General features: G+C 41.1%; 1 protein-coding gene and 1 non-coding gene across 3 annotated transcripts; both read left to right on the top strand.

The window, feature by feature from the left end:
* The first annotated feature begins 22,508 nt into the window (after nt 1-22,508).
* On the top strand, nt 22,509-122,321 carry arhgap20 (Rho GTPase activating protein 20). 2 transcript variants are annotated; one of them, XM_071481437.1, is made up of 15 exons: nt 22,509-23,057; nt 91,785-91,870; nt 100,560-100,736; nt 102,095-102,244; nt 103,297-103,338; nt 103,702-103,786; nt 103,959-104,036; nt 104,537-104,603; nt 105,144-105,341; nt 109,218-109,408; nt 110,157-110,321; nt 111,441-111,550; nt 112,132-112,321; nt 118,554-118,668; nt 119,982-122,321. In XM_071481437.1, the coding sequence occupies exons 2-15, from the start codon at nt 91,788-91,790 to the stop codon at nt 121,676-121,678; spliced, it is 3,348 nt and encodes a 1,115-aa protein (XP_071337538.1). In that variant the 5' UTR covers nt 22,509-23,057; nt 91,785-91,787; the 3' UTR covers nt 121,679-122,321. The 2 variants fall into 2 exon arrangements, with proteins under 2 accessions (XP_071337538.1, XP_071337530.1); XM_071481429.1 differs by lacking the exon at nt 22,509-23,057 and adding an exon at nt 88,385-88,718.
* Nucleotides 45,196-45,268, top strand: LOC139626825 (small nucleolar RNA SNORD83). The gene has a single exon (XR_011692435.1). It is a non-coding gene; the product is annotated as a small nucleolar RNA SNORD83 (small nucleolar RNA).
* Nucleotides 122,322-124,767: the final 2,446 nt, after the last annotated feature.

Below are 124,767 nucleotides of genomic sequence, written 5' to 3'. Positions count from 1 at the left end.
CATAATTCAACATTTCCTATGTACAGACTAAAAAAAATGAAGTCACAGCTTCATGTCTCAACAAAAAAATGTGTAAACTTGTTTTGCATTGATTAATTCCTTGTGTGTGAGCAGGTTTTGTAAATGTTTTCTCCATCCTGCACTCTGCATTCCAGCAGAGGGGGAGAGTGTGGAGCTATGTATGAATCTGACTGGGGCACTGAATGAATCTGGACATTGCTCTTTACCAAGGCAGGATGATCATAGACAGACTGGAAGGGGGGCAGGGTCGGCTGTGTGTGTGTGTGTGTGTGTACTAGGGTTGGGGGTGGTAGATGTGTTCACTATGGGTAATGAACCAATCAGCGGGCCGCCCAGGGGGGGATGTGGGGGTACTGGTTAGGGGAATGGGGGTCGCCCCCCATCTTTCCTCTTCCCAAATGTGGGTCACTTTGCATCCTCGGGTGATTTCCCTTGTGTTTCCTTTGAAACAATAACCCTCCTGCACCCCCCCAAAAACCCTTATCGAATCATTACCTCATTAATGATGCTCTTAATTAAGCTGTGTTGTCTCGTTAGCTCTCTCCTGATGATCTTGTACAATCATCCATCCACTTCATTGTTATTATCCAGCTATTTCCTGAATCATTTATTGTGGGTCATCTCATGTGACAGGAGATGATGTCTATAGGAAGCCGTCTATCTGTGTGTACCTCAAAGGTCTTATTAAAAAAAAAAAACACCGCCTTTTATTCCTTTGTTTCCACAAATAGGTGTATAGGGAATGAGTATTGAATTTATCAGATTGACAGCATGCACTCTAGAAGTCAAATGTCTTCTGAGAACCATCAGAGCACAATCAGATAAACCTTAAAGCTTCAATAACAAGACCATTTAAAAAGACTGAATTAACCTTGATGCCACCTCAGCAAACCTTTGACATATAGATTTTTCCTAAGGAAGCATCATGGATTTTATCCACTGAGGAAGCTTTTATCTCCCTTTGAGTCTGTGACCCACTACCCTTGTGAGCATAGTGTGGTAACAGCCTCTTCCCTCCTTTCAGGTTGGGTCCTGACCATCTGAAGAAAAAAAAAAACATACACAAGGAAAGGTCAGCAGACACACAAGACCCAGGAGACTCATGGATTGGCTTTAAGTGGTTGCTCCCCGCAGGCCACTTGGTCACAGCATGAAAAGAGCAGAAGCAATGGCAAATGACAGTCGCTGTGTATCGTCCCTAATCTCTTTGTCTGGTCAAAGAAGAACCTCCCGTTACTCAAAGAAGAATCATACACCCAGAGTGAGACAGTTGCTTTCAGCCCATTTGAAAACACCAAGGCAAATCAACTCTATTCACTTAATCTGATACACATTGTTTCACACATCTGTTTTATTTTTTCTGCTCTATGTCTCTGAGGTTAACTTTTATTTTTTATTGGTGAATATCTGCCTGAGAGTAGAGGTTATAATTAGATCCAGGTCAGCTGACACAAACAGACACAGGACTGCTCTTTTTTATGTGAATTGACCGCATCAATACACATGATGCACGATGCTGATGATATTGGGGGTGGGGGATTTTTCATATTTGTTCACAGAATAGACCCATTATACCAGAGGTTACAGATTTCCAATTGACAGCCACGGGTGATGTTTAAGGCTTCTGGTCCTCTCAATAGCAGCTTTTCAGGTCTTGATTTGTCTAACCTACTGTAATGAGGTTGAGGTCTTGTCCCAACACGATCTGATTTTCCTATCTGTTTCTAAATACCAATGCAATTTCTTACCATTTTTCTTCACTAGTTAGGATCGGGAACACATACATAAACTGAGTGATGAGAAAAATATAAAGATAGGTGTCCTGTAATGCAATAATCCTGCAATAGATACTACCTACCTACTTCAAATATTCAATTTCTGTTGACAAAGGTACATTTTAAGACTGTTTTTGTTCCTTCTTTGTGCCCTCTCCCCTTTATCTCCATGTCTGAATTGCCCAGTTCCCTATGTACAGGAGTCCTTGTTACTGTTAAAGCCAGATTCATGGTCGTTGCAAGGGGTTACCCGTATAAATTATAGCTGCAGCAAAAGTTCAGCGTCTGGTTTCTCCCATTCATGACCACTGATGTTTTGTTTGTGTTCCCAAAAAGGAGATGATAACTGAGGCTTTTTTGAGCTCGCTTCATGTCGTCTCCACTCACAACAGTCTCCAACACAACAACCCAGGATCACAGTTCTTGTAGTCCCTCTGTGTGCTATCTCCACAGTTGCTGTGGCTCTGATGTGTAGTTATATTTTTGAGGAGGTGTTTATCTACTATGGTGGGTAGGCTCCGTAGTTATGCTTTAACCCCTTAATAAAAAATCATAAATAAACCTTCACTCTACTGTTGAAAGAGTTAGCAGAGAGCCTCGTTCTCCTTCACTGATATATGGCGTTTGCAGCCTCATTTCACCTGCAGTAAGCTTTACCTACACCAACTAGACTCTTTCACCAACCAGTAGGAGTCACTGGTGGAGCAATCAGATGAATAGATCATCCCTCACTCAGTTCCCACTGACAAATATGACTAACTGTGTTCATTTGAATAACCAGTTTGAAGAAACTGGCACCTGGAATCAAACCAGAGGTTGCTGCCTTTATCCCTGCATCACCCAACCCTGAATTTATGTTTATATATGATTGAACTGCAACAACAAATAGGTTTTGTAGGAAACATAATTGTTGGCTTTATTTTGTTCAGAGGCAACATTTTTTTCAAATGAATGAAACTGCACATCTGTGAAAGGCAGCAGAGTCGTGTCAGAAGGTGGTTGGGCTGGATGGGAGGTATACAAAGCGCATGACTGTCACACCGGAGACCGAGGTTCACATCCACAGTCCTGTCTGTCGTTTAGGCAACAAAAGCCTTCAGGGAAAGGTCATGGTTGTAATTAAATATAGAATACACATGTTTTGTTTGAAGTCACTGTGAATCTTTCCTGTTTACCATCAGTGCCCTCCATCACCTTCTTTAAAAGACTAAATGAGGGAATATCTTTTGGATGACTGGTCTTCATCCCTCCACTAGAGACCCATAGATTTGGAGAAGTGGTGCTGCTCTGGAAGCCTGTGAAGTCCCAACACCATACAAAGATACTTAAAGACTTTTTCTGCAATTTCCTAACTATCATTACAAACAAGTGTATTATCTGATATCCTGTGCACCTTATTTGCATACATGGAAATTAGGTGTGAAATGGTGGGTCACACTGCTAGTTTGTTATAGGACTCTTGTATTGAATTACTTTACAAGAGTTTCTGTTTTTCTGTTCACTCAGTGTACATCAAAGTCTGTGGTGTTAATCCTGCAACCAGCTGGTACCAGCAGCTCACATCCCACCTCAAAAGAGGGCACCAGGCCACAGTAGCTCGAGCTCCAGCGACCATTAAAAACAACCCAAAATGGGGGATACTGTCTGTGAACCCATTGTGTCCTCAGTCAGCTGCCCTCCCTCCTGCTGCCTCTGCTCTTTTTTCACATCCACCCATACCTACACATACATTCACATGTGCTTGATCACTCTTGGTCATGCTCCCTTGCACCCTCAACCCTTCATCCCTTAGGTTCAAAGGAATAGTTAAGAGGCCATAGTGGTGGTGGAGGACGGGGTACCAGTTGTTGTGAGTGACTTGAAAAGCCGGTGCGTTTCTAAGACCAGCCTTGCCGCCTCTGTGACCTAATACCCGTCGAACATCACACGGATCCACATCAAGGGGAAGGCCCGAGAGAGGGTGGGATAGAGCGAGAGATCAGACCAATCAGGCTGCTCATTAGCCTGGCTCACTAATCACTCTGTCGCAGACCATTTCATGACCTGTCCATCCTAAAAACCATCAGCTCACCACCGCTGCCACTCGGCTCTTCACACCAGAGGCCACTGCCTGTGGAAAAGCAGGTTGTTTTGAATGTTTTGTGAGTTGAGAAGGGGTTGGCTCTAAAGGGGGCGGGGACTGGGTGATTTTGGGGGGTTGAGGAGGGGGGAGGGTGTTTTAATAATAAGCCGAGAGCAAGTCTATGTTACAATTATCTCACTTTGCTGCACTTACAGAATGCTTGACCTGCTTCTCAGCATCGAAATGACACATTTCTCAGGGCGAGGCAGGGGTCCGCACAGAGGGTTCGGATTTACATGGGAGTGTGTGTGTGTGAAAGAGAGCTACTTTTGACTGTGTGTGAGTGAACAAATATGTATAAGTGTGCTAGTGTGCTTGTGTGTGTGTGTGTGTGTGTGTGTGTGTGTGTGTGTGTGTGTGTGTGTATGTTTTTTTTTTTACCTGTCAGCTGCCCTGTGGTGAGGACTGAGGCCGTGAGAGCCTCCATCCTCCTGGGTGGGCGATAGGAGGGGTGAAGAGGTTGGATAGAAGGCAAAATTAGTGTTGGCTGATTTACCTTATCACAAGACCCAAATACAAAAGCACCCCATTCATTTGGGAGGAGGACAAAATACACACTCATACTCAGATACATACAGAGTATAACTAAGAACCATATCTAAGGTTATTGTTAAGATTTTTATTTTATATATGTGCATGTACAAGTACTTTTAAAGAATATAATATTTCCTCTGTCATCAGTTTGTCTTGCATAAGCAATTGTTGGGGAATATGTTTTGGACAGCTTCCATATGACAAAAATGTGTTAGGTATGCTTTCTATAGTTCCACTGACAAAAATAAAAAGAGAAAAACAGCAATCACTTGATATGTAGTGGTATCTATCCATGTAGATAGTTTTGGTTTTATTTGTCCAGGTTTTCAGATATCAGCATTTTGCAGATATTTCAGACACCACAGAACCTGTTCCATTAAAACCCAAACTATCTGCATAGCTAGATACCACCAGGGATGAGTATAACAATGACTTTTTGGAATTTGGGTGGACTCACCCTTTAAGCAAATAACGTAACAAATGAAAGTCAAAAATGATTTTTTGATTACTTTGATTTTTGATAATGACAGAGGAAGGAACATTTTGACACACATTTACTGTACATATATATATATATATGCAAATGTATATGTATTTGTATATGCACATGCTCAATATGCATATACAGTACATATACATAATAGACTTATACACACATGTCACACATAAAACACACACACAGACACATTGTTGCATACATACATACATACATACACACATATATGCCCATTAATATACCCACACAGATGATACTTACACATAAACAAAATGTGACTGAAATGAATGCTTTTGTTTTAATGAGAATACAGAGATACCATTTGCAGAGCAGCACTTTGTTGTTTTTCTAACTTTCTTCTCTGCATGCAAAAAACAAACAAAGCACTTTTCCTGTCAACAGTTCAAACCCAATGTGTTAACTACAGCAATTAAGAACATTTTCAAGAGGAAACAACAATATTCCAGCAACACTACGAGCTACACAGGATTTATTATGTTGACTTTGAGACACAAAAGAAAGAAATTCTCCTCTCTTTTCTCTGTAGAGCAGAATGTCTCCTTCCACCCAGTCTTTGCCATCTGACTGATGGTAAATCGTGCTGCTGACAGATTTCTGTTCATTGAGAGGTGACATCTGTCAGGAGGCATGATTCAACTGGGATGCATTCCACCATCGGGTCTTTGGCATCCGCTGAGGAGCCATCCTCCCACCTTCATTACTCCTGCAGGAATCAGATGGAGGAACAGCTGCTCGGGTGACTCAACTGGAATTTAAAACGGAGAGACTTTGGCAAAAGAAACAGCAAGACTCAGGTTTTCTTGTGCCATATGCTGAAGTATCACTGTGTTATTTAGCTGGTTCATGCACATGTTGGATTAAGATCTGTATCCAGCAGCACTATAGTGAAGGGATATTGTGGATGGATACTTTCAACAAGATATAAAAAAATTGATTGAATCTTTCCCAAACCCATAGAAATACATTTTAATTCCTACACGAGCATTATGACTCTGTAATTTACTGTATGTGTGCACTTTGACTATTTAGTTGGCAAATTTTGGACAGATTCCATATTTCTTTTAAGGAGGTGAACATTTGATTCGTTGGAAGTGATATGAATGCCAGACGTCAAATGAAGAAGCACCTCAGCCCCATCCAGTCTGTAATGGCACTGTTGGCCTTCGACTGCTGGAAGTTAAAGATGTGACTAAGAGGAGCACATCACAACCAACCACAGGGAACAAGTCCAGAGCTTTTTTACCGGAGCCACAGAAAATGTTGGCAATACAAAGCAAGAGCTATTAACACCACCACACATCATAACCCTGAATCAGCCAAGTTCACCTGCCTTTCTTGGGAACTGGGGCAGAAGCCACACACCTGCACTTGTTGGCAGGAGTCAGCAGTTACTGTTTCTTTCTCTGTAACGTGAGAAAAGCTTCAAAGCGCTGCTTGGAAATTTCAAGAGCCTGACGGGTTTCACCAGAAGAGGCTGTTAAAACCGCTGCTTGTCTCTTATGCTCTGCTTTACTGTGAACTAAAAGCACTTGAGACAGGGTTAATCATCAAAACTGTTGTTTTAAATAGCTTGTCATTTACAGTAAAACAGTTCAGTGACACAGACACACACACACACACACACACACACACACACACACACACACACAGACACACACAGCTGGTCCAGGACTGAGGAGACAAATGAAAGGAAAGTTGGCATCCTAAATGAGCAGCAAGTCCAAAGGCTCATGAAATATGGAACATGAAATACATTTTACGCCGGGGGAATTGTGAAAGAGTTTTCTTGGTAATGATGCTTCATATTCAAAGATGAATAACTTGTTTTTTCCCCAGTGACATGACAGAGTTTTCTATCATAACTTCATCGTGACTCATGAAAATATAGTTTGGAGACTTTTATCCAAATCATTTGACAGAACTGAGTCAATTTTTACGAAGCAAATGTGTAATCTGGCAGGACCTGTTTGACACGCTACCCACAGGTGATTTATTATTCTTGATCATGTTAATATTGGATGAGGAATGGCTTTAATGTCATGTGTATTACCCTGTTTTAAGTGTTTTCGGAGAAGCACAAGCTCAAGACTTCTTCATGTCTGTAAATGCTGACCAAATAAAACAACTCAGCATTTCTGCATTGTTATTTCAAAGCTGTGTTTATATTACTGTTTTAAAATAGCTGAGACAGCCTTCATCAGAATTATGACAGTGTCAGAAATTTAGGACCAAATTCTCACAGTGTGACTGGTGTTACAACTTGTCTGACACTGGTTGACACAACATTGTAAGCATCTACTTACAACTTGATAAAAATGCCACAAAAACCTACGTCAATGCTGTGAACAAAGCTTGTTTGTTGCTGTTTTGTTTTTCTGGATTTTAAAACATAAGAGCAGTGCAGCTCAGGGTTGTGAGCTGACATCACTGTTTTGTAGATATTTTATGTAGATATGATTCACCAGGCATTAATTATACAGTCTGATATGGCTCTGGTTGTGTCCAGTCTGCGATCTTTGTCGCCCTTCCCCCACCGCTCTGTCCCTGCATGTCCTGTCTTCTCCTTATCACTGGCTATCAAATAAAGGGATAAATGGCTCAAAAATAATTAATATGCAAAGAAGCTTTCCCTATCCTCAAAGATGTTTGGTGCAAATAAATGCCCTGGCCATGAAATGGTGAATAAGAAAGTTGACGAATCCTCCTCATGAATTTCTGGCCTGTTAAATATTCCTCCTGTCTGAAAACCTGTCTGGACTGGAGAAGAGGTGCTGAGTATGACCTTTAACAGTCAAACACATGCAGGTCCCCTCCTGATGAAAACTAAAATAACTCCATCACTGCATAGGTGTGCAGCACACACACACACACACACACACACACACACACACACACTATACCACTTATGTATGACTGGAATTCTGTTTTCCTCTGCTGCTGTCATCTCAAACATCCTTTTGTGTTCCAACTCTCCTCCTCTCTTCACTGGCAGACACTGAGTCTCTATTATCACTTCTCTCTCTCTCTCTCTTTCTCTCTCTCTCTCTCTCTCTGTGTCACTGCAGACAGACAATGACAGCAACGCCATCAGCTGCCAAACCCACGGCCATAATTACACCCCTAACGCAGAGCCGGACCGCCCTCTTGTCAGTCAGAGCCACAATAAACTGTGACAGTGACCGCAATGAAACACCTGGGTGAATGTCTCAGAGGTGACGAAAGGCTAATGTGGTGGTGAAGTGTGGCGCCATGCCACGAGCACACTCATGGCCCTGTAATCTGGGGAGGCTGGAGGAAATGACTGACAGAATGACTTCCTGAAAAGTCACATTTACAGTTACACAATCATAAATACTGCTGCCTGGACAGTATTAAAGAGCTCAGGGAAGATTGTTTTGGATGCAACTGTTACAAAACACTGGTGATGAATAATATTTTGTAGCTATACTGTGATGGGAAATCCACACAATGACGTTAGTTTTGTTATTTGAAGCTGTAATCATATTTTGCAATAGCAACATAGCATATCTTCCACCTATATATCTTTTTGAGTTGAGCAGTTTTTCCAAAGCAACTCATATTTTTTGTGTTTTTCATGCTCCTCTTTAAAATGGACGAAGACCAGAGGAGCTACTCCCTGTAGTTACAAAGAAATGTACAGAATGTAAAACATCACTTGGCGATTTGTAGTGTAGGTGTCACAAGCTTGGATCAGTCATCTTGACAAGTTGTTTTTCTCTCTTTTTTCTGTTCTTTTCTCCAGTTTATCTTTTTTGTTATTATATTTAGTTGGACAATCTGCAAAGCTGGAAGATGAAAGTTTGTCTCTCGGTTCCCAGTTATTTAAAGAAAACCAGCAGTTTAATACAATGGGGTTTTATTTCTGTAGCTCTGGCCATTGGTTCTGTTCATTATAATAACATACCAACCAAAGTAATTCAGGAGATCTGGAAGTACGGCAACATTGCTAAAAGTTGGTTCATCAGGGCAGGAAAGACAGATTTTAAACAAGCTGACATTTAACCTGATGATCTAAATAGATGATATTATTTGGAGGCTGAAAGAATCACAGCCGACAGTGTTAAAGTGCTAGAAATCTCAAATTGCACAGGAAAACAGTGAGCGTACACAACAAGTGCAAGTACAGTGGGTCAAAGTTGAACCATAGAGTCAATCTGTAAACTGTTGTGGATGTTACAACCTTCCTCCTTCAAATTAGCTTGACTAACCTGGAGCTTTAAAACCGCCTGATTGATGGACTACTACTGTTTCTCCTTCTATTTTTAGCAACACTTCTGCTTTCCAAGATCTGCAGCATTTACTTTGGGCAGTACAATGTAATCATAACTGTTGGAACCGATGATTAGAGCAACAAAAATAAAACCCAAGTTATATTAAACCGTAGTTTTCTTGAGCAAGTGTCACTGAGATAAAAACAAACCTGAGAAATTACACACGGTACACAGACACAAGCAAGACAAGTGAGTCACCTACTTCAACCTTCCACATGTTCATTTCCTGTAAAAGAAACCAATCTACAAGGAAGTTTCACAACGTGGCCGTCAATTCAAATAATGATGATAACTATCTTTTCAAGTTGGATATGTAGTGCTTATCAATTAAGAACACGATATCTAGATGTGACGACTTATAGACTTTTTTCATTGAGCTCACAGTGGTTTAAATGTGTTAGCAGCAGCTGAGGATACAGGATAATTTCCATTATCCAATTTAGATAGTTTATTTATTTATTCATCTATTTATTTGGATCCCCATTCGCCACTACCAGTGTAGCAACTACTCTGCCTGGGGTCCACACCATTAAACATTACATCATAATGCAAAACTATGATATCAAAAAATCCAAAACAAAGGGAACAAGAAAATAACAACAAAAACAAACAACAGTAAATGTACTAATATCATTAATAACAACAATGACAAGTACCCACTCTATATCCAAACAGTCAGTAAAACTTCTGATACAGCTCAAAAACAATGGTAGGCACAACTGAAACAGCATATACAGTGACTGGAGAAAACAAATGAATTCAAAAAGGGATAGTGTAGTATTTCATATGGGGATTTAACATACACTTCACTTCCTTTTATGAATTCTTTCTTTCAGTATTCTTCATCTCTCTCTCATGGGTTCTCAGCATCGCCTCTCTTTTCCATCTTTCTTTTCTTTGCTTCAGATTTCTCAAGGCTCTCTGCGTTGACCTCCCTGCCCCATTCCTGTCTGTGTCTCCCAGAGCTGCTCTCTGCCAGTCACGTTTCATATGTTCCCATAAATGGGCCTTCATCACCCACTGGCACTGGTATAATCGCTAACATGGCTAACGTGACTCCAGCAGACGTCCCCTCATGTTAATTTCAGTGTGCGGTTCTTGGGTTGCCAGCTTCAGGCTCTGTGCTTGTTTCCTGCGCTGACATTAGTTATATTTGTGCTGAAGCACACAGGCAAAAGAGGCACATTGCAGGGCTACGTGACACCAAAGCAAGCACTGATGCACATGTGCACACACACATAGTCAAGCATGTGTGTACTTGTGTACATGACTCAGAGGGATGGATGTCAGTCTAATGAAAAGATCCACACCATGGTGGGGTAAACAGACACTGATGTCTGGTTGATAAAATGCCTGTCAGGTCACAGTCATTTCTCATGTACTGACATCATGCGGAGAGCATGTTGCTTCACAGGATATTGGTTCATGCAAAGAGCTGGATCCAGAAAAATGTGAGACCTAAAGACAAACATTTTACAGTGAAGAACCAAAACATTATGAACACTCCTGGCTTATATACTGTTGGTTCTTCACATGTCGCTGAAAAAAATGGCCGAGGCAAGACCCCTGAAGCTGTTGTGGTATCTCTGGCACCAAGCTATATGAGTCTTGTTGTAGCACACAGCCTGTTGCTGGTTCGTGGTTTGTCCCTCCTCAGACCACTGATGGCAGGTGCTCTCAGATACTGACAGTGCAAACCCCATGAACCTCACTGTTTCAGAGATGCCCCAACAACAGTTTGGCCCCAGTTAAAGTCACTGAGGCCTTTAAATCTGCCCATTTCTCCAGCAGCCACCATGTTGACCAAGAGAACCAACTGTTCACTTACCTTCTAATATATCCCAGACCTTGATATGTGCTGTTGTTATTCACTTCATCTGTGAGTGGTCACAATATTTTGGCTCACCATTATATATTTAGAGCATCAAAAAGTAGCAATACAATGCCTCAAACAGCTCCCTCTGCATTGTCCACTCCTCCACTGCTTGTCCCTACGCTTCAACTTATGCTCCAGACATTCATAGTTTCCCCCCAAAAATGCTGAATGAACCATTTCACTTCATCATTTGCAACTTCAGTTTGTAAATTTCTCATGTGCAACTACTCCACATTTGTTTTGCTGGTTGCAGATAAAAACTGAACAACTAACAGCCACATACAGTACATGTATATAAGCTATGTATTTAGCAATGTTTTAGCAAAAAAAAGATACTGATCAATCCTGCTGGATAAACTTCTCCTCTACACGTCTCAAAGCTCATTATGCTCTGAGCTATCGTATTTCTCTGCAAAACTGTGGCTAAATTTGCTGATTCTGTTTGTTGCCTGCAGTGTTAGCTGTTAGCTGTTAGCTGTTCTGTTTATCATTCAAGAACAATATAAGCACGTTTAGGTGCCTGTGACAAAGGAACAAATTCAAGATGTGTGTTTACTGACGGGAGGATGACTGCACGCTGAGCTCCAATGATTTTTAGCACCAACATTTTGACTACAGTTGCTCTTTCTCATTGGAAATATGAACATTTGAAGCACACAGACCATACATAAGGATAGCAGAGAAGTAAATTACTGTATGCTGCAGCAGTGGTCTGAAAAGTTTCACACTTTCAGATACTTTTGTTTGTTAGCTATGAATCTGGGTCAGCATTCAAATGCAGTGCAGAGTGCAGCTGCTGTCCTACATGAAGCAATAGACACCTTGCAAGTCTACAGGGGGTGAGAATGAGATACTCAAAAAATAGGTCATTTGTTAAGTAGAAGACTGTTGGTGCAAAATATTGTTGGATTTTTATTTTCTAAGAAAATCTACATGTTTGCTTTATAGACATAATCGAGACTACAGTCAAAATTATGGCAGCCGAGAAAGTCCATAATTACAAATATTTTTTATTCTCATTATCTCGAGATAATGACATATTATCAGAAGAAAATTATTTTTTGTTTTCTTGAGATAACGGGATAATTATTCAGTTATCTCAACATAACAAAACAGGATAATATCTCAAGAAAACAGAAAATCGTTTTCTCCTGTTATCTCAGGATAACAATTGTTTTCTCCTAATAATATGTCGGTATCTTGGGATAACAAAAGTTCATTTTCTCCTGATTATATGTCATTATTTTAAGATAACAACATTGTTTTTGGATTAAAAAAAAATTTGTGAGTATGGCCTTTCTTGGCTTCTGTGTAAATAGACAATACAATAATAACAAAACAATGGCAGGAATGAGGGGCATGCAATTTCTTATAATTGAAACCTCTCGAAATCAATCAGAAGGTGATCAAATTTATTTTCATTCCTTGTAATAAGCCAACATTAATGAGCAGGCTTTATGATAAGGCAGTCCATCACCTACTGCACAACCTCCATTTCCTGTCATGTTACACAGGCCTGATGCTACATATAAATCAATCTAAGATTTCTTTCATAGAGCCAGCATTGTTCCTCAGAAAGTCATCTGTGCGTCACTGAATACTGCACTTTGTCATGAAGTTCAACTAAACACTATTAACTTAATAACCACTTGATTCTTGATGAATATAATTGTTGAATTTGCACGCAGTAGGGAGCCTTGATACCAGCGTTATGTTATTTCTGGTTTAATGGAATCCAGCGTGCAGAATCAGCTGGAATTCTTGCATTAGTTAATCCATTATGAATTCTCCTTCATTTTCTTCCAGGGCCTTCACTGTCTATTAGTGTGAGGATAAGCATGAGCCAGTCAGATCAGGTCCACACCCTCCCTGTTTACACTGACACTAATGACTTATCCCTCGCTCCGGCCCCACCGCTGCCATCCACACATGGAACTAATTCTATCTGTGCACAACACCGAGACCGCCTGCCGGATCGCTCCTCCAGCATCATCCTGTAAAACAATCTGTTCCTAAGGCAACAGGTTGTGTGTGACACATCCACAGTTTAACCGGGAGCAGGAGTTGATTATAAGCGGCCAGTCCCTGAAAAGAGAGTGTGTGTAGGCCAAGGAGAGCTGTGGAGAAACACAGTAAGGATGACATCAGCGTATGCACGTGCACATTATCTAGAAATAGAGTCATTGTGTTTGTCTTGGCCAGCCTGTGTGTAATCGCTATTATTGGGCCTTTGTTAAAAGCTTGTGTCAAAATGTGAGATGTTGCAGATATCACCCTGCACGTGCCAGGAAAAACTGTTTAGAGAAAGAGTTAATGGGTCTAAGGTATTAATGCATATTAAGGCTCTATAGGCTCATTCCTGTCAAACTAACATTGCAAAATCACTTACATCGCATAGTATATTTACTCAGCAAAGACTACAGAAAAAAAAGCCTTGGAAAAACACTGTGTGGTTGTGATCATAAAATCTCCAACACTCTTAAGGCCGTCGCTGTTTGAATCAGACTGTAAATATTTGAGCAAAGTGTGGGTTTTTCCTGGTGTGTCTTTACTTTTTTGGAACGAGGAGCCACGTGAGAATCCTGCCTGTATAGTGTAACGTCAGATTTTGGTACCGTCTCGTTAAATCTAGGTCAGAGGGGGTTTGCTGAACGAACAGAACCCGTTTCACAGAGTGAAATATAAACACCGTGCCCGACTCTGTGCCTGTGTGACCACATTCCTCGATGCCAGAGCCCTCACGTTCCTGTAATCCACCACTTCAACCTCAAGATGACAATAAAACCCCAAACTGTAATCCACCCATGCATGCCCAGAATACGTGACATGCCTTTAGAAATAAAGATGAAATGAAACATGACTTCTTCTTTCACCCTCCATTGTTTGAAGAATATTTGTCATGTATGCACAGTAATGATGAAATCCTGACCGGCCCATATTGCACAGGGAGGAATTTTACACACAAAAGGAGTTGACTTTGGCTCTAAGCTCTGTTGATAACAAACATCAAGAACTGGGTCTGACTGTTGATAGCACAGGGTTACAACACACCTGATCAACAGGGAAACAATAGACATTCCTGCGCTGACCCTCGTGTGCGTTTAATACTTAACTCTGCTCTAAATACAGAGATATAGATCAGTTTTAAAGTGGATTCCGCTGAGTCATGGAACTGTGTCGGAGCTACAGTAGAGCATTGTGATGTTAAGGTGAGTCGATGGTGTAGCAAACGCCACAGGATGTAGACCTCGCGATGAGGTGGAAATAGATTTCTGACATGGACGACACATCCCAGGGGGCGTTGGTTGGTAGCGCTGCCCAGCCTTTCATGGGGGAGAGGGTGGAGAGTTGTGGGTGGACGGATCAGTGGACCGGCACAGATTGCCCTTCCAGGCCTTTCTGAGTGCCAGCATCCAGGCGGATGATGATTAACTGGGGATGACTGGTGCTGGCTGGAACCCACCTGAGATCAAATCAGGTCTCGTCCAAAATAGATCCTGACCACCTTTTCCCTTCAAGTCTCTCCTCTCTCTCCCCTCCCTACCTCTCTTGGTCTTAACCTCCCTCCAGCACTGCCTCTGCTCTGTTCCTCCTCTCTTTCTCCCTCTTTTTTTGCTATCATTTGCACATTCACCTCTCCCTTTCCTACTGACTTCTGTCTTATTTTTCTACCTTCCATCCTCTACCTCATTTGCATTTCTTGGTTGTTCTCTCGTACTCTTCTTCCTATCTCCTTCCCTTTCCGTTGCTTTTTGTACCTCTTCTACGACCCCCACACTCTCCCTCTCTTTTTTTATCTTTCTTAGAAAAAGAAAACCCCCCTTCTTCCAAAAAACTAACCACTAATCCACTGCTGCTGTGCGTGACTTCCAGTTTTAAACTAGACCTGACAATGCTGTGTTTATTCCAAATGTGTCCTTGTTCTGTTATGCTCATGTGGTCTGGTCTGACTGCTGGCATCATCCAATTCAAAAGCCCCTGAGTGTTTGAGCAAAGCGTACAGGCAAGCAAGGCAAAGTAAGTTTATTTCTGTAGTACATTTCATGCTAAGCTATTTGAAGTGCCTTAACTAAAACAGTGGAGAAGGAAAAAAAGGGCAACCAAAAGACCTGAAACTGTTAAAATTGCAGAAGAAAAAATAGTGTAAAGTCAAGAAAATATCAAACTCTTGAAAAGTGAAATATGATCATTGTCATATTCTCTATGAACTTGTTCCAGGTCTCTATTGAAGCCAAGTTTTCACTGAATGAAGTGATTTTTTTTTTTTTTAAATCTGCATACTCCATCAAATTCAAATATTGTAGATGTCTTGTGTAATATTTTATACCCATCTCCCCAAATTCCATGAACATATTTGCTCTTTGAAATTTTTTGGATCCTAAGAATGTAAAATACATTTTTATTGGTTTGGACAACTTTGGCTTTTGAAACAAGTCTCAGATCTTCTGGATGTTTTTAGCCATGTTGGTGGCGTGGCTCTAGGGGTGGTGATGTCAGTAGGTTAGTGCATCACTTTGACGCAGATTTAAATATCTGAACTGCTACTGGATGGTTTGCCATTAAAATGTGGTCCAGACATGAATGTTCCCAGAGTATAAATCCTGTTGACTTAATGGTGATCACCAGACTTTTCCTCAACCAGCAGGTTGGCATTTTGGGATTCTATAGAAACATCTACTACACCTACTAGTACACCTAGTACAACTACTGGCTGTATTGTCATCAAATCACTTTTTTCTAATTTTCATCCAGCGCCACCATCAGGTCAAAATTTCAATATGGCTTATAACCAAATAACCTCAGCTGGACCTTGTATCTTAGCTAATTAGCTAATGTTAGCATGCAGACGTGATTAACCTGTAGGGTGGCGAACAAGGTAAACTGCTTAGGGTCAGCAATTTGTCATTGTGACCATATTAGCTTGCCAATGTTAGCTTGTAGTGGCTGCAGATTTTTAGTCTTGTTTGGAGATGTCTCAATGTGTGAATAATGAGCAGATCAGTGGCCACTGTGCAAATTATTATTTGATTGATTTTTACTCATGAAATAATAAAAGAATAAGAAACGAAAACTCAATACCAAAGTTGAACAGGCTACATAGCTAAATCCATGAGTGGCTGTCTGGCATGATTGCTGGCAGACTAACCTGTTTTTCTTAAAAATGCATTTCCCTTGGCAGGTCTTCTTGGCCTCGAATCCACTTTAGGGAAGATGGATTGTTGTGGATTGTTTTCTCATCATAGTAAAATTATTAAAAATGAAAATAACCTACATCATCCTTCACTGGTAGCCAGAGCTCAGTGGCTAGTCCTCTAAGCAAAAAGGTTCAAATCAACCAGTGTCCTGAAATCTGTAGAAGTAAATTGCATTACTGTTTGTTTTCCTGTAATTATGTGATAGCCCACTGAAAGCTACATGACTGTACAGGACTGTGTACTTTGTGATTTTCACTGTAACGTTGCTGCATCAGTCACATACTGTCAGGGCCCCTCCTCCGTGACACCTGCCTGCCTGTGGTGTGAGTGCCTGTCATTTTCAGCCTTTTAGTATAAGTGAGGTCGGCTCGGTGTGTTTTGGTTTTGTCTGTGTCTGCTCGTTTCCCTTTCCCTCTCTCGCCCCCCCCCCCCCTTACCCTCCTTCTCTCAGTCTCTGCATGCTCATCCTCGGAAATCAACACACCTGTCTGTCATCAACTAATCGGCCCTTCACTACATGAATCCTGCGCTGACAGCTGGTCAGATCGTTGTGCTATCCATAGTTTATCAATGTGACTTGCTTCCACCTCTTTTACCTTGAAGTCTAACTGCCTTGCCTGTTTGAAAGCTTTTTGCCTGCCTGTTACAGCTGTTCTCCTTGCCTGCCACCTCCCGCATTTCTTCCCCCATGTGTTACCCCTTACCTGTTTGTCTGTAGTCTGCATTTGGGTCCAAGTGGCCTTAAATGGCCAAATGGCTTTAATTATTGACAGTTACCAGTAAGTAACTAATTGGTTCCTACTGGGATTTAAATGCATGTACAGTGGAAATAAACAAGACTGTGGGAAATAAGGAATAAATGAAACTCAGACTTACGTACATACATTATTTTTGTAGATACTGGGTTCCTACATGGCACAGTCCTGAGAAAACAAAATAATGGTGTTAACAACCTTGTTCTTACTGTAAAATTAAAGAGTAAAAAGTGGAGAACAGCCTCATATACTACAGGTCACATACTGCTATGGTGAAATGTAAACTATATGTTGTAGTTTCACACATTAACAGACATTGTTGTGGTTATGAGAAAATACAGTAGAGTAAGAATGGTGCTGCAGCCACACTCTCTTCTATTTCATCGTTTAAAATAAGGACAAGGTTAGAGTTGGATCCATGGCCTACTTTTTAAAATTTGCTCTATAGCGGTCATGTTCTTTCAGCACAGCAGCAGCTCATAACAGGTATGGGAGCAGAAAACAAGACAACTTTGTCAAGTGCACACGTCTGAAAAGTTTCTATTGTCATCTGAGGAGGAAAAACTATAATAAAGTAATGTAATAATATAATATATTGATTTACAGTGGGGTCCAAAATGTCTGAGATCACTTTTTCATTCAAGTGAATGGATAGAAAAGTGGACTCAGACTTTTGGACCCCACTAGCCAATCTTTAATGTTGATTCTTTTAATCATAGTGTAAGAATAAGGTGTGTGAGCTGTAATATAGTATACAGCTGTTCTCCACTTTTTATCTTTAATTACACTGTAAGAACAAGGTTGTTAACAAAATTTAGTTTTGCTTCCCAGTACCATTCATTGTCTGGTCCCTGTCAGGTAATTACATCTTAAATTACATCTAAAAATCTTAGTATAATTTATCTCTCCTTTCTTCTCCCCCTTGTTTCCCATGGTCTTGTTTTCTTCCACAGTACATTTATGTGCCAGTAAGAACTAGTCAGTATTTTATTGGTTCCTGATTCATACACCAAAATTACAGTGTAAATTGCAGGCTGTCAAAAAATGAGAATATGAGTCACCATCTGAACTAGAGATCAGTTTCTTTGCAGTAATAGGAACGTAGCCTAATGAATAATTAGTGATTAATTTTTTGACAACATGCTTAAGACAAATGTTGGCATTGGTGAGTGGGTTGTCTCATATCTGATGTCCATCTGGCAGTGGGAGCAGAGCAAAAAAAAAAGAATTTGCCTGCAGGTGCTGGATAAGACATTGCATTACAATGTGGTATAATGTGTCTGGTTGTAATTTCTCTCCATGACTAATTAGCTGTAGATGGCTGCTTCTTATGATTCCTTATACACAACCAAAATCCCTGCTCGCCACCGGACATCAACATGGCCAAGAAACCCACACAGGTGCTGAGTATCCAGGACCTCCTGCCACATTTTCTAACCCCCTCCTTTGCGTTCAGCAGATGCTCTGAACCCAATTATCCAAAAACAACCATTTCTCCATCTTCTTCCTCTTACATGCTCTCCCGCTGCCATCCCGGCCCCTCTGTGGTTGCTGAATGAGTTTTGTCTGTGTTTGGATGAGCTCATCGGAGAAGGATGTGCCACAGCTCCACATAGTCTTTCATCGTTCTGCCTGGACAGAGACTTGGAGGAAGCACCCTGATGCTTTTGGGCAAAGTGGACTAGATGTGTGTCTGAGCAGAAGGATTCTGGTTCTTTCAGTCCAGCCTGATACAAGTGTTTCCTTTACTTCTCTGATAAAGTGAGGAAAAGTTAGAAAGTTGAAAACAGAAAGTGGAAAGCACAACACCTCGACTACAACTGTATGCTGTATGCTGCTCTGTGGTCACCTTAATGTTGAAATCTATCTTCATCCTCCTCTTTGTCGACCTGTCAATTAAAGGAATCCTCGATGGAAAGTCTGTCCTTTGAGGATCGTGCCCTGCAGATGTGAAAATTAGTTTTTAAAAGTTTGAGCGTTGCTCAGTATCAGAACACTATCAACTGGGCAAAATAGGCAACAGGAATTTGCACCACTACAATACAGACTTAACTAAGCCCTCAGCTGGGCCCTGCATTACCAGATAATTTTGTGGCCCTGTCTTGTGGATTGGCTTTGTGCAGAAACATAGTTTTATAGTTAAACATAATTAAAACCTTAATTACCTTAATTAACACACAGTAAACCTATAACCAGTTATTCCAGCCACAGCATGGATAAATAATGAAGCTTCATGCTCTGTATTCAAAGATAGAGGCTACTCAAACTATACAAATGCACAGACAACTTCTATAGACACCAGTTACACTGGATGTGATGGATAACCAGAGCAGATATCATATTTTAATAAATATGATTATTTACTAACACCTGTATTTCTTTAATACCTCAAGATGCCAAGTTATCACAGAATAATTTTGTCAAACAGACAGTTCTTGATGGAGATGAGGCCAGAATGCAACAAACGCTTTGCTCTCCTGCTTCTGCTGATTGCAGTAAAAACATAAGGATGCAGCTGACACAGAGGACATGTAGAGATATTTATGAAGCTGTCTCAGTGTGGTTTGACTTTCCTTGTTGGGCTAGTGCAGGGTAATTCCTGGTTGCCAGCACATGACAGGGGTGTATTAGACATGACAGTTAAAAGGCTCTCCTGGCTGAGCAGTCACAACACTGAAGACCATCTGTTAGGACTGGGCCGCTGAGTTGCCAACTGCGTGCATTCATACTGTACAATCAAAGGGTAGTGTACAGCAATGATTCCCAAACGTTGACCAGGTCGATCCCCTTAAAATCTGAAACTTAAAGGTCATGTAGAGAATGGGGTCAGTCTCTCCTCTTGGTAGAGATGCACCGGTTGAAGGAATGACACTGCCACTGTTTTACTTTCTCTCGTATTAATTAGTAGTTATATTGAAATTTAAACTCCTCCTGGAGCGCTCTCAGGGGCCTCTGGGAATCCTTCTACCCAATTTGGAAACAGTGATCCAAGAGGTTACAGAAGCAGCCCTCTGAGTGCTCCAATTCCCCAGGCTGGCTGGGAAAATCTAGGCAGGGAAGGTAAATTGGGAAGTGTACTGTAATAGCAACTGTTAAGGAAAAGAAAGGTTGAGAAACATTAAGAGTGGTTTATAAAGTTGATATGACATCTTATTTTAGTTGGATTAAATCTTATTTTTTCTTATCCAAAGTAAATAATCTGGAGAATCACCATTTGCATTAATTTCTCAAACTTATTTGAAGGTAACTGGTAAATATTTATGTGTCTTAGTAAGATATTTAACATCTTTTAAGACCAACCTGACTAATAACATGACTGAAAAATGAATTACTTGGTTGTCACACTCATATCAATATTAGAAAAAGATCTTAAATCTAGGCAAAGTAAAAACAATCAGGCAAATTTCTTTTTTTTCTCATTTTAGTCTTTTGCTGATTTGATTAAAGGCACTGCCTTTACTTCAACGAAATCTGCGAATCACAAAGGGCCCAAAGGGAGACCACTGGTACCAGTATCAAGAGAAATTTACGCTATATTCCAGAAACACACTGACTGATAAATGAATCTGAAACCTGTCTGTGTGAGGTAGAGGAGTCACTTTACAGAAATTTCTTTACAGAATCTGACATATTGTCAGTCCATTAGGGTCATAATATCACTCTTCCCCTTGACATTTTTCTCACTTGTCAAGCCTTAAAAACGTTAAATGCAGCTACTTCTTGTCTGCAGGGCTTTCCAGTAAAACAGTTGTGGCTTTTTCTCTCTATTGTAATAGTTGTAACATGTATGCCCAGTAGGCTTTTGTGAGGGATTGTGGGGATTTTCTGCATGTTAACACAAATTATGAAATGTATCCCTGTAATTAACTGCAGCATTTAGGTTAAAGTGTGAAATGTGTACCTATAATTATCCACAAAATTTAGGTTAAAAGATGAAATGTAGCCTCACACTTTACCATAGAATTAAGGTCGAACTATGAAATTTATCCCTGTAATTACCTTCAAATGTGTCACTTAAATGAGGGGGCAAAAATGTTTCACTTCCCACCCACCAGCTTCCATGTCAAATCTGACCAAATCAGCCCTTTTGGAGGTGTGTGTTACAGTAAGAACAAGCATGTGAAGCGGTCTTGTTTGCAGACAGATGTATGTAATCACTGTTATAGTCTGTTATTATGTTGCCAACATAAGTTAAACCTGTGTAAAGGTGCATAAATACATGCATTTGGAAGAGAGAAATGACAACGGTGGACAAGGGGAAGACTTAGAGGCTGAATGAAGGGATGAAGTTTCATGACAGTAGAATAGAGGAAGTGTGTGTCTGTCTGTGTCTGTCTGCGTGTGGCATAAAGCAGTGATGACAGAGAAAAAGAGCGCATGCAAAACAAACACATTCAGGTGTGAGCACAACCCTATCAGCAAAACAGGTGCAAGAGATTAGGTTATGGGTAAGTGTTTTTGTGCAGCATGTGTGCGTGCAAACCAGAATAGCCTATCTGTGTGACCACTGCAGTTACAAGCGACTATATTTGACACGTAGTTGGTTTTATTAAAATGGGGATTCTCTTGAAACCAAATCCAGTGACTGCAGTGACTATTCCCATAGAGTATTATCATTAGGTAATTGATATTGCTCTTATAAACCATATATTACACCTGTAGAATAATTTAAGTCAAAGGCATATCCTGCTTTGGTCAGCTACAGTACATATTCACACCACTGATGCACCCTCCCCTGGCACAGATGACATAGGCGGTTGCCTGGGGCACAGAAAATCATGGGGCCCCTGCAAGAATGCCACCATCATAGCCTAAATTTTTAATTTTTTAAAAATACTTTCTTTTTATTGATTTTTCATATGTAAAAGGTACAACATAGAAAAGAAGTGAAAAGAAAAAACACATAGTGAAAGGTCTGGATTGGCATATCTTCACAAAATCAATACATTTCTATATAGTGATCATTCGTTCGTTCTTACATCTTGTCGTTGACATGCAAACATTGTCCATTTCCCCCACTTCTTCTTGAGTTCTTATCCTACGGGTCAAAGCCAAAAATATATGTGAATGATCTTCATTTACTCCCCCACAACATGATTGTGGTATAACATAGCCTAATTTTATTAATCATACACAAAGCAGTCTTGTAATTACAATAATAAACAACCTTGTCAGTCACAAGCAGGCAGGGATTGTGCTCTTCGGCCGGGGCATGGCGGCCTCCGGCCTCTAGGGGGCGTCCAAAGCCGCAAAAGCTGTGGCTTCCTCCCGGCTTTGTTTTTTTTTTCAAATAAATAAATCAAATAAATGAATTGAGCGTGTGTGTTGAATATGAACCAATACGTACAGAATTAGTTTGCTTGCAAATAAAAAACGACTAGTTTGCTGGTTGTGTCTATATCATGATGACGACAAGTCAGGTCAGAGGTCAAGTGGTGACCGTGGGAATTTAGCGGTAAGTCCGATTAGAGGCGTGAGAAAAATGCTTCTTAAAACACCGTGGAAAACAAAGGTAGGAGCAGCGGAGAAGCAAAGAGGAAGGAAAACAAAGAAAATGATATCGGAGAAACTGAATTTGGGGCAAACATACCATCTGTCTCGACTTTTATCAAAACGTAGCATACTAGCATTAGCAGGTTAGCCTGGAGAGGACGATGCTAACGCATCATTGTTTGCTAACAAGCGCATCAAGTTCAGATACTTCAAGTGAGAACAAGACAAGTCGCCATCAAAGATGCTGAACACCATGTTTGATCCGCCTTCCTTAACATGCCTGTAGCCTTGAGGATGTTTCTCACTTTGCTGGTGGCAAACTGTGAAGAGGAGAACTCATCTTTCCACAAGGCGAGTATTTAAAGTGAACTGAGAGCCAGGACAAGTCAATGATGCCTTTATAATGGCGTCTGAAGGCCTGGACTTTAATGATGTGGTGGAGAAAGGAGAAAGGCCAGAGAGAAGACCATCATTGAGGTAGGCTTATTATTATTGTTCCCACACTATGCTCTGACCTCATTGTATGTTGTCTTGTCTCAGGGTGTTGTGTTAAAACCATGAGAAGTTGACATTAGTCTCTTTAAGAAAACATTTGGCTATTGTGTCATTGTGTCTCTATGCCAGGATGTGTGTTATGGCGGAAATCCTGTATGATGCAGGTTATATATTTCATTATTTGTCATAGGTCTACCTATGCAGAAGAGTATGAACAATGACTGTGTGTGTGTGAGATAGAGACAGAGAGATAGAAGAATCTGAGTCATAGAGCTGTATTGGTGAAGATGGGACAGTATGTGCTTGCGTGTGCTATTCTGCTATAGCTACACTGTAGTATAGGCTAATGTATTAATACTGTTACTGTTCGCTCAGGAGAGTATTGTCACAATCATGCGGTGTAAATCCTGTATTACTGAATATATCTACAGGTTTTGATATTGTCCTTCAGGTTGTGATCATAGGCTGTAGCCTGTCAGTGTAAATCTTATATAAACTGCAGGTGTTTCCAACAGGTAATAGCCTCTGCTGAAAACCTGTAATTCAAAACCTGGATCGCGTGTATGTGTGTGCATTCTCAATCCGGGTGTGGTCACAAGTTGACAACATGATAGAATAAACACTGCTGCTCCACAAAATTTTCATTTGCCTTTAAAGTCATCATTGTTGGTAGAGGTATGTAGATCCTTCACTAAAAGTACTATTACTGTGATATAAAATACTCCATTACGTTTATTATTTAAGTAAAACTGTACTGATTTGATGCCCCTGACTTATATATTATTATATTTGACATCATTAGGTTATTGATACTGACACATCAGTGGGTATGCAGCATATTACTGTTGTAGCTGCTGTAGCTCCTCCCCAGTACACAATGTCCACTCCCAATGTTCACAACTAAAGGAGGGGAAGAGTTAGAACACAAAACAACACATGCAGGCACACAGTATCCAGTACATGCCAATTACAAGTTAAAGAAACAGAGTAGAGTACATGTTTTTGAAGTGAATGTATAAAATAAGAGAAGAAATACATGATAGATTAAAGGTAGAATTGACAGATAGATGCAGAAGGCAGCAGAAATGTCACAGTAACAAAGTGTTGTTGGTGCATGAGCCTGATACATGCTGACACCTTGTGAAATGGTTTTAATGAAGACATCATATACTGTTTGCAGCCACACTCACCCTGCAGCAACTTCTGCCTGTCTGTGTCTATGTATACATGTGTGCATGTGTGTGTTATTAGCGCACATATAAGGGCACACATTTCATCACAAGGACAGACATACACACACACTTCGCATTGACTTCCAATGAGTTCCCTGGAGACGTGTTCCCTCACATTAAACGTAACCACTGCATGTCCGAACACTAACCCAACATCTGCCCAACCAAACCTTACTGGAAAACTTGTTTTATCTTGTGAGGACCAGATGTTTGTTAATAATAATAATAATAATCATATGTTTTCCCAATTTGTCACATGATACACACATACAATCAGTTCTATTCCGACAGCAGTTTTATTTATCTGCTCTGTTGTATTTACTGTATTATGGTATAGCATGCTGCAGCTCTCTTCTGAACTTGTTTTGCACGGTGGAACGTTTTGCACCTAATGTAGTCCTTTGTACTGAGTTCCTGTTCGATGTTTTTGCTATTGTTGCATCATTGAAAGGACTACTGCAAATTTCCTCCCAGTGTTTACATATATCTCTCAGTGAAAATCTACTAGACTTGATCAGACCTGACACACTGCTGCTTCCAAATGAATCAAACGTGCAGATAAAGCTGGGCGAGCATGTGAAAACAAAAACAACAAGCAGCTGGCTCAAGGGGAAGATATTGGCTCTTTAGATGTTGGTTACTGTGAACAGATGTTTTTTTTTTTTTTGTCTTGTTTTTTTTTTTGCAATCCAAACAGACAGAGAGCAAGAAAAAGAAAGATAAGAGGGAGATGAAGCGGCTGAGTGTTACCGTGCAGTGTAATTTGTTGCAAAAATGTTTGCAAGACACAGGGCTAAGCAGTTAAGCATGGGTCATCAGAGTTGTAAAAATTGTTTACTTTAAAGGGATAGTTTGTGTTATTTCAGGTGGTGTTGTGTGAGGTAGTCATGCGTATTCAGTGTATTATCTGCAATAGATTCAGATCAGTGTACTGTCAGTTAGGAGAGGCAGCAGGGAACGTGGCGCACTAGCAGAGAGATGTTCTACTGTGCACGGGGCCAACAGAAAAAATGTGTTTTCAACACTTTTAAAAGATGCCCACTGAAACAATCCACTGTCCACTGAAATGTATGCTTCATTCAGAATGTTTTTAGTGCTTTATCTTCCCGTCAAAACAGCACTTTCCTTTGGAACTACATTTCTCTCAACCGCTGAACGACCGTATTCAAGCGCACCTGTGGCGCACACTGTATTCCGCCACAGCCACAGGTCGGCTGAGTGAACCAGACAGAGCTAAACTTCAGAAAGTACTCTAAATGAAGTGTACAAATGAATGAATATTGGCAGCAAGCTGATCTGAATCTACTGCAGCTAACACACTGACTATGCACGACTGCCTCACACAACCCCACATCAAATAACCACAACTACCACGTTAAAGAGTGTTCACTCTGCAAATGAGTGAAAAGCCAGATGTATGAATCTTCATATCCATATTGTTTGGTTTTATGAAACCAAAATTTCATTTTCCTGCCTGCCACTTCTTCAGATTTCCCTGCTTGATCACAGCCAAGTTGGGCTGTTACGAAATTGATGCTTATAAATGAAACAGCAGTTATACAAGAGTCATGGGAGTGAGGTCAGTGGTGTCAGGGAGCTTGTTTGTTTTGGGATGAAACTATCTTGACCCTCATCGCCTCCAGCATTTCCTGAGGGGAAAGCCAACGTTGTTGAATAAGGAAACCTGGCCTCATGCTGAAAAGGGAGGGTGGGCTTGGTGGTCAAGGCCTCCTACAGTGAGAAGTGTGTGCATAGGAAACCAGTATTAAAAACTATTCATAAACCACCCTCACTGCTTAAACAGTCTATAAATATATAAAGTTTTGATCTTTTGACCTGTGTGCACAAACAAATGACCAACTTTATAACAAGTACTTTATTATTAAATATAATAAGTCAGAACACAATAATGATAAATGCATGCAAAAATAGCAAATAAAATATGACTAGTGTTGAGGGTTATTGTAATAGTATAATAAACTGCATCTGTTCTGCAAATGCAACAACATTAAATACATTCAGTGAGAGACAAGCTTATTTTCATCTGAAACGTTTTTCTATAATGTTGTAGTGAGTAGTTAGTATTTGTAAAATAATAAAAATATGGCTGATGTACCACGTGTCTCTGTAGATATTTCAAATTCTTGCTCCCTCTGCGTATTTCAAACCGGAAGAAAATACAAATCAAATTTCTAGATGACGATTTTGTTAAAGTGTAATTCCACAAATTTCAGGAAGAAGAGTGTTTGTGGAAAAAATGATATTTCTGTTTCTGATGCATCAATTTTGATCCATATTTTTTTTTAAAAAGTCCATTGTGAGTCTGAGAATGTTATGAGTGCAACACTAAATTGGCAGAGTACTGTTTTAAAGGCACAGACTGCTCTTGTATGGTTTAATGCTGATATTATGGCCATATAATGCTGGAAGGCGTGAGCCAGCCCTGTCACACAGCCCAGTGTTGTTCTGTGAATTTCTGTGTGTTTATGGATGTGTGCTTAAATGGATTCAGCTTCTTCTGACCACCAATCACGTTATGTCCAGTCTGACATCCTTATTACACCATTAGCAATTAAACCAAACGTATTGAAATCTCAGTGTAAATAAAAGTGTCCAGTGTATTATATCACCAAGGCTGATATATAACACTTAAATATTATTCTAAGCCTTTAAACCTTTTAAATGTCTTAATGTGAATTCCATTTTAGCCAATACAGACAGACATCTTGTTAACACTGCAGACATATGAGGTATTTGGTAGGGCTGCAACTAATTATTATTTTCTTTATGATTCATCACGTTTTCATTTACCTGATTAATTCTGTTGTTGTACTCAATGTACAGAAACTGAAAAAGAGACGAGCAGCAAATCCTAACATTGGTAAGGAACCAGAGATTGTTTGGCCTTTTGGTTTGATAAATGAGTTAAATGGTTAATCGTTTATCAAAACTGTAGCTTCTTTATTAGTTTTATTTTTATTGTTGATTGGTTAATGAATCAACTAATTGTTAAAGTATCATTAAGTAGCTTGATTTTTATAGACCTCTTAACTAATTTAACTGATTTATCTTTTGTTCTAGATAATTTTATACTTATAGTATGTCATGAGTTTTAAGAATTGAACCATTTTCTGACTTTTTAAGCTGCGACAGTCAAGTGTGTGAGTGTGCTTTGCAATTCTGTGTGTATAAGAGGGACAAAGAAGAGCACATTGCTGCACATGTGTGTTTGTACCAAGGCTGAGGTGCCCAATGTTTGTTTATACAAAACATGCTCCAATTAACTGTTAGATAATTAGTGGCTTCCTTATTTTCATTGTTTCAGAGTCTGGGTGCAGTTTGTTTCATGCTGTGTCTGTGGATGAGCAGTCAGCACATATACTGACAACACATCATGGAGAACAACAACACGTTTGTATGTCTGTGTGTGTTTGTGTGTGTTTGTTCAAAGATTATTTCACAGCACATCAAAGCTACGTCTATAAATCAGATGTGAAGCTTGTTAACTCACAACATTCAGTGTACAGTTTATGGGAACTGGGCCAATTAAACTGTATGTCCATTCACTCTTACTGAAGCAGAACACTGGTTGTTGTTGGGTTACTGCAGTTATGTAACAGAACATATCGTGTGGCATGTGGCGGACCAGGTGAAGGGTTAAAGTTGGGGTTAGACTGACTCATATTTTTACTGCAATTATGGCGTGTTCAAGGTCTGCTAATAAAGGTGAGAGGATTTTGGTACAGCACTACTTTCTACTGCAGTAATAATCCTGATAGTGACATCTGTGGAATATACAGCATAACCAGGGCGTTATATGTTGAAAAACACACTGATGACATAAAAAGCTGCATTTGTGGCAGCAGAAGTTTCAGAGGTAAACATCTCAAAACCTAAGACCAGACACCACTTGTACAGTTAGTGGTAAAATATGATGTTTTGCAGTTTGAGTGAAAGGACAGAATTTGATTATTTACCCAGAAATCATGCTAAAATGACAAGTATTCAGTGTTGTCCCATCGGCTTTCCCTTTGACAAACAAGCTACAAGCTAATCACTTCAGTACATCAGTTACCCACAAATAGATGCAAAACATCAAACAAAGAGACACAAAATGACCACAAAGAGACAAAAAACAAACTCAGAGTTTGGGAGGTCTTGGAAGGGTTCGAGGTCTTTTATGTGTCAGGGTACAGACCACAACAGGGAATAGGAAATAGGAAATTTTGACTTTAAAAAAATATGTTTTATAATATGATTTTACATCAGAATGTTGTTTATTTGGCATTCATTTACAGTGACTGTTGATAATTGATCTTAAACTTAAGTCTTGACACATTTTTACTTATTTCCTGAATGTGCTCTGCTTCTTTCAATCTGTGCACCATCTTAATCCCAATTCAAAGTTTCTAAACTCAACCCTGTGTCAGTGCAGCACACAGTCCATTAGTCAGCAGATCTGCAGTGGTTTGTCAGATGAAAAAGAAGCCCTGCAGTCACATCCCACTGGAAACACACGTAAGACCTTTTCTTCTGTGGTTGATGGTATAAAATGTTGACATGTTGCGTTGTTGCTTAACATGTGTCTGTTCGCTTATTAAAAGCCCAGTAATGGCTCAGTGAATGATTCACATTTCTGTGTCATTCGTTCATTTCCTGTGATTCTTTAAGTGGCCTTTGCGTTGCACAGCGATTTATTGGACGGGTCATAATTTCTAACAGATCTCTCAGTTCCTTGGGTTCAAATAAGTGGCGGCTGAGGTTTCCCTCTGAAGGGCATTTTGGAAATGTGAAACATCACTGACCCAAATAAATGCCACATCCACCATCTGGCTGTAGACTCAACAAATACGAACAGCACGAAACGACTGCCTCATCTGTCCGTCTCTGTCCGTCTCTCAGTCTGCTTCTCATTTGCTTTGTGTGTCATTCAGACAGTGTGAATATAAAAGGATTGACAGTAGTTTTTAGGTGCATGGTGGGAAGTCTTGTAAGATTTCTAATAATAACTGTGGAAGGTGATAAGCTTAATACCCTCCTGTACAAATGCTTTGATGTGATTGTGTGTGAGAGAGCGAGACAGAGGGAGAGCAATTACTGTGATTACAGCTCACTGGTTGAAATATACATATCAAAGATTTTATAGCTACAGCTTTTTACCAAAAAGAGATCAGTATGGTCCACTGGTATGTAAATCGTATGACTTTGACACTGGACAATGTGTTTCTTTTTCCATCCTAATCAACTTTGATGCAGCAGAAACTACACACACTGGACAACCAGTAAAGCAGTTTTCACACTCTGTAACCTTCACTTTCACAAAAAACTTAGATGTCACTTTCTTATAAACTGGTTGTGTAAAATGTTCCAAAAAAATTCAGCTGTTAAAATTACTCACATTTTTAGACATAAGACCCTTTTCACGACAGACATTTTGAAAGCAGGAAAAGCAATTACAATGAAAATGGTGTATAAATGTTTGTAAAATGTGTTTGGTTCCAAGTACAATTAAAATGTGTATATATATATATATATATACATACATATATACACACACACACACACACACACACACACTTTAGTTCAGAAAAGCCAATGTGATTTGGTGCAAAAAAAAAAATCTAGATGACTGGTTATGATGTAAAAGTGTGGGTAGTGCTGTGTAAATTGGATATTTGATATGTGGCTGAGTATTGAAACACTGTCAGGTGGATAATTTTCTCTCAAATCTTTCACTAAAATAAACATTAAATTGCTACGATGGAAAAACACCACGTCACAGGTGTAACTCCTCCATCAAAACGTTTAAAGCACAGACATCAGCAGAAAACTGCCGCTGTCAGACTGTGAAAGCTGTGAAAGTGATGGACGTGACTTCGGGCGCTGTATGACACTGTTGGGGGTTGAAACCCTGTACAGCAGTGTCTTGGGTGAGGGCATTTTAGAGGTTATCTTGTGTTCAGATCAGTGGAAGGACGACATGTTGCACAACAGGTAGTTGATTTCTGAGCTATAAGCCAACTCTGTTAGGTGCATTAGATTTAAAACTTTTTTAATATAGAAAAACTCAGTAAAAGCAAACAAACTGCTGACTAACTCCGTGGTTATGTTGAGCATCGGCAGAACGTCAACCATGAGTCTATGTTTTGATGGCTGCCTCGCTGCAGCCACTATTTCGTGCCTGTCCCATTGGCCCTGAGGTTTTATTTTAGGTGCTTACTTTTTTTTGTGTGTATGCATCATGTTTTCAGGTCAAGTAAAAACAGCCTGCAGCGCTTACCCGCACACACAGTCTCCCTTTATCTCACACACACGCACGCACTTTCATTCAGCCCTGGTGGCAGTGATGCTTTATAAACAACTTTTTTGTATCTTTCTGTGCGAGCCTCATGCAGGTTAGTGTGAGAAGACTGTGTGTTGCTTGAATCCCCTCTTGACCTGACGGCCACCTCCAAATATGGATCTTAAATGCGTCCTTAACGTGTCCTAACCTTAGGTTCGGATCACCTGTGGACGGAGGTTAACAACATGTCTGAACAGGCTTTTGTGTTTCTGTAAATAATGAATCAAAGAACATTACCAATGCAGATGCTTTCATACAGGACAACAGTGACCACTGAACGCTCTGAGGACTATGAAAATGATGTGAATCATACAGTATGCATTCACAGTCTTTCCTAAGTTTCAAATGAGTGACTGATGTGACATAAAACATAAAGCGTGCTTTTGCAAATGAAGACTTTAGTAATGTGTAAATTGGTTTGTAGAATACCTCTGTAGCGCCATCCAAACAAAACTAATAAACAGTAAAAAGGAAATGACTTCAGTATCACAACCAATAACATAGCTTCCAAAAATAATAGTTTTAGGGGTCAAGCAGGATGTTATATTTAAAGGTCCCCTCCAGACACATTTTAAAGTTGGTTTTCCCATGTTAAAAAGTGAGGATGAGTCTCGTTAAGATTTTTTATGGTACTGCTACTTTTATTGATACTGCTTATTGATCTGGCACTTTAAAGGTACTGTCACTCTTATTGGTACTTTATTTTATCATTATACTCAATTCATGTGTATAGTTGCAGCAAACTTGTTTTGAACAAATTACTATTGTAGACTGATTTTGTAATGATGGAAATGTAAAACAAATGTAATTCACAATGATTCACTACAGTACTTCTTTTTTGACAGTATTTTAGTAGTATTTAGTGTTGTGTGCCCACATCACTAAGTCCTCCCCCTCCCACTCTGAGTTACCTGAACCTCTGTCCATTTCAGATGAATTAAAGAACACACCCACAGCAATCAGTTGGCTATTTGTTGTCTTTTATGGTTAACTCATGTTTGTGTAGTTTAGTTAGCTCTGTGTTGGCTTCCTTTGCTAGCACACAAAACAAACCTGGCGCAACAAAGGATTAGCAAAAATGCATCACAGACGAATTCTTCATGAGAAACGGAGTTGGTCAGTGTGCAAGAGAACTTTTAAGGAGCAGTAATAAATAGGAAACCTGTTTTCTTAATTTCTCAAGTACAGAGAACAGAGCTGCCATTGTCAGAGCTTATCGATGCTATGGAAAGAAAAAACTGTAAATGGGCTGGAAGCACATCTACGTTTACGTCATTGAGAAATTTTAGATCAGGACCCCGTCCACCACCGCCTCTTGCACTAGGTTGACTGGTGGAAGAGCAGCACATATCAGTACCACTGTACACAAACACCTGCATACATAAAAAGTATTTTTTGGTGTAATTTAATGAAATTGTTTAGGGAACCACTTCCTCATAGAAACCTAATATTAACACATTTACTCTGCTGCAGTTGTAACTTACCTCCAGTCTAAACCCTCTCTAACTTTTCAGCTCTTGTGATTATGGTTCACTTACTTTACACAAACATGAATAATGCTATAAACTGCATCCATCCATGGAAAATCACTGAAGTAGTCAAGCAGATCAATATCACAGGGAGGTAACTTGTAGAAAGCCCACCCCAGTCCGCACTGACCCCTCAGCTCTCCTCTTGTAAACCCTAAGAATGCTTTTTTTTGCAGCTCAAAAGCCTTTCATATTAACATTACACAACCGGAGGAACACGTAACACATGCAGTTTTGTGGACACCTTTATTTTAAGGTGCCCTATAGTTCTGTGAATGGATACATTTTGTAATATGGGCAGCCCTGTTGGGCTGTAGCTGAAACCTGTGTTTGATCCCAAATACTTTCTGTGATGTGAAAACATGCCTCCACAACAGTCACTTCACCTGTGTGTGATGTAATCTCAGTTGTCTTTTCTGATCTTTAGTTTCAGTTACACACTGCAGGGCTGCTGGCATGAAGCCAGGATTACATAAATGTTTTTTTTTAGTATGAATTAAGAAACAATTGCACAATTTAAGGTAAAGACCCAATCAGGACTTGTTGGCAATATATTGTATGTTACGTTTTTCCACATACTGCGGTGAGTTCAGGGTCAGGAAACTAATCAGTCCCATTTGAACAACGGTGTCCTGCCTATCGTTTATCATATCAACAGTCTATTATACAGCAGTAATATGTGTGAGATTGTGGATTATACAGCAGTAATATGTAGTGTAATAAAACACAACACAAAATCTGTGTGTATAGGTATAGTCTGACATGTTAACCCTCCAGAATCAATATGTGGAAGGTTTGTGACTCAGTTTCTGTATCCCTACATGCACTTCCATGGGGTGCCCGCTATAAAATGTTGTTGTGCCCCATAGGAGAAGTGAGTGACGACATTGTGACCTGAGATATTTTTCGGTTTCCGTTCAAAAGCTAAATCTCCAGTACATTAACATATTGTGTCATCTAATTTGTGTATGGGCTAAATTGCATTGTCACAGTTGACGGACAGGATTTTGTTATTGAACACTTTTGTCATAATAAACGGAGACCGCCTCCAACGATATCCTGGTCTTAGCCTCCTCATAAAACCACAACGCACACAACGCTAGAAACATCAGTTACACTTATGAACACTTGTCTTTTCACTTGTTTTTTCGCTCTTTGTGGGTTGTGATTGCAATTCAAGCAACATTTGAGCATCACTTTTTGTTGTGTCCCAGTCTCCCCACTGAGAAAGGAGTCTGTACAAAACACAGTTTGTGTTGGCAAATCTCATAAATGCATAGAAGGTGAATCTGATGACAAATGCATAATCTTTGGTGCTGAGGGGACTCTGTGAGATGTGAGATAGATGGAGGCTTAAATTCTCAGCTTACCCCCCCCCCGCCCTCCCCCTGGGCAAGCTTCAGCCGCTGAGCCCTGGCCTTCAGATTTCATTTAGAGAATGAAGGGAGAGTATCTTGATATGCCTGAGCCTGGCTGAGGGCTTCTCTCAGCTGCCCCTGCCGAGCTGGACTGTTGTGTAATGGCAGGATGTATGTTTGATTGTGATCCCTGCTCAGCCAACTATGGTAGGGTTTCTTAGAGGGCACAGGGTTTATGTAACTGGGATGTGAGAGAGGGCATGGGAGGATACTGTACCCTGTCATCTGTGTCTATCTTTGGCTGTGGATACTGAGAGTTTGTCTGAGACAACAACAGGGAGAGGACGTACAGTGAGATGTACGAGGAACATCTGCTGGTCAGTGTCCAGCGAGGCTCAATGGGAAAGAGATAGAAGGGATTGCCGCCACTGTTGCTGTGTTTGTGTACTGCTTCTGTGTATGGTAACTGTATAAACAGTCTGCACGCCAGTGTTGAATTTGAATGTGATTTGACTGGTTGTAGCCCGGCCGACCTGATGTTTACTCTCAAGGAATACACAATTAAAAAAAGGTTACAAGTGCCTGCTAATTTATTTCATACACTTCATGCAGGTATGAATAGAAGCCAGCCCCTCCAGAGCCTCAGTCTTAATGACATGTTTATGTGATCTGTCTTAATTTGCTGATCTATTCATAAACTAATAGGTGTGTTTCGTATGTCTCACTGAGACAGTATCATAATAACACACCTCCCCATGACTAATCACTGCACTTCACCCCTGGTGCATGAAAGCTTGTGCTGAGAGCTCAGAAGAGAACATCTCGTGAAGTTTTGCATTATTAACTTTAACACACCTTCAAATGAGGCATTTTATAGAGTATCACATGTCACAGACACAAGCATGACTTTTAAAACTAAAGTGTATTGGTGTGGACGCCATCCATATTACCTGTTTCTCTTTGACTGAATGAGACCGTAAAGTAGAGTACGGTCAGCTGGACAGGGTGGAAGCACGGGACTGAACATGAGGTAGAGTTTTTTATGAACAGAAATAACCAACATGAGCGAGATAAAGTTTGTGAGAGGTCCTGTATGTCAGTTTTGATACTTTCTCAGTTAATTGCCCTGCAGTGAGAGAGGTGTCTACAGAACAGGCACGCTCATTAATGTGATGTAGGTACGTAACATCTTGGCATAGATACATTTACCACAGTCCAGCCACAGTTTGAAAGGACTGAACCTGAGTAAAGACTGAAGAATCTGGACCAAGTGTTTCCTGGCTGTTGGTGAGCGGTGCGCAGGTGTTATGGTCTGTGTTTGAGCTATGTGACATCTGCTAAATATCACTATATCACTGAATTCTGATATTTTATTTTTTAATTTTAATTTCTACATTTTATTATTATTTTTAATTTTAATTTAATTTTATTATTTTGATTTTATTTTTATTTTTTGGCTTGGTGGCAAAGATTGTGGTGTGGCGGGACGCCGTGCAGAAAGGTTACCAGTGGAAACACTGAAATGCCCTTTAGCTTTCAGTTTAAACAGATGGGAACAGAAGACTGTTTCAGCCGCTGCTCTTTTCAGGTCATTTCTTTCTGCTTCATCCTCTGTTGGCTCTACACACACACCCACACACACACACACACACACACACACACACACACTCTCACATTCAAAGCTATAAAAATGCAGGGAGGAATGCTTGGACGTCATAGCTCTGCTAATACTATGTTATATTTGTTGAGTACATAGTCGGAGGGAACATCTGTGGCAAAAAAAAAAAGAGGGTAATTATTTTTTGTATCGAACGCCCAGAAGAAGATTCTCGTAATCATTACAGAAACACAAACATTCAACACAAACACTGTCAGAACAACAAATATGTGTTTATAGCTCATAATGAGACTGAACACATTGTTCTTCTGGCCATAGCTCTGGAAATTAAAGGTGATCTGGCATTTGGTGTTGATAAGCTGCAGAGCAGCCGGGCAGAGCAAAACAAGCTAATAAATCTGATGATACATTACTTCCCAAGACACAGTTACACTTTAACAGACTCCATCGTGCAGTTGCTTTTCCAACTTGCCATCTTGAAGTTGTTGTATCATTTTGTTAATAGAAATGTATTAATGAATTACTATATTACAACTTAACCCGTGGTCTGGCTTGTAGTGACTTTCCCCTATTTTTGAGTCTGTCAATTTTCTGTGCATTCACACATCAGCTTTGTCTTACTGCTCTTTGTTTTGAGGTCGATCACCTGCCGACTCCACTGACAAAACTGTAACTGTGCTGTTTATCATAACATTGTGTCATCAGCTTGATAGTTAGATGGAAAGTGCTGAAAAATGTGACCTTCTCCGTCTCTTTCCAAGTCAACAGCACCAGTTTGTTCAAAGATTTTCTTGCAGGAGAAGATACTGGATTTAACTGAATAGTGAAGTTGCAGCAGTAACCATGAATACAAGGGTGTTTTCCTTATCAAAAGTCCATCTCATGCATCTCATGTAAAAACCTTGTTAGAGACTTGGTCCAAAAAGAGAGGATACCTGCATGTATCTGTGCTCAACAAAAACCATAATGTTACACACTGTGTACTCATTAAAGTGAATTGAGTTTAATTGAATTTAATTACATACAAACACACTGAATCTGTTGCTCCTGATGGCACGTTGATGAATGTTTATTCATCCATTCACTGCTAGATAACAATGAATGAAAATGCTCTAAGCATAGCCTGGTAGAACAGTTGGCCACAACCCCCCCACCCCACCCCTCACCCTTATTGGACCCCTTCAATAGTCAAATCCTCTTCTGTTGTGTCTGAATGCTGTGGCTGTTGACCACAGCTCTGAGACTCCAGCTCAACAGTGATTCACACCAAATGAGTCATGCAGTGTCAATCCTTAAATCATCTTACATTGTTCAGTCACCCTGTGGTCCCATCTCTGTCACTGAAACAGTTCACTGTTGCAGGAGGCTTTGGAGTGAAATGGTTTTATTGATGCTGTGGCACACAGGACGTTAATTCCCTGAGGTAAACAGCAATATTATTAAGAAAATCACTACGTCATCAGGTTTAGTAAAAATTGATGTAATGTTTTCAAATGGTATAAACTGGATCTGCAGGGTTGAAACTTTTGTCTTCTCTAACTGTTTGCTTTTCAGTCCCCGTTTGAACCCATAATGTTACTCTCAGGAGATAGCTGCTCCTCCCTCAAAAAGTACCTTGGTTCTACCAATCTGAAGGTTATTTTTATGCTCTTTTAACCAATCAGAAGTCTGTCACTGGAGCTACCACATGCTGGGTTTCCTGGAGAAGTCTGGGATTGTGGTTATGTTGATTAGTGGCTTGGAGACGTATGCAGCTATATTTATACTTCAGAAACACACCCAAAATACAGGCCATTCTGGAAAAGTGGTGGGGTGGGGGTGGAGAGGGAGAAAGAGATAGAAAACCAGAGAGGGAGAGAGAGCGAGAGAGAGGTAGAGAGAGAGAGAGAGGGGACAAAGTCCCCAACATACCACAGATGTTTCTGCAAACCATTTGATCCACAGGGAACTGAAAGAAAAAGTCACTTCATGATGTGCTTGAATGATACCGTATGTGATTTTTTTTTTTTTTTTTTTTCCTCTACAGCCGAAGAACAGAACAACCTCAGACTGTAAATGTCTCGTTTCCTCTAGGGGCGACAGTGCTCACTTCTCAAACTCTGAAACAAGCTTCATGGCTGCCTCCTTTAAAGAATGTAAGGCTTTGGACATCTGAAGGCTGGCAGGAGATGGAGAGCGTCACCATACAGTACAGTTATAAAGCGGTTGGTCGCCATGATGTCAACACACAGTTTTGTCCTCCCACAGACAAGTGGCAGGGTGTTTGGGCAGTTGTTGCCTCTCTGAAGACTCGTCATGACAGAAAAAATATTCTAGGCCTGAGTTTTGACCTTATCATTGAAACCTCTTGATGTCAGTAAAATACTATTTACTATTATCTGTTCAAAGGTATTGACACTGCTTCCAATAGAAAAAGATAGTAACCATGTTGCAGTTTGCTTATGAAGACTTAGCTGAAGGACTTGAGACTTGGCTTGTGAAACTTGACTTAAGCTTGGGACAAACCTGAACGCTGTACTAAAGAACATGAACCAAGTAAATCCACTAGACGACACTCAACTGGTCAGTAACAACTGGACTCCTGGTTAACATGGACTGCAACCACACTGATGAGTTAGAGGTGCTGAGGTCTGTTGCTGCTCGGTGTTTATTAGTTTGAAAAAAAGTTTTCATTTACCCTGAATTTATGGCAGATTAGTCTCATTTCACACAGGTAAGAACTAGACAGCTTCATGCAATAGATGAATTTACACGTCTGTCTGTAGTCTGTTAGTTTGACCTAAGCTATAGTCAAAGTGTGTCTTTGTGAAACCAGCCTTGAGTCTCACATCATATCATTTTAATAGTCAGCATTCAAATCTGAAATACTTGAAACTGACTTTCAGTTGCTTATAAAGACTTGTGACCTGACATGTACTTTCCCTTAAGAACACAAGACCTGACTCAATGCAATATACTTGAACAGCTTCCTTGATTGATTCAAAGTGATCAATACAAGTTGTAAAATTTTTTAACATTTGACGTTTGAAATGTCCAGAGTCTTGGATCGAGTGCTCTCTGTATATTTCTTCCTTCGATAATGTTTTTGTTGTTAATGGTTTGGATAATTTGCTCTGACTGGGTTTATGTTTTCCAGATGTGTGTTTTCTGGAAAATTTGGTCATTTTTATTTTTTCCATGAATTAATTGGAAATGGAACACAGCATTATAAGTGTTGTATAAAGTCAGGAAACATTTGTTGTGTTCACACTTTGACCAAAATAAAAATTTTTGCCATCAAGCATGTTGAAAAACAATTCCTTTATTCCATAGTTGTACATATTTTCTTCTTTTTTTTCATGACTTGTTCCCGTGTTAATACAGCACCTAAGCTGCAAAATGGATCAGACATAGAACAACACAACTGCACATGTAAAATATTGATAATAATCACACACATAATTGGTAGGTATAGGTACAAAAAATTCTCTACTGTGGGGGCTGGTTATGACCATGGCAACTTTTCTACTTTTTGCCAATGAAAACTTTGGATCAAGGGACTGAAAGAGTTTGGTGAAGGTTAGAATTAAGTTGTGGTTACAGCGAAGAAAAAAAAAAAAAACCCTCCCAGTAAAGAAACTTGTGGCACAAGTAGGGAGTTAAACCCAGGTCATCGGGTTGGAGTTTAATGTCTTTTTCCACTGAGTTGTTGCTTGATTATTTTTCACTGCTTCAACATAAATTTTATGCTTTGAATTTTGGGTTTAAGATGCAGTTGTCAGCCATGTCCTCTGTCATGGTGGAACAAAAACCAGGTGAAAGACAGAGTGATGGACTAAATCATTCAAAGATGCGGGTGAACAGTGTTAGTTATCTTTGTTGTGGGACCAAATCCCTGAAGGAATCATTCCCAAGCATATCTGAAATGTGTTAGTCATCTCAGTTGTAATGTTGTTATTATTTTCTCAGAGCCGAGTACTTCAACAGAAACCACCCTCAAATAAAAACCATATGGGCAAATTTTCCATCAGTATTTGTGAGGATCAACAACTCTGAGGGTAAATGGAGGGAGGAAGAAAGAGTGAGAGAAGATTGGACGAGAGGTACAGGGGATGGTGGGGATGGATTAACCGGGATTATGTCTCTCGGTACACACAAGATAAAAGTAAAAGCCTGCATAAACAGAGCAGATAAATATTAGATATAACTTCAACAAATTCAGATAATTTAGTCAAGATTTGGTGTTTAAATTAACACCAGCTGCTTTCATTTGATGATATTATAGAGAGTTATTGTTTGTCCAAGCAAATAACATAATGAAATATATGACCTAACAGTGGAACACAGTTCATTGCTTTCACTCTCAATTTTTGCCAAATTGTGATGCTGCCATGTCCTCATCTACAAAACTGTCCACTGTGAAAGTGTGATATTGATTTCATACATATCACTGTGCTCTGATTCCCAAAGAATATGAAGACAGAAATGTTGGCCTCGTCCACACTGTTCGTGAATCACAGTTATCTATTTTAAGTTTTCTATATTGCACCGTTAACACACCCAAGACTAAAGGTGTTTTTCTAACATCAGATAAATTTAATTTAGGGACTCAGTTTAAAGTTACACTCGTCAGGCGTAATGTTTGCCTGAACTCTGTGTCATGTCACCGAAACATTTTAATTTGAATCAGACCAGAATCTAAAAATACCATAAAAAGTACAGCACACTGATCCACTGATTCCCAACACACTGTGTCATGTGTCGTGCCTGTCTGCTCTGATCTGATGAGCTTCAGTACCTCTTCATTCACACCACCTGTCATGTCCCAAGTGTGTGCGCTTTTCATTTGATTTCAAAATGAATATTATTCCTTTTATCCATCTGTGTTTTGATATTTTACTAACTCATGCTCTGCTGAGCGAGTGTAATTAGTAATTTTGATATTAAAAATGCTGAAAATTAACCCCCATTTCTTAATCCTGTTCTTCCAAAACACAAATATGTGGAGAGTGTAAAATTTAACCCTGATGTTTTCCAAACAAGGCAGAGAGGTAGCCAAACTTGTGCCAAAAATTTAATTTGAGAAAATTGCATAAATCTTTGCTGTGCTGCCTGTTGCAGCTCTTTTCGGTGTACACTCAGTTTTCCGTTTATTAGGTACATCTAGCTTAAACTAACGCTGTTCAAGAATCACAAGATGATATGTTTATTCTGTGAGTGGGTGGAGAGATTCACCTGCTATCCATCATCCATCCATCTGTTCATCCATTCATCCATCCATCCATTCCTTGACCAACTCCTCTACCTCAGTAAATGGTTAAATGTCTCTTGGATCCATGTGTTCATTGTGCACACCAGCTACAGCCCCCCCCCCCCATCTCCGTTCTTTCTCATCTGTGACTTCATGGCTGCAGTGTTCTTGCCTCGGGTTGGCCACACTGGACAGGCTTGGTTGACTTGAAGAAATACTGCGGCACTTCCTCATCGTTCAGGTATTTATCCTGAGTCAACAGTGTGAAGCTGAACTGATTAGGCGAAAAGTCAAGTCATAAGAAAATACGCAGTAGCTACTGTAGATGCCAGTGAGTTCTCTGAGGAGCAGAAAGGAAAGGTCTCTCTCAGACAGAGACCCAGTGCAGCATCACACCAGATCAAATCACTGCAGCAGGACTGGGATTGATATTTGCATAGCTCCTCTGTAATGATGTTCACCCACAGTGGGTTAAGAAGGGGGTCAAACCTGACACAGCTGCCTGGCATGTTTCCCCTCTGAGTCACTTGGTGAATGACAGTCATTTTGTTTCGGAGCTGTATCTGCGGACGCCTGAACAAGCCCTCGTAAATGTCATATTAACCCGACCTCTTGCGTGGAGTACGGTGTTGCTGTCTCTGCTAACACACCTGTACAATTCAGGTCATGGACAAAGTCGCTGTTAGTTCCTCTTCACTTAACTACACTGAAAATACACCTGACAAGCCTCTGTGAGTATTTGTGGTATTTCTTGATTGTTTAGTTTTCTGTCGTCATCCAAAGACAAACACATTGTTGCGTCTGATGCTACCCTCGCTTACCTTTTTGTCATGCTGTCATGCTCATCCCTCTATTGTGGCCTATATTTGTTGCTCAGTGGACACAGCAGAGCGCTGAGATGAATGGTGCATGAGTTGCTCTGTTGTTTTGGTGGAGCATTTTTCAGACACAGTCTCCACCCTGGGACAGTCACAGTCAGGCTCGTTGCTCGACTTAGAGGAAAAACTAGCTCCTGCTGTGTCCAGGTATCTCTGCCTTCATGACCCAACAGCTGAGGGTTATCGTGACCATAATACACACTTGTTTTTTGTGATTACTGAAACGGTCCAACTGTGGCAAATCTCAAGTCCTGTATTTATCACATCATGAGCAACTCTGTCTCCAAGACAAAGCTTATGTACAACTAAACTGCTACAGCAAACACGTTTTAGATATATGGCTGATTAATGTATTTGGCAATTTGCAGCTGAACCTATCAATAAAATGATCGTAGACAGCATTTTTGTATTTCATCAAAATGTCAGATCCTGCAGTGCAATATCCACTTGTAGTGACTGTGCTATTACTAAACTTTTTTATGCTTATGTTTACACTCTCACTCTCAGAAAATATTCACAGTGACCTCAGACACAACATGTTAATTTACATCTCAGAACCACCATCTTTCCCTAATTTTAACCAAAGTATTTTTGTTGCCTAAACAGCAGACAGAGCTGTGGATGCAGAGTCGGCCTCTGGTGTGAGGGACCTGCCATCCACCACAACCATCTGCGGCTCTGCTGCTGTCAATTAATCTTTGGCGTCATTCATTAGACAAACAAAACAAAATGCTGCCTCTGAATGTAATCAACGACAACGTTTCCTACAAAGTCCTTCAAAGGAAATTTCTAGGTGACAGAGTTATCATGAACAACCCATGCAGGGATTGAGTTGGCAAGAAAAAGGCTTGTTTGATTAAAATCATAATTAAAGTCACTAGTATAAACCATCATGAATCTTTTCATCATAGAAAAAGACTAAATTGCTTTTTGTCTGAATAATGTAAGATTTCTGGTTGCACTGATGATCCTGTGGTTAAAATGGGTCATTACTGTCAGTCACTCTCCATTGGAACGAATGACTTCCATTCTCTGTTAATCCATCAATACATTAACCTGGCGTTAACTTTGTTTGTGGCATAACTTTGGAAATTGCATTAATAGCTGGTCAGGAGGCAAAATGTGACTAATTGATACTAAAAATTACATATTTGCCCAAAAACATTTGCATCACACTGGCTGTCAAATGTTCTCTGTCCTGAGTAGTGGGATTACTCCTCTGAGGGTGGCTGACATGCTCAGATGGAGACTTCTGTTGCCTTCGATTTCTTGTGTCTTTCTTATAAAAGCAAGAAATGTCCAAGAAATAATAAAAGAAGCACCTACCGTAGATCTCACAGGCTTAGCTTCTGCCTTGAGATTTACAAAGTCTATAAAGCATTTACTGAGCCAGACCAGGTATGTGTCAGAGCTGTCAGAAAACTTTTGGAAAGTGCGTCGATGATTTGACGTTTGCAAACCCTTGAAACTCACCGACCGGAACAGCTATTGAATTTATATGGTTTATATATTTCATATATACATTTCCAGGACAGCTGTCGTGTTCTTTCCCTTAATAAAAATTTGGGAATAAAAAAAAAAAAAATGGCTGGAATAAGAGTGTCAGTCACCCTAACAACATTCAAATATTGTTATTTTATTAAACCCTAATTGCAAAGGCGCAGTCGTTCGGGAATCCACTTAACAGTTAATCGTTGTGCGTTTTATTGTATTGTGAATAATGTTGCATTTGTGTCGATTGATATCTGTGTTTATCTGTACCCCTGACTGCAATTCAAGTTTCCCTCTTGGGATAATAAAATGAATCTGAATCTGAATCTGAATCTAACTGCAAACTCCAACTGGTAGGACTAGTTTCTTTAAAAAAACAAAAAAAACAAAGTTCAGAGACAAAGTTCAGCTCACTGTGAAGGCTTTCAAGGTCATATGGAGGCGTAGCAGAGCGAGCGTGACTGATACCGAAACATTTTGTTTCTTTGAAGCCGACGGGTAGTGGACCACGGCTCAGTGCCACCGCAGCTTTGTGCCAATCACAGAGGGATTTCAGCTGAGTGCCCAGTGGGACTGTTTGTGGTTCTTCTGCTGCCAGGAGACTCTGCCCTTCATTCCCACAAAACTCTGTCCAGATCTGAGACTTCTGCTTTTCATTGCCTGTGTGTGAGGTTTGGCCCCTGGACGCTGCATTAAAGAAATGCTGCCCTAATCCGCAGTGTGTTAGTTAGTGTGTATGCGTATAGTTTTCTCATAGGCATTTGTTTCAAGCCCTGCGTCTGTGCTTAGATATATGTTCAAGTAAATATGTTTACATGTGTATATGTGAGGTTGTAAAACTGTAGTGTGTGTGTGTGAGAGTATTTATGAGCCACAGAGCTGGGATCATACTGCTCCAACTGAGATCGAATCGTTCTTACTGTATAAAATCCTTCTGGGAGTGTTTAAATAAAGAACATATTCATTATTTCTACGGGCCAATAGGTACAGCATAGAGATAAATAACACAGACACACACATATACGCTGTCAGCGTAATGACAAATGAGCAAGGTGATGTGTTTATGACCATATATGGCTCAGGACGACTCCTTCTCTTCCTTCAATAAAACAGATTAAGTATTCTGGCCACAGCTGCATTGTCTTCATCACTTGTGTGAAGAGTTATTAAACAGCTCTCCCGCCAAAGTTTTCGCAGGAATCCAGCATGTTTATCAGTTTTTACACCGTGTTTTATGATCACCAAAGCTAATAATGTCAGGAATGTGGGACAAATGTAAATGTTGTAGTTACAGTATTGATAACCAAAGAGAAAGTCCCTGCTGTCTCCCTGGGATTCAGAGGTCAGCTATGGTGCAGCAGCAGTGGCTCCTCCAGGCTGGTAGGAATTTTGAAGTTTTGCTCAAGGGCACTTCAGATGAATGGAGGCGTGTTAATCACTTCAGATCCTGCTCGGCTTTCTTGTAACCACTAGACGACCAGCTGCTGAACCAGACATCTTGTTGACTTAATTCTTTTCTTGTGAATTCTGCAAGAACACCTCCATGTCCAGCTCTGACTTTACCATAATCACTTACAATTATTTGTTCCTGCTGCATAATTTCTTCACAGATGTTTTTTGAGGACACTCTTGGCCGAGTTAGATTTGTTTTACAAGCTGATTATAAACTGTAACAAATGCAGGTTTGGCTTGGTCTTATGGGATTTCTGTGAGGTTTGAGATAAAAACTTTTCATCACTGAATCAAAGTTTCAAAAAGTTTTTAATCATAGCACCAACATCAATAACCACGCCTAATTAGTTTCAGCTCAGAGTGTCTGAATCAAGGCATTCCTGAACTCAGTATGAATTAATTACAGAGTACAACGCCTGTGTACGATGCATCATCGAGGCAACTGTTGATTTTGGATTTGATGCCTGTGTTTCTGAGTGCAGTATATCACTGGATATACCATGCAGCTCTGTGCATCATTTCTCTCCTACAGGGGAAAAGTTCACGTGGTTTTGGGAGGCTCTTCCAAAAAACGATTAACCTCTCCGCACGTGCTGCACCCGATACAAATGAACCTGTTTTGACTGAGATTAGCTCTAAATCAGTCACTTAACGCAGATAAGATCTCGGGGAAGTATCACTTTACCCTGGCTACAGGGGAAATATTTCACTGGGTGTGATGTACACTGTGGGCTGTCGGGCAGATTTAAGAGCATTCCAGAAGTATTGCTTTCAATTAGTGAGTAGTGCACAGTCAGTCCTGTGAATGACCATACGTTTGGTTTTGCTAGTGATTCAAAAAGGTGGATGTCACAGCACAGCATATGCTCCTTCAATGCTGAAGTGTCATTTGAAGTAGTTTGCTTTATGCTTAAGCAGAACATGAACCTATTTTCCTTTACTGTTTCAAACACACCGAACTGACAGTTGGATGTTGATTGACTTGCTGTGCTGCATGATGTAGTGTTGAGATGTGAGAGTTGTGCACATTGGATCTTCATCAAACTCCTTTGACCTACAGTTACCTGTAACACCCGTTTCTGAGTAGTTTCAGAGAGACATTTACTTGTATCTTCGTGGAAGTACAACTCCATCCTTCAGTGCAAAACGCAGTGGCTGCGTCATGGAGCTCGGCGTTCTAGACTTCAGAGAAGTCCTTCTCGTAGAAGTAGAAGAGTCCAGAAGCTAAACTGGCCTGTCTGCAGTCCAGACCTGTCAGCCACTGAAAACATTTGGTGCATCATGAAATGAAAAATACGACAAAGGCGACCCTGAACTGTTGAGCAGTTGAAATCATGTATCAGGCAAAAATTCACAGCATTTCACTTTCAAAACTCCAGCAACTGATCTCCTCAGCTCCCAAACGTTTACAGAGTGTTGTTAAAAGAAGAGGTGATGAACACAGTGGTAAACATGACCCTGTCCCAACTTCTCTGAAACGTGTTGCTGGCATCAAATTCAAACTGTTCATATATTTTTCATAAAAAAATAAAACTTCTCAGTTTCAACATTTGATATGTTGTCTTTGTTCTAATTTCAATTAATCATTTGAATTCTGTCTTTATTTATATTTTACACAGTGTCCCAACTTTTTTGGAAATGGTTGTATGTTAGTACCAGTATTATGTTCACAGACTGGTATTTGTTTTCCACCAAAATATCTGAACAATATCCAGGCAGCAATTATGCTTGATCTGGATGGCAACCGAAATAAAAGGTGTTTTGTTTTGAGATGGACCCAAGTGGTGACAGGTGTGTATTCGAAGTAGGGATTTAACCAGACATAGCAGGGCTGACCTGCAAAGAAAGTGAGAAAGAAGACACGCACACGCACGCACACACACACACACGCACACACACACACACACACACACACACACCACATCACCACAAGTATGTACACACACAAACCTGCACTTTGTCAGATCCAGGTGTGGCAGTGTGAGGTCAGTACAGATTCCATCTCCTCTTTCTCTGCCTTTAATCAGCAGCCTCACTCTCACTGCCTCAGGGCCACACTCATTTAATGTCAATCAGAGAGACAATGGTCACGTGGAGACGTTAGAAACACAAACGGACTCAACTATCATGTACAGCAAGAAAATGAAAAAGATGATAAAGATGAAATCAGTGTACATAGTGTTAAAGATTCAGTGAAAATAAAAGAGATTTTTAAAGTGCTCTCTCCAATAGTAATGAGGTCAGAGCTTCAAAACTGTAACTCCAGTGGTTTAGATTTCTGCATTTGAAGAGAAAGGGGGCCTGTGGGAACAATTCGATATGTAGTGTGTGTGAACAATAAAAACTGAGGGCTAAAAGCAAAACACAATTACTTCATACTCAACACCATAGACACAAACTGGACGAGAAAAAAATTACAAACCTAAATATCTCAAGTTCAGGCAAACATCAAGACCATGGGTTTGAATGAGGTTTTCTTGGTGAAAGCATGTGGGTTTAGTTAGGTGACAGAGTCGTGTCCAGAAGAACAAGGAAGCAGAAGAATGGAGAAGGGATTCAGAGCTTTGCTGGAGAGCGCACACATAATCAACAGTGAACTTTCTGATTTCAAGAAAAACATTCCAACAAAATGATATCAAATAGAGGAAAAGTCAGTTTAATCAAAAACATTTCTTCTATTTATTCAGTTCTTCTGTTTTACTCATTGTTCACTGGAGATGCTCCGTTCCAGTACATGGATATCAACACTGACTCTTATTAAACCGCCTGAGTGAAAATACTGTCTCTTATCTTGATCACTGTCAGTGCAAAATTGTAACAACAAACCCGACATCTGTTCATATGAGGCAAATCAAAATTCAAAAAAGAACAAAAAAAATTTAACTAAGAAGAATTATTTTCCAATCATTTACAACACCAGGACGGGAACAGAAGTGTGAAACATTGGCCACATCTGGACGTCCACATATATGTTTTTTTTATCTTAAATTCCCACTCACCCAGAATAAGTAGAAATGTAGAGAGAGACATTTTCTGATCCATTTGCTTTGACACTTTACTGGACACAGCTCAATGATAAACCAGCTGTTTATTAATGGCCAACATGGGCGGATTACGGCAGCGCTGCCAAAAACAACTGCACTCCTCCCAGCTGCTAAACAGAGATTTACTCTGAAATGATGTTTTGTTATCTTTTACATTCTTGTTCTTACATTGTTTGTTTTTAATTTAGACTTGCTTCTTGCCTTCAGATCAGAGTTAAGGCCAGTGAAATGGAATATTTTCTGAGAAAAACCAGATGATAATAAGCGATAATACCAACTTACTCACCACCACCAAGACAACACAACAAAAATCCAAAGCTCTTCTCCTTTACAGGCACGTTTTCAAGTTTTCATAATTTCCCGAACAGGTACATTACATAAACTATATAGTTGATGAAACGTGAACTTTTTTTGTAGTGTTTGTGCACAGGATGTATTATTAACCTATTTTTAACCACAGTGGCCAGTTACATGCATTTAAACGTACAGTATTTAACTTCTCACACCAGGGGTCTCAACCAGAACAGTAACAACGTTGACAGGTGATGTTGTGAAGTAGTGGAGTAGTTGTCTTCACCCCCGTTGCCATCAGCTTCTCCTGGTTTGGATTCCTTCAGTGTCAGTCGTTAAGGAGGTTTTTACCTGGAGCTGAATTATCCACAGAGGTCCAGGTGATTATAACAGTTAAAACACTGAAGCAGTTTTACATTAAATGTGACATGTGGATGTGGTCAGGGAAGGGCTTAGAGCTGAGACTGGTGGTAACCATTGTTTGGATTGTTTATTTTTTAACTAATGGTACCAGGAGCCGAATTATCCACAGACGTCTCCTCCTCTCCAGAACAAATGGACCAGGGGATTAAAATAGGTAGAAACACCCAATAAAGCGGCTTCACTTTGAAAATAAGTGATTCATGGATGGTGTTCAGTGAACACAGGATGTCTCAGAGCGGCTGAGAGCTGAGCTGCTGATAACATTTACTTGGCTTTTTTCTCTGATAACTTAAGATCCAGATGTCCGATGACTAAAATCCTCCATCTGGTTAAAATAGTTGAAAACGATCAATGTCTAAAAAATGTATCATAAAAATGTGGCTTAAAACTGGATAAAAGTCAATTTTGATGCTTCTGGCAGGTAACCACAGCAACAACACATGTGCATAGGGGACTGATAGGCAACCACATGAAACCATAATTAAAATCTTATATTTCTCCAGGTTTGAGAGTAGTTGGAAACATTTGAGATGTTGTTAGTACACAACTCAAATAACATATAACGTAGATATGGTTGTTTTTAGACATTTCTTTGTGGGAAAAGTTGGACCTTTAAGTAGGGCTGCAACTTACTTTTTTTTTTAGCCATTAATTTGTTGATTATCTTTTCTATTAATTGATTCCCTGACTACTAAGAAGCTTGAATCTGTGAAGGTCTGGCATTTTTTCTTGAAAAATGATTTAAATTATTAGTTTAAATGATTACAAAAAATGTTTCTTTCAGCTGATGAAGTGCACTACTCTTCAGACACAATGACCGATGAGTTCACGCCTTGAAGCTGCTCGGTTCAGTCTCCACTGGAGCAGAGTTGAGGATTTGTATTTTTTTCTCTCGTTGATGAAAGTCTCCCTCTTGTCTCCGCTGTTTTTCATGTAGTCCTGGATTCAGTCAGCCTTTCAGTCCTAACCCTGTCTCTCTGACTTCCAGACTAAAGTTTTGGCCTCTGTTTGACATTCTGATGATGAAACACAACATTTAGCCAGTCTACAGTGCAGGAAAAAAATGGAGCTCATTAGCACTGAGCTAACTGTCCTAACCTGCTAATAATCCATTGGCAGTGAACCAGCGAGCTAGCTAATGCTCACACAGTCAGAGCCAGAATTAACTTGCAGGGTGATGATGGCTACAGTAAATTAAATTAATGAGACTCTCTCGATCATCTGTCAGCTCTGTCGCGCCTGGTATCCAAAAGGCATGAATCTGCTGCTCTGTAAATTAGGTCAGGAGCACAACAGTGAATAAACTGATGATGAAACAACATCTTGTATAAAACCGTATCCATAAAATCCAGCTAGGCTTTAATATAATGGACACAGCATCAGCTGAGAGATATAGAGTTAGCTGTAGAACAACAAAGAACAACATATGTAAGTTATGGATGTAACCCTGAGTAACCCACTGCCTGGTTTTGTTACACAGGCAACAGTAGACGTAATGATTTACAATACTCATTGACATCACTTGTAGTTCTTCATCCCAGCTCTGGTAAAAGCATCTGTAGCCACTCTACAGGTCACATGTTTGGTTTTTAACTGTGGTGGAAGAAGGACTTTGTCTTCAGTCAAGGTACCAAAGCTACAGTGTACAAACACGTCCTGTGAATAAATCATCTGACTTAAAGTACAAAAGTATCAGTAGCTACATGAACTTAAAGTACCAGAAGTACTTTAGTTCAGTTATTTGTCATGGACAGTGACCCAAATCAGAACCATGTATGTTATTGAATCATCATCATGATCATTGATGTATTCATGTTAGAGCTGGTGAAGGTGGGGCTTTTTGATTACCTTATATACCACTAGATATCTTGAGAATTTCCTCCTGGGAGTCAATAGTTTTATTGTAATTTAAAATAATCTGTAAACATAACAAGAAAAACAGAGATTATATGATAAATGTAGTAATGGGTAGTAAAGCACAAGATTGCCCTCTGAAAAGTAGTGGAGTAGAAGAAGAATAAAGAATAGAAATACTCAAGTGAAATACAACTAAGCACTGTAAATGTACCCAGTTTGTTTCTACCAGTGGTATTTAACATGAACAGAGAGAAAACGAGAGACAGCTGTCAAATCCTCCTGGAGCTAATCACAGATCATCAGTAACTAACCTCGGTGAGTGCATGTGGCACCCAGGAATGATATCCCCACAGTGGAGAGGACGTGCCATGTAAATAAGACAGCTTTGGAGTTAACAGAGAACATATTCATTCTCCTCTGACGCAGACTGTAGTGCCTCCACTTGCCATACCCCAGGCCAACATGTGCCAGTTAGAAGAGATGAAACTGAAATTGTTTTGTTCAGTTTAATTCAAAGATTCGTAGCCACTGACTCTAATTTCTTCAGTATTTTTAAACGATAATCTCTGTTCAAATGCTCTTCAGAGCGGCTCTTACTTTCAGTTCAGCACAAACTTTACTTATACATGCGCTGTTAAATTAGTTTAATAGTTTAATATCTTAGAATCCAACAAATAGTGACAGGGATCACATCATGACTCTTACAGTTGCTTTTGCTGTGTTTTAATGAGCGGTTTGGGAGGAAGTCATTGCAGAGCTGACACCAGTGAGGGAGCTCAGCCTCACTGCTGAAAGCTACCAAATTGGTTGCTGTGATTTTGTCAGTTGAGTTTACACATGTTCTGAACATCTCTAATCCCTGTCTCTCCATCGAATTCAGCGACTTCACCTCCCATTTAGATCCCTGTAAGACTGCAGACATGCCAACTTGCCAAAATTTCAGAGAGCCAGAGCTTTATTAATATTAATAAAACAACGTAATTGAATTTGAAATCCTTGGGATGTCCTGATAGCCTGGTGATTAAGATTCATATCATGTATTTTCAACATCCCCGGCTCTATTTCAGCTGGGAACCTGTAGTTACATCTCCGCTCCTTCACTCTCCTCACGTTTCTTTTCTGTCTTTAGTGATGGGGTCAATTAAACAGGCTGAAATGCCCAAAAATTATATAATGGAAAAAAAAAACCTTACACCAATCTAAATTGAAAAAGTGGTCACATGACTTTACTGTGTCAGTTACTGTTGTTACTCTGCTGCTCTCTAAAACAAATCCAGATGACATTTCCTATTGATCATAATCAGCTGTTGCAGGCTGATGGTAAACAGTGGAGCAATGGCCACGTTTTCTGAGCAGAGTCTCCATCTGAGTCAAAGCATGGAAAGACTGATCACCTCAGTGATTTCCCTCTCATTTCCTCTGTCTTTCCACCTTGTTTTCCTCTGATTCCAAACAGGCGTCAACATCCACGACCACGAGCAGTAAAACTAAAACGAGTGACAAGAAATGTGGAATTATTTTTCCCCAACGTGATGGGAAAATGGTTTGGTCTAAATGACATATTACAGCCTCGAGAACCTGATAGCATTTATCCTGCATCTGTCTTATATCGTCACTCGAAAGCCACCTCAGAAACCCAATCTAATGTAAACCAACTTTTTACTGGGATGTTTGTTTTAAATTTGAAGTTTTCTGAGACTGAAAGACATATTTCACCTTCCAGGTTGTTCCTTATCTAGAAATAAAGAATTTCCTGTAAAGTACTGCGAGATTTGAGTTGGACTGGACTATTACAGTGTCAGTACCTGTAAGTAGCACAGATGGATTAAGACGTTTTGACTGTATCCCTCCTGTGTGCAGCTCATCTGTCCTCGTTTGACTGAGGACCTATATTTCATACTTCACCTCTGCCTGCTGGCTCTTATTTTAAAGCCCCCCTGAGAAGGAATAAATCCGGCTCTTTATCTCAGCAATAAATATCCCGAGAGTAGAGGTGGGATGGGGATAAGAAGTAGGTCTTTGGGACAGCGTGCATGTTAAGTTTTGTGTGAAGTTGTGGGGTTTTTATGTGTTATTTTGTGCATTGACATATGTGCTTGTATGCTTGTCAACACCACTATTTTTTGGGGGGAAAAACAAGGAAACCTGGCAGCCTCCTCTCTCTTTTTCTCCCTCACGTAAAACGTGAGTGTGAGATTAGTCTCAGCTTCTGAGATAAAAGTGTATACAAACCTGATATGAGTCCAGCCAAACCTCACTCTCCTCCAAGAACAACACTGAGTTTCCAGTTTTCACAGATCCGATCACGTGCTGATAAGACCTGTGTGGTATTTCTGAAACACACACCGGATCACTCCTATCTTCCTCAGTCATCGCTCTGTCAACATTGTCACGAGTGGTGCGTCAGACGTGTGGATGAATGAGGCTGTAACACAGCGAGAGTTGGGGGTTCAGTTCTGCTGTGGAGCTCAATCTTTTACCTGGAAATATTTTTAAAAAAATCCCTAAACAGTGAACCTAATTTCCTTAAACCATGAAAACAGTGACTGCCCGGTAAAAAACATACATTTCACAACTACAGCACGCTGATTAAATTTCCTTTCAATAATATCAAATTATGCACAAAACATGTTTGTACTAATAATGGACCAGTAACGACAGAGGAAGGTTAAACTCAATGAGGAGTTGACTTTATTTAAAGATGACGAGAAGACTAAACATTTTCCTTCATCAATGTCACAGCTGTGTAGTATAGATTTCTTTTCAACAGCAAAAACACAGTTGATCCCCTTTAAGGTAATTGACATTGCACCTAGCAAGGTAGTCAGATATTTACATAGCAGCCAATCAGCTTCTTGCATTGGAACAAAGAAAGGGGTGAAAAAAAATCATTGATGAATATTGTTGACAAATACCTAATCTCACAATGTTAACTGATAAAAAAAATCCCTAGACCCCTAGGTTCTTCTCTGGCCCCACCCTCCCAGAAAGTTTGGTGTAGTTGACTACATCAATGTGTCTGCATCAGAATATAAAGAAGACTTCTACAGTATTTACAATTGTATAAAAAAAATCTTCTAAATCTGTTGAAATTAATAATAATTGAAATGACAACTAACTCCAGTCTGGTAATGAGTGCCTCTCATTACCTGTGCTCAGCCCGGTGTCCCACTCATTGGAGCACATGTAACGTGTCCCAAATAAACGTTGCCCTCAGCTGCTGCACTGTGACTCTAACCACCACCTTGGCTGCAGAATTGCTGTGGTTTGATGTGTGCCTGGGCTCAGCAAGAGGGATTATCTAGTATTTGTCAAGAGATTTATGATAATGGCACCTGGCATGAAACACACATTCTTCAGTCATATCACCTGAGTCTTGGCTCAGGTCTTGTTTGTGTAAATCTGTGAAGTACAGCCGGAAGCATCGGTATCCCATAGTATGTTTTGTTTGTTTGTTTTACTTATTATAATTATGCCATTAGTTATTAAAATGATGTCATCAGTCATTAATTATCATTTGGCATTTTCAAGTCATCTGTTCCAGTTCTTTGTGTGTTTGTTGATTGTATTTACTAATTCTGCTTAACTGCTAATTCGACATGTTTTTATTCCACGTTGATTTCAGTTGTGCAGTGATTAAAATAGACAAGTACATTTTAAAAAATCCATGAATAAGATGATGAAACCTTACAAAGTGGCTATAACAAAGTCCTTTTTTAAATTTCATTTTAATATAATATCAAATGCATAAAGAAAACAAAACAAATCAGTGGAGCCATTACTTTTTTTTGTTTCTCTCAAAATACATTTCACTTTTTCATATAATGCATTTGATTAGACCATAAACATGACAGCCCACACCTCTGAAACAAAACAAATAAATATTATTATTCTTCTTTTATCTCTTTTAACAGCATTAAAGGAGCTGTTTGTAAGTTTTGTTATTGCTACATAGACAATGTTAGCATTAACAGCTGTTTACTTCCCAGTCTAGAAGAAATGTTGTGAGCTCAGCATCAAACTTCATTCCTTTACTCACCAAGAGCTGTCTCCTGAGGTGGAAAGCAACTCTTTTTTTGCTTTTATTTCTATAACTTCTTTTCTTATACCAAAGTTAGCATGTTAACCAGCTATCTGTAGCCTGGCTCTAGCGTCTCGTCACTTTCTGATTCGGAGTCATTGTAGCATCCAGGCTGCCCTGGATAAGCAGTGCTGCACAGAGGAGGAGTATTATAACCTCTTTTATTGTAAACACAAAGCTGGCTGAAGCCCTTGGCAAGACTGGTAAGTAAACAGCTGTCAATGCTAGTGTTGTTGAGATTGTTGTTAATAAATTTGTGTGTCTGGACCAGCCTGATAATTGCTGCCGTACCATAAGTCACAACATTATGACCTAAGAACATACCGAAGAAAAACAGTCGTCCAAGAAATTACAAAGGCCCGAGATATGGCACAGGTGGAAGAGTTTGTGTGAATGAGAGTGAGAGCAGTCTGCAGAGCTGCAGCTGTTTCTGCCAAACTCTGACACATCTGTGCTGCTTCTTTCACCTACATAAACTTTAGATATGACCACGCTCAGACCCTGAGGGACATATATCCCTCTGACTGACAGCATACATACTTGACTGGATGAATGCCCTCCTTTACTCCTGTGCGCACACACACACACACACACACACGCACAATCAGCCCAATCACGTCTCAGGAATGTTTACCTGCTGGGGAGCCTTGATTCGTGCTTGTCTGACCATCTCTATCCTCCACTCTTAAGAAGTCAGGGTCAGTCAGGAGTCATCTCACATCTAAAAGGAGCTTTCACACTGATTTGGCAAAATAACAGACGAGTCTGCTTTTTTCATTTGTGTGGACAATGTTTTCTTCAGAGGACTGAGTTTGCACTCAGTTCTGGCAAAAATTACAGCATAAATCTCTCACATGCACTGTGTTGCATTGTTTACCACACTGAATCACCCTGGGAACCATCCAAATAAGCAGTAATAGCTATCTGTGTTATGCACATTCAAGTGTGACTTCCTAGTTCCTGGTTACAGTCTTACCAGTGTTCGCATGTTTTTGTCCTGTGTCTTTATCTTTGTTGAAGGCTAACATGAATTACGGCACTTATTTCCTTCTGCTCACCATTAACGTACCTTGAACATTTTGTGCCATCTTACAGTCTTACCAGTGTTTACATGTTTTTGTCCTTTATCTTTCTGGTTTCTGCATTAAGTGTTTTTGGTTTTTTTTCTCATGCAGCTTTTACATAAATTAGTTTGTATGCCACATGTGAGGAGGCCACATAAGGGACTTAAAGGGCACTTTAACGTTACAAGGTATGTTTATGGTGAACAAAAAGAAATAAGTGTTGCTGTAATTCATATTAGTCTTTGACAAAGAGGTTACTGAAAGGTGGATTACTCCGTGTTATTTTTGCATCTGAAAACCAAAGCTTCCAATATTGAGTGCAGATATAAAATAAGCCCCCACATGCTTTTCTGTCTCTCTATTGCACATTAAAAAGTAATAACATCTAAAAATCATTAAGATAGAATAAAATGGCAGCTACTTTTAGTGAGAGCTACAGTTTCTACAGTGTACTGCCAGATATTTGTTCCTTGGAGGAAATCCAGCAATCAAAACTACAATAACTACATCAGCCAGGTATGTAACTGCAGTCTGTTGCATCGGTCTGCACATATAATGGATACAAAGTTCACTCTATAAACTCTGATTCCCTCTAAACAAGCTCTCTTTCTCTCGATGTGTTCACTCTTTCTCATCGCAGGGTTGAGAGTAATTTTCACTCAATAAGCCCTGTGGCTGAGCTCAACTATAACAAACTGAGGCACTAAGTACAGCTTCTGGAGCAGGAGTAATAACCATCATGCTGTAGTAGGATTTGTGGGAGTTATTTAACAGATCTGGCTTTGTTAAGTTGCCATGAACAAAAACATGAAGCCTCAGACGGGTAAATGAAGGCGATTCAGAACCTCTGTCCTCTGCACAGTGGATGTGCTGTGGTCTGTCGTCAGCATCGTACAAAGCTGTCTGCACGTCCTCTGACTCACGCAAACTCACAACTGATTACCTCTTAGTCCTCTGCATCCCCCTCTTTGTCGCTGTCCGCCCTTACTTGCTGTATGTGCAGTGTGACTCACCTTTCAACTTTTGTCCTTTTCGTACTCAACAAACCCCCTCCTCTGACAGTGACATGTTGGTTACAGCACAGCCCCTAATCTCTCCACAATCAACATGCTTCCAACCACAAAACAATTATCATCTTGTCTTCCTTTCACCCACAGACCCTGCTGTGCCATTTGTCACTGACTAAATAATTATGTGTATGTAGCTAAAAACGTTGAGACTAAAATTAGACTGCAAAGGGTAGAAAACTGACGGCTTAGTTGACATGATGTATGTGTTAGATTACATCTTCTGGGGTATCTTAAGCAGTACTTAGACAAGAGCGATGACTTCTTTTTTTTAAGAGTGATGTAACAATCCCTAAAAAGTGCAACAGAACATATTACCAACCAGAAAAGACACTTTTTCAGCCTGGTGTTCATTTACTCTATGAAGCAGTGGTCAGCAACTGGTGGCCCACGGGCCAAAACTGGTCCTCCAGTAATAATATCTGTCCCGCCAGATTATTTTGATAATCTGATTTTTTTTTAAATCTTACAATATTCAGCTGACAGTCTCACATCAAGATGCAGCTGATGTTGAAATAGCGAATCTCCCCCCACCTGAAGATTATTATGCTTTTATCCACGCTGAGAGTGAATGACAGACACAACCTGTCACACCAGGAGCAGCGCTCAGCGCCTGGTTGTACAACAGGTCCCTGTCACAGCAGTAACACTTACCCACAGAATCACTTCCTCTTCAGTGATAAAATACAAGCGTGAGAAAGATCATTTTTAGTTCAAAAGAGCTTTTAGCTTTCATCATGAAAAGTTTTCACAGGAATTTCCAAAAGTTCTGTTGCTTGCTTGACAGACCTCTGAAATAGCAGAAATATGAAAAAATTACACCAGTTCAATGAATCACTCAAATGTATATACATGACTGTGGCCCACAGTGCCTCATGTGAACAGTAATAAAGTAAATTTAAGTTGCATTTTTATATAAGTTTCTTAAATTAGTCTTTGACTGTGATCTGGCCCGCCATGTAATGGGTTAGAAAAAAATTGGCCCGAGGCCAAACTTACTTGTTGACGCCTGCTGTAAAGGAAATTCAATGTTTTTCTCCTCTAAAAACAACTGTTATTTCTCCAGTCCATACTGACCATGGAGAAAAACCCTTAGTAGCACAAATCTACTGTAGGAGATGTGGGACAACACCCACCATCCTTTTCTGTCAGCAGCATGAAGAAACAACATCAGTGCAAGGAAAAAAAGACAAAACAACGGTGCAAAACAAAACCTGTAATATTATAATGAGAATGACAGTAACTGTGCACATACATAGCTGACTAACTAACTGTACATTTTGATAAAAACTACCTGTGTGAGAGATAATCAATATAATATAATCAGTATCTCAGTGGATCAATAATGAGCCATGCTTTAAATTGGAGGTGAAGATATGACCCTTGTTAAACCTGTCTCGCCTTTGAGGAATGCTAAACAATACAACTTGAGAATCTTGCCTGAGTGTTGTTCAGGCTTTCTTCCCGAAATGAATCGCAACACATTTTTATTAGAAACCTTCTGCTATTAGAGTTGTCCATTTTAAATACTGGAACAAATTACTAGCTTTGGTACTGTATCCTTGTATCAGTTTCAGCCATGAGCCTTCAAACCCAACCAAGTACCTCAGTCTGCTGTGTTGCAGTAGCAAAATATTTATGCTTTAACCTGGAAAGCTGAGCAGCTGAGCAGAAAACTTCTTGTTACTTGCAGGATGAGATAAGATAATAGTCCCCACAGTGGGGAAATTCACAGTGTTACAGCAGCAAAGTGGTAGTGCAGAGAAAAGAAAGCTGCAAAGAAACTGCAATAACAGGTATTCAAGAAAGATAAATAATAAGAACATAATAATATACAAATTTTATATATAGTGTCCAAAAATTACATATTTACAAGAATATACAACAGATCACAGATTCTTCAAGTCATGTTTGGTGTAAATGAGCCAGATGTACAGGAAGGTTAATAACTTTCATAGAGCATAGTGAACTGCTTTACCATCTTGTCATCAGTGAATGACGACAACACTGACACTTATCTGTCTGCGTCAGTATCTGTGGATGGGTGGTGTCAGTTCAGGCCAGAGAATTGGTCAATTTAATGCTGAAAACACATATTTCCACAGCATATGATTTGAAAATATTCAAAACAATGGTAAAATTGAATGTGAGGTCAGTGGATGAAAACCATCCCTCCCTCCACAGAGTCAGTCCCACAGATTTATGATTTACAATTCTCATTAGAGTGGACATAAAACATTGCAGATGGGTAAACACTCTTAGCCGAGGAGACAGAGGTGAAAAAATAAAGACTTGACCCAGCCTTCATACAAGCCAGATCGAGAGAGATGGTAGATGAAGAGGGTGAGAAGATGTGAAGAGCAGGAGCGAGGGAGATGGAGAGGGTGTGAGGAGAGGACAGTAGAGGAGGGATCGCCGGCGGAGGCTTCGTGCCAGATGTCCACTCACTCATTGAACTCCTTGGCAGAGCCTGGAGCCGACTGACTAAGAAGACATCAGCTGTCAGTCAGAGCTGCACACACACTCAGGACCAATAAAGATTCATCATTTGGAGATCCTTCCCTTATAAAGGAACAGCATTGTGTTTGATAAGAGGATGAGCCAAGCTTGTGATTTGTCCAGATTTAATAAGAAAAGGGGTGATGGGTAGCCAGGCTGATGAATCTTCTCACATTTTTCCTGGAAATTTGTGCTTGAAATATTTGAACCATAAAACAATATCTGTGACGCTTTTAATATGGACACAGCACTGCAGTAACATTCAGATCAACCAGATCTGTCTGAAGAGAGCTGGGTATATACTGCTGGCACCACAGAATGGAGAAAGTCAGTACAGTAAAGATCGGTGCACTGACAACTGGGACATCACTGGCCAGATAACTATTGAAGGTACTTGTATTTTCCAGCCTTATTTATGACAGATGATACAAATTGCAGCAACAGCAGCAGCTGCATATGTCCAATTCTAATAAAGTTAAAATCCTCAAGATTTCAACACTTGCTGCTTTTGGCAACTCCTGGTCCGTTCTCCTAGGAATAACATCCATAACAGACGATTCTGCACCTCACAATTTACGCTCTGTGCTGACAGTCATTGCCAGTGCAGGAAGCAGTAGTTGCTGAAATGCAGGTGTGGAGGTTGGGGTTGTAGCAGTCTTCAGTTTTTCCCTTTCCACTAACCACTTTCCCTAACCTTCCCTAACCAAGGATCAAATTCACCGAACCCTAACCATACCTTAACCATAGTTTATTTTCCATAATCTGAACCATACTTGTTGCAGAAAGTGCACAGCTACTGCAGAAAGATAGATAGATTGTTCATTGTCATTGCATATTAAAACCAACAAAATGAAGCAATCCATTATGCTTAGCAGCAGAAAGTGTTGAAAATGTTGTGGTTGCATGTGAAAAAAACCATCTTCCTCTCTGGTGGTGGTTATGCAACATGTGGTTACTGGCTGTGTGTGAAAAAATGTGTTTTAATAATACAGATCTTCAGATCTTCATATGTATTAACCACTGAGGGCAGCAAACAGGCCTTGTGCAGCTACTCTGTCAGAGCTGCAACGAAACTTGCGTCTCTGTTCACAGTGCATCCAAACAGACTGTGGGTTGTTTGGAACAGTTGCATCATATTGTTTTAATGGGGACTAAAAATAGATAATGTAACATAATTCTATGTGCAATAGGTGTGTGCATCATTTTCTGTGAATCTTTTTTGCAAGGGTACGCAAAACTCCTTAGGCTGAAAGTAATGCAATGATAATGTGATCACTTCATCTACTGATAATCTAGTAATGATGATAACAATAATAATATCCATTTAAACATTTTGAGCCTTATATGACTAAAAACAAGATTTTAAAAAATCACATATTTCTAAAGTTGGGTGAGTTTCATCCCAGATTTTATTACACATCATTCATCAGATTGTGTTGTGGGCTGATCATCAACCAAACCAGACGCTAATTAGACATCTCGTGTCGCTCTGCCTACTTTAAACTCTCTGTCAGTGTGTCTTTGTCAGCTGTCTGTTTGGCATTATGAAAGCTTGAGTGAGCAATGATCCAATTAGTCAAATCCAGACCCAGAACAAAGGTTGGCCAGTCACTCTGCAGTGAGGGCTTATGCAAGGTTGTCTCCTTGGTACACAGTCGGACAGTGCGGCAGTTGGTTGCTTTGATTGGATCAACCCGCTACCTCAATGTTTGGTTACATCACAAGCAGCACCAGTGATGCATTTCCTTAACTCCAGGCTCTCAGACGCTTTAAACGTATAAATATGTATGATGCTGAAGTGTCCCACTCATGATTAGTGGGTACACAGTGTACATGTGCATGCATCTGCTTTGTGCGTTGAGGATTCATTTAATTTTTCTAATCTTCCCTGCATGGGGTTGCATTAAATCTGTTGATTTCTTACTTTTATGAATGTTTTCATTGATTTTTTAAGACATTTACATATAGAGACATTTGCATTTTGGAATAAATGTTTCTCCAGGTTATACAGTTATGTCCTTCGTCCGCCATGCAGAGAGCAAGAGTATAATCCTCACATATACATACACATGGCTTCTATAAACCACTGAAACTGGAGCACGCAAACCTAAACACACAGAGGGATAGAGTCCAGGGATGGTATTAGGCTATGAGTGTGAGGAAGCGTCCAAACAAGCCATCACGAGCTGTCAAAATATCTCGTCTTATCTTATCTTAATGCCTGATTCCTGCAGTTCGCAGCTCGTCACAACAAGTGGGAAGATTTTGGGGGAGTGGGAGGGGTCACAGGGTCAGCACAGGATTAATGGGACAGCATAAAATGTTTTTTCTAATATAAAAATCTACTATCGTATTTTCACAATAGTTTTGGTGGTTGCCCTCAGCTTGCAAAAATAATGAACATCTCACAGCCTTTGGGCCTTATCCAGTAATTCATCAAGAAAATTAGTCTGGAAAGATGAAAAAAGATGTGAAAGGATGTGAGCCAAAAACTGGTTGAGAAGCAATGTCGGAATATTTAACGGAAGACTTGAAGTTTTCCAGGAATTAGATCATTGGATAGATTAGATTATTATTAATTAGATTTCCTGAACAAATGGTTTTGAGGTGAGATCATGCAAATAAAGAAAGACTCTCACCACCTGTGAACAACCACAGCACCATGCAGCACATAACAGCTGGCCAATCAAAGACCTGCTTCTGCTGCTCTGTGGATTGAACCTTGGTTCATTTTTACGTGGCAGAGTGGGCACAGCTCTTATATCTCTTTAAAGTCACAGCATGTAATTTTTTAATTTAATTTGTCTAATATTTTTTGTTGAAAACACAACCAGAGTAATTGAACAGCCTGGCAGCAGTGCAGAGAGATTCCCCTCTAGTTGTTTTTTAGCGAGCCTCATCCTTCTAACCAATCAGAGAGAAGAGCAGAGTCAGGGGTGGGAGCTCACGGCTGTCAATCAGTACATTAATAAACTTCTCTGTCTCCTCTCACACCGAGGCTTCAAGTTAGTACTACTTGCAGGGAGACGTTGCTGTGGCTAATTCGGCTCCTGATTCCTGGATGAATGTCTGAACCTATTTTCATGGAAATCCATCAGGTAGTTGATATAGTAGATGTTTCGGTCTGGAGGAAAGCGATGGACTGACCAGCCAACAGTGCTACTCATAGATCGATTCCTGCTAATGAGCTAAGCTAATGATTTTTTTTGTGTAATGCATAATTTTAATACAGATAATGAACTGATGAATGCTTTTCAAAATTTAGCAGGTTATTAACTGATTATTAATCTATAATTATTCCGCTGACACAGTGCAGGCTCCATATATTGTCAGATGATGTACAGGAAGTAAAATTTGTTTATGTCTTTAACCTGTGCCTTGACAACAGGTGAACTAAACCTGACTGCCACCATTGTATAATATGTTGTGGATACTGTCAAGTGTCTGATGATGGCTGTTTCAACAATGGCTATTGACCTGACTCTTCCAACCAATCAAATGAGACTTCCTCGTGTTGTGAGTGTCAGATCAGTGTCAATGTTTTGCAACCACATGAAGCGAGAGCTGCCCTGAAATGCATCCAGACCTCAGTCACCTCCATTTCTGGCTGTGATGATCCGTGTAGGGAGCATCTGCTGCATCCAGGCCTGTAGAAGTCAGGACTGAAGGATCAAAGTCACACAGGAACCAAACTGTAACTGAAGCCTGATAATCCCTCACCTGCTCTGGGTCGTATTCTGCGATTGTTATGGTTTGTCACGTTGTTTATCCCATCCCTCTTTCTCCAGGCTTTCGTTGCCCCTCAGACGTGACTGCAGCCATTAAAGCTATCCCAGACTAGAGGCTATAATCCTTTCACCAGACACACTATCTCATGTCCTCAGCTTCTAGAAGAGGTGGAAAGATTTTCTTTGTGACTGGCCTCCTCGTGTTTTGGTTTCCATGCACCAAAACCTCTGTTGTAACTATGGCGATGGTGTCAGTGATGGAGATTCTGCTCTGACATACACTGACACACAGAGACAGTTTTGCAGAGGCGTGATGTATGCTCCATGGCTTTGATAGTCTACATCAGTCACAGTCACACAGTGAACCCAGTTGACTCAGAGACAGATGTAGAGTAGCTCCATATTTTAGCTGGTGAGGGAACTGTAATATGAGACTCTCTCTTACTCTCTTAATCTTGTCATACTGCTAACACTCCTGCTGTTTTAAGCTATGATCAACCAAACTATATAATGACATGGGAGTTTGTGGATAACAGAGACCTGTATGGCGCTGGTAGGGCTGGATGTAGCCTGATCCCAAAGTGCTGAACTACTGCCTCCCTTTCAAAGTGCTGAACACATTATAGACACAACTGTAGCAGCTTATTGTCATAAAGCACTTCAACTGTAATGTCTACTCTTAGGGAACCAGCACACTGCAACAGAAGTGCTTTATAGGTGACAATGTACAACATGTGAAAAACCCTCCCTAACACTTTTTCCATGTCAGAAACTTAGGGTGTTGTGTTCAACAGTTGCTGTAACTTTCTGAGACTGACAATCTTTAATGCACAGTTCGGTTCACAAGGTTTGTGGAGGTGATAATGTAAAGCCTACAGGGTTTCAGTTTCTCACTCAGCACTTATTTTCTTTCCTTTTCTGTAAACAACTAACGTCCACTTTTACCTTCTTCACCTCTTAACTACCTTTATTAAACCAAACCTTATTTTAAGCTGAACCCTTAGACCAAGTATTAACCCTTTAACAGCCTGTTGAAGAAAAGACAACAAGACAAATGTCCTTAATTTTAATGTCTGTGGGTGGCTGTCGCTCAGGAGGTAGAGTAGATCAGTGGTTTGATTCCCCGGTTCCTCCAGTCCGCATGTGGACATGTGTGCAAGACACTGAACCCCACATTTCCCCCAGTGTATCATCAGTGTGTGATAAGAGTGTGTGTATGTGATAGAAAATGGCTGAATGAATAGAAAAAAGCACTGTGTGAATGTGTGAATGTAGTATAAAGTGCTTTTGTGGTTGAAAAGCTCAAGTGCAGTCCACTTCTATTTAACCCTAACCGTAACCCTGACCCAAACCTTAACCTAAACCTAATTCTAACCAGAACTCTAAAACCAAGTCTTAACCCTCAAAATGTGATTTGAAGGTGTCTCAAAAAGTGAGGACCCGCCAAAATGTCCTCACTTTCCCAAAATGTCCTCACTTTGTTAGTAAAATACTTTTTTTGGTCCTTACTATGTAGCAAGTACACACACACACACACACACACACACACTACACGCAGTGTAGTGTGTGTGTGTGTGTTTGTCCCTCCACACGAGGCTACATGGCTTAACACAATGGCCTATTCTCACATCAGCACAGTGCATTTGAATAGCAAAGGCTACTGGGGCAGCAGTGGGTGGAGGTGAACAGCCCCAGTGTAGTACAGTATCTGTCTGCGGGAGGAGCACTGGGTGACACTGACACACACTCACAAAGAGCACTGTTTATTTTATCACTGATTCGTGTTTGTCTGGCTCGTTGGCTCATCTGCGTTTCCGGACTCTCTGTCTTTACTCTTGTTTTTGTTATTTTCTTTCATTCCAGCTGGGCATCTGTTAAGTGATGAGGATCTCTCTCTCTCTCTCTCTTTCTCTCTCTCTCTCTCTGACTCTGACTGTTTAGTCTCTTGCACAGGAAGAAGCTACAGTGATCCGCTACCACCTCAGTCCCTTCTCTTCTCCTTTGCTTCTCTTGTTGATCTGTAAACACTGGGACAGTGGAGAGGAGGAGGGGGTGACAGTCAACCAAATCTCTGGGCAAAATCCACTTTTTCAGCATTGAAATGTCCCTGTAAAGTATTAGTTCTCCTTTTCCCTCCCTCCACCCCTCACTGATGATCACATTGATCACCCCCCACCAACCCCCACCCCCCCTCTGTGACAGTTTGGAGGATGCTGTCGGCCCTCCTTATAACCCCCTTCATACATTTCCCCCACACCTCCTCCTCCTCCTCTTGGCCTCAGCCCCTCCCCTTGTTTGCTCCCTTCCACCTGACTAGCCAATGGGACCAGACGAGCTTGTCCGGGCGTAGAATGACTGGGGAGTGGGAGGGGGTGGGGATGACCGCCTGGACAGGACCAAACACCCTGCCAGCCAGACAGACAGGAGCAGAGAGACTCAGAGTACACAAGTCTCAATTCTTGCTCGTTAATGGACGGGTTGTCTCTGTCTGAATAAAACAGCTCTGCCTGTTGCTTCCTCTCAATACATCTACAAAGCTACATATGTGAAGGAAGGGGTTTCTGAACCTGAGACCTGAGAGGACCAGAAGAAGAAGAGGAAGAAGAAGAGGAGATACACAGGTAGTAAGGAATGCACTAAAATCGAAGAGAGCAAAGGAGGCAAATCAAGAGTATAGGACTGGGCTGATGTCAACTTGTTGAGGCTGTCAGCACAGACATCTGACTAACACAGGGACACACACACACACACACCCACAGTCCTGCACCATGCCAGCGGGAGGACAGAGGTTTTCGGACATGGAGATGTTAGTAGGGATGGAAGACGTGCGAGTGGACGCTGCCAGGAACAGGGCTGGGAGCTGTGTGGAGTTTTACACTGTCAGAGTAAGTTTTCTTCTCCTTTTATGTCGTTAAAGTTGAGAGAGAGGTGAGGAGCAACATTTCCACTTCTGATTGTACTTCTGAATATACTGTGGAATTCTAGAAATGTACACCAGACTGGGCAATATATATTTTGCATGCGAGGTCTGAGAATATTAGGGAATTTCACAGGAATACACCAGAATGTGTTTTCCCACTTGTTGCATCTCTGAGTGGAAAAATAACCAAACCAGGAAGGAAATGCTGTGAATGCACAGAAATGAATGAGTAAGTTGTGGAACAATCATCGAAGCCCATTGTGTAAATATTTCATGAATATTTTATATTATTCTTCGATGTAAATATATGTCATATTATGGGTAATATTTACAGCGTGATTGCTCAGATTTCAAACTGATGTTAAGTGCAGTGACGTACATGTTCCACTGTTATGTATGACATTAGATACAACACTGAAACAAAAACCTCAATAACTCATTTTGTCAGTTCAGTTTTCAGTTACATTTTGTTTGGAATCACTTTTCCAACAACACCGATTTCATAAAACAATATAAATGATATGATCATATTATCATTATACTGTTTCACTGATAAGTGATGTACGATACTATTGAATTATTACCCAGCCCTAATTATATATACTAGGCAAGCAATCAAGCAAAGTTTATTTACCTAATGCTTTTCAAAACAGAAGTTATGACAAGCTTTACAAAGGGAAGAAAAATATACACACTATAATTTTACCACAGGTTGGAAAACAGTTCAAAATGTGTGCTTAAGCTTTGTTTCATAACCTCCAACTTTGTGTGTTTTTCTGCTGATACAAATCTCCACAATTCAGCAAAGTACACATAATGTCTGTGATATTTAGAAGGATAAGTTGAACTGTTATTACAACCACTTCTCTGTGCCTCAGTTAAAGCCAGCAGACCAAAGGAGATTTGTATGTGATTGGAAAGAGCTGAGCTGTTCGAGGAGGGTCTGGCTCCTGTAGCCAGGTGCTCAGACCGAACCTGGGGTTTTTTCACCCAGCTCTGCTCTGGGTTAATGACCTCAGGGTCTTGCAACACTTTTGGCACAGGGGAAATACTGTAATGTTTTGAGTGACACCTTTTAATACTGCATGATTTAAGATAAACCTGCAATGTAAAGCAAAGGTCTTTGTACATCGAGAAGATCACAGTAAACAACCTTCTACTTAGACTCTGCTGCTGTGATAAAACAGATGAGACTGAGACTGCTAAGGAACAGGCTTCTCCACGTGCCAAGACATTCTTACTTTGTGTTTGGTAATTTTGTCCTCAGGAGCTTGCCGTAAAAGGCACAGGGTACACAAAAGACAGTTCTTTGGAAACAAATAGAGTGTCTCTCTATGTGAAGCTGTTGGACAGTCTACTAAAAATGTACCAATATAAAACTGAGCAGGTGTACTTGTTATGTTTTGTTCCCAGTGGCAGACAGAACTGTATAGTGAAAGCGAGGCTTATAGGGAGCTGATCTAAACACTGATAGCCATCACATTGTACAATCAACATTTATTTCATCATAAACTAAATAAATGGAAAACGTTATCAAAACACTTAATGACAATCATTTAATAAACAGCTGAAGCTGCTCATTGTTAAGAGTCAACAGTGGACTATCAAAATGAAGTGATACCTGATGTAATTTGAGGCATGTTTTAAAGAGATGCTGAATAGAGTTCATCTAAACCCTGTTTACTGACACTTCAGCATCCACCTGTATTCCATTTGTCAATGTGAATTGCTTTAGAAAGACACACTGGCTGTGTCTGTGTAATCATCACATGTTGATGTTATTTATGACTGTGTCTTACCCTTGATGAATCACAATCATGAAATTAATTTACACAACATGTAGTTACTTCACTGAATGAGCTTATGTGACCTGATTTACTGGACCTTCTCTTCACTGGATGAGCAGCAGGTCAGCTATATACCTGGTAATTACGTGACCTAGTCTTTATTTTATTGCCATAGTATAAAGGCTGTCAATGTAAGACGAGTCATGTGCTGCAGTTCTTTAGTAGAGCCATGAAATAGTACTGTCTGTCCTTTTTCTCTCTCTTCCTCTTTTCTCTTTCTTCAGTCTATCGTCTGCCTTATTATGTGCACACACACGATAAAATTCAGGTTTATGGGGTTAGAGAGGTGTAAATGTGAGTCAGCGTGTACAGTAGGAAGTCAGGTGGCTTCACGTGAGATGGCCCTCAGACTGGACGGACTCAGAGGAATGCTGTTTTTGTGGGGAGTGAGACTGCTGGCTCTTTTGTTCAAAAACCTGGCTGAGGGCCTGCTGTTGTACTGTACGTCCTTCTGAAGCTATAAGCATTGATAGACTGTAAACATATACAGATTTGGTCTTACAGATGTAAAATAAAATAATTACTAATTTGCTTTGCAGAATTTTCCTAAAAATTCCTATTAGGAATATATTCAGATGAGATGTGCAGATTGTATAATATATGTGTGGATTGGTGCTATTTGTCAGCAAACAAAATAAATTGCCCAACCATTGATTATCAGGAAAATAGCAGAAGAACTAGAGATTGTGAAAGATTAGTTACAGATTGATTCTGATGTATTATGAAACTTGCTTGAGTGTGAAGTGCACATAGTGAACAGCCAGTCTGCATTTTGTCAACTGGATGTTATTACACTTCAGCCAAATCAGCAACATTTAAACGTAATGTAAGTGAACCACAGACATGATGTTCACTGCTAATTGATTTCAACACTGTACACAAATGATTGAAACCAAGTGTTTCCTTGACCTGTAGAAAAAAATACATGAGAAATTAAAATCTGAAACTACAGAGCATGCATTCAAAATGGTTGGCAAATACATAGCAAATATATGATTTACAGTTTAGGAGCAAACACGTGCAACCATACTGGTTTGGTCCTTTAAGACAGGATTTTCCTAAATATTCACAAACTTCAAAACATCAACATATTTGAGCAGATAAAGGAGGAAAACCATGAAGAAGGTTGTGTGACTCAGAGGTCAGCTTCTATGGGGAATGACAGTCTGTTTGTGTTCAACACAGCCCAGTGTCTGTTACTATATCAGTTATACGGCCAATAACGTGCACACACACTTACACACACAAACATACGCTCACAGTGAGAGTTTGAAGTTCATGAAGCCATGAAGTTCAGCATATCATTAAAGTTATCTCCTGGCTCTTCCAGGTATATCATTACTGCCCTCAAGTCATAACAAATCAGGCCATACGCATGCACTGTATATGTATTTAGACATGTATGGTGCCTGTGTATATATTCAGCCCTGTGTGTGTCTGTGTGGGGGTCAACAATCATGCTGTATGAAGGTATGCGATTGTTCTCACGTGACTGATTTAATGCATGTCCAGTATGTGTGTGTCTGTGTGTTTGAAAGATTCCTCTGTGGGATATCTCCTCAGTATGTCCTTCTTTGGAGTGGTATCCCACCAAATTCTTCTCAAGACCCAACAAATTAGGAAATTTAAAGATCACGTCACATCTTTGAAAAGTAAGACCTTCAGACTTAAGATCTTTCAAAGGAAAAGCTCTGCGTGCTAAATGGGAATGGACGGATGCAGGGAAAATGCGTTTCACCCAGGGGATTGGTGTTTTTAGCATCAATGTTGTAGAGTGAGTTGAACGTGTCAGGGAGGAAGTGTGTTTCTCAGAGCTGCAGACGTCAGACTTGACATTTGAACTCAAGTCAATCTGGAGCCATTAAAGTAAAGACTTGAAACTTGACTTGTACTTGACTGCTATACAACCTGAACTACTGAAGACTTGAAGACTCCCCAAAGACTTGGGGGGAAAAAAATAGCAGGTGTCAAGTTTTGACCTGATAAAACCCAGGCAGCTTTCATACTGTGTATAATAATTTGAACTACACATTTCAAAGGACTCAGTTATGTACAACCACACCATTAATGCAGCTTTTACATTTTTTTAAAAGTTTATCTTAAGTTTTTTTAAGTTTAAATGCTGTGTTATTTTAATGGCCAGCACCGAGAGACACGAAAGACCTGATTTTCAATTTACTTATAAACTTACTTGACATGGACTTACCCTTGAGGACTTGAGACTGGACTATGATTGTCTTCACTAGTTTTAGAATTCACTTGAGACTTGCTTTTGCAAGACTTGGGACTTCACTTGGACTTGCCTTTGATGATGTTAGACATTGACTTACCCTCGAGGAGACTTGCCATTTAAAACTTGGGACTTGTATTTACAGGACTTGGAACTTAACTTGGACTTGGGGTTGAAGACTTCTCTCAATTTTCTTCAGACTGGCTTTGGAAGGTCTGAAGGAAATTGAAGACTTGAGACTTGACTTGAACTTGCCATTGAAGACGTGATAGTTGTTTTGACTGGACCTAACTTAGACTTGCCCCAAATACATGAGACTTGTCTCGGAATGGTCCTTACGGACTTGAGGCTTTACTTGGACCTACTGTAAAAGACTTAAGACCAAACTTGAGACTTACAAGGCTTAAGACTTGATTAAACCTGTTACATTTAATTTGAGACTGAACTGGGATTGAAGGACTTGACATTTTATTTGAAACTTGTTTTGTGGGGACTTGAGACTTGACTTGGACTTGTTTTGACAAGAGGTGAGACTTGATGCCCTCAAAAAAACTTGCACACAGAACTGGTATTCACTCCTTGGCTGGCTGTATTTCCCCACTGTGATCAAAGAGAAACCCACCAAATTTATACTTTATAAGGATCAGTTTCAAATCCAAGGACTTGTCTGTTTCTTGATCAACTATTTTTCTGTGGAATTTCTCTCAGCTCGCCCTCATGGGTGGCCATGATGGCTCGCTGAGGCCTTCTTCTTCTCAAAGCTTGGCATCCCCAAAGACAGTAAGAGCAAGGGATTCAATGTCAGGCTGCATTACGTCTCCTTGGCCTCAGACGGTGGTCGTGACACGGCAGGTTGTAAAGTCTGAGACATCAGGGTGGCGGCAAGAGGTATTAGGCCAGCTGTAAGAGAAGGGATTAGGTCCCACTGACCCTGAGTTCCCAGGTTAGAGAGCAGGAGGAGGAGGAGAGGAGGTGAAGGAAAATGTGGAAGGATGGGATACAAGGAGAAAAGGGGATAAAGTTTTTGATGAGATGGCATCTGACAGGCCTTGGCTGCCTATCCGATAACTTTTTCAACTACAGTGAGAGAAGTGGCTCCCTCTGCTGCTGCGTCTTTTAATACACTGGGAACAGCCTGACCACAACAAACAGACAGACTGCACCTTTACTTACTTGAATCTGACCTCTAGCCACAAGATCACTGGTTCCATCCTATGAACTGCCACTTGGTACAAAAGTACAGAGTACAGTACAGAAGTTCTCGTTCATCTTATGCATCTTATCTTGTGCTAATAATGTTTTTACCTTACTGTATATTGTTGTTGCTGCAAGCTTCTGTCTTGCCCAGAACTCACTTAAAAAGTGTCAGAGTGACTTTCTGAGGTAAATAATATTCCAGACCGTTTTATTGATCAGGGCACTACTATGCATGAAGTGCAACACTGAAACATCATCAGTATAAACAATAACTTCATGCTCCTGTTGCATGGCTTTAATAAAACAGTGTAGCAGAGGTTTCTTCTCAGACTAAAGTAAATGATGAAAGATGTAGGTAGGCACAGATTGCCCATTAGCTCAACCAACATAACAAGCAATAATGTAAAGATGTGAGGTACTTTTTCTGCAACAGTAAGTCACTGTGTCTGTTTCACATGTGCTTTCAGTGCGCGCAGCTTGGAGATTCTTTACCTGATAAAAGCCTACAAAGCAAGTGACAACAAATGTTGGTTTTTGATGGGGCTGGTGATTAGTTAGCGAAACAGAGACTTTTTTCAACTTAATGAAACATCTTGTAGCACAGTGCACAATAAAGTTCATGCAAACCTGGGTGTTCATGCATGATTGAGCAACACAGACTGTTTTAAGAAGAAGCACTGCTGTGTGTATTATTGTACTACCAATCTACCACAAAATAACACATTATTTGAACAAATACACTCTGAAACTGAAAACCTCTCTGCTCAGAGCCTTTGGTATGTCTCAAGAGCCATAAACTTCCCAGATTCAAACAACTGTAAAAATTTCATAGATGTTATGGACCGGGGTAGTGACGAAGGAGTGTGTGTGTGACCAAAGACAGAAAACTTAGCTCATTGTGTTTCTATGGCAACTTCTCCAAACACAAATGTTGTCCTATCAGCAGCTGATCTTCTGAGAGCGAGCCTGGGAGCTCTACTGCGAATGAGTTCATCCAAACTGTTTTCAGAGCAGTAGAGGAGATAGACGGCTAGATTGGGTCTTTTGCTTTGAGTAAATGTGTGTATGTGTGTGTGTGTGTGTGTGTCTGTGTGTGTGTGCGCGCATGCAGAAAAGTGGTATGCACTCCTAAACCATCCGTGAAGTAATTTGGTCATTAGCTTGGATTATTATTTCGGGTTTCTGAGGGTGACCTAGTGTAAAAACATGCATGGCTCTATTTTCATCCACACCGTTTGAAGTCCACACACACATATACAGAGTGAAAGTAGTGTATGAAACCTGATAGTATTGGTGGTTACAGTAGAGGAGATTTAAAAAAAAAATACACCAACAGAGAATCTGTGAATATTCTCCATGGGAAGCAGGAAATAGTCTCGTAGACACACAGATGGAAATGATGCACAGGGGCAAACAGTGAGCAGGAGGGAGACGTGGATGGGTGACAAAAACAGAAGAGCAAAAAAAACAAGAGAAGACCTCTGATGCATTGGAGAGCATGATTCATCACTGAGCCTTTACATGATCTGGCAGAAGAAATCTCAGGGATGGATTACAGCAGAAGAAAAAAGGAGGGAAAAAAGAAAGTAAACAGTGAATAGTGATATGTTTTATTGCGTGCAGGAAAATGTGGTGGGATACAGCAGGAAAAATGTTTATAAGGGTCAGACAACAGGGTTCGGAAACTTGTGAGCATTTCCCTGCGGCTACATGAAAATACACAGACTTAGACGTGCCGACCATATAAACATTACAAATTGGACAGATTTGTAACATTTGCAAAACAATCAGCTGTACAAATCTTTGCTATCATGGCACGATGTGGAAATAGAGCAGCTGCAGCTGGAAAAATCTTTCTTTTTAAATCAATCCCGGTTTTGTAATTATTACCTGGCCGGCATGCTGAGAGGTCTGGCTTTCAGATCTCACTTTTCAGCCCAAAAAGCAAATGATAGGTGTCATATTATACAAGTATTTGGAGAGGTGATATATTGCCTCTGGCAATAGATGTTGTTATTGGATTGCTGCACTAATTAGCTCCCTGTCCTCCTTGGTGAGAATGTTTGCGTCACCTTTTAAATGTCAGCGGGTTTGGACAAAGCTATACGAACATGTCTGCCTATAACGATGTGAAGATAAGCACGGTGTGCTCTCTGATAACACACACAGCTTCCTGTTTCTCATTCTGGTCTGGGTTACCACCGTCGTTGTGCCTGCTGAATCGTGCCCAGCAGATCTCTCTATGTTATCTCTCTATGTGTTGATCAGACAGATAAGTGTTCTGTCTTCTTGTTTAAATGTCACTGTCCTGATGATGGTCAGGGACGTGGATTCAGCCGTGAGCATCAGTAGCCCTGAGAACAGTGGCCACTGATATGAGCTGTGTTTGGTGGTTACAGCCTGCTGCTGCAGATAAATCTTGTGGCTAATTGTTCTGCTGACAGGAAAGCTGTAGAGAACAGTGAGGACCAGAGATGCGCTGCAGGGTTGCTGCAGAAAGGACAAAAGGGAATAAATAGATGTATGTTGTTCCCTCCTTTGTGTGTTCATGGGAAGGGTGTGTGGACTATGCCTTCTCTTTTTCACTCTTCTCCACATTTAACTGACTCAACCTGTCCACATTGCCTTACAGCTTCCCATTGCAACCAGTATCACGTGGGTGGTCCCAGGGTTTCTCAGCTTTGAGAGCAAATTTGACCCATCTCTATGTTTTATGCTAAATTCTGAATTGAAACAAATCAATACCAGTCCCTGAACTGACAAAAAAGTCTCCAAACCCTGTTTCAGATGAGCCATTTTCTCTCCCTGCTTTTCAATAAGCTATTTTTGGAGTTGCTTTCTAGCTTTCTCTTTCATTTCTGTTGAAGCTTTCCTCTCTGCAAGGAAGGGTTTTTTTTTTTGTTGTTTTTTTTTATATAACTTAGCCTCTTTTTTATCTTTAGCTTTTTTACAGTTTTATCAATTTCTGTCATAAAAATGAAAATATTACTTAGATATGCTTCTGTCAGCTTTTTTGAAATAAACACCAGCTGCACATACAGAGTGGAAAAAAGTCATGGGTATTCTGCACTTGTATCATCATTTCAATCTCAAACCCAAAACATATTCTGCTGTGTCACTCATACTGTGTGCCATGCATGCTGGATACCAAAAATTTAAATGTTTGCAAAAACATATAACTACATTGAATAAATGACATGAGCATCACATACTCTAAATCACATACTGCTCCCGTTTTTTTCCACCTTTTAGACATAAATGAAGTTTATCTTGCAGAGCGCTTTTCAGCAAGGAAGGTTTTCAGATGTGGAGATGGAGCGACAGAAGGTTGTGGTTCTCCACATGTTGATGAGGTAGAGGGAGGGAGAGAAGTAGTCAGAAAGAAAGAGAGAGATCATGAAAGCCAAGAGAACAACAAGCCGCTCGGTTCATCAGGGCTATTTTTAGCCCAGGCTGTTACACGACGCCACTATTTCTCCTCAACAGTAGCTGAAACTCTGCTATGGCAACACAGGCTTTAATGACTTATGTGAATGCTTACATTTGCTTCTGAGTGTTTGTGTGTGTGTGTGTGTGTGTGTGTGTGTGTGTGTGTGTGTGTGTGTGTGTGCGTGTGTCCCTTTGCCCCTTTATGGCCCGCTGCCAGGAAATAAACAGAACTGTCCATTAGTCTCCTCTGTATGACTGTCTTCAAAGAATCACACACCCACTTTCTTTCTCACACACACACACACACACACACACACACACACACACACACACACACACATTCACACTGGTTGCATGACACAACTTTCAGTCTCTTTTTGATTAACTTAATCTTAGAAAAAAAGTCCCATGTTTCCTGTAGAGAGTTGTTGTGACTTCCTGGGAGCAAACAGGATCACTGGTGTTGAAAATGTAAAACTCGTGGAGGAAGTGTCGTGTGGTGCTCCCGATGCACAGGTTGGCTAAATGTTGTCCTTAAGAAAGAGATTGAAAAAAAATGTACAAAAAATGTAAGGCACACTGATTCATCCCTGTAAATACAAAACAAGAAGTCTCCACCCTCTGATAAGATCCTTTCCCCTGATTTCCTGATTAGCGCCGCGATGGTGGCAGGAGATACGCTACAGATAGAAATCACTGTTGAATATTAAATAAATAATACATTTGACCTTTTATTGTGTGACATTGTTAGGGGAAAGGTTTGGTTAGGTTATGGCGAGAGAAGATCACAGTTTGGGTTAAAATACTTTAAGGTCAGAGGACCTTTGTCGTCATGGTTACAACGATAAACACATCATTATAGAATAAGTTAGTCGTGTTTAAAAGAAACAACATTGTCTCTCGGTTTGAAAAAGGAAATGAGAAGCCGTCTTCTGTGTTAAAGTTGTTTGTTTGACTCACCCGTCCACACCGACCTCCTCCCCGTGAGGACTCTGTCACCTGGCTCCGTTGTTCGCGTCTGTCACAGTTACTGTGGCCACTAGAGGGCTCCGTCACTTGAATGGCAGTTTGATGAGAACACTGGTGTCTCATCATCAATAATTAAACATAACGTCATAATAAACTTGCACAAATGAAGTATGGGATTATTTTTTTTAAGGAAGGAAATTCTCAATTAAATGGTTTTTGTATGAGATTAAAAACAACTTTTCATAGCTTTTTATAATAGCTTTTTATAATCATAATTTTATAATAATATTTGTCAAATTCCTTCTCTTTATGACTGACTGAAATAACACAATAGTAAATGAAGCTTTTTCACCAACACTGGCTGCCTGGAAAAAATTCCTCTGGTGCAAAGGAAGTGATGCATTTTACATCTCAGGTTTTTTTTTTTTTTCTCAGACAAACAAAAGCAGAGGAACTGTGGATAGTTAGCACAGGCGGTGATAGATACCGTGGTTGAATGGGAAAAGAAAATAACACCACTAAACTCAGTCTGTGTCCCAAGTGCTGTGCATTCTGTACTAATTCAGCGTTTGAGTAAGTAGAGTTTTCACAGTGGACAAGACGGTGGCATCGCCGTGCTCTGAGCTCTCACAGAATGCAGTGATGGCAGTGAAAGCGACAGAAAAGATGGCAATAACACAAGTTGTAATAAACCAGAATTATCCTTTCAAAAACTGTGAATTTAAAAGTAAACTCGTCAACATTTTTTGCAATAATGTGAGACGATGATATTTGTGACAGCACAGATTGTATGCTTGGGCCTGGGAGTCTCTCTATCAGACAGCCCTCGATGAGCAGAGTCTAGTAAATCATGTGACTTCTTCCCTCTGCTGTTTCGGTCACTGTGATGCTTTTTCCAGCTCCGCAGCTGAAAGTTCAACAGATGAGAGAATACATGAGTCAAACTTTTTTTTTTTTTTAAGGGAAGTAAGGAAAACTTCAGACAAACCGCCTCCAGCCTGATGTAAATAATGCCGCGCCGGCCTGAGGAGAACCCTGGGCCTGGATGTCCATTTTTGTTTCAGTGAGCTCACTGAACCCCAACTTCAGCTAAACCCTTCACACTAATGATCACTGTTTCCACTTATGACTTCCAGGTGATTTATCACTCTGTTTCGCCCAAAACAGAACTGTAAATTCTCATGTTTGTTGTTTCTCTTTAATATCTCTTAAATTATATGATAATATGCAGGGGTAGAAATTGAGATAATACAGCCATTCCACCAGCACTGAGACTAAAAACCACACACTTTATTTGAATTGGAAAAAAAAGCACAATGCCAACCACGCAGAATAGTTTGATTTTCAAGCATATCCCACATGTTTTTATATGTACAAGGTTACTCAGCTCATTTTTAGTTCTGATTTGAGGTTATTTCTACATGAAAAAGAAACTCTGTCCTCTGTGCTCAATGCTCTGCTTGTTGAATGCTCCATCACTCTGCTTTGCATGCATGATTCAGCCGACTGCAAATTACGCACATTTTACACATCTTGCACCCTGCACATAGGTGAATTATAAGCTGTCGTTTGACAGAGGAAACAACTGCAGTAAATCCGGTTTGAAAATACTGACATCTGCATTTCAAAGTTATACTTTTTCATTGAAGTAGCGTTTATATGGTTTGGAGGATGCGGTTTGGTTTCCGTGCACCCAGTCATCTTTGGCTTCTGAACACACAGATGCACACATGCTAAAAACCCAGTTTACCACAGTTATCATTCCTGATGGAAAAAAACAAAAAAACTGCAACTTCCAGGATCTCATTTCCTGGACTTTAACCTTAGCAAAATCTCCAGTGTTTCAGATGGTAGCATTTACTCAGAGTGCGGGCTCATCACTGATGAGGAGGGTGATGTATGATACAGAAGAACCCAGCACACATTCAAACATGCACACAGATGTTGACACAGCAGGATGGTTGTGTTTCAGGGCATTGCGCCAGAAGGTCTGTTATCTACAGTTGGGTCCTGGCTGCTGCTGCACGTTTCTCCGGCGTTTTGTTTTGACAGGGCACATGACTGAATGTGCAGCGAAAAACCGAGTTACGGCGCTCACAGCTCCGCAGCACGTTTAAAAATAGCAACAGGCGTTCCCTGGAAGCAGAGAGGGGGAGAGAGGGCTGGGTGTGTGTGTGTTTCTGTGTGCGACTGACACATTTTTGTGATTGTGAGTGTGTGTAAGCGAGTATGTCATTACTGGGTTTGTTTCAGTGTATGTTTATGTGTATCCACGGTCTATGTGTGCATGCTCTTAAATGAACGTGGGTTAATTGTGGCTAGAAAATGGAAAAAAAAAAGTTGAACATTACAATTCTGGTCCAGATCCTGGTTTATTTCTGGCACTGTATAGCCAAGACGTGCCATCTAGTCTCATTAAGACACACACACACCCACATACACACACATGCATCCTTGCCTTCTAATAAAATCCAGACCACACTTTCCCTGTTCTTGCCTGGTTAACGAAGCCACAACGGGACGAAATCCTGTCAAATTTCAACTTTACTGAGCTGCTCCCTCGAGTTTGGAGCAGCTTTTCTCTTTGCGTTCTCTGCAAGCTGCTCAAAAACCTCACACAGCCATCCACCGACAGTGGAATATACTGAATGTTAAATAAAAAGAACCAAGATGCTCTTATAATTAAAATCTAAACATTTCCAGTGAAGATTTTCCCCTGGCTGTCTGTTACACATCATGTCAGCACGGCCCTGCTTCACATTCATTCTCAGTCCACAGTCCTCTTGTTGGCCTCTCACCAGCTCTGACCTTTGACCTCTTGATTATTGGCTGCTTGTTATGTTCATCATCCAGGACAGGAAGCTCATTCTGCTGTTATGCTTTTAAAGCCACATAGGAGAAAAACCATATCCAACAAACACCAAAAGTGTAAAATGTAGCTCTCCACAGATTTAATTTTACACCGTGAGTTCATCCTCCACTAACGATCCTGACCTCTGGTGGAGTTCAGGCTTTGACCTCTTGACCGTCAGCCTCTGGTGGGCTGATAAGAGACGGCTGGAAGTGATAGCAGCTCACACACAGCGCCTGGCAGACGCTATGAAGTTGAGCGCTGACTGACGCGCTCACACAACAAACACAAACACAAACACTGGCAGATGGACTTTACAATCACACACACACGCACACACCATGCTGACTGAAGTGTACATAAACACACTTATCCCCTCCTCTAAATCTTCCTGATTAGCTTTTGTCTCTCGGCTGCCTGTTGGACCCCTCCAGCAAGGAGAGAGAGAGAGTGTCATTGAGTGATCTCTCTCTCTCTCTCTCTCTCTCTCTCTCCCCCGATGCTGTGCTTTCAGGCACATTTTTGTCATGACAGTCTCAGTCACTATTCTTCACTGGCCTTTCAAAGGGGATGCTCTGAGGAATTACCCTCTCTGTCATACAAATAAATGTCCATGTGGCTGCACATCATTTTCATATTCATTGTCATTGTTGCTAAAACTGAGAAGTGACTCAACTGTCTTGAAGGCTATTTCTTGTGCTGTTTTGTAACACACAGGACTGACCGTTTTGCTGGAAACCCATTTATCATTCTTTAAGGGAAACAGCAAAAATGCATGAACACGCTCCTGCATGCTGTCTGTAGTCAAAATAAAGTTTCAGTGCAGTGATAAGCTCCCTCACATTTAATAAAGGAGACAACAGTGCAGAGGAGAAAAGTGATTAATCACAGGAAAACAGTAAAAAAACTGTTGTTTGGGTGAATTTGAGATTCTCGAGAAGTTAGTTCAATCTTTATGCAGTGAAGCACCTAAATGCTGCTGGTCTGGTTCTGACTCTGGAAACTGGTAGGGGTGTGTTCCCTAGGTTTACTAGAGCTACTTCCACAGTGCTACGTTTTTGTTTTAAAACACTTTTAAAACAAAAACGATCTCTGTCCAGATAAGCGTTTCAGCTCCATATCAGAAACGATCTGCATCAATACTAACACACCTGAAAACACATACACGTGACCAGTCACAGACACTGGAAACAGGAAGCTGATTGTCTACTCTCAGGTGAACTCAGCTGATTAGTTGCAGAAAATACTGCAAACGAGGAAAGCAAAGGCAGTTGTAGTGTAGTGCTAGGTCCTAGCAAAGACAACAAGGTCAGTAACACTTCATTTCATGTTTTCACTACTGGTAGTCGAGGTTGATGAGACCGGGTATGTCTACATCATTGTTTCCAAAAGGTTTCCAAAGATTTTTGCCCGTCCAGACTACAACGCAACCCTGGAGTTTTCAAACTAAAATGGGGCCAGCAGTGTTTCCAAAACGCTCCGTGTTCGGAAAAACTCCAGAGTAGTGTGGACAAGAGGTAAAATGAAGCAAAAGAGATGTGTTTTAAAATGAAAACGTAATGATATGGATGTAGCCTAGGTTTATATTGTTAAAGTATCCTGGGCAACATGACTTAGAGAGCATATTCATATTCATATTCTCTAAGCATGGCTTAGAAAATATGAGACTGTCAAAAAATCAATGATAAGCATCACAGATGAAGCGGTCATTAAATATCTCTAAATATTCACTGTGTTATCATCAAGAATAAGTTCATTCACTCAGCATTTCCTTCCTTACAAGCTGCTGCGACCATTTCCAGAGAGAGACGACTATGATCCTGGGTGAAGTGGTGTTTTCTGACCAGGCTAATTCTCTGCTCCACCTTGTCAAACTGTCAGACTTGTTGCTGCCAGGTCTGATGAGGTCAGGGGTTTAAAGCCCCCTCACGGGGCTAAGCTGATGGAGCGGATATGAGCATATATATGAAATGGCTGTGTCTGGTTAGTGACATGATTGCCTCGGCTGGCTGTTAGCAGGGGGGCAGTCTGATTGATTGATTGGATGAATGCTGATGAGTAATTAAAGTATTCCAAATGTTTGGAGTATCTGTAATAACTATCATCAGTAAGAAGTGACAAAGTGAAATAATTATAAATATTATCATTATCACATAACTGCACACACTGTCCTGCAGAACTGACCAGTTTACCGGGAACCCATTCATCATTCAAGGCTTTCAGGGAAACATCAGGCAGCCGACAGAAATGCATGAGCGAGCTCCTGCACGCCGTCTCTCACTCGCCAACTGATCCACTAGATGAAGTGTGAACTGTTAAAGAGCAAATCCTCACTTTAAGCAGTCAGTGACATTTAAGGGCTGCCATGACTCTTGTGGAAAATGGGACAGCTTTGCACTTGGAAACCAAATCATTCCAATTCATTGGAACCTTCTGTCGTTGTAAATCGCAATCATTTCCTTTTTGGTGACCCGTTTTGCTCAGATAAATTGTCTTTGTTGGTTTCTGTCCAGTAAAAAAGGATCGCACGTGACCATGTTGACTTTAGGAAAGAATGTTTCTCAGATGATTTGAGGGCAGGAGACCTGTCATACTCACTGCCCAAAGGGATTTTTAGCTCAATTTGGATGCTGATGTGACTTTTTCTGCTGTTTGAATGAAGAAATCTCTAAACATCAGTCAATTAAACTAGAAGATGGTGCCAAAGATGTGTACAAACATTCCCTGGGAGCACGATGATCCCCTGATTACATCTGTAACTCTGAGGCAGCTCCATACACAGAGTTGCTCTGTGTATGTGTGAATGCAAACATATTGTCAAGGATTTAAGAGAGAACATCAACCATCATTAACTAAATCTTGAACCCTGCGGCAATCTTTGGCATTCTTCATCATCTTTGTTATGATTGAACATCCACATGTTGATGATTTTTTTTTTTGCATTGTTTCTGAAGAATATTGCTGCACAGTGCTGTTGAAGGGTTGTGTTAACATTCATGAAGGTCAAACGTGAATGATTCTGGTTTGGTAAAAGAGAAATTAGGAGATGACCTTTGTTTGGAGATGTCAGTGTTTAGCTGATGGGGTCATGAGGGTCAGCCTGCAGGACTGGAGGCCTGTAGTTCCTGTATATACTGCAGAAACAGGCAGCTGAGTAAGGGTGTAATTAAGTATGGTTTCAACCTCCCAGCCAAAGAGACAATGGATATCACATTAACTGGTAGGACTCTCAAAAGCTCAGATGAACATCAGTGAAGTTTTTGAATGTTCAGTTTGAAAAAAAAAAGAAAAAAACAAGCAGATCACTATACAGTGCATCTGGCAGCTCACTTTATGAACAACAAACCCATCTTGGGGATTTGAGGACTGACAAGCTGGACATAAATCCACACAATATGAAAATAAATTTGCAGGGAAACGGGGCAGGTAGGATTTCCTGCCCCATGACAGGTTGTGTCAGGTAAAACGTCATTCATTTGCATACCTTGAATAACTTGCTTTACAGAGTATCACAACACTCTTAGGGGCATTTACGACCAAATTAGCTTTTCTCTGACATTTAGCATTTGGGGGAATGTGGTGGGGGGAGGAAATACAGAGAGTCTGATCCTTTCTCTATCATGGCTTCATGTGGACAATATATGTGAATACCTGCTTCATTTAGTAGAAATCTAAAAATCACTTGGAGCATTTCACCATCTCACACCCATCTCTGCCCACATGTCGCCTAATAGCTCGGTCACTGTTGGAATGGTTGAGCCGAACCCCTATGCCCACACTGGACCCCTGCTGCTCTCACTCAGAAACCCTGTTCGGTCGAACCTGCCTCTGACACCAGAGCGACCTCTCGACTGAAACCTCAACAGTGCTGGGTGTCAGCCCTGAGGAGATGACTTAACCTGTCGAGCTGCATCTGCCAAATGACTTCTGTCTTTTTTTTTGTCTAAAAACACACACACACTCACGCATCCCTACCAACCAAGAGAGGACCTCTATTTCTAGTTGTCTTGAAAAAGCAGAAAAAGAAATACAAACTATTTATTTAAAGTCTTCTTTCATAGTGTAAGTGCAAAACTACTACTACTGTAATTTTCTTTATTGTCAAGAGGGGCATGGCTGATATCTGTTTGTCTGAGAGGAGACCTTCATGGTGTGTGGTTAACACAGACAGGGACATGAATACATACAGAACCCAAAATGGATCATGTAACTATGTTGCTTTCACATTTAAGCATCTTGCAATGACAAATATTCTGAAAATAAACAGAGTGGCCAAAAGGCCACTTAATATACTGTAGAGAAACTATTAGAATATGTAACTGATAGCCATATATAGTGTATGCATTGTATATTAGCAGCTATTAATATAGTAGGCTAATATACTAGTGGCTACTTTAGTACTAGTTTTAGAAAATTTTGAAAAATCTTCCAACATTTTTTAATTTTGCAACTTCACAGTTTAGTTTCACACGTTTCAGTAAAACTTCGTCCACTCGTGGTTTTTCATTCCCACTGCTTCATTTTCTCTGGAGGGTGGGGTGGGGCACGTCGTAGCAGGATTGATTTTGAGGCTCCAGTTTCTGAGAACAGGCAGGATTTGAACAACACGCTGCACCGCCAGCCCCTTACAGCCAGAAATGAACCCACCACACTGCCAGCTGCGATGGGAGCTTCTCTCTGAGCGCCTTTCAGTCTTTACTTTAGATGTTGGACTTCAACATTCACTGAGCCTCGCAGGTATTGAACCAACATCCTCAGAAGTACCAAGCAGTCCCCTAGCACAATGCATTATTTGGTCAGAGACAGTTGAGCTCCATTTCTTGGAGTCATTAAGTTTTTCATCTAGATGTTGGACTTCAAATTGATTCAGAGCATTTGAGTCTTTAGGTGAGCCTAATAAGGATCAAACCAACATCCTTACAACTTCCAAGCACTCCTCCAACCCCTGAGCTACATGTGAAATGACACTTGACCAGTATTCAATATCCAATAGTCTTTGAATGTTTGATTTAGGTGTTGGACTTTAAAACCCAGTGCAGAGCCTGAGAATTGAACCCAAGACTTAAGAGTGTCTGCACTGGTCCTGCACCGTGTATGCTTTAAACATACTATACAATAACAAAATTATATAATAATTTAATATAATACAATGAAATTAATGAAACAAATTATATGAACCAAATACCAGATTAATATTTAGAATAAAATTCAAATGCCATATGTTTTATGGGTTCTGTGTTTAGTTTTGTGTCCTGTATATATTTTTGAAGTGTGCACACAACAAACTAAACCACACAGCTAATCCACATACTGCTTCTTATGTTACACAGTGACATGCACGCAGGATAAAACAGTCCCAAGAACCAAAACAACAATAAAGCACAGGCATGCACAGTACAGTGTGTCAGTAGCATCCCTAACTCTGCAGGGAGACTGTGCTAATCAGATTAGCAGGGTTAGAGGGTCTGGTAGGAGGAGGAGGGCTGTGTGTGTGTGTGGTGTGTGTGTGTGTGTGTGTGTGTGTGTGTGTGTGTGTGTGTGTGTGTGTGTGATAGCAGATGTAGCAGGCCAGCAGCCAGGCTTAGACTGTCTGTTTCTCTGATTTCTGTCTCAGTGTCTCCCTGTCTGACGGACTGAATGATCGCCTGTCTGTCTGTCTGAGGTGGGCGGGGCTTAGGACAACACAGAGGTATCAGAAAATGTTGGACGGGTGGAAACTTTAACTAGTCAGTGACTTGAAATATGAGATTTCCCCCTCCTGTGCAGTAGAGGTGAGCAGAATTTCATTAGTTTTTCTCACAGCATTGAAACGTCCTCCACTGAACAAATAGTCCCTCTGAAAACTGACAGTTAGGTTCATCTAAGCAAATAACAGCCAGTCAGCGGTAAGTAATGTTTTTTTGTCATTTGTGCCAACTGATCTTTCAAAGTGCATCAATCCAAGTCATTTCAGTTTCACTTCATCACATTTATTCATACTCATCATTGACTTTTCTAATTTTTCCCAGAACCACATTGTGTTCGGCAGCAATGAGACTGAAAGCTTTGACTTCAAAATGAAACAAATCTTTTTCCTTAACCTTAACCAGTTGTGTAAGTCGACTAAAACCTAACCAGATGTGGGACACAGAGCACAAACCTCTGACTAGGACTGAACAATTAATCAACACATTAACGAAACCACAATATTGCCATGTGCATCACACAACAGACCATAAATGGTGTTGGTGTAAATAAGCTTCAGAGACGCCCCAGCCTGCTAATCATATTCTGCAGATGTGAGGGAAAATGGTTGTTTGGACCACACAAAAATCACATCATCATTTTATATATTTATCAGAGGAAATACATTTTTTTTTTTTTTTTTTTTGCATAGTGTTCAGTCCTACTCTTGACTCTGGAGTCAGGGTCCTGCACTTTGTAGTCCCTACACCATCCGCCCTCACCCCAACCCCCCTCCGAGTACTTCTCTAACGTATATAGGAAGATCATACTTCCTGCAGTTTTTGAAAAAACATTGTCAGTGGAAGAAATCCTGACTGCGGTGTTGCTTCCCCCAAAACATTATATCCGAGTGTTTTCTAGGAAACATAGTTGCACGTTCAGCTCTTTTTTCTCCTCTAACGAAAAGACATATATGTAAGTTAATTAGAGAAACTGGAAATAACTTTCTAACCGGACAGGATGAAAGATTAGACAAACTGTCCAATAAACCAGCTGTTTGAAGTCACAGGACTGTAATTAACAAGCCCTGGTTGTAATTTAGTAGTTAGAGTCTGAATCAAACAAATGAAACTTTGGCTCAAAACGAAGAAAACAAACTGAAGGTTGGTTTACAGTTTACAACTTTCAAGACATGATCTAGTTTAAAGTGTCCTTGATGTAATGAAAACCCAACTGTTTGATGCTTAAAACAAGCCCTGACATCAGCGTACCATTTCAGCCAGGTCTGTTGGAGGCAGTGGCCGGCTAACCCACAATTTCCATCTCCAGCACAATGTGTTTTAGATGTCTTCCCTCCACCTGAGTCACTCCCTCGCACCACAGGCTTTGTCTCAGTCTGGTTCACCCGGACTCGCCTCTGTCTGTCTCCTCTGCTTGTCTCCACGGCCTGATCTGCTTCTGCCTCTCTGAGCCGCAATGTTTAGACGAACTGAAAGAGACAGAGACATGCTGACTGTGGAGGAGAGTGATGCTGAAATTTCCGCCTTCTCGTTCTCCATAACTAACCCTTATGTTTGTCTCAGAGGCTTTAAAGGCTGGATCGTAAATCCCCGAGGAGTAAACAGATGATGGACTCAGAATGTGAACAGTGGGAATGAGAAAACATGTCTTCACTTTCAGTTTTTTTTTTTCTTTTGAAAGAGAAAGGGCTCCTCATTAATGCAACATTATACTCTAAACAGTAAAAGAGTTTTGTGCAGAGCAGAGACACAGACCTGAGTTCTTCAAGTACTCTAAAGCTGCATATTGCTTTAAAAAAACACTGGGGGTGACCAGAAACTACACGGCAGTAGGGTTACAAAGAAATGCCAAAAGAATATTTCCCACCCAGATGTCATTTTTTCCATTTGTAGTACAGCCATACCTCAAACATTTGTCGCCCAGAAACCTCTGCAGGAAAAAAAGAAACAGTGGCTCTTTATTTATTTTTAGCAGGCAACATGGAAGTCTGGTTTCTTAAAGTAGCGGTCCTGGTGGAGGAGGTAGTGTCCATCCCAGGGTAGCGGATGCTGTTTTTGGGATACAGCAGCTTCCTGTCTGGTCAAAGCATCTCTTGCACCCATCCATCTTTCCACTAGAGCCTCTAAAACTGCTCCTCACGTGCTTGTGGCCTCTCCTCACCCTCCCTGTTTGTGAGCATGTGTATTTGTTTTCAAAGGAGGTGGGGAGAGGGGCAGAGTGCTCTGTAAATAGATATCTAGCTATGTATAGTGTGTGTGTGTGTGTGTGTGTGTGTGTGTGTGTGTGTGTGTGTGTGTGTGTGTGTGTGTGTGTGTGTGTGTGAAGGTGCATTCGTTCATGTGTGCACAGTGCAAAGTGCAACCCTAACACCCCAGCCCTGTGCAGACGAGGATAAAGCCTCCATGTGCAGCTTCTGTCAGAGCTCTGGCCTCTCTCCAGCTCATTTTCTCTCTCTGGAATTGACTGTTTTCCATCCAAGTCAATACTCTCCCCAGCTTCAGGTTTTCAATAGCCTGACCCCCCGGGCGTGACGGAGACATTCCCTTTCAGGCACACTTCAAAGGAAATGTCAGATGATATTCACAAGGACACATATTGATTCTGTGTCTTTCATTCAAGGGGAGAATCACTAGTGCAGATTAGGCCTCCCGTCTCTCCCTGACCTGAAGCCACTGGGCCGAGCTCGGCGCAGGCAGCAGGAGAATCGTGGAGTGTTTGGCTGCTGTCTGACAGCGAGGTGTGTGACCCACTTATGGGGATTTGGGCTGAATAAGAAAAAATGTGTTTTTGACTTATCACAGTGAAATGTGTTGCCTTTGCCATGGATACTGGAAAAAGAAACCCCACTCTGAGACACTTTTTTTATGTGTCGCAACCTGGCGTCTTCCAGTGACACAGTGGAACACTGAGGAGGCAGAAACAAAACAGTTCAGTGCAGTGGCAGTCGTGGTCAACCAGCGGCGTTTCCAACCACATTTCTGACACACCCTCAATTTAGTTTTTTTTTTTTTGCTTTGGATCCCTCCAGACAGGCGACTCCTGAAGAAGAAAAAAAAAAGCAGGAAACAAAAGCAGTCATTTAACCCCTAAAAGTAGGGCATGGGAAGAGCAGTTTAAGTTCAAGAACAAATATGACTTGGCCACACTGGACCCTCGATGAAAGGATGATTTAGCTGCTGAGTGAAGGAATGCAGTTTTCTGCTCATCAAGAGTTGAAGCCGTTCTCCAGACTGAAGCCAACAGTATTCCCTGGCTGTCATTTCATGCAGCTGGTGACATGATCAAAGGGGATGGCCGAGCACTATCAATGTTCTTATCACTGTATGCATGCTACTTTTCAGGGGACAGATAAGATGGAACAATTGTTGCATGCCTTTGTATTTGTGGAGAGGAGACAATGGTTTACAAAAGGCTGCTGTGGACAACAATCCTGTCAGGTAGACACTTTTTTTTTTTTTAGATTTTTCCGATGGCAACACAACCACACAGATGCAGCGTCATGTTTTTCTTGAAGAGGATTTGGTTTTCTTTTAAAAGGAAATGACCTAAACTAACAAATTGGTTTCCAAAGAGCTGCCTATTTGTAATGGTTTTCTACTTCCCGGTCTCTCTATAATATTTAGGTTCTAACTGTGAAACCAACGGACATAGCTCAGTTTGCATGCTCAACAAATAACCTTAGCTTTTACGGAGGTGTGCACCTTCAGGCTTTTGAAAGTAAACAGTTATTCTACAGTGAGGTATACTGTAGCTGTGGCTATGAGTCAGATGTGTCAAATGTGTCATACTGTGGACATTCCTCCTCATCAGTCATGTTATTCTTGGCCCTGGGAGCACATTCTTACACCTGGCCCGGACGCTCAGCAAACCGCACTCCTGTCGTACAAGAACAGTCAGCTTCTTTATGGTGCTGACTGCCAGACATGGAAAACACGTAATGGGCCCTTCACTTAAAAAAAAAGAACCTACACTTGTAGATACACAAGAAAGCTCAAGAGTTAAACCAATGCATGCTTTCATATTTTGTACATGAGCTGCATCAGGACATGCTGACAGGATATGACAGCCTGAGTTAATTCTGTCTTCAAAATAAAAGTGGTTAGAAACTGATGACGAGATGGGAGATCATCCATCATCTTACACTCAGAAACAACACTTTCATCAACATGTCAATCCTCAATTAAACCTCTTTTGTTGTGATACAAAAACCCCCAAAAAACAGTATTGTTAGCAACAGAATTATTAATAGTCAAATCAGATAAAAGACCAGAAAATTATGAACTCAGAGGTGTGTTGTAAAGTATAGAAAATGAATCTAACAGTAATAAACATTAGGCCTATAGTGGATATTATACTATACAGTCATAAATAAAAGAGTTAAATTTTCTTGTAATTATGAGTTACTTTCTTGTTCTGGGTGTTTCCATCAATATGATTTTCACGTTCCTCCAGGCTCCTTGTTTTTTAGTTTTTTAGTTTTTTATACAGTCATAAGGAGATTAATTCCTTGTGCATTTAAAAAACTGTTGCTCATAATTATTCTTGTTATTCCAAGATGAATACCTTATCAATGCAAACTTCTTGGTCAATAAAACATATTTAAATGCACCCAGATGCTGACTCATGGTCATATTTATGCCCAGATAAACTCCATAGCTGACAAGATGTGACCACAAAATTAGCTAATAAATCAGGGTTTTTGGGGCAAATTCCTTAACAAATCTCTATGTAATTAAATTACCAAAACAAACCCCAGTAAGTTACCTTCTTATCTCAGCTGTCCAGTCTTGGTCTGTTTTAGTGTTAATGTAACACTGGAAATTCACTTGCATGTTTGTAGTTTAACCCAGTGCTGCTAGCATTTGTCAGCAATGTGTCTTTTTATCACTTCTACTTAGTATTACTCACAAAAAGCAGGTAGGGTTCACGAGCCCTTCTTTTATTGTGAAAAGTAAGAGCGGAAGCTGCGTGTTTCACGCCGCTGACTTGACAACATGAGAGTGAGTCGGGGTGGACCGGAGCCGCAGCGCTCAGAACAAACAGCGCCCGCACAGAGACGCTCAGACCGGAGTTCAGTGCGCGGCGGTCAGCTCCTCTTCCTCTTCATCAGCTCCTCTCCATCATGGATTCTCCTCGGTTTATCGCCCTGCTCTCCGCCGGATAAACTTTGGACTTAACATTCATATCATGGGAATATACCGACGGTGCGCTCGGCCCCGTGGATCTGTACAGCCTTGATGGAAACCATGTCACCGCAGCAGGGGACCATGGGACAGAACAGGTCCGACTCCCTGGCGGGAGAGAGCAAGGCGCTCAGCGACAGCAAAAAGGTAACAGTGGCGCTTCTGTGTGGGACCTTGTGGTGCTGATGGACTGTTGACTCTGGACAGTTTGCGTCTTGCTGTCTGCGTTTTTGCGCACTGGGTTTTGCGATGCGCTCATTCAGAATAAATCAGTATAAAACAACTTCAGCTTTATGAGATGCGACACTGGTATTTTACGGTACCAGCATCATAGTCTTAAGATATCCCTGCAAGAGAAGTGAGTTTAGAGGGGATTTCTGTATAAAACCCAGACTTGTTAACTTTAATTGCTTCATTTCCATCATTTATTAGCAGATTACTGTACTTCTTTTTTTTTCTTAATTGTGTTGCAAACCTGCAGTTGTGTTGTGAGCTTCAAGCGAGCTCACTTTTTGGACTGGATAATGATGAAGTTGATGTTGGTGAGAGCTTCCGTGCCGTGCGTTTTAATTCTTTTTTTTTTTTTTGTAGTTTTAATAAAAGTCTAATTTAAACACCGTCTTTAGGTTTGTTTTATTGGACCTTTATCCCTCTATTCATCATTTATCACGTTTCAATAATTTAATGGATTTTTCTCATTGAAAACTCCTTTGGATTTTCTGTGCAAATAGGAGAATACAGTTTTAAGCCTCTGCATTGTGGTATTTTGTGATAATCTTCGCAAATTCTGACTTGGTTCAATAACTTTTTTTTTTTCTTTAACTTAGTCTGTGTCTGTGTTATCCTGAATAAAGCAGTATCTGACTGAGCTGAGGAGTCGAACAGAAAACAAACACTACAACAGGATAATGGGCTGATGATAGTGGTGATTTGTCAATGACTCCTGAGCCCTCAGTTCTGGCCCCTCTAAATCTAGGCTGCTCTTGTTTGCAGCAATAAACAAAACATTAAACACCTCTTTTTTTCCATTTGATTCATCACCTCTGACTTTGCTGTAAATGTTTGGCTGCAGGCATTTCTCCAGTTTCTGGTCCTTGACTCTGATGGGCACTGAGAGATCCGAGAGGTGCATCAGTGATCTTGCAGTAAACAGCGCCCCCCTCCAGCGCGTATTTAAAATGTGTAGCTGCAGGATGTGAGCAGTGATTGAGAGCATAGGTCTGCCCCCCCAAAAAAGAGAAATGCTGCAATAAGCTGCAGTTTGTGACAAAAAATACAAAAAAAAAAAACTGTGACTGTGACTGAAACCAACACAAACAACATCAGAAAGTTTAAACCTTTTCTGATGAAATCAAAGTCTGACTTTTGTATCTTGACATATGCTTCACTGTGTTGCCTAAGTGTGCAGAAAGAAGGCTGAGCAGAGTTTATGTTATTGGTAACAGCGCTTTAATGATGCCAACCCAGATTTATTCATTGTGTAAACTTGGCTGCAGAACAACAAAACCTCGACATGATGGTTTGCAGTTACACTACAACAGTTCCAGTCAGCAGCTCCAAGGACTCTGCTGGTATTGTTGTCCACATTGTTGTTTCCTTTTAAATCAAATCAGAAGATTTCATGTTTTTGCAAGCATTTCACCACCTCCCTGGGCCTGCTGTTTGTGAAATGTTGTCTTGTGAACCCACCAGTGTTGTTGCTGTAGCCCCCTCTTTGTTTCTGCTGAGCAGCTGCTGCAGTTTGTCCTGGTTTGGAAAGTCCAGCGCTCTGCTCAGCTTTGGGAAGTTGTGAGAAATGAGCTGTCAGCCGGAGCTTTGCCTTATCGTCGCTGACTGAGAGAATACTCTGAATGCAGAGTTTCCACATGCCTCCCTTCCACTCACGAGTTGTTATTCTTGAGATGTTTGTGTCAAAATGTTGAGGGTTCATCTCCAGCTGTACGTCACATGTGTGACAGGTACATGCATAACACGTATGTATACTGTAGATGTTGTATCAGTGTTTATGCTGCAGTTATCTGAAGTGACAACACTGCTGTGCAGGCTTCCTCTTTAGCCTCTGCACACACACACCATGATGGGACACATCGGAGTTCAACTTTTTTTTTCATCGTTTCATATCAGGGCTTTATGAGTACTTTCAATCACCTAACACCTGCAGGCAGAATGAACATGTCACTTTATGAACGTTACCGTCGCCTTCAAGCCTGATTTCACAGTCTTTTTGTACAGCAGTGTGTGACACAACAAGAGCCTGTGACATGGTGAAAATTGCCGACCTTGCAGACAGTTTCTGACATGAAGCTAATGAAAACCTAACCCCAACCTCAACCATAATATTTTCCCCTTCTGACTGTAAAGCCAGGTAAAGTCACCTAAAATGTAATTTGTGTTACAAATCTGACTGTGTGTTTTGATTCATGTATTTATTTCTGTACCTCAGGCCTTTTTGTCAGCCATGTTTTTCACTGTTACGTATCTTTGGAGAAATGAGAAGTTGTATCTTTCCTGCGTCACATTATTTGACATGAGTCCAATTCCTCCCTCAGCAGTTCTGTAGGAGAGGAATGTTACCCATAAGTCACTGCAAAACGAGTTAAGGAAGCAAAGTTTTATTTAATTTCGTCGCTACTTTTGAATTTTTTTTTTTTTTCCATGTTGAATGAAAGTAGTGTATGCTTGAGGGAGGCGCAGCATGTTTATGGCTCACGTGGTTTTGGTATGTTGTAAATAGATTAGGTTTAATTGAAATAGCTGCGGCGGCCACAGGGATGCCTGCCATACTTCTGTGAGGGAGCCTGCGATTTATCATGTTACAGTGAGAATAGATGAGGGATCATAAACATTGTGCAACTGCCAGATGACACATTTCTCCACCTCAATCTCCCTCCATCTTTTACCATTTAGCTCACTTCCTCTTTTCCCTTGTTGTTGTTGTCACTTCTGCTTTCATTCCAGTCAGCACCCGCCAACACACACACACACACACACACACACACACACACACACACACACACACACACTCTGGAGTTTGGTCTATTTCCCTGTCTGCCTACATTTCCTGCAGCTTTGAGTCAGTGTTGGCTGTGATATGTTATTCATCATGGGATGCCAAATGGTGCACAACCACCAACTCCAGTCACTACTTGCATTGACCCATCCTCCCTCTCTCTCTCTCTCTCTCTCTCTCGCTCTCTCTCTGTGACTGTGTAGAAGATGAAGACCTTGGCCCAAAGACGACAGTCAGCTCCCTCGCTGGTCATCAGCAAAGCACTTACCAGATCGAGAAGCACATCCAGGTATGAGCTCAGACACACACACACACACACACACACACACACACACACACACACACATGCACACACTTCAATAATAAAGAGCTGCTGTGGCACTGACATCATCGTTGGCCTGTAGTTTCTCAGCGGAGCAGTGGCTTCTCTCAGTCGACAGTGGCAGCTGCAGTAGAAAGCTGCAGTAGAAAGCTTAAACCCGCTGTGCAGGTTTTACTGCATCCTTTAAAGAGGTGATAAGAAAGAGATTAAGAGAAGTGATGCAGGTTAAAATCACCAGACTGCGTAGAAAACCTAGATGAAGGAAGTGGTCAGAAGTAGGAGGCTGTGCTTCATCTCTGGGCAAGTCCCCGGACAAATACATTAGATAAATAAAAAATAGTTTCAAACTGACTTTACAGATGAGATAATCTCACTAGATCCAGATTCTTCTCCCACCTTGCCCACGGGAGGGGTGGGGGTATCAGGATTTTCATCACCCTTGCCCACGATCACACAAATCTCTTCCTCTTCCTTTAACAGGGTCGGAAATAAGCCATTACAAACTCCAGGGGGGAAGCTTTTATTTACTAGAAACTTTAGTTTGTCTTACACACTGTGTTTAACTGTTGGAGTGTGGGGGGGGCAGCTTCATGGGACTTTGAGAGTTAAAAAAACAACCTTTCCCTCTTCAAAAGAATCAGCTTGTCTAAGATAAATGAACAGCTTGAAGTTAAACTGTCAAAATAAAATGCATCAGGACCCTTTAAGAAACGTTGTGGGGGTTCAAAGTTCTCCTCAAAGCCATTTTATGCTTTAAAATCTGGGTCATTATGCCATCTTATTGTCTCCAATGAGTAAGTGCCTGTGGATGAAAGTTTCTGACACGTTCCTGGTGTGTGTGTGTGTGTGTGTGTGTGTGTGTGTGTGGTTGCAGAGGGAGATCAGGCTGAACTGTGAAACTGGACCATTTAGACTAGTGCTGAGGGGAACTCTCTACACTGTTAAATGGGTCAACACTCTTAGGGCAGTGTATGTGTGTGTGTGTGTGTGTGTGTGTGTGTAGGAGAAAGTTAGGACAACTCACATATTCTGTTTGCAGGCACAGAGAGCGGCAGAGACAGGCGAGCTTTTGAGTGAAAGACAAATAGAGGCTGACTGACAGAGTCGCTTAGTCTGACCAAGTCTGACCAGTGTGTGTGTGTCTTAAAAGTCTCTCAGGAGGTATGGAGCCAGGGCTTGACACTCTTAGCTGTCACCCTTAACCTTTGACCTCTCATCAGGAGGTATATGGGCCAGCGGGGGCCATCAGGGGTCAACACCTCTCATGTCAGTGAGTGTGTGAGGTGTTCATTAATGTTCGGATGTGTGTGTGTGCAGGGGGTGCTACCAGGGGAGAGATGTGAAGGCCCAGTAGGTAGAGGTGAAAGATCATGAAGATGACTGGACCACTGGTCTGTCTCTGTTTCTCCTTTTCGTTTGGTTAAAGATTTTCAGGCCATTTAAACACTTTGGTAACTGTTGTATAAAAACTCTAACCCCTAAAGAGCTATTAATACACTTAATGGATACATCACTTCTGCCAACAACGCTTGGCAGTGACTTACTCATTACTGCATCACCACTGAGCTCCTTATCCAAATCCATCACACTGGCTCAGGTGTTATTACAAAGGAAGGAAAGTTATTATGCTATATGTGCCATGATTACTGTAACTCAGAAGCTTTTTTAGTTGTGAGTATTTTCTACAATCACAAAGGTTCTTAAGATATATATATATTTTTTGGGGGGCATTTTTTGCCTTTATTGACAGGACAGTAGAGAGTGACAGGAAAGGGGCAGAGAGAGAGGGGGAATGACACGCAGGAAAGAGTCGGGCCGGTCGAGAGTCGGGCCGGTCGGGAGTCGAACCAGCCCTCAGCTGCTAAGAGCTGAGCGCTGGTTCCCTCCATCGGGCCACCCACAAAGTGACGTTCTTGATAAAGTATTATAGTGTTAAATCACTTAGTCGCCTGCAGTTCAGGCCCAATCAGGAAGATTGTCCATTTCGGTTTCCTCTCAGTGTCTTTAAGGCAATCTGATGAAGATCTCTTCTCATGAGAATTGCGGAGCAAGTGGTTTGCGGGTGCATCTCTACTGAAATAGTGACAGTCACAAAGCCACGTTGGCTCTTTCACCTCAACCAGAGTGGAAAAATATTAAGTCTCAGTCACGTAACTGTATGTTTACTTTTACAGTTCCTGGTTATTATCACTTATAAGTTAGCAATCCATTTATCTGATGATAAAATGTGCAAGAATAGTTAATAGTTAGAATAAGCAGGACAGCTCAGCAGGACCCATTTCAATTTACAACAGATTATTATTGGTTTCCTTTACAAAAACACAAAATGTAACATCTTTTTAGTATAAATGCATATTTAAAGCATTTCCTTTTTATTAACAGTTGTAATAACACCAGTAACATAAGTGATATATGCAGGAAGCTTGTGTTTCTGCTGTTTTCACTGTCTCTCTTCTTGTCAAGCTTTCACCTTCATTTTCTTGGACATGAACAGCATCTGCTCTTTGTGCTACAGTCATAAATGTTTGCTCACTCATCCACCATGTAATAGTTCTATGGATAAAGCCAAGTCTTGAAGCAAAGATGATTTACTATCAAAGGACAAAGGATTTTATTGATATTCTTGATTTCATGCGCAGTAGCTCTTCTTTTAGCTCTCATTTAATGACTTTCTAACAATTGTCGATGTGGAAATTTAATTTATTTAAATGTTAGATGAGTTAGAAGTTGAGTGCCTGAAAAAATACACGTAAACATATAACATATTTTTTTAAATCTAAAAAAAACATATACAAAACTTATACATTTCAGGGCTTTTATATCCGAGGTTACTCTTTCTTTTGTTCTCTCTGTCCTGCCTTTCCCATCAGGCCAGGAAGCAGTGAGAGGCTCTTTGGCCTGCAGCTCAGCCACTTACATCACCTCCACATACACACACACACATACACACACACACACACACACACGCATACATACACACACTGCTGCACCTCATCCAGAAGTATAACCTCATCTCCCAGCCTGCAGGCGCACAGTGCAGGGTATTAAGGGTTCAAGCCGGAGTAAAAGTCCTCTTCCGCTCAGGCAGTGAAATCTACACTGGAGGGAGGAAGGTGACTGTATCCTAAAGCATAAAAACATATGATCGGCTGACAGCCTTTAGCTCATGCTTACCCACCCACAGCCACAGTGGCACCACAAAGTGACACACACACACGCAAATCCAAAAACCACCTGACAGAAAACACACCTACATATGTTTAATTCACTGGACACCCAACAACCTCTTGGCCCATTCTTCTTCACCCCAGCAGCCACACAATTGTTTGTATTAATATACTTGTCAGGATATTACTGTATTTATTTAACCTTAATTCTAATCTCCACCTGAAACTCGAGCCCTAATTTGCAGTTAGTGTTTGGAAAAAGAGAGGAAGTGTCCTCAGGTTGGGTGATTTCTGCTTTCTGATTTTTTTCTGAGGACAGCTGGCCCACGAAATGACAAATACATGAACACACACTCACTCGCACATCATGCAAAAGACATTTCCTGGTTTTAATAATGAGCTCTGCTAAGGATATCATGGTTGATAGCCGCTGGCCACTTCTCCTTTACTGGCTGAAAAAAAGGGAAGAGTTTCAGTATTGTGACCTCATCCGCTGGATGTGTGTATGTATTTCCTCTGGTTATATGGAGAGCACTGTGTGTCAGCGAGCAACAACTTTATAGTTTGCCTATGGAAATGATCTGGCGCAGTCAAAGTCAGTTCAGGGTTGAGGTGAGTGAACTGGAAACAGTTAAGAGACAGAGGGTGAAAGGGAGAGACAGCAGTAAGTTTGATTATAAAAGTGTGGTGTTATTCATGTTTCTTCACTGTAGATCACCTGTTAATGGCTAGAAGCTGCCCATGCTACTTATCAGTGTTTTATTATCAACACTGGATCAAATGATGTGTGTAATGTAAAAGTTGTCGCTTGTAGTGAAAAACCTGCAGAGAATCACCGCCCAACTGTGCAGCTCCCCTCATGTCTGCACAGCTTTTCAGCCTTTTTTAAGCTTGTTGTTTTGGTTAGGGTAACTTTGTTATCTATTTATAAAGAGTGGTCCACGATTCAGTCATTCTGTCCTTAAGAAAAGAATATATAAACAACAAAAGTTATAAAAAGTTACAAAAATATAATTAACTAAATATTTATAATATTTATATGATAATATACTATAGTTGGAGTGTGATTGAGAGATGTCTTTGTTATCATGTTTACTGCAGTTTTGTGGCAGTGATGAACAAAAGGTGCCACTGTGTATTTATAAGATGGTACTGACTGATTCGTGTTTGTGCAAAGTGACATCTTCTTTAATCTGCATGTTAACAGACACACACACTCTCTCTCTCTGTCTCTGACAAACACACACACACACACACTGAGCTGTCAGTTGGTGCTTGTCTGGACAGCCTTTGTCTGGGAGAAAGAGGTCAAATTACTGGTGATGCAGTCATCCTAAAGCAGAAACACACACACGTACAAGTTGACTGACCAGCACACACACCCTCTGACTTTCTTTTCCACAAATCCCTATAGGCACACACACACACACACACACACACACACACACACACACACACACACATCTTCAGTAAATCATCACCGCTCCTGTCTCCTCCTGGGTTGATGCCATAAAAACATAAAACGTTGTTGTAAATATAAAACTGGTGGCCTCAGAGTTTAACCTGGAAACCAGACCATGTTTATTCACTCTCACAGATGGGTCTGGACCCCTCCCATTCAGACAGATCTCCATCCACCCTGAAATGGGTCGGGCCAACCAAAGCCAGGTGTCTAAAATGGGGGCGGGTTTGATGCGATGACAGACAGAGTTAACAACCAAGATGGCCGCCACTGATGTGGGGAGGTCTGGCCAATCTGCTGCCCTGACTGTATTAAAGAGACTGGACTGTACATTTTCTCCAAAAGAAGAACAAACAACTGCACTTTGTTGATAAGGAAGATGTGTTTGCAAAACTAACGACAGGATTTGATAAGTTTAATTACCAACTCTGCACTACGTCACATGTTCCTTTGCTCTGATTGGTTGTAGTTCTATCCAAATCCATCCACATGTAGTTTTTCTGCGACCGTTGATAACGACCCTTGGAAACTAAAAATGAACTGACAGGTTCCAGACAAATTGGCCTGGTGATGCCAGACTGATCAGATTTTCTAAAGAAAAATAAAAATAAAACCGATGACACAGACGACATAGAAACACACATGAACACACACACACACACACACAGGGTCACTTGGAGGGTTGTTATTAATAAAGCTGAACAGATGGACAGAGTTATATAAGTGTGTGTCATGGCTGCCCTGAGGGAGTCCGTCTGCTCAGTCAGGGTCGACCATTTGACAGCTGAGGTGACGCTACGCTGTTGCTCAGCGACGGTGTTTCCAGTCACAGTGGTGTAGTGCTGTGAATAACAGATGTAAAATATGGACATAACTTAAGCTATTGGGATTATTAAGGTTTATTTATTTATTTTTATGAGAGAGAAAGAGAAAAGACATGAGTTGTAAAGTGATGATGAAGAGATAGAAGAAGAAGAAAGTGAGAGAGACACAAAAATGGGCTGAGAAAGGGAAGTGATGTGATGGACATGTTGGCAAAGAGAAAAGTGGAGAAGAAGAAGATAAACAGAGAGAGAGAGGAGAAAGAGACAGTTGTTGTCCAGCTGTTGTCCTCAGGGTGTATAGTACTTACACCTGTTGGATCATGGTTGTGTGAACTGAACTTCTCTCATCTCTATCTCATCCCAGCCTCCATGATTTAAGTCATGTTTTTCTTTTTTCTGTCTCTACTGTGATTCAACTCCAGACCGAGGACAGAGAGCTCTCTTGGGCAAATTTGATTTGGGTGATATCAATAAAACTGATTCATGCTGATATATTAAGCTTGATATACAGATCTCGCCCCAGGCTGCTGAAATATCCTCGCAGGGACACCGGGACATTAGTATGCAGTGTTGTGTGCTTCTTTGTACATCGGCCCCTTATTGTGTTTCAAAAAGTCAACAGTTGTCCCCACAAAGCTGTGCCCCGACAAAGGTGGCCATGTATGTGCGAGCGGGCCGAGCACTCAATTTATCAACATCACATGATATACAATGGAGCCATTAACTGCTCGTCCGTCAGATTCAAAGAGCGGCCGGCCTAGCTGTCAATCTCACATTCAGGAGGGAGGGATGTGTGGTGAATACGGAAGATGTCGTCTTTTTTGGGGCCGTGAGATGTGAAAGAGGCTTTACAGGAAGGTTTGTCCATATGCATAAGTGTGTGTGTGTGTGTGTGTGTGGGCTGTTCTGACAGGCACATTTCCCGGATCTGCCTTCACAATGAGAACAGACGAGGATGTGTGCAGCTGATAAGCTCAATGGGAATTGAATTGAAATCCCAGTGCAACTTAATCAGGGAACCCAAAAATCCTCCGAGCCTCCCCCTGCAGTGGCGGTTCACCCTAATCCTGATGCTGGGTGACTCACATGTTGAACTTTATTACTTCTTTGCAGAGGAAACTTAGACAAAGGGAAGGGGGTGAAATATCAGAGAATAACATGGAGCTGAAGGAGCTGACACCAGAAATGAAGATTTGCACACTGTAACTTCTTATCTCCCAGAAAGAAAGGCTTGATTCAGAGGAGTGGTGCATGAGTTATGTAAATGTTTTCAAATGGGGGTGAAATCATTTCACAGTGTAACACATGGAAAGTATTTCCAGGAAAAATTGCTGATTGTTTTGCAACTGTCAATTCTGTAACTGTTAAAGCAGCATGTTGTCATGTGTTTGATTCAGTAAGTAAAAAAAAAAAAAAAAAAAAAACAGAAAAAAAGGACGTTTTCCTCTTAACCCATCTTTCACCCCTTTTTTTTTCCTGTTTGTATCCAACTGAGCCTCAGTGTTTAATTGGCTACATTCATGGCTTTTAATTGAATTCACTCAGTTGGATTTATTTTTGGAGGGCGCACAAAGACAGATGAAAAAAGGGGAGCACTCCAGCGGAGTCGTCTGTTCTTTGTTAATTAATTACGTAACCGATCACTTACGCAATGAAGCTGGAAGGATTTTGGGGTATGAGAGAATTCAAGCCTCTCTGTCCTCCCAGTAAGAATTGAACTACTTCTTGGCGCTTTGTTGAAGGGGCTTACCAACAGAAGTGTGCGTGTATGTGTGTGTGTAGTCCTCAAGGATGTCCATTCGTAAGAGAGATATAAACTATGTTAAGAAATGGGTGTGTACATGCGTGACTGGCCAGAGTGTGTGTGCACATGTTTGTGTACATGAAAGAGACACAGAGAGGCCGAGACAGAGATAGAAAATGTGTATATGTGTGTGTAAGTGGAGATATTATAGGTCTTTTATCTAGTGGTGAAGGGTAAACAGGAAAGGATGGAGCTCTCAAACTATTTCCTCTTCCTCCAGAAATTCCCCCACTGTTTACATCTGTCCATCAGTGGCACATATTGACAGCAGGGGAACAGATGCCAGATAGACATTTTTAATTAAAAACAAAAGTATTTCTGTAACGAGACAGCAGGAATTTTTATAGAGCCTTTAAAGTGATTTATTGACTGAAGAAAAGTAAGAAACAAAAGAGACAGAGGAGACGAGGTTTCTGGATGAGCGATTCATTGCAAAATGAAATGGCAGTCAGTCACTATTGACCTCAGACCTAACAGTAGAAGTCCCATTGATGCTGGCAGGAGCCTCTGTAGTTCCACTCAGCCTCTCCTGACTGTTTCAGTTTATAGAGCCATCTTTGTGCAGCTCCAAAACATGCAAATAATGTTGAACAGCTTTCTCCAACTAGCTTATGCAACGTAATACATGATTTGTAGCCAAACGATTGCACTGCGGGTCCAAAAGTCCTATATTTATTTTACTAACAGTGCTTGATTGTGTGTGTGGTTGCGCCCGTCAGGAATCAGTAAAGAAAATGCAGTAAATAATGAGGTAAATATTCCATTGTTGGGCTTTAAAGAGGCTGTACAAGCTGTTTGGACACTGGTCTTTTCACAACCTCTTCCAAGTTTTGTTCACAACAACATGGGCCTCATGTGTTTGGAAAATCCCTCAGTGCAAATGCAAGGGAGTAAAAACACTGCAATAAAGGAGAGCATACAGTCAAATGTGTGTGTTTGTGTGTGTATGGGTGTATGTGTTCAGTTGTGATCTTGCAGCCAGTGTGAAGCTCAAAACAAAACTGGCCTCCATTGTTTGATTCAGAGTCTAAGTTGGATTCTTCAGTGTTTACTGAGACTGTAACTTATTTAACTGATGCACTTTTCATATTTTATTCTTGGAGATTTATCAAATATGTATCAGGTAAACTGGGCTCTGACTTTGACATCTGCCAGGTTGAATCCTTTAATAGCCTTGAAAAGAGAGATTTCCCTGAAAGTAGATAATTTCACAGCGTTTATGGGGCTTGGTGCTTTGCTCAGTGGAAGCTTTACAATAGTTGTGGAGGGAGGTGAAGAGAATTTGAGCCTAACCACTGCCAGTGCTGGGGTTCACACCACACATTTCTCCTTTGGTGATTGATAGAGTATTTGATTCTGTGTGTCTGTGTCATGTGTTTGTCCCGGGTTTGTCCCCCAGGGAAAGCTGCCTGACTCCAGTCAGCCCAGAGTCGTGTCCCCTCGTCCAGGCCTTACTGGCCGAGTGTCCAGGCCGCCTGTTCCTGGGTCACGCCCAAACGCAGCTAAAGACAGGCCTGCAGACGCAGGAGAGACACCTCTTCCTCTTCACGGACACACTGCTCGTCGCCAAGGCCAAGTAAGTTTCCTCTGTTTTGTGAAATGACAGAGAGAATAAGCGAGTGTATGTTTATGTGGCTGTGGGAGTGAGACGGAGAATGGAGACAAGGAGACGTAAACAGGAGAAAGTAGAGAGAAACAAATTTGAGAACCCAAGAAACAACATTTCATCTGTTCCTATTTGTTCTTCTAACACTGATAGCAAACAATAATCTGCATCTTTCCCTCCGTTCTCCTTCCCTCGCTGCCTGGCTTCTTTCACTTCTCCCTCCCTCACTTTGCCCCAGTATGTAATTATTTCCCAGCCAATTAAATCCATATGAAGCCTGGCTCAGATCAAAGCCACACTGGCCTGCCTACAGTATGGGGCTCCCCACCCACGCACTGCAACACACACACACACACACACACACACACACACACACACACACACACACACACACACACACACACACACACACATTTAAAAATAGAAACTTAAAGAGCACACAAGTTTTTTGAAGTCCACAAACACACACATACATGCACTTATATGCACATACAAACACATAGACATGTAGAGACGGAAACAGACTTCTGCTCTATGTACTTATATATTTACTGTACATACACACCCCTCAGTTCAGACACAGCAGGACCTCTGTGGTCTGTCCTGGGAGTCATGTGCCAGTGGGCGGAGTTGACCCTTCCAGCACAGAAAGCATACGCTATAATTGGCTTTATTACATTGTGGCTGAACTCAGGGTGAGTTAGAGGAATGTGTGTTGGCATGTGTGTGTGTTTGAGAGAGACTGATGGAGAAGAGGTTTATCCATGTGCATGTGTGTGTGCGTACCTTTGTATCCGTGTAATAGCAGGGAGAGGATGTGTGTATTCCACATGTGTGCACTTGGAGTTTCCCTCTCTGTAATCACAGATGTAGTGGTGCATAAATACACTTGTGCTGTGCATGCCTGTGTTTAACCTCTGAAAATAGCCCAACCTTTTAATATTTTGCTTCTATATTAAGTATTTTTAAAAGATTGCCATATGTCAGAGGTTTATGGAAATATGTTATTTGAAGAAAACTAAGTCAGACCAAACTACAGGAGATCTAAATAAGTTCCTTGTGGAACACCTTAATAAGGGATCTTCGTGTTTTTTTAGTTCCTCACACTAATATTTCTCCTTTATGTTTCTTGAAGCCATAGTACAGAGCTGAAAAGACAAGTCAGTTAATTAATTAGCTGATGGACAGAAAAAAAGTAATTCATGAAACAAAAATGCCATATTAGCTGATTCCAGCTCCTCAAATGTGAGGATTTTCTGATTAGACTGTTTGAAATAAATCAGTAATGTGGCACACTTTTATTTATCTTTTTTTTTTTTTTTTAACAGGTCTCCCACTCACTTCAAGGTGAAGGCCCAAGTCCGAGTGTGCGAGATGTGGACGGCCAACTGCATGGAGGAGGTGTGTGAAGGAAGCACCAACCCAGAGAGGAGCTTTGTCATGGGCTGGCCCACCAGCAACTGTGTAGCCACCTTCAGGTACACACACACTCACACTCACACACAGTACAGCAGGGCAGCAAGTAAGTTTGGCCTTTTTCTAACCCATTACATGTTGGGCCAGAACATAAACAAAGGCTACTTTTAAGTAATTGATTGATAAAAATGCAACTTCAATTTACTTTATTTTGTAGCCTCAGTCATGTATTATACGTTAGACTGATTCATTGAACTGGTGTTATTTTTTCATATCACATCATATGTCTGCTATTTCAGTATAATAAGCATCTTCAGGTGGGAGGTGATTCTCTATTTCAACATCAGCTACATCTTAATGTGAGACTGTCAGTTCGATATTGTAAGATTTAACAAAAGAAAAATAATAATCTGGCGGGCCAGATATTATTGCTGGCGGGCCAGTTTTGGCCCGCGGGGCCGCCAGTTGCCGACCAGTGCAGTACAGCATGAGCCAATTGTTCACATTCAAGAAGAGGAATGCCTGGAAAATGAGCCATAGTTTTATTTTTCCTAGATTATTTTAATTTAATCAAACAAGAGGAAAATGTAACTGATGTTCCTCTTACATAACTTCACTTGGTGCATCTGCGCGTGTTGCATGACAGTTATTCAACCCAAACACGCTAAATGTATTTCTAAAATGTCTCTCTGAGTCACTCAAGTATTCTTCTGTGAGAGTACACTGTGTTCTGAGGTTTAGATGTACATCACAGAGGGGAACTAAAAACTGAACACGTAACCACAAAATCCATAAACCCTTAAGTCAGTCATAAACCCACTGAACCCACCCACAGTAAGACTGGAGTAGATAACCACACACGCACAAACAAGCACAAACATGCAACACACATGTAAATACATTTGTATATACTGTGCTGTATATTTGCACCTGCCTGGATGGCGCACACTCACGCTCACCCATTACATTTTTCATCAGCAGGAATCCGGTCATAGCTTGAGGCGAAGTCTGCGGTTTTTACCCAGCAGGAGTTATATAACTGAGCAAAACAGGCAACTGTTTTTAACATGATTTCCTCTGATTATGTTTTGTCGCTCTCTTTACTCCTCTTCAGCTCTGAGGAGCACAAGGACAAATGGTTGGCACTCATCAAAAGGTAAATTAACCTGGCTGATACTTTGTTTGCAGTGATTTGTTTTTGTCGTTTTAGCTCAAAATTTATTTGTATTTATTTATTAATTTGATTTGGATGGAACAGAAGTGATTAAATAGAAGCCAGCTCGCAGTGAATTAGAGCAGCCACAGTGCAAATGAATGGAAATCAAGTGGATCTGAATCACAACACAGCCACGAGATTTCAGATTTTACAGCTAATGCATACATATGTGCATGACTGCATGAATTCCAAATGTTAATCCCCATATTATGGTACTAGAACGGCCAATGAATTTAACTTGCATTTAGATGCTCTTTTCATTTTAACGCTGACCCCCTCCCTTTGTTTTTCCTCTGCACTCAGTCGGATAGTTGAGGGAAAAGAGAAGGATGACCCCAAGACCATTCCACTCAAGATATTTGCAAAGGATATTGGAAACTGTGCATATGTAAGCTTCGCCGCTTTCCTCTTTATTGCTTCTGTCAGCACAGAAATGAATATTGTTTGATCTCCTGGTCTGTCCTTAAGTGGATAATTAATGACATCAGCAGCAGTGCAATCATTTATTAACACACGAACGGCCAGATATTTCCATAATGTCTCCAAAATGTTTCCACCAGGCCAAGACGCTCGCGGTCAGCAACACTGACAGCACCACTGATGTCATCCGCATGGCTCTGCTGCAGTTCGGCATATCAGTGAGTAACCAAAGACCACTGTTGATACTCAGCTTAATATCCAGTGACTGTACTTTGATGTGATGTTAAAAACAGTTTCAGGCAAATCAGTGATGTGAAAAGTAGCCTCTGTTGCAGCTGGACTTTAGAAATAAGGTCTGTTAAACATCTGCATCTGCGGAGTGAGAACATCAATACTAGACTGTCTGAATAAAGGATTTCCAGTGTGAAGCATGTGTTCATATATATAGTATGATTTTTGACTTTTTACCAAGATTTGTAATGTTTTACAAAATGTTTCAGCATTTTTTGAATGAAACCACATCTAAACAAAGATAGTTTAGCATTTTAGCATTTTGTGAAACGGCACAAGAATCAGTTTGTGCTACAGTCTTTGTAGACTTTCTTTGCACTACAGATATGCATTCGTTAAGGTAGCTTGACAGGTAAAAGCAGGACAGATATGAATTTCTAATTTAGACAGGAAAATAAATTTGTTAATGCTCTTCTTCTCTGTGTAGGGTTGTGTTAAAGACCACCGGTTGTGGGTGAGCTCCAGTAAGGACGACCCTCCATACCCTCTCATTGGTGAGCCCACCTGTCATAGACATGACTGAGTAAAACCTTCTTGTCAAAACACAACCAGAAAAAAAAGATAGAAAACTACTCTATTCATTTTTTAGATGCTCTTAAGAAAGGAATTCACCTCCACTCCTAAGATTGAGGATAACACATGTATGTTCATTCAAGTTTAACAATAAAACATCCAATCTCATCCCTCCACAATGAATTTTTTGGAGGATCAGGCAGTGGTAATGTTGAGAATAACCATAGTGGGGGGCCACTTCTGAACAAAGAGAAGTGGTTCACCAAAAACTGAACATCTGGGAGCATTTCAGAGCAGTTAGTTGTGTGACACAGTGGTATTTCTTTGACATTTTGTTACCATAATCTTTTGTTCTGTAGTTCACTGTGAATTCCTAACATCCCAACTCCAGATTAGTGATTCATCATTGCACAACTATAGTTCTGTCCTAATTTGGATCAGATTTTTACTTTGGCTCCATGCACAGACTGCACATACCAGACTCTTCCCCTCTGACCTCTGGACCCTGACCTCTCATTCAGGCCACGAGTTTCCCTTTAGCATCAAGATGAGCCACATTCGGGATGGCGGGAGCAGTGCTGGAGGAGTTGGGAGGGATCCAACGAGTCCCACAGACTGTCCAGGGGTGCTGCTGCTGGACCAGTGTCTCCCTCCGGACACCCAGTGCCAGTTCATCCTCAAACCCAGCAAGGTTGCCCCAGGACAGGCTCAACTTATAGGTAAGACAGCCGGTCGGGACCGAAGTTCTCAGACCCTTTTCAAGAGGTAACATGGTGACGTCATGGGGCATTCTCCTAAATAAGAGGAAGGTATATTTCAGAATCAAGGGCAGTTTTTGCATGTGGGTGACTTCAAATAGCTGTGTGAACTTCAAAACCAAGAATTTCTTATGGAATTATTCATGTTTATTATCAGTGGACCGTCTCTGGCACAGGGAAGCCAACATGCTGCTATTTTACTTTATTTTTCTTTTGGGTCTAATTTGGAAAGAGGCTTAGTCTTCCATAAATGTTAAAAGTTAGTCTTCGTAATTTGGATTTTAACCTGCATCAAGGCAACAGGCCATAAACAATGTGTTTGAAAAATGTTTTTTCCCCAATATGACAGTTGAGGTTTCCAAGTAGATGGTTGGTCAGCGTCAAGAATGCATCCATAAATCTAGCTCTGTGAAACCACAAGAAGAAGTATGAGGGTACAGACGTATTATTGCAGAACAGACAGTACTTCCTCAGAATTTGTTTCACTTACATAAACCATTTCACTTTGTTTGTGCTTGTTTTTGACACTCTGAGGTGAACCAGCCATGTTGATGGATCTGAGGATGAATCAATAGCTGAACGAGAAGAAAAGGAGTCATAGAGAACGGTGGGAAAGGAGATTTTAGCGGACAAGGGGTTGCAGCAGGGGTTAGGACAGACGCAGTGTCAGAAAAAGAAAAACATCAGGCAGACAAAGGGGAAGAAACCCCAGAAGGGAAGGATGAGTGTGAGAATAGGAAGATGGAAAGTGAAAAGAGGTGACACAGCTATTGAGTAAGTCTGAAGGTCAGTGGGGGTAAGGAAAAAGAAACAACAGACTATAACAGATAGAGAAGGAGGAATTTACTGAAACGGGCACCTCAAAAGAGGGAGGGACAGAAAAAGGAGGTGGACGGGAAATAAAAACAAGAGGACGGAAGACAGGAGCAGGGACGAGCTGCGGACACAGAGGACGGGATGGAAAAAGAGGAGATGAGTTTTAGAGGAAAACAAGTTGAGAAGAAAAAGTGTGTTTTCCAGTCAAGGAGGCTCCAGTTTGCCAACCACAAGCTTCGCCTCAGATTCCTTCGCCTCAAGCATAACAGCATCTTACATAATCACTCCATACCAGCTCGGCTGCCATAGAGGCTTAATCGCTCACACCCAAACCCGAAAGCTAACGAACGTGTGTGTTTATTGTGCTGAAGCCCCTTCGTAGGCGTGTGTTCTTAAACAATCCTGAGAGTGTTCGATACTCGGTGCGGTCCACACGTTTCAGCTGGTAACATAAACAATATTCAGACCTACTCACAGCCCATAATTATGCCAGACTGTGCATTCTCACTGGTAGCAAGAGGTCTAGTCTGTTTCTATAGCATTAGCATCTTGTCTGTCCCTGACAGTGGACACATCCTACAGAGCCTGAACACCATCACCAGCCCCGTCATCCACAAAAACACACCATCAAACAGCCAGACGGTGGTTCCAGGTGGTTTAGTGTTGATTTACGAAGTAAGGTCAATCAGTAAGAGCTGAGAATCTATCAAGATCTGTTTTATGCAATGGAAGAAATATGGGAAAAAATATCAAGAGGTAGGGTAGGAACAGCCAAACTAAAATTTTCTGATGCGGCAGTAAAGTGGCAGTTAAAACAACTGCCTGGTTAGAGGAGTATTGCTACATAGCCAGCATTAACAGCAGTTTACCTGCCAGTCTTTCCTGATAGAGCTTCAGACGTCGCTGGGTTTACAAGACAGGAGGTTATAATATGAAGCAGCTACTTCTTCAGGGCAGACGAATGACATTAAGAATGATGAAACAGAATGACAACACGGGCAGAGGCTAGCTGGTTAGTTTAATTAAAACAAGAACTACTTGGTTATTAAATTAAGCACCGCTGACTTGATTACATGAAGTCTCTATTAGTTAATTTCTGGTCTGGCTAAACTAGTCCTGCCTGGTCTTGTGTTTTATTGCCCATGAAGAGAAATACTACATGCAGCACCTGTTTTGTAACACGCCAGCAGAAGATTATAGCAGGATGACAGACGTTGCCCACCCAGTTCACAAGCAGTCTGTCTCTGTTTCCTCATTCCTCCTCTCCAAAACTGTTCCTTGACTGCTGTAATGATGTAACGGCTGATTTACAGCGAGCTGATGTTTTTTCAGCGAAGGCGAGGCCCACTGAGAAGTGCCAGAGCACACCAGTAATTCTGTTACTGTTGAACTTTGGTCCAGAGTGTATTAGGGCATGACGCCACAGCAGATTGTTAAATAATGGACTCTATGTGAGGTATGCCACATATTTTTTGGGCCCTTTTGGGCTGCAGGGTCCTCCACCCACTGTAAGAATCCTCCGTTTGTTGGGAGAGTCCCACCCTTGGATACAAACCACAATCACTTAATAATATAAATGTTATTATTTCGAGATCGTTGGCAAATCAAAGTTACTATAATTACATTATACTACAATGGATTTACTGCAGTACTTGAAGTTTGCAAATTTAAAGATGTCAGTAGTTTAGATGGATATTTTAGAGTAGATCAAATCTAGAGAAGTGCTCCGATTAATCCTTATTTTTATTATCAGTTCATTGATTGAATTTGAAAAGGTGAGCTTGTTTTATCCAATCAAAAGCCCAAAACCAGCTAATGTTTGGGACTTTGCTATAATAAATATAATAAATAACCTTCAAATCAATTACTATACTGTGAATCAGTTTTCTGTCAGCTAATCAATTAATTGCTAATTGTTTTCAGCTCTACTCCTTTATAGGTATTCGTACTAGAACTAGGAAGGCGCTGCAGTGTCTCTGAAGTTGGTCGCTTATTTTCTCTGGCAACATAGGCTTGAATCACGTTTCTCCTTGTGTTGGTGTTAAGTCATTTTGTGTAGAGGTTGAACAGTAAATGTTTGCTGTATGTTCTCATCGACATCTACTTCAGTGCACGCACACTATTCAGTTGCATAACTGCAGAAACACGCTGCGCTGTTATGTCAGAGAGATCACACAGACACAGACAAGACATCGCTGCAGACGGACACGCAAACACAAACAACACAGGTAGACATTGTGACCTGGCATCACTGAGCACTCAACAAGAAACTCACAGTCATAAGCCTTAAGACACACACAGAGGGCCCCATAGATGTCATTTCACACACATGCATGGATAAACAGAGACACCGGCACACACTTCAATTAAAGGGTTCTCTCGAGCGTGAGGCCATGTCTACGTGTTCCTCTCAAACACTGAATCAATGGCTCTTTCTTCTTGTGCCTCTCTGGTGTCTTTCTCTGTTTTACATTATCCATCTACGTCTCTTTCGCTCACTCACCTACACCTTTTTTTGGCTGTAATTATGCAGCAGAATTTTTCTTTTTGGGACATTTTGTAAGCCTTTATTAGACAAGACAGTGAAGTATGGCCAGAGTCCGGCCAGTAGAGAGTCAAACCTTAGAACATTTGCGCTCATGTTGTATGCGCCACAACCACTTGGTGGTTATTGGGTCGCCCCCTCACGGCTGAAATTCAGCAGACTCCTGAAAGAATCAGTTGACTTGTGTTTTTTGTGCAGGTCCTGCTTTTTGCCATTAGATGATTTTCATTTCTTTGCCATAAGTCCTGCATTATACTGTTATACTATTCATGTGCATGTTGAAAAAGTCCAACATCTATGACTTCAAGGATTCTTAACAATTATTAAAACATTACATAAACCATTACATAGGCCACAGTTTTGCAGTCTGGTGAATCAGTGAACATTGCTGGATATTGCACAGTTGCATTCTGGAGACTTCAACTCAAACGCAACCGAGGCCACAGCTCACCTCTTCCTGTTCCGTCTTTCTGCAGAGCCTGGTCAGCAAAAGTCTTTTAAGAGGAAGAGGTCTCTGATCAACTGGCCTTTCTGGAGAGGCTCCAACACGCAGCTGGACGGCCTGCCCCTGTCCCCAACCTCGCTCTCTCCTACTCAGGGACGGCTGTTCGGACGACCCCTGAGCTCCATCTGCTCTCCAGACCACAGCCTGCCCAAGCCTGTCATGGTGAGCTGAGTGGAGGTCATGTACACCAGCAGGAGGGGTCAGGACCCTGTCTGGAGGGGGTCACAGGATGATTTGGGAGTAGACAGTGTATGCCAGCAGGGGAAGGGGAGCTTCAGCAGGAAAAGGAAGTCAGCTCATTTTTAGATTTTTTTGGAGCTTTTGTCTGAGAGCACCATAACCATTAACTGTTACTGTTAGATTACTGCATTATGAATGAATTCATGCTCATATTAGACTGTAGTGATGGCTCAGATAAACAGGTCAGGTTAAAGACAGAAGTTGCTGGAATTACCGGAGAAGTGAAACTCCATCTGTTGGATAAACAATTCAGAAAAAATGTTTCCTGTCTGTTTCTATGGTGCTGCAAAGAACCATTTTAGAAAGGCCAAACTCGATCTACATGGAGACTTTTAATTGGTTCCTGGAGCCATAAAACTCAAAGGTGTAGATATTCCTGCAATCTCATTTCATGAACCCTTATCCACATGAAAACTTGCTGAGTAATCCTCCTAGTCTGACGTCCACTGAGTTCTTCTTCTCTTTGTAAAAATTTGAAAACCCATTTGAGGCTGCAGGAAATTCAGACAGATTCATCATATATGTCCGAGTGAAATTTAGATTCTAGGAAATAATGAACCCCCCCAAAAAAAAGCTAAATCCACTTTTAGTTTTAAACAACACTGTTCCATTAAGAAAATTGTTTAAAAAAAAAATTTGTATGTAACTTCCTTTTCACTGTTCCCTCCAGGACATGTTGGTGTTCCTGTACCTGGAAGGGCCCTACACCAGGGGCGTCTTCAGGCGGTCAGCTGGGGCCAAAGCCTGCCGGGAGCTTCGGGACAGACTGGACAGTGGGACTGAGGACCCAGACATCTCACACCAGTCTGTGTTCATCATTGCTGCTGTCCTCAAGGTAACACAAACACACACACAGACACACACACACACACACACACACACACACACAGCTCTGCCCTGTCTCACTTGTTTGAAACCAGACAACAGAAAGCAGGAACGACTGATGTGTGTCCAAAGTCACATAAGTCCAGACAGGATAATCTGTCTCTGCACAGCCAGGCAGGCTGCCAGTCACACACACAAGGTGCAGCATTGTTCCACATCCAGGCCAAACAGTCGCTGCAGCACCGGGCATCCAGGGAGCAGCTGAGGTGGTTTGGGATTTTTTTTTTTTTTTTACACAAAGCTGATTCATCTTGTTTCTTTGACTTTGCTGTGCTTTACCTGTGTTCTGCACAGGGGACATGTCCAACACTAAAAAATGTAGTTAGTCCACTGACAGAAAAATAATTGGTGCCTGATCCTAATAATAACTTAAGTATTTAAATTATTTCCTAAATTAAAATTCAGTAATATGGGGGCAGTCAATCAATAAATGAATATTCTTTTAGACAGTGTGCCACTTTTATTGCTGAAGGGATCCTTATATACAGTATTATGAAAGAAAGCCAATTCAGGATGAACTGTACATTAGTGTCTTTGCTCTTATTTCCTCTTTGTCTCATTGTTGTTTTGATAGTGTGGTATTTTACTTTTTGACGTTGTTATGTTGATGGGTGTTTCAGTTAATTCCTTAATGTGCTTCATGCACCAGAGGACCAACGTTATGTCTTATGTTTTAATATAGTTTAGTTTTTCATTTTTACTAAAGTGAAAATACAAAACATTTGCTGAATACAGCTTCTCAAATGTGAAATGTGAGGGTTTGCATTACTTTGCATGTGGGGAAATTGGCATAATTTTTTCCTTTTATAAATGATTAACTCAGATCTTGATTACTGAGCTCAAGGTCTTCAAGAGGTCAGAGAACAAAAAAGATGAACAGTTGGGCCTAAATACAGTACAAGAAACAAAGACATAATTTTAACAAATGTAAGGTCAGACATCTAAAAATCTAATGATCTGCTAAATGGAAAAGCACTGCCATAACAAAATAATTATTTGATAAAGAAAATAACCATAAGCTGTAAGACATGTTAAACCTCAGCTCATTCAAAAATCTTCTTGCATACAGGACTTCCTGCGAAATATCCCAGGCAGCATGTTGTGTGTGGATCTGTACGACCAGTGGATGGATGTGATGGAGGGGGAGAGAGGGGAGGAGAGGACGCAAGCTGTCCAGAGGTAAGAACTCTCTCTACAAATCCTAAAAAAGCATCATATTTAATGCCAAAATCCTGCTGTTAACGTAAGAGCTGTCTCTTTCTCAGAAGTACACAAACACACACACACACACACACACACACATAGTCACACAGAGTTTCATTCTGCAGACAAATTAAAGGAAAGACCTGAATAAAGGAGCGTTCTGGAGGCCTGCGGTGGCCCGACACCTTACTATGGCACTTTGTTGGTTTTTCCTTTAATTACACCCTGTTTATGTCTAGAGAAGGAGAGGAGGAGAGAGACGAGAGAGAGAGGGAGAGGAGGAGAGAGAGGGGACATTGCTTCACATCCAAATACAACAAACTGAATTCCTTTTGCTTAAGAAAATAAAAAACAAGTAACGTGAAAGCAACAATGAAAATGTTAGGGGAGAAATTCCTGTGGAGCCTGAGATCAGCAAACAACATAGCAACACACACACACACACACACAGATGCACACACACACCCACACACACACACTGTGAGAACAAGAACCAGGGTCATTTTCCATCCTTTCCTTCACTCGAACCTTCTTCTTTTTCTCCATCACTCTCTCAGGTTGCTCCACCTCTTACCTAATGAGAACCTGCTTCTGCTGCGACATGTGATCGCCATACTGCACTGTATCCAAGGCAACGCCCACGACAACCAGATGAATGCCTTCAACCTGTCTGTGTGCATTGCTCCCAGCATGCTTTGGGCTCCATCACCAAGCACCCCTGAGATGGAGGGGGAGGGCACCAAAAAGGTGAGGAGAGAGAATAGAGTTTTTTTTGGGTAACAGAGCTAATTATTCAGTCTCAGATCTGGCACATGAATAAATGCACTGGAATATTAAAGGGGCTAGTTGTAAGTTTTGCTATCGCTACATAGCTAATGTTAGCATTAACAGCTGTTTACTTACCTGTCTGGGACAAGCGATACAAGTTCAGGATCAGACTTCATATCTTTACTTACTATTCGCTGTCTCCAGAGGTAGAAATCAGCCCTCTTGTTTTGCCTCTATTCCTATGACTTCTTTTCTTGTACTGAAGCTAGCATGCTAATCAGCTAATTCCAGCGCGATCAAACTGTCTCATCACTTTCCGATACCGAGTCACTGTAGCGTCCAGTCTGACCTGAGGAAGTAGCTGCTCAGAGGACGTATTATAACCTCTTGTCTCAGAAACACATCAGTGACTGAAGCTATTACCAAGACTGATCAGTAAACAGCTGTTAATGCTAATGCTGGCTATGTAGCAATTGGATAACGCTCCCAGACAAGAAACAGACCTGCACTCGACCCTTTGTAAAGCCAAAAATTGTTGGTTATATCTTTTGTTTTTGTACAGATTGAACAATCAAGCTAAAACGTAAAAGTCAGTGGGCTTCAGAGATGCTGGCAGGCATATTCATTTACCTTCAGACAGAGCCAGGCTAACTGTTCCCCCCCTTTCCCTATTCTGCATGCTGCACTAAGCTAACTGACTGCTGACTCCAGCTTCCTATTGAATGTACAGACATGAGAGTGGTATCAGTCTTCTCATCTAACTCTTGGCAATAAAGCAAATAACTGTATTTTGCAAAATGTCAAACTCAGCAACACTGAGCTGCTTTAGGTGTGTGTAAGTGTGTGTGTGTTAGAGAGGTTCGCTGAGGAATTTAACATTTCAGTGGAATAATAGAAGCAAACTGCTTCAACGCGAGCGTGTATATATGAAGCACATGTGATCAGACTCACGGATGAGAGTTTGACAGACAGGTAAGAAACTGCGTTTTTTCTTACACACACACACACACACACACACATTGTGCATACTGTATGCAGCACATACGTGCTCACATGCACACCCTATCTCTGTCAGCCTGACAGCCGTCTGTCAGCAGACTGCAGGTTTCCCTGCAGATGCAAGCGTAGACCTCCAACCGGGAGCTGACCCACTAATACACAGCTGTAATGCACACACACACACACACACACACACACAGACACCCACACTCAGTCACGTTTACCTGTCATCACGTACAATCACTCATGAACTAAAATCACAACATTCTTCCTCTCTGCTGAGCCCGAGATCCCAGAGCTTAGAGCAAGACGAAACAGCTTCACAGTTTCGCGCCGGCTTACTCCGAAGCACACAGGAAGATAAATGCATCTCATTTACTACTTAGAGAATTATATAAAGGGTTAGTTCTCCCAAAGTACAAAATCACACTTTTTCATGTAGTGCTATCCACCCATACAGAGAGCTTTGGGTTTATTTACTCAGCTTTTGTTGACCAGAAATATATTCAAGGTGTCCTGGTTTTTGATTATAGCAGCCACCTGCCAGCAAGTCAGAAATTGCAGTTAGTAGTAGTTGTTAGTCATAGTTTGTTGTGGTCTTCTTGTGAACTGTTTCTGCCACTAAATTTCTGTTGAGTGTAATTTTGGGGATTTAAAGTTAACCGAACAGTGAAACAACTTTGCTCGCTCTCGCTCCCTCATTTGTTGGTCAGCCAGACTAACCTGATGTGACTCGATTCAGTAGCTGCAGCAGCCAGAGCCCACAGAGGAAGCCCACCATCGCCCACCATCGCCCACAGTGTAGTCACTGAGACATAAAGCATACAAAGCTTTTGGATTTGTGGTCTCTTTGGAAAGTTACAGTTACACACAATCACTGTGGGTGGCTGGTTTGCTTATCTCTTCAAGTGTGTGTGTGTGTGTGTGTGTGTGTGTGTGTGTGTGTGTGTGTATGTGTGTGCGTTCTCCCAACTTCAAAGAGCCATTTGAGGGTTAAGACTTGGTTTTAAGTTAGGGTTAGGCATTTAGTTGTGATAGTTAAGGTTAGAGTAAACGTCTAGGGAATACATTATGTTAATGAGTGTCCTCACAAATATAAAGGAACCAGTGTGTGTGTGTGTGTGTGTGTGTGTGTGTGTGTGTGTGCTTGGGGTGGCTGAGGTTCATTGAGAAAACATGCAAAGAATTTCCTACAGAATCCTGAGGCCAAGTGTGTGTTTTAGCAGAAAATTGTGTTGCTGAAACAACGCTCTCTCTCTGTCACACACACACACACACACACACACACACACACACACACACACACACACACACACACACTCTTGTCAGTACAAGCACCCTCAACACCCGCAAATACCTAAATATCTCTTTCACAAACACTCCCCTGATAACACTTTCCCTCTCGCACACTGCTTGTTTGTGTGCGCGGCCTGAGCACAGACGGCCCCTTTTTCTGGGAAAAAACTTTAAAAAATAACAAAGTGAGATTTCGACATTTCCCCCCTTTGCGGTTGGAACCAGGGGCCAATTTAAACCAGCGTGGGCCCCTGTCTGTGTAATGGCTAGTTTCCAGCCTTGTCTGGAGACATGTGAAAGCTCAGTTTTAGCCCGTTCAGTTTAATCTCTGCGTCCCTCCTCCTTTCATGCAGCGTATAATTTAAATGTTTTTGGCTGAACGTAGCTGTTTAGGAGCTTCTGGGGTAAAAACAGCCTTAGTCTGTGTATCACTCAAGATGGAGACAGAGAGATAAATAATCTAAAAGAAGCTTGTTCTTCAAATGTGGACTAAGATTTTCCTTTTCTTCTGCTTTAAATTATTTTTTAATCACAGTGACTTTTCTACATCACGTTTCCAGTCTGTGTCCAGTGGAGGAAGAAACTGGTTGCTGGATGTGTATGTTGACTGATGACCTCAGAAATACCCAGAAATGGCCCACCAACACACAGCTGTGACATCTGTAAATGCACACACACGCCCACGCGCACACACGTGCAGATAGCGTATAAGCTCCATGTATCCCGCAGTGGTGTTGTATAGTGTTGCAGTCCACTCTCAACCTGCGTTCACACTACAGACAGATATTTTGTGAATGATCTAAAGCAGTCAGGTGAATTTTTCCTGTTTTTCTCAATGGTTGAGAGAGAGTTTGAGATAACATATCAGTGGGTTAAAGGAAAAGAAACAGCTCTGAATAGGCTGCTGATGGATGGACGGATGGGTGAAAGTCTTCTGCATGCCCACAGGCTTTTTCGAACAGTGCTCTGCATCACGTAGCAGCCCTCTCTGCCTGACAGTGAGGAATGCTGAGTGAGCGATTGAAGGAGAGCAGGAAGGCCAAATTAAAGAGAGAGTGGCAGGTAAGAAGAGAGTGAATCAAGGGGGAGAAAGGAGGAGGGGGAATATGAAAGTGGTGAAAACAATAGAATTAAAATGGAAAGGAGGAGGTAACAACATGTTATTGTTCCTTTAATTATTTTTGAGCAGACTTTTCAGTCAAATAACACAGGCTCACTGGTTCTGGAGAATGTGGCATATGTGAAGATTATAGATCTAGTCTAGCATGTTTTTCAGCTCATTTTCTATGTTTTTTTTAATTATTCGCTGTTTTTAGCCTCACTGAGTAGATTCAGATACATCCCACTTAAAAAAAAGCATCATAGACACAACAGGTAGTAATGCTAAACTTTTATTGGAGCACTTTCTCTGATAGAAGATTGTTTGGCAGTACATTTCTACTGGATGTGTCACGGCTCACATGCAGCGGTTGGCGGTTGCTGTGCAGTAACTATAGATTAGCATCTCACTCTTTAAGTCAGACATGTGAGCCTTGAAGCTAAATTCCTCTGTAGTTATGGATTCGGGTTTGATTGGGCTGCCTCAGGTCTACAGTTCGAGACTGTCCTCGTCAACAGCACCGATGATGGAAGTGTAGGTTCAGGAGTATTTTGCCAAGCATGACTCAATTTGTAGTTTTTGGACCTGTTTCACAGAGATGTAGACATTAAAATACAGTTAAAACACAAGTTAAATGTAACCTAGAAAAAAAAAACCTTTCACTTTCCAACCAAATTTACCCCAGTTTAAGTGAAACATGAAAACGTTTGAACTGTAAATATTCAACTCAACTGACAGACTGATTAGGTAATCTGTACCATTGATTACCCACTGTTTTATTGGTAAACACACACATACCAGTTGCCAGATAAATGCCTGTCAGATGATGTGCTGTTCTTCAGATATCAGATGTCACAACAACATCTAAAGGTCAAGTTATCTTTCCTCTCATCAGAAACACGTTTATTCTCTTGAAAACAAACACTGAAAAGCCTCTGTGCTGTTTTCAGTGTTAAATGAAGGTGGACAGTGAAGACGGAGTAGCTGTAGCGAATCTATATACCTGTAGACTTCAGTGGTGGTTTCAGCCATGCTGGATGCAATGAGGAACAAACAGACGAGACATCTGTGCATCCATATTTGTTGTGTAACTGCTAACTGGTGCTGCAGTTTATGGAAAGCAGATCTGAGAATTACCCATAATCCAAGAGTGTGGCCTCAGGGCTTTCATACAGCAGCCATTAGTACGTGTGCTCTCTGAGGAGAAATGAGCAGTGTACGTGCAGAGCAGATAAAACCAGGAGGAACATTGTGCATTTGCTGTCTGCTAACAAGTGTCAGGGATTAACTGTGCCTGGTTGTTAGAGTAAAATTACTGTGGACCCCATTAAATTACATAACTCTGAGAATACCACTCATCTCCCATCATCTGCCAGGTACAATGAGAGCAACTGGGCCATCAGAGGTAGCTTTAGTACACTACTAAAAACAAAAACCTCCATCTGATCAAGAAACAGTTTGGTTTTTATTGGAAATAGTTCATTTTAAACCAGATTTTTTTTCGCTTGTTTTAAGCAAGTAAGATTTACATATCTTTATCATATGCAAAATGACTTTACAGTGTATCCTGGTTGTGCACAGTGTTTAGCCAGACAGACTCACATGGATGCTGCACACAGATATGATCAGACAACATCTGGCCCGCAAACATACAAACAAACAGGGAGGCCCTAATGTCTGTTTGTCTCCGCTGTCTTTTCCATGGTGGCACAGAGGCAGAATGACGGCAGGAAAAACATCTCATTTGTAAATACAACTGGCAGATTTGAGTGGAAACTTTCCACAAACCCGAGGAGGATATGACGCAGACTGTTTGTGTCGCAGGACGTCATGTGTTTGGTAAATTTTGTCTGCTGTGTTTAAGAGGCGGTGGTTTCAGCCAAATAAAGTGATTTGTTTGAGGACACATTCCAGCTGAGCTGATAATACCCATAAAGCACAGACACTGTCGGCATGTTTCAAAACTCAGTCGTGGCTGTGATGTTGGGTATTTGTATGATGATTAATACAGTGATATGAATTATCATAGAAGACATAAAAACTTGTGCTCTCAGAAAAGTTACTGTCAAAAACTCCCACACTTGGATTCATCTATCGTTCCCAGCCCTGGTCATTCGACAAGCATTTGAGCAAGCGATAATCAAAGCCAATGCACGTCATGTATTATTATCAGGACATTATCCAGGACTGGAAAAGAAGGAGTTTGATGTTTTCTTGGTGGGTGTGGAATGCAAATACTTGTGTAGGGGCTGGAGGGTCGACATCAGTGCAAACAAATGAACACTAACTTTTCTCAGAATGATAACGTTGGACAGACACACACACACACACACACACACACACACACACATACACAAATAAAATTTTTGAAACTGATATCATAAAGTTATTAAGGTCACAATGTCACAAAATAAAGGAGGGAGGGGCAGCTGGTTTCAGAACGCAATCAAAACCAATCTAATGGATGTTAAAACGTTCACAGACAAGGCAGTGATTTCCATTGTGTGTGTGTGTGTGTGTGTGTGTGTGTGTGTGTGTGTGTGTGTGTGTGTGTGTGTGTGTGTGTGTGTTCGCTTCAGATCTGTGAGTTTGGTTTGTGCTGACACAGACACTTGGAAACTGCATGTTTGCTGAATTACTGCTGAACTTTGGCTGCTTCCCCCGAGGAACCGCTTCAACAAATGAAGTTCTGCCTAAACAGAATCACACTTTCATCCAACTGTACAACAATGAAAATAAATCGTCAGCAGCTTGCAGCAAAGCAAAGCAAAGTTAAAAGAGTTTGTGCTATAAACCAGGTGGCCTCTCTCCCTGCAGGTGTGCGAGCTGGTCCGCTTCCTCATAGAGAACTGCAGCAGCCTCCTGGGAGAAGACGTCACCACGCTGTTCAGAAGCTTCACACAGAAGAGCAGCAGCAGCGACCATGGATCAGGTAACTGAGAATCGGCATGGCAGAGGAGAGATGAAACCAACCTGACTGTGAAGTATTTGGCATGAATGAATAGAAAATGAAGAGAAGATCGAGAGACAGATAGAGTTTGATAGAGCTGTTGTGAAGATGGAGGATGGAAGTCTGTGGATTTGACTTTTACGCTCTGTTCTTTCATTAAACCACTGACATGACAAGCACAGAGTCCATCACATCATTTATATCAGCTCACAATCCCAACAATGACATTTCTAATTCAACTCTGTTATAAACTTGTGGAGACGAAGTGTTGAGAAGGGCTGAGTCAGGAACATGACAGGAATACTGTGTCTATTATCCTCAGCAAAAGGAACAACAAAGGAAATCTGAATATTCAGATTTTTAAAAGTCTTTCAAATTCAAAATGCCAGATTGTACATAAAACAGACAGAACTACTGCAACTATATGCACAAATTTTAAATTATGCAATTAAATGCGTTCTAAGTCAGTTTTTTTTCAGTTTTCAGTCATAATACATGCAATGACCCAGATTATATCTTCTTGTAGCCCTCACATTAATTATGAAGGTCACACTCAGGGTCTTAATCAAAGTGTGTATGTGGCTGAGCAACAGATCCTTGAAGTGTACCAACAATGCTTTAGTGTGTTGCACCTAAATAAGTCGGTGGTTTGAGAGTGAGTAGCTCACCACGTGTGTGTGCGTGCGACTGAATGGCCGCGGCGCTTTCAGCCCCGTTGATTGGGGTCAGCAGATCGACCTGCTGTAATTTCAGTGATTACCGGGGTCGCAGGTGCTGATTAACACAGCACTGAATCTCCTCATTCATAAATGCCGCCAACTTTCCTCTTCTCCTCGCTCTATAAATAACCACCCGAGGTCAAGGAGCACACAGCGGGACGGCGCTTTGTCCTCTGTTCTCTTTCGTCTCCAGCAGTGAACTGTGACTGTGTTCATTCAGCTCAGGGGTCAAGATCTGATCTTAGTTTCTCTCAGACTGCTCTCAGCTTTTTCAGAATTTGGAAGATGTTGCATTTTTCGGTAGTGTTTGGACAGACATTAAGTTGCAGGATACTTGCATGAAAGGGGATGTCTGTAAAAGCTTTATAACTGAAGAGCTACTTCACCATTACAGATTACTTTGTGTATTTTGTTTGCTAAATTATTGTGTTTTTCTGTGTTTTTTTTTGTATTAAATTACCTTGATTTTAATTTGACAATTCCACAGTTTGTTTAATCCAAGTCTAAAAAGTCTCCTTTTTCTCCTCTTCCATCTCCCACCCTCTCTTTCTTTCCCCTCCATCCTTCTCTTCCAAGATGTGTCGTCCTTCCAGATGAACGACTCGTCCTATGACAGCCTGGAGAATGAGCTCAATGATGACCCTGAGTCTCCCTACCAGGAGCAGCTGCCACTTCGTGACAAGGACAAGCCTGACAGCCGCAGCCGTGACTCTGTCATAACCCTCAGCGACTGCGACCCTGATCCTGACCTGGAGACCGACCTCCAGCTTCAGCTCCCCCCGCTGGCCAGACCCAGGAGGTTCAGCCCCGCGGTTCGACAGCCTCGCACCCGCCAGGCCAACTGCCCGCCACAGGGTCCCAGGAGGCTGAGGAGGAGTTCGGAGCCTGCCTTGGCCCTGGCAGGCACGCCGCCCTCAGGCACAGTGACAGTGCATGCTGATACCCATTGCCTGCCAGTACGGAAGGCGAGCTTTGATGCTGCCATGGAAGGGGAGGGGGAGGATGAAGTGTTTCTGGAGCAGGGGCTGAACGGGCTGCAGCTGAAGGAGGAGGGAGAGGACGCATGTGAGAAGGGAGGAGCCAAAGTCCAGAATGGTGGATGGAGGAAGGTGAAGCATGCCCCTCCGCCTCCGTTGCGACTGGATGCCAGCTGCTCCAGTCTGTCGTCACCGGCAACCTCACCCACAGGCTCCTCCCTCAGCTCTTTGGACTCCGCCTTCTCACAGTATTCTACCGACTATGCCACCAATGGAGTGATTCCATTGGTTGAGCCTACCCCTCTCCTTCCTGGTCGGCCCCAGGTGTCACCCAGGGGCTCCCCCCCACAAAGGGAAGCCACATCTAATTTTCCACAGCCCACCCAGCCCCCTCGGACCAGCCAAACCACCACCCACGCCCATGGCCTCCATCCTAACATGTGGCTCAAGAAGGACCGCCACCTGTCACTCAAGCAGCCTGATAATGGACACGCAGAAGAGGACTTGCCTGCAGTAAACGGGAAAACCAACCCAACCAGTAACGGCTGCTCCGTCGGTGCCCCGGAGGCCGCGGTAGTGAATCAAAACTGCAAGCGGAGATCCAGCAGCCCTCCCTCCTACCAGCAGGCTCTGATGCAGCTGCAGCGCAGCCGCTCCCCTTTCTATAAGGGGACTGAGAAGCCCCTGACTGTCAGAGAGCTGAGGCAGCTCCACGACCAGACCTGTACCTACAGACCCCCAATCCCAACCTCTCATAACAACCCCAAACCAGCCACAGGAAGTGAGGTGACGCAGAGGCTGGCTGGAAATGAGTGCGTGCAGCCCCCACAGGGTGTTTTCTACGGACAGAGCGCCACCACTCTGGTCCTCCAGAGGCAAAAGTCACACTCTCTAACTCCAGCTGTGGAGGAACACAGAGGGAGGAGGACCCTACCCCTCCCTCGCAGAGCATCTGAACCTACCAAGGTCACTGCAAACTTTAACCCCCCCTCCAGCCTCACCCTGAACAGACTTCGTATTTCAAAGGGTCAGACGCAGGGTGGCGGCCTGAGAGTGTCAGATGTGGAACCCAACCACACTGAACCACGTTTCTGCCTGTCTCCCTCCGCCACCCGGGCTGTAAGGGACTACTTTTCCTCGCAGGATCAGGAGGATGCAGATAGCTGCTTACGGAGGAGTCAGGAGGTGGCACTAGCTATAGTGCAGGGGAAGAGGGAGTGGCAGAGCAGGCGGTGCAGCGACCCACGAGTGGACGACTTCGAACAGCTTTTCTTTGCAGAAGAGTCATATGTGTAAATAAGAACATTTTGTACAGGCAGAGTGTGTATGAGTGATTTTTACCTGACGTGTTACTTGTATACAACTGTTGTCATTACTGATGTGATTATATTCCTCCTTATTCACCTTTTTCCTTCTGGCAGCAGCAGTTAGCCCAATACAAGAAGGTGTTGCAGTTTACTGTAATGGTACATCCGATTACCGCTTTCTGTTCCAGTCATGACAACAATATGGCTGCTTTGACTCCTGTGATGTTTGCTGCAGTGCCAGAGGAGGGAAGGACAGATGTCTCCACTGTACAGATTATGTTGATGGCAGTTGTACCTTTTTTATGACCAATTGCATCTGTTAAGTGAACTATTCCTCTTAAAGTGAAGTGTTTATACATCTGAATCGGTGAATCAATAGGGTCGGTATTTATTCATATGAGCCGAGTTTCCAGACACACAGCACCCACTGTTGTCCTCTGTAGCTCTGGTTTATATCTCTGTGACCTGGGTGGGAGGGGAGCAGGGGCGGAAGACTAAAAAACTGTCTCTGTGTGTGTGTGTGTGTGTGTGTGTGTGTGTGTGTGTGTGTGTGTGTGTGTGTGTGTGTGTGTGTGTGTGTGTGTGAAATAAAGTCAGAGTGCTGCTGAACATGATGTGATTATCGACAGCCTGTCCATAGCAGGAATGTGAGAAAACTTGTGCCACTGAGGGAGAAATCACCCAACTCTTTTAGTCTCACAAGAATGTCAAGGACACAGCCTGTTGTGTGTGTGTGTGAGCGTGTGAGTGTGTGAGTGTGTGTCAAGTTCCAGGTGAATGCAGCATTGAAAAACAGTTTCTCCAGCTGTTGTACGCTTGTCCATAATAATATGATATTTTTGTTCCAGTGCTCATGTCCTTGCAGTGCTGATTTCTTAGGTGACACCACGATAAATGACCTTATTTCACTGTGCATTAATGTACTGCAAAGTATGTAAATACATGCCTGTAGATAGGATATTCTTAGCACCATGTGAGAGCAGTTTTAATGAGTATTATCACAGTGTTTTTCTGAACTTAACTTTTCCACAGGATCACACACTGGAATAAGGCCATTGTCACATTAAGTGTTGCCATTTTAAATGGTCTCAAAATGTACTTTATTCTGTATTATTAATATTATAATTCCTATCTCCATTACAGTGAATTGTGTTCAACGTGTATAGCTCTGCATATTTATGATACAGAAATATATAAATATATATAAATATATTATCTTGTTCCTCTGGTATGTTGTGTTGTGTGAGAAAATCATGTGTATTTTTGTACATGCCAATTCTGCTGCTGCTGCTGTCTCTATAGAAAGTATATTTGCTACAAAATGCACTTGTATTTGTATATTGTGTACATCTGATGTCCAGTGCTCACAAGAACAAAATATTATTGATTTTAATAAATGTTGCTCTTGTGAAACTACTTTGCAGATCAACTGTGGACTGTGTGTCTACTTGAAATGTTAAAGTTTTGTCGTCTCTGGACTATATCTGCAGAGACCTGGGGTCCAGGGGAGAGATTAAGATTATACTGTAGTTCAGACAGAGACACTTGTGTTCAGGAAGTTGACATTTTTAGCAAAGACTGTGGTCTTTGAGGAAGTTCTTAAAGAATCCAAGAACAATTCAGTGACAGAAAACTAATCACCCCTTAAGAAACACATACTCGAACATTAAGTTTTAGTGAAGTCTTCAGTACTTCAGGCTTTAACCCTGAAGGAGGAGGTGAGGCAGAAAACATTGTTGTCATATCAGCAGACTAATATCGAGAGGTGTCACTTTATTATTTCTGGACTGTACATCTGTAGGGTGTGACTGGGTGTTATTGGTCAGCTGGTAGCCAAGCAGCTGATGAATGAGCCACTCATGGTGAAGCATGAGTGAAGCAGATAAATAAAATAAAGATAAAGATAAAAAAATCTTTATTAATCCTTTGGGAAATTCAATTAGAAAAAAAGGAAATTCAGCAGATGCATGCCTGACTTAAGTGCTCTGCCTGAAGGAGCAATATGCTCAAATTATCAAGACTGTAGCAGCATATGAGTCAGATACACAGTCTGGTTTATATTTTAATGTGAAAAGTTATTTATCTCAAAATAAAAATCAAAACACAAACATCTAACATAAAATAAAATGTTCTGTAAGACCATAGATCTGAAAGACAAGAACATTTAAGGGTCATGGAAGGTACTGTCAGAAACTGCTGTTTGTAAATATTAGAGAACAAATCCTGCACTTTACCTATATATTGTAACTACCTGTGGGGAATCAACAGGCCTTCAAGGCCAAACATATCTGCATTTTCAAATAAATAGAAAATAAATAGAAAAATTTAAAATAAATGTCTTTGTTTGAACAAAAGTTAGAGGACTGCATAATCATTGCTCAAATTCATGAAATCATTTTTGTATGAGTTTTTGAAAGAATGCAGTGCATTTCCCCTCTGACTGCAATCTGAGGCGTCCTAGGAAGGTTTGTTTAAGCCCTGAATATTTACTGCAAGAAAACTTTGAGAGTGAAATTTACTAACACAAGAGCAAACTGTGGCTTTGTAATTGATTCTCTGACCTTAATTTATGATCTTTTCAACAAGAAACAGAGCATCAGCAGCCAGGGTTGACTCATATATTTACATATAACATTCTGAGATGTCAACACCAGCAAAAATATAGTTGGACTCATCAAAAGCATTCAGATTAGTACAAGGGTACAATGGTGTGATCTTATTCTCCACATATTTTCAACCAGTACATGACACTAAGATATACATATTATTCACCCATGTGGCTCCACTGCTCTGATTTTCGCTCAGCGGTTAAGGTGATGTAATCCAGCCACAACTTTGTTGCATAATGGGAGTGTCTCAGATAAAACCCTATAAACTCACAGTTCACAAGTGTCTTTACAAGACTGTATTTTGATGTTTGTGCTTCATTGGATGGAAGGGTGTGTGTTAGAGTGGCTGCGGGCAGGAGTTTTCTTTTCCGTGTACTTTTCTCATATATGTTTTTAAAGGGTTGTTAAAAAAGCTGGTGATTTTGATTTGGAACTGCAGCAGTATTTGTAGGACAAATCACAGACACCC

This window comes from Trachinotus anak, unplaced genomic scaffold (assembly GCF_046630095.1).
Source record: "Trachinotus anak isolate AG129_WGS33_773 ecotype Australia unplaced genomic scaffold, CSIRO_AGI_Tana_v1 ptg000001l, whole genome shotgun sequence".
Lineage (NCBI taxonomy): Eukaryota > Metazoa > Chordata > Actinopteri > Carangiformes > Carangidae > Trachinotus > Trachinotus anak.
This window is presented reverse-complemented; position numbering and strand designations above follow the sequence as displayed.

What these genes read in the sequence shown, in the direction of transcription:
- arhgap20 (XM_071481429.1), top strand. Translation starts at nt 88,626, where the DNA reads ATGGAAACCATGTCACCGCAGCAGGGGACCATGGGACAGAACAGGTCC. An exon ending in TGCTGCAGTTCGGCATATCA is followed by an intron (nt 104,037 to 104,536) that starts GTGAGTAACCAA and finishes TTCTCTGTGTAG; the next exon opens with GGTTGTGTTAAAGACCACCG. An exon ending in AGGGGGAGGGCACCAAAAAG is followed by an intron (nt 112,322 to 118,553) that starts GTGAGGAGAGAG and finishes CTCTCCCTGCAG; the next exon opens with GTGTGCGAGCTGGTCCGCTT.